Below are 144,179 nucleotides of genomic sequence, written 5' to 3'. Positions count from 1 at the left end.
GACTGAAGAGAAAAAACTGCAAGAGAAAGAACATGAAAATGAATGGAGAAGATTTGAAGAAATGAATGGAGGAGAAAATGAAAAAAATATGGGAGAAGGGATGGAAGAAGACAATAAGATCAAAGTCTAACCAGCATCGCCATTATTTGAGGAAGAATACGAAGAGATTGAGGCTCAACCACCATCGTCATTATCTAAAGAAGTCATAAAAAGAGAGATGATTGAGGAGGAAGATTATGTGATCAAGACTGAATTTGGAATGCTTGACACATTCTTGATGGTGAATGATGTTGAACTTGACGAGACATATGCGTCGGTGCTTAGGACAAATGATGTTAGTATGATGTGTTTAACAATGGCGAACAACATGAAGTTGACATTCTCGACCTCAAACAACAACTGAATTAAAAACAATATGACAAGAACTTTTTCAAATTGGGTTGGAAGAGCAGTAAAAAAAAAAATATATCCCCATCTTGAGGACAAGGTAGTTTTTGAGGGGCAGGTAATGTTAGGATTTAATAAATAATAATAATAAATAAAACATATTTGGATTAAGATAATATATTTTATTTAATTATAAGATTTTATAATAGGATATTTGATTTGATTTAGATAATATTTGAATTTAAAATTTAAAATATAGGAAGTATAAATATGAGTGATTGAAGGAGAGAAAAGGGGAAAAGAAAAAGAAAAACATTGTTAATTTGGTATTTGGGTAACCTTTGGCTAATTTGGGAGGGGAAAAACACCTCTAATTGCCTTTGGGAGGAGTTGACATCTCTGTTGTCAACACTATTTTATTAATATTAATAATATTTGAGTTGGGTTCCTATCACAATATTATTTTCTCCTCTCTTCAATCCAACCCCTCCTATACGTTCTCTTTATATCCTAAATTTCAATATACTTGACCTTGCAAACCTGGCTTTTTTTATATAAATCTAAGACTTAAGCACAAGGTCATGGCTCTGTGCTGGTTAGGATAATGAACGAACGAGAAAGAAGCTCAGAGTAACTGCTTTTCTTATATGGTGCAAGTGATGCGGCCATCTTTTCTGTGTATCAAATTAAAATTATAACATTAGAAAAGCTTGTCATATATGTAAAGGTGAAAAGGCATGCTGTACTCCCTCTGACAGAGATCAATAGTAGGGTTTAGATTTTAGTCCGATGGAGTTGGGATGCTAGGTTCGCTTGTTTGCTTCAATATTATGGAGATACCATATTTATGGATTGCTCTTTAAGTTGTATAAACCTGTTTTGATAACATGGTGGACTAGTTGTTTATAGGTGCCAAGACTTTATGGATTTCTCATCATTCCTTTTTCTAGGGGTTGCTTCATATCTATTGATGTTTGATTCTTATCTTAATTTGCTAATTTCTTCCAAGGATCGGGAGAAAATTAGGAGGAAAAAAATGTTGACACCTAAAACAGAGGTAGGCGTTCAAATTGAGACGGGTGTGATTGTGCAGCCACAGTATACAAGAGAGGGATTGGGCTCTGATTCAGGTGGTCATGGTCTAGCTGCATCTGGCAAACCAAATTCTAATACAACAGCAGCTTCCATGAGGACACCCAGTCCATCAGCCAGTGGGGACAGGCTAAAACAAGAGAAATTGAAGGGAAGTTCAAGCAATTCTATGGATGAAGTGAAAACGGCGGATGGTATGATGACAAGTATAAAGAAAAAGGTAAAGAGGAAGGCAGAACTGGATTTGGATGGCACACCAGTGCACCCGGAAAAATTACCTGTCCAACAAAGCGATGAAAGACACAAGTCGCAAAAACTGTCTGCAGGTCTTCCCCAGAAAACAAACCTGCAGTCAACTGCACCAAATTTCGAACAGTCAAGCTGACATAGTTTAGGAAATTCACACCACAAATTGTGTAACAGGCTTTTCTTCCTTTTTCTACGGGTTCTTCATTCCGGCCAACCATTGTTGCCATTATCAGTTACCATTTTTGTAATTAAATGATGTCGCATGGCACCATCTTCATTAGAGGTACAGTGTAATAGGAGAAACTAGAAAGCTTTAGTTTGTGTATCATCATCACCATGGCTTGAAACCAAAACATCAGCATTATTTATTTTTCTAGCCTTTGGTGGTAAATTAATGTGGCGCTTTTTCCTGAATCCTCAAACTTTGCCTAGGCGGGAGGGTTTTGCTTGAGGAGTAGTGTTATATGCATAATTTTATATACAAATATGAATTTGTCATTATATGATTAGATAATTAAAAATTAAAAATTAAATAATATCTAATCATACAATGATATATCATTATTTGTGTATAAAATTGTATATAAAAATTGTAAACTATGAAGTAACTCAAATCAAATAATTAATGCCAGTGATACAGTAAAATTGTGGCTAAAACATACTATCAATGAAGAGTTTTTTTTTTTTTTTTTTTCTAATGTTAAGAATGAATTTTTTAATCAAGAAATCCTAAATAATTGTTCCATCTAAGGTTATAAAAATTAGATCAAATTAATTGATTTAATCAGTTAAACTATTAATTGTTAATTAAATTAATTGAATCATATATAAAATCAGATTTGATTCAATCAATATAAAACATTGATTTTAAAAAAAAAAATATTTTAAAAAGTTGAATCAAGATTTTATTTATTTATATTGAATATATATACTATTAAATTAAACATATTTTAATATTAAATAATTTAAATTATATATTTAATCATAAATTATATAATTTTTTTTTATCAATAGACTTAATAACCAATTAAATTAGAACGTGCCCTTTATTAAATAGGCATTCGATCCTATCATAAAGCCATAACTTCTCGAGTTGAAGTAGTAATTCATTTCTCAGTACAATGGAAAAGAAAGTTGAAAAAGAACAGAGGTTTTCTTCTTGTGGTCGTCTTTAATTATTATTTTCACAAAAAAATATGGATATTAATTAAAGTATTAAACATTTAAGGGATTTATTAAAACAAAAAAAAAAACCTCAATTAACTACAATTTTGATCTTATTTTTCTTGGTAATAAAAACTGGATCAAGAAAAAGGTCAGAAAACCTATTGGCAGGATCCCTGTTTTAGGTCACCAATTTGTTCCCGTCTTGTCTATGATAGGTAAATAAAGAAAAGACGAGGCCAATATGACCAATAGTGGTAAGACCTATCACAAAAAATTATACACACTGAGACCATCTTAGTCCTAATAATCAGTGTTCTTTTAGCTCTCAAATTGAACACAAGATCAGGGAACCATACTGTACTAAGAACTTTTTAGCATGACTATAAATTTAGCATCAAAGGGTACCTGTCATCGAAAAATTCATGTACTCAGCAGCATGACCTATTGTCTACCACTCATTGTTTTGGGATAATAATTAAAATAACTATTTTATCTTTAAAAGGGAAAATTATGGGATTCGATGATGGTTGAATAGGTTGCCCAACCAGTCAAACACCCGATTAACTAATTTTTTAAAAATAAATTGGTTAATTGGGTGTTTTACTGACACTAATTACCCAATTAACATTTTTGCTGTTAAAATTGTTAAAAAATTTTACATTTTCATCTTATTTCAATCTTGGATAAGTGGGTGAATTTTATATCTCAATTGGACGAGTTTATATTTTGGCTAAATAAGTTTTGGTTGAGTGAATAGACAATCTAAAAGTATTTTAAATATTTTATATTTTTAATTATATATATATATATATATATATATATATATATATATATATAAACACACAAACAAAAAAAATATTTTAATTAATATCCCCATTGTTTTTATAGATAATATCTAGAAGTTAATTACACATCAAATCATCTGATTCAAGAAGCTTTTCAAAAGATGCTCTTTTGATTGTGGTGAAGCAAATTGAAAAAAATGATTTGATCAAAGATAATACATAACCACACAGAGGTTTTGTGGATTGAAAATTTACAATAACTTCATATTCGTATAAAATGTTTACATTTCCGCCATACATACATGAAGAAAAATTACAATAACTACACTTTGCGGAAAATGCTTATACTTATTTTAGTATACGAGATTATACATGAATCACTCACTAGAGGTTACATTACATGAACTCTGCCTTGCATTTCACATAGAAAAGTTACAATAATCTCCATTTTGCTTGCACTTATTCTTTACATGTAGATAGTATGATTTTGGCCAAAAATGAAGTATCCAAAGTTTTATCTTCAACGGACGAAAATTTGTTGCGCCGGTGGGAGATCCGTGAGAGATCCGAATTTCTTTTGAATTTTAACAGTAAATCCGTGGGAAATGTGAGGTTTATATATAAGGGCAGTTTTGTTATTTCCTAAATTGAGGACATTTTTGCTTAATTCTTAGAGTTTTAGGTAATTTTGCTTAACACCCCTTAGTTTTAGGCATTTATTATAATTTTCTTTATTAAAATAATATTGTTTTGCCTATTATTAGATAAAACAATATCATTTTATCAACAAATTATTAATTCGAATTATAAATCTGAATCACAAATCAAATCTTAGATTCGAACCTAAACTTAAACCAAACTTGGATCGATCTCAAACTGAACTCGAACTCTCTTTAATTTTGATTTGATAAACTCGAATTAAATTCAAATATAACTATTTTTAATTTGAACTAAACTCAAATAAAAAAAGTATTTGGACATGACTCGAGTTCGCACCTTTGGGAAATATGATTAATACAATTCCCGCCTTTTATTTACCCACCGAAATTTCCCCTTTAAAAACCCTAACTAGGACATATATTTCTTTCAAAAATTTCACTCCATCATTGTGTGATCCTTAATTGCTATGAAAAAATAATTAATTAACACTAGTAGTGCAATTGATTGTGAAGAAACATGCTGAAACCAAAGCCATTCAAGGGAGCGAGTGTGTTCATGTCACGCAACCTGGTGGCGCCGGAGATATTCGACGCTCTTCTGGACGCGCTGAAGCTCAACGGAGCTGAGGTCTTTCTCTGCTGCGACCCCTCTCGTACCGGCCCCAGCGATTTCCATGTTATCTCCTCTTCCGATCACGTAACCAACTCCCAACATTTCCAGTTCACTGTCCCTTTTATTGGACTTTTAATTATTCACTTTAATCTGTCTTCGCAGGAGAAATTTGAAGATCTTAGAGCCAAGGGATGTAATTTGTTAGGTTCGTGTTCTGATTTTAGTTATTAGTGTATAATAGTGGAATAGTTTTGTATTAGAAGTTGATTTCCTGATTTGTTGTCCGCAATATGTTAAGACTAGGCGAATAAAATTACTCATGATTAAAAGTGGAATTCAAAATTGTTTGTCAAAATTTTGAACTGAAGATTTAGCCTCTTCCTAGGTGTTCAATTGCAATACTTCCATCAGAAAGTTATTATTTTACTATTTATCTTTTGGCTGGTAAAGGTGGTTTTTGAATCTGATACACATGTGCATTGTTGGCAGGTCCTCAATGTGTGCTTTCTTGTGCCAAAGAAAATAGAGCGCTTCCAAAACAAGGTTTCACTTGTTGCCTTGCAATGGATGGTGTCAAAGTACTTGCCTCTGGTTTTGATATGGATGAAAAGGCATGCTTTTCTGCTACATCTACCTTCGATAATTTTGACCTGATGGCGGAGCCTTTTTTACTCCTCTTTGTTTACTGTAACAAGTATTTTAGTTTCATTAGGATTGCTTTGATGAGAATTTATTATATTTGAATAGTGATTCTGATTTGATCAGGATACAGTGTCTACCGTCAGAAATTGGCTTGCAGTTCTTGTAAGCTCAAATGGCAATTACTCTTTGAAGAGGTGGATAATTTTTTGGAGCTATGTGCTGTCTTATTTGGGTGCAATTGGGGCTTTAGAAATTACTACTTTTTTTGTTGAGATTTTTGAAGATTGCTTAGTCTTGTTCTTTTGCCTCTCCTTCTAGTCTCCTCCAGACTGCCTATCTACTTTCTCTTGCTTGGCCAAAAAAATAGAAGAATAATTATCTGACCTATACAAATAATTCTTTTATAATGGTAATTATCTAGGATGGTTCAGAATTTTAGAACACTATTTCTATATTTTTTTGCTTTGAATTTTAAGAATTTTTTTATCATCACTTCTCGTTTCCTGCTGTAACTTCCTAAGCTGCATTCTGTAAATATATATGATTTTTCAACTGCTTGTCGCTTGTTGCAGGTTAAGATAGAAAAGTTGGTCACAGCAATGGGGGGAGTATTGCAGACTAAAGCATCATTGGATGTTAACTTTGTCATTGTAAAGAATGTTTTAGCTGCAAAGTACAAGGTCTGGTACCTAAAGACTGCTCTAAGTTTAAACCTTAAAAAACTGTATTTCTTGTAAATGAGCCATGACTCTATCTTCTGTTTAACTGTAATGAATACTTTAGATTGAAGGTATTATAAAATAGTAGTCAGCGGTGTTATATCAATTAATTAGATACAATCTCTCTTCTTTTTAATAATCTTCTCTTTGTGCAGTGGGCTTTAAACACTCTAAAGAAACCAATTGTTACCATCAATTGGTTATCTCAATGCTGGAACGAGCACCGTGTTGTTCCTCAGGAGTCGTACAGGGTTCTTCCTTTTTCTGGTTTGATGATATGTGTTACCAGAATTCCTGCAGGTTATTGTATTAGTTTATTTTAATTTGCTTACTATAAACAGTATTTTTTTTTAAGCCAAAATGATAGGTGTTTTTTTTTTTTGTGTGTTGAATGCTAATTGTTATAAATCTAAGTCCTCTAGCATTATTAATTATGGTCTTTAATATATATGAGTTCCAATTATTCAAATGACTTTAGTCAATTTAAGTTAGATACCCAATATTTTGTGTACCCTTTCTTTTTTTTCCCCCCAAGGTGGGACTTACATTTTCCAGCATTCCCCCTCTAGTGCAACTGGATTATGAGTTGACACTTGTCATTCATGGGGTGACCCATCTAAACTTAGATTTGACTCTTCTTGGTTTAACTTGTAATAGGGTTTAGTTCTTATTGGTTAGCTTATGGGTTCACCTGGATTTTTTTAAACCAAGGGTTTGACTTCTTTCATACTAGCCCACTATGCTAAAATGGGTATTGGATCAACGACAATTGAGCCTTATAGCTCTGGTACCATGTTAGAAATATAAGTCCTGTAGTGTTATTAATTATGGGCTTTCACATATTTGGGCCCCAATTGTTAAGATGACTTATGTCAATCTAATTTGGATACCCAATATATCATGTACCTTTTGTGTTTCTTTTTTTTTCCCAATGTGGGACTTACATATTCCAACACTAACATGCATATTATTTCAGATAAGCGGAAGGAGATTGAAAAACTTATCATACAGAACGGAGGCAACTATTCTCCTGAGCTGACGAAGAAATGCACACACTTAATTTGTGATATATCCTTTTTGTTATTCTTTTGGAGGAAAATGATGTATGGAAACTTGCACATCTTCATTCTTATCTTGCTTTTTCATGTGCAGATGTGCCTAGCATGGAAGCTTTATCACATCTATTTTGATGGACTAGAATCTGCCTTTGTCTTTAAAAACTCTATTTGCATTCAAGTGTGTAAATTATCTGAACTGAGGAAAATCCGGAAATTTTTTCTTTTTCGTTTCTTTTTTTGACGATCTGTGAAAATTATTTTATTGGGAATACCATTTTTCCTGGGTTCCCTCCATATCAGTTTAGGATGAATGTTTCATTGCTGTTCGAGTGAGTTTGTTCACAAGATAGATTCAAGTACTTCTGCTTCCGGTTGAATTCAGAAATTTAAATTTTAACTTTTGTAACATTTTGTGATGTTGTAGCATCTTGCATTCCTAAAGGTGACAAATCTGAGGCTCATTATATGCCTTGCTTTTTTTTTTATGCCTTTATGTTTAAGTTTTTTTCATTGCTTCTTTAGTAAGCATCATGCCATTATTCATCAGAAAGTTATTTTTCTTGACGTTCCAAACGCTCCAGAAGGTGACAAATACAAAGTTGCCCAAAGATGGGGCCATATTCATATTGTAAACAGGAAATGGTTTGATCAATCTGTTGCTAGAAGAGGTAATGCTTTATGTTTTCATAGCTCTAAATTCTGGCACTCTTCAATGTTGTAGCATATTAACTCTTCTACATTTTATCTAACCTTGAATTTTTCTCTTTTGCTGAGTAGCATGTCTTAATGAGGAGTCCTACACTGTTCAGGGTGGTTCTATATCTTCCAACAAAAGTGTAAGGAGTTGCTTGACGGTGCAGTGTAAAGAAGACAAGGGTATTGGAAATTCACTACCTTCACTATCATCCATGGCTTCAGATTCAAATGTTTTTTCTGTTCCCAGCACTCGGTTTGAAGATCAAGATATAGAAGCCACTCTCTCACAGCATACATCTTCTATTTTTGTGGATGCTTCTGTTTCTAAAGAGGTTGATAGCGATGCCCCAACAGTGCAGACCAAAACTGAATCAAATCCCAATAACTGTGTTGCTGATGATTCTCAGTCTGAAGACAATGACTTATACTTGTCAAAATGTAGAATATCACTTGTTGGTTTTGAAGCTTCTGAAATGCGCAAACTAGTTAATATGGTGCGTAGAGGTGGGGGCTCTCGTTATGTGTCATGCAATAGCAGATTGACACATATAATAGTTGGAACTCTGTCAGAGGTGTAAGTCTTTCTGGCTTGTGCAAAATTATTTTAGTGTCCTGTTTCTGGGTTTTTTGGCTTCATTTTTTATGGTGCTTAGGGACTAAGGCTTTTTCATGCTTATGATGTCAGCTTGGTGATCCTTTTATTAATTTGGTTTTCCTACTGTGTGTATCTTCCATTACAACATTTCACTTTGTCTCATATCTTCCTTTTTTGTATGATTTCCCAGTGAAAAAAGGGAAGTCAGAAGTCTTGCAGCTTTGGGTGTTATTCAAGTGGTTAAAACCTCCTGGCTTGAAGATTGTATCCAAGAAAGGAAAGAAGTTCCTGTACTTCAGAAGCATGTTGCCTATGACTTGCTGCTACCTAAAGGTTTGCTAAATATATACGTGAATTGTTGTTTTGTGATAATCTTGAAGTTCTGTTCCTGATGGATGTGTTCTATCACTTCTACTGATTTTATTTAGTGTCGTTGGATTGACATATCTGACCCATTAGCTTACGAGTAGTAAAGTGCATATTCTTTTCTCTGAGTGCTCATTCTGCTTGTATAGATTCTGTCTGGTCCACCAACGAAGCACAAACATGCATGAAAAATTTAAATCAAGGTAAAAAACCCTGTGTTTTTCAAAGTACACCAGCTGATCAGATGCTACAAAGTGTGAATCCTGGAATTGGGATACCGTTATTGGAGGAAACTAGAGCTGAGAGACCAAAAATCAACTTGAAGAGCGAGAGCTCTTTGGATGTAATGGAAGGATCATCAAGACAGAGCCAACTTCCCACTGTAAAAAATAGAACTAAGAGTGGGCAGAAGATGAAAGAGGATCCCTCTGTTCAAAATCTTCAAAATAGGAAGTCATCAATGGTATTCAGAGGGAAAACATTCTGCTTTTCAGATTCCTTTCCTGAAGATAGGGTAAGAAGTTGACTTGCGTATTTTGAGATTGATATGATTTATCCCTGCAATCATAGCCTTAGCGCAATATCTTTTGGAAATCAGAGATATGCCTCTAGGCCTAGAGAACAATGTCAAACTGAACATCTACAGAGAATAACATAGTGAACAATTTCAACAAAAATTCATATATGATGAGTTAGAAAAAAATATCCAATCCAACACACACACACACACACACACACACACACAGAGACAGATATTATATGTCAAATACCTATTGAAAATCTATGAGGTTATGTATGTACTTAATATTATTGATTTTGTAAAGTACCATATCATCATCTTTCATTTTTGGTTGTCTTCAAATCAATGTTTCTAAATTTTTAAAATAAGTCTCTCTTGATTTTTCCAAATATAATAAATCCTTTTTTTTTATTTCCCAGAGAGCTGAAATTGTTCAATGGGTGAATCAAGGGGGAGGGGAGGTGCTGAATGATCAGATAAAACATGATGTGCATTTTACTGTTGAATGTCATGGAAGGATAACTGTATTTGTAGATGCTTCTCACACTACATTTGTATCCAGTCATTGGATCCATTCTTGTTTAGAGGTATATACTTCAACTTCTTTTTCTCTAATCTCATAAAATATCCTTTTCTATTGTTATATTGCTGTGTGAATGCTGTTTTCTTCTTAATATTTTTAGTTTTCACCTTAATTACACCTTAAAATTAGTAGACTGAAATTGTTGGTTTGAGTTGAATTATCATGTTTTATTTCGATGCATGCTTATCTTCTGGACTAATGTTGATGAGAACATTGTTATTGAAGGATGGATGCTTGCTGGATGTTGGAAGTCACATTCTCTATTCCCCACTTTCCTGTCAGATTCCTTTGCCTGGGTTTGAAAAATTTCGGTTTTGTGTTTCACAGTATGAGGATAAAGATAGAATGCTATTAAGAAATTTGTGCTTTGTTCTTGGAGCTAAGTTCATTGAGAAATTAACTAAAAAGGTCACCCATTTATTATGCAAGTTTGCCAGTGGACCTAAGTATGAAGCTGCTTGTAGATGGGGGATACTTACAGTCACATCTGAGTGGATTTATGAATGTGTTAGGCAGGTATATTCCTGATTCTCTTTCTTATTATATGTATATTTCCATGTCCATCCTTATCATCTATGCACATGTTTGTTTGGTTTTTATGTTGAATTATACAATATACACTATTTGGCAGAATGGAGTTGTTTCTCTGGATCCATTTTGTCCAACAGAAGTTACTGCTCATGACCGAGAGGCAGGACTATGCACTGTGAGCCAGTTTCCTACACAAGCTTTTCGAATGGTCTCTACTGACGAACCGTCTCAGCTTACAATTTCATCCCAGGACCGGAGAGCCCTGTCAGCAGAAGCTAGTGGTAGTAAAAATGACAGTACTATTTGTAATAGAAAAGCTAGTGGTAGTAAAAATGACAGTTCTATTGGTAATAGAAATGACAGCCTTCAGGATGCGTCTAAAAAATCAAATAATTACAGTAAAAGGGCAAGAATTTCAGAAGATGAGGACCAGAGAGGTCTTCTTTCAGTAGTACATCTAAGTGACCCTGTCTCTACTAAGAGTTCTAGTCTGGACAACATATCAAAAGATGACAGGGAAGTTTCTCATGTTCCTGATGTAGCTGCTGTAATTGAGGACATCTTGGAGCAGACTAGTAAGGTAAATACTGATGTTTCCTTTTATTGTTTTCTGTCTGAATTTAGGTTATTGGTTGACTCATTTTCTATCTGCTTTTGGTGTCAAGATTCAAGATCTAAATTTACCAGAGACGACTGGACGCAATAAAAGTGTATCCTAAATTCTGATTGCTCTTTTTTTGTTTTTTTGGTTTTTGCACCAGTTTTCATCCTTTACATATGAACAGCTTTATTCATCTGATTGTTCAGTCCTTGGTCAAAACCATACAGATTCACCCTCTGTCATTGGGTTATCTAGACAGTGGTTAAACAGGTAAAATAAGCTCTTCAGCGTCCTTGTAAGTTCTTGCAGTTCTTTTCAACTTTATGAGTTCTCTCTACGTATACTTGTAGATGGCTCTGCAAACTTAACATTCTCCATTATTTAAGAAAGAGATTTCAGTCTGAGTATACCAGACTTGTGCAGTTTATTCTAATCTTCTTTACTTAAATATGAATTATTTATATTCTTTTCAGGACTGTGAAAAAAGATGATGCTTGCAACCCTTCTGGAGATGTCAATGTAGGCATATATGATGGTTTTAGTGAAACACAAACAGAGTCTCAGGTTTCTGCTCTAACTGTGAAACTTTTTAGTTTACTCATGTTACCTTTTAAATTTTAGATAGTTTCTATTTAAGAAGAAACGAAGTTGGTGTTTTCACATAGTTTAATCTTCTTTCGTTTATATGAAAATTTCTTAGGCTGAAACCAAAATTTTTTTATATTGATGCTTTGATGTAAAAATGGTGTTAATCAGTGTTGCAAATGCAGGTTGTTGGTTATGAAGAAGATTTATCTGGAATGCAGATGCTTATAGACAAAGTTCGAACCCGAAGTAGCATGACTTAAACTGGTAGGTCAGATGAAATTTTTGAGATTTTTGCTGACCAATATGTATGTCAGAGGTTAGATGGTCAGTTAGTTGCTCAAATGTCAGAAGCTCATGATCTTGTTCTTGTGTATCAATTGAAGCTCTTACTCATACAGGTAAGTGTATTTTGTGGGGAAAAGAAGTATGCATGCATTGTGCAAATACCAACCTGTGTGCTGTATTAATAATTTATCTAATCTACACAGCTTGTGAAGCCATGAGCTGCAAAAATTTTTTTTCTGTAAATGTCTAATAGATTAGAAGTTATCTGGTTTTGCGCTGTAAGTAACAAGTTGCGTGAATTTCATTAATTTTTTGTTTATTGGATGATTTATTCTATAGCACCATAAACATTGTTTCAAAGAAAGAAGATGAATAGAACTTTGAACATATCCCCCGCTACTTATAAATAGATTTGATAATTTTCAATACGATCCGTTAATTTGACACGAATAAAATTGGGTTAGAATTGGGTTATTGGGTCAATTTTATACAATTTGAAACTAAATTGGATTATGTTTGTATTGACATAAAAGTAATTCAAATTAATTTGAATGTTAGAAAAATATTACTTTAACATAACTTGTTAGGTATAAATTATAAAAATATCAAATGATAAGTATTATGAGAAGTTAAAATCTATACATTTTATATATAATTATATTATCATATAGTTTGATAATTTTTTATATTTATTTAAAAAATTTATATTAGATGGTAAGACTTTTAGAATATAATTTTTTAGACTACACCTATTTGTCCACACTACACAATCTATAGATTTTGGAATTTATCTTATTTATTGTCCTAGATTGAAACTTTAGTTTGCAGTTGTGGAGTGCATAGACAGCATACCACAATAGAAAAAGGAAAAAAAGAAAAAGAAAAAAGAATATAGTGGTAGGACTAATTTGTGTCTCAGACACTTATTAGAAGAAATCATGGTGGAGATAATTGATTTTATTTTCAATGGTTGATAGGTATCGGTATACTTATTACATGCCAGCATCTTCATCACTATGCTGTGTTTTCTGAAATCTGGGCTTAGGAATCAGAATCTATATTCATGTTTCTCAACCCGATTGTGCCCTGTTTTCTTATTATTAGTTTAAAGAAGCTTATAATTGTTATCATTTAGTTAGTTACTTGAAAGTTCATTTTGGGCAAAGATGGCATGCAACTAAGTCAAAAGAATAGGGGATTATGTTATAACCTGAAGTGTAAAGTATAAAATTTTAATTTCATATTGAAAAATATGAGCTTCTAATATGAGAATTTTATAACATTGGACTCTTCAATCTCAATAACTAGTATTTGAGGTGTGGTTTTTTAAGGTTTATATTTTTAGTATTAGAGTTATCACTAACTGTCCTAGTTGCAATCCTGTTACACAACTGATAATGTTGATATTGTAGTATTAACTCTTGGTTGACCGTACCCAGGGCTAGCCTTTCATCCCCTAACAAGGAATAGGGAGTTAGCACATAGTCAGTCTGCATAGCTGTTAGAACTATGGATTGTGGCTTTGGGCTCTAAATGTAATAGACTACAGAAAAATTGAAGTTACAAAGAGTAAATATTATAATCACCGGCATTGGCTCCCACAAGAAGATTGGGTTGGCACATACACTTAAAATTCCTTTCTTCCTTTGACTACTAAAAACAATAATTGTATGCTCTCATTTACATTATGATAATAGAAATCTAGTCTCACAAACACTTTTTGGATCTGAAATATGATTGATAGAGACAATTGCTTGATTATGTGTACCATTTGTTGTTTATTTTATTGTTTGAGACATGTTGGTTCAGTGAGGAAGTTTCTTAATCAAATATCTCTGTTGAACTTTCTGTCACTGGATTTGTCCAATGAAAAGAATTGACATTTTGATGATTTAAATTATTTCCAGGTCAATGCCTTTGAATTATGTTATACTTATATCCCTATATGGGCATACTCCCTGCAGTGTAATTGTTCACTGAGCTGTAATTCTATTCATTATTGGCGGAATGGCATTTTGCCACGCAAGGTCTGATGAAATGTCAAATTCTCAAATATTTAAGTTTTAAAAATTCAAAATTCCATTCTATTTTTTTAAGTAAATTTTGTTTTTTTTTTAAATAATTATTTTACCCTTTTAATAAAATCACAAAACTGATGTTAATACTTAATTTGATTGTCAAATTATGAATATATTCTTATTGATTTAAAAAATTATCACTTAAATCTTTACAAATGTTAAAACTCTAATTAACATTAAAATATTACATTTTCTATAGTTTTTGGGATATATTAAAATTTTAAAAACACCCCAAACTTTTTTTAAAATTTCAAACCCCTAAAAATTCAATAACACCCAAATATTTTAAAAAAGAGAATGTTATGTGTACGTATTTTTGAGTACACAACTAATGTGTCATAATATGAATGATGTTGCTTTATACTTAATTCAATTTAAAATCATCTAATCATTTGGTGATACACATTAAATGTATATTTATTTGTATACTCAAATGAGTACTTATAATTTTATTGTTTAAAAATTATAATTCATCTCCAAAGAGTTGTCATTTTGAAAGAAAACTACAATCAAAAAAATTATACAAAATGACATTTTTACTTGTTCACTTACGGAATTCATTGACAAAAGTGGATAATGGGTGGGAATCTTGATTTTTGAAACTCAAGGGTGAGAATTTGTCATTTCTGCAAACCTTGGGTAGGTAATAGTCTTTTGGCCTTATATTGTACATCCCAATACTTTTCACAAGTTCTTTACATATTAGAGCCAAAACTAGCGGTTTCTTTAATAAACACATAGTTCCCTTCTAAGAATCTAAACTATAACTCATAATCATTTAAATTAATCAACCATGTCTTAATATGAATCTCTTCTTGTGTTGAATTTGGATGCACCATCTTCCTTTAATTGAATTTATGGACATGCCAATTCATGGAGAAATTCCTTAACCCACTAGTTTATACAGACCAAAATATCTCTTCAACATTAAAAGCAAGCATAATTTGACTTAGTTATATTTCTTCATATCAAATGCTTATAGAATAATATTGTCATGGCTCAAGGTGGGTGTGATAGGGATTTGCACAGACATGGTTGATAGATGTGCTTAAAAGTGAGTGTGAGTAATTGTTAGTTTCATAGGTGTATTGTTGTTTGTTGGGGGTGCTTCAATCACGAGGTGTACGCAAGGTAGCCCAGGTCACATTGAAGGGGGATTAGACCATCCTTGTAAAAACTAGTTAAGAGTTGGAGCTACTCCCCTTTTGAGTTCGAGATAGGACAAAACTAGTAATCTTAACTTATAATATAGATACATGTAAAACTGATTCTCCAGAAGACAGTATCGAAACAAGTTGTAAATTTTAGCGAGCGACGATATGCATTGGACTATGAGACAAAAAGGGGTAAATATTTGTATATTACTAGTGACTTGGAGACATGCATGGAAGAACATGTCAGCATGCAGTATCCAGCTGTGAAGTCTTCTTAGACAGAAAAATATAGTTTCAGTACTCAAACCAGACCTTAAAAACTACAATTAAACTTTGACCCCATGCAAGCTTACACAATAGGAAAGAGATCATCTTAACAATCTAAGAAAATAAAATTAAAATCACAATAATAAAGCTGTAATAATCTTCTAATATGAAATTTTGTAGTTCTAAATTATATGGCTTTCACAGCTTTGAACCTTGGTTCTTTAGGGAGGAACTTCTGTTCAGCATAAACCGACATGTAGTCTCCAAACACAAACTTGGGATAAACTTGTTCCATTTCTTGGTTAGCCTTTTCTATGAGCTCTGGTGCAGGAGCTATGGTGGCTTTGAGTGATGGATTGTAAAACGAAGCAATGGATTTCCTATTCCCATCTGGTTTAGCATTGACTCGATGCCAAACACTCTTGTACTTTCCATTGCTCAGGACTTCGATCTGATCACCTGTGTTGATCACAATGGTGTTTCTTAATGGCTGGACATCGATCCATTCGCCGTCCTTGAGGATTTGAAGGCCGCTCACTTTGTCGTCTTGGAGGAGTAAGATGACTCCTCCAGCGTCGGTGTGAGCTCGAAGACCATTGACGAGCTCAGGATGTGGGCATGGTGGGTAGTGGCTCACCTTTGTTCCGAAGAAGGCGTTGTATCCATCACCATTGTTGAATGCCCTCTTGATGTAGCCCTTTGGCAATCCCAAGTTCTCATCCGTTACTTCCATCACTCTCTCGGCAAGTTTCTTCAACTCAGATCGGTACTCCATCATAGTTTCCCTGTCAACAATATCTCAAGTTGGCTTATTAAATTATAATGAGAAATTTCTGTAGCATGAAAATAGAAACGCAGAAATGTGGAAACACAAAAATGCTTTTTTTTTTTTAATATAGAAAAATTGTTGAAAGCATATAAAGATGAAAAATATAAATATCTAATTTTATAAAAAAAATACTATAGCTTTTATTTCTTAAAAAAAATATAATTTTTTAGTAACAATAAGGTATGCACTTAATGAATTTGATCTATTAATTAATAACCAAATAAATAGTGTATATCAAATCTTATAAAACTAATTTTTCGAGTGTTTGCCAACAATCGGAAACATTAGAGATAGAGAAATGAGATGAGTTATAATATGCTGAAAAGGAAAGAGAAGTTTCAAATGTTGGAGAAGAGAGGAGATACAATCAAAGGTAGAGTTCGAAATTGTAAAGAAGAATAAAACATGAAAATGATTTTTAATTAATTAAAAAAATAAGGAGAAAATACACGTTTCAAATTTTTTTATATTTCTAGAAAGCCCCTAAGATGTTTTGTTCCGGTTTCATGATGTTTTAGAAATGGAAACATTTCTAAAATGCAAAAACGGAAATGTTTCTGAAATGTAGAAACAGAAATGTTTTCAAAATGTAGAAACAAGTCAAAAAGAGGCCAAGCTAAATTGTCATAGAAATCTGATTCATTTCACACAATTTTTTGACTTGAATAGATTTTAAATTCTGTTCAAAAGCTGCTTCAATTAAACTACAAGAAATTCTCCAAAGAATGATCACTAAAGAAAAGGTTGAAACTTTAAGCTTACTTGAATCCAGGGGTTGCTGGTGGCCATTCATTATCATCAGTGAGAAGGAAGACATCTTCCCAATCAAAATTCTCCAACTTCTCACCGCTCTTCATCTCCGCCAACTCATTCATCTTCTTCACTGCGGCAGAGTTCTTGAATCCCTCTTCCCTCTCCAGCTTAAAGCACTCGGCGGCCACCTTCTTCACCCTCTCCATAAGCTCCTCCGAGATCCCATGGTTCTCCAGCTACACCAGTCAATAAACTTGAGTTAAATACTTTCATATATTAAAATGTACATTTTAGGAAAAGATTGGATCAATATTACTGCTGCCCTCCATGTATTTAAATACCCTTTTCCATGTTATATACCTGAAAGAATCCCCATTCCTCGCAAGCAGTGGCTATCTCAGCCATTGTCTTGGCCCTCTCCTCACTGTTGAGCTTCGAGAAATCGATCACAGGAATCGCCATAGTCCAGTTAAGAAAAATATATCAAACCAAATAGTTAACAGAGAGAGAGAGAGAGTTAGGTTTTTTGTTGTTCAAAGCAGTGGCTAGGGTTATTTATAAAAGAGCTTCCCGCCATTTTATTGGATTGTCAACTCTATATTAATTAAATAATTGATGGGACGGTGACGTTTTATTGTTTTATTTATAGATTAAAGTCAATGCTGTGCTGTCACAAGCATACTTTTTCAGGTGATTACCTTGTTAATTAATCAACTAATTAGTAATTAGTCTTAATTCTTCTTTATTCAACTGCCACGTGGATTTCAGATGGGCTAATGACTCACTGGCTAAAATATCGGTTAACTACTTGTAAATTTCATAAGAAATTTGTTAAAACGAAGTAATCCTAGGATTTCTTATAATTAAATTCAAGTTGATCAGATGATCTTCATTTTCTAATAATGATCTAATGGTTGTGATTAACTAGATCTGCCAGATAATTGGAGAAGAGATTTAGATCTCCTATTGCCCATAAATTACTTAACTAAATTACCTACCTTAATTATAATTATTTTGAATCATCGATCTTTTCAAGCATCATCTTGCTTGTAATTGAGATCTCTGCCGACTAGTCGTCCTCCGTTGATCCTGTTGATGACTCCAATGAACTGCTACCCTTCTGACATTTGTACAATTAGTCCTCCTGTTGATAATTAAACTAATTAACTCGTTCAGGCCACCCTCTGATATTCTATACACAATATTATAATTAAACTTTATCTCCCTTCCGATGTTGGACGTGGATGGTCTAGATAATCTTTTGTATTATACAGAATACCAAACCTACAGCAATATTCTGCATTGAATTGTATTATAGAAATGTGGAGGAGGTAAGGCATGTAAAAGACGAGAGTAAATGATCTGTAAACGAAGCAGCTGTGTTGTGTGAAAATATATGAAATAAGCCTGGTGGGTAAGGCTGGCCTTCTCATCACGATTCCAGTTGTCCGAATGTTAGGGTACAACTGACAAGGGACAGATAATTTTGGCCGTCGGATCAAGTGTTAGAAACTTTAATTAAATTCTTCGCTGTACTTAGCAGTACTTGGGAAATTTTGTGGTGATTAGATTAGAAGGTTGGAAATGGATTTTATCACTGGCAGGCATGTTCAAGGTCCCATTGACAATATGTAAATATTATTATAAGTTTTACAATGATGCATAAATGTAGCTCCACAGTGCTTCATTTTGCTTGGAAATTTGTTTTAATTTTATATAATATGGTGATTATTATTTTCTTATAATAAAATTATGTACATATTTAAGTATATAAATTAACTACATAGATAATGTTATTGAAAATAATTTAAATATATCAAACATAACATTCTATGAATATTATAAATTTTGTAAATATTAGTATGAGTACCCAGCTTCGAGTTTGAGATGAAATCCATTTGAATATGACACAAAGTGTTGACGTGAGTCACTTCTATGATCCTATTTGCCCATATATTGCATTTCTTTTGGGAGATAAAAACTACTATATAATTTTGATTTTCTATATGTGGAGAAGAAGTAGAGAAAAAAATATCTTCTAGAAAATATTACGTTTATATCTCTTAAGGGAAGACAGTTTTGGACTTTAAATAATAGTCCAATTGTTAATAACTTTTATACTAACTGTTCTTAACAATTAAAGTAAATTGAGTTGAGTTGATTTGTCGTGAGTGTACCCAGATCCGATAGATATATTATCATATGATTGAATAATTTTAAATTAAAGATAAAATAATATCTACTCATATAATTATATATCATCTATGAATACTTAAATTGTATAATGTTATAGAATCTTACTGCTGATCAATAAGTTAATATAATTAAGATCATCTTTGGTACGGTATTAATTTATCAATTTCTTCCTTTGGCAAGTCTTTCTTTCACATTTTAATTATATAAAATTGTTAATTAAAATAATTCATAAGACTTTTTTCAGAAGGTTTGGACGTACATAATCTCAACTTAATTAATAGTCTCGCAAAAGCTTATCAAATTAGGAAATGTTCAATAAGATTTTGTCCAAAAATATTTTATGATTATGTTTGTGCATTAATTTATATCATCCTAAAGAAATATAGATTATTTTTTAATGGGAATTTAGTTCTTGTTTTACTTTGGGAGAATCCATTATTAATAATAATTTCATTACAATTGGCATTCATTAATTAATTAAGCTCTCGGTAACTAGTGTTTTTAAAATTGAACTGGATTGACCAGTATAATTGATTGAACCATAAATCAATTTACAATCCAGTCTAGTCTCATAATTCAGTTTGATCTATATATAAATATTAACTTATTTAAAATTTGGTAAAACTCGATAAATCAATTAAATAGGAAAAACTATTTAAAACCAACAATTCATAATCGGTTTTTTTTCTTTACCTATATAATAAAGTGTTAATTGTTTAATTATCATATCTGAAATTATGTTTTATATTTAAAAAATATGATAAATATTTGATGCTATCAAAAAAATATATAATAATTTGATAATATATTAAATTGGTTGATTGTCCGGTTAAATCACGAACTAATAAAATGACTGATTTGATCACCAACTTAGTTTTAAAAACATTGTTGGTAACCCCAATAATTAGGCATAACATAACCTTCTTAATTAATAGTTAGAGGTTAAGTTTCGTTTGAACTGCAAGAGACGCAATTCAGCCAAACATAATATTATAATAATCATCCAGGATAACATTATAAATTGATCATGCAACGGAAATTAAAGATCATATGCTACATGATTGGGATTATTGTGATTCATATTATTAAAAAGATATAATAATAATAATAATAATAATAATAATAATAATCATAAGCCAGCAATGGGAGAAGTTCAAATTCATTCCCCGGAGACACTGTTTGAATAAAAATTTGCCTTGGAGTTGGCGTCGAAACGAGTGGTATTCATGCATGCATGAGACTTGAATTGAATACTTAGAAATTACAATAAAATTAAGAATTGTCTTCCTTACAATTCATCCAAGAATAATAAGTAATTAAGTAAAACCCTCTCACTCACACATGCTGCTGACTAATGGTGTTTCTCCCAAGCCATTCAAGGAGCTGACAAAGGAAAATTTTGTCTAGGCTCTCTGTACATAGATTTGGTTTTTGGTCACTGTCTTAAATTGTTTTTTAATTTAATCAAATCCTAAAATAGAATATTTAATTTAATAACAAATGTATTATATGTGGCCAAATGCCTTTTCCCACCTGGGCTGTGATGAAATAACATTTTTTTACTATTAAGTTTGAAAAGTCTATTTTCTCATTTTTTTGGTTAAATTTGTTAATAAAATTTATTAAATTAGTTTTATATGGTTAGTAAAAAGAAAAAAAATATTATTGGTCTTTTATTGAAACTAAATAATTGCTTGCCTCCCAAAAATTTATAAAAGTTTTATCATATCTTGCTTAATAATAATGTTGCAATAAACAAAGATAATTATTTTAGAAGAATTTCATTCGGTGTCGAAGTATGATGACATTTTTGTTTATTGCATTGAAATTTAAACCAACTTGTAACTCACATCTCATATACGGAAGTTGTACCTTTAGCTTTCAGATCCATTGGCTCCTCTCTAGGTGACAAGCGTTTTTCGATAGCTAATTAAAAATGAAAAAGGGCAAAAAAGAAAACAAAAAAAGACAAATAAAGAGAAAAAAGAAAAACATAAAATAGCTAGTAAAATTATATAATTTGTTTGTACTATTAAAAGTGAAAGTGATATTAGCCTCAATATATTATACAAAGTGACAAAATATCTTTTAATCATTAAAATTAATCTTTGATTTTAAAGGATGGATGAGAAAAATGACTTTTCAAACTTAGTAGGAGGATGATATCTTTCATCAAAGTTCCGGTGGGAAATAGTGATTTGGTCTTTATATGCCAGCGCAGTCCAAACTTTGTTGGACCAATTTCTATAAAAAAATTAACGAATGTGATTGACTTCTGGCTGGATTAACAATTGATTAGTCAGTTTTATAATAAATAAAACAATTAATAATACAAGATTAATGCTTAATTAGTTGCATAATTAACTACCTGTAAACCACTCCACAGTAGTGATATTTCTATAAACTTGATTTTATTTTGTCAACTAACTAATAACTATGACAAACAAATTTACCCATAATTAATCGGATTTCGTTTGAAGATAAATATAAAATTTTTTAATTGGATTTAGGGCTCTTCAAAGAAATTATATGTATTCATACAGATCAAGATGGTAATATGTGATCCAAAACATGGCTGATAATTCTCTCTTCTACGTATTGATTCTTTTATAATAAATATGATATAAATTTCTTCATTCAAGTGTATGAATTACTATATTTGTGATATGTGTTCTTATATCGACTGAAGCATAATGTGTTATATGATATTGAATATGAATCATTGCACAAGTATATTCACTACCAAGACATGATATTAAATATATACAAAATATTGTTTTTCACTTGAAAATTGTTATGCTAGTTTTAGTGTTTATATTATGGTAAACATGATTTGATTAATTTTTTTTAATCTCATTCCTAATTGTTCAATGTTTGATTATTAGGTTGAATACTGAATTTTTTTATTTGAAAATAAATACTATATAAAATATTATTTTTGTGCCTGAGTATATTTGTAATACTTACTATACAGAATGTCTTGTGTTTAAATGTATAATTGCAAGCTACTTATTTTATATGTTAATACATTGGTTTTTTTTTTTATGTGTTGTTTCTGCTGTGATAAATATGATGTAATATTTTTTGTACAAGTGTATGGATTACTGTGTTGGTGATATGTGTCCTTATATTGGATGAAACATAATGTGCCACACGATACTGTATAGGTATCATTGCACCAGCACATTCACTGCTCGAGTAAAGGCTAGCGTATGATATTGAATATGTGCAACATATTATTTTTTACTAAAAATTGTTATTTTTCTTTAACTAATGTTGCAATTTGTGTTATGCAATTGCATGCTATCTTTGTTAAATGTGATAAAAATTGTTTTGTTTCAAGTATGACAAATATGATTCAAATTAATTTTCTTATTTTAGTCACCGTTTTATCTTTTATTCCTAATTGTTCAATTTTGATTATTAGGTTGAATTCTGAATATTTTGATTTGAAAATAAAGCTTTTGATTATGAGGTTGAAGTTTTAAAAGTTGATCGCGAAAAATACAATTGCATAACTTTCATTAAAGATGTTAAAGTGTGTGCAGATGCAGAGAATGAGATTGTTGAATATTATCCAGATGAAAGGTTTAAGGTAGAGGCTAAGTTGCCTTTATCAAGGGCTAAGTATCTAATAGGAGAAGATAAAGATATGAATTTTATTTTCCAACAGTATGAGGTTAAAGGGTTGAAACAAATAAGGTTTGAAGTTGAAGCTATTCTTGTGGATATAATTGACAGTGTTAGATTGTTAGAAACAACTTCCAATTGTGTAGGAAATGAGTTTGACGATGAGGGTGTTGTGGATGATGAGTCAAAAGGTTTAAAAAAAAAATAATACAGATGAATTTGTTGTCAAAGATGAGTTTCATTGGAGTGATACTAGTGTTGAAGGCATTGGTGAGGAGAGAGATCTAAATATTACTAGCGAGGGAAATGAGGAGATAGTTAGAGATCCAAATACTATTGGGGAGGGAGTCACACATGCTGCCAATGAAGATGAGGCAATAGCGAGAGAAGAGGGATTTTATGGTGGTGAGCTTCTAGATTATGGGTCTCATAGTGATTATTATGTGGGAGGATCTAGTGATGATGATAATGTAGTTTTAAAATTTAGCATATTATTAAAAGGTCAAGCATTTCAATGTGGGGTTGATGGGAAGATATATTTCAGTGTTGGGTAAGTATTTAATGGGGTCGAACATTTCGAGAAAATATTCAAAAATTATATAATTCAAAGGGATTTTGCTGTGAGAAAAATTTATAATAAAAAAAGAAAAAAATTTACAAGTGTGTTATTAAGGAATTTGTTTTATGCTATTAATAAGTCTACAAATCAAGCAGATTTCATACAAGCCTTGAATGATGTTAAGGTTGTTGATAAAAATGCTTATAAATGAATTTTAAACAATAATGTAACTTGTTGGTTAAGAAATTTTTTCAAAACCAATGTGAAATCAGATCACATCACCAGTAACATGAGTGAATCATTCAATCAATGGTAGGGAGCAGATAGAGGGTTGATTATGTTAAGTTTGCAGGAGTTGTATAGGAGAAGGGTTATGATTAGAATAAGAACAAGAAAACAAGTTGGTATTGATTGAGTGACTGTAGTTCTGCCAGTCATTCATAGAAAGCTAAATAAATTGATTGAAAATGCAAGGAATGCTAGGGTGACATGGCTTGATAATGATTAATTTGAGGTTATTGATCATAGTTCCACAAAGGGAAGAACCTACACATTGCAGTTACAATTACAAACATGTGATTGTGGGTTATGACAATTGTTTGGTGTCGCATGTGTCCATGTAGTTGTATTTTGATGAGGAATTTTTAGACTTTTGAGGAGTTTCTACACCTTAAGTTGAAAATTAAGTTTTACATGAAGACATATTCTGGATACATTCATCAAATCCCAGACATGAAGAATTGGCCTGAGGTTGGGACTGTAAAACTTTGGCCACCTCAAATACTTAACAAGGTAGATAGACCACCAAGAAGTGGGAAGAGAGACAAATCAAAAGAACCCAAAAAGGAAGAAGCATAACAATGAGGTATACATTTTGTCAAGAGATAAGACACAATAAAAAAAAGGTTGCAAGAATAATCCCTTGAACTTCAACAAACAGAAGGTAAAACCTTATATTTTTTAAGAGTAATTATTTTTATTTGTTGTTAAATTTACTATATTAAATCTCATAACTTATATGGTTTACAGAGAAGAAGCAAGTCGTTAACCTAACATTACAATGTCAGAATTCATCAATAAAATGTCACTGGGATACTCTGATTTCTTTGCTTAAAATTATATTTCATATATATCTATAAAACTAACATTTTCCTTACAGGTCAAAGTTCAACCTAAACCTCCACACAAGCTTCAACACTCACCCACAAAGAGATATGTGATACAAAGTATTATAATGGTAGTTGTTGAGTATAATTTTATTGTTTCATGTGTTTCTAGGATTGATGGTTTAGTGGATATGTGTCTGTTATTAGCGGAGTTTGAATTTTTATCCTGTTGCACTTGATTTTTTTTTTTTTTTTGTAATTCAACTCATTTGTGTGTTTGTGTGGCTTCTATTGAGGTTAAAGATAGAGTTTGTGTTTATGTTGTAGTCATAGATTGTGTTAATTCTAATGGTGGAGTGTTTATATTGTTTAGTGTTTTTTTGTGTTAATTATGAAATGTGTTTTTGTGTTGTTGAGTTTGGTTATGTTACTAATGAAGCTTTTGCACGTGCTAATAGTATAGATTTTGGCTATATTTGGTGCATATTTTTGGTACATAAGTTTGAGACTTTGGTTGAAACCATTGCTGATAAGTTGTAATATTTTTAGAAACTGATGCCATTATATATTCTAAATGATTTTGTAAAGTTATTGTGAATTGTTGTATAGTTGATAATGTAACCATAGGATTCACAAATTTTTGTTGGAAAATTTTGTAAACATTATGACATTAACAATCAAAGGATTTCAATCTCTTTTTTAATATAGATGATTTAATTTCTTTTTTAAATTTTGTTTTTTTTTTTGAAATTTGAATTGAATTGAGAATCGACATATTATGTTAGTTTTACTAATTTAAACATACAATATATTATATAAACATAAAAATCCAAGAAATTCAAACATGAAAATCCAAGTTGTGTTATTACTTTTTATTTAGTTAATAAAAGACATTTAAATCATTATAATAACTATATGAAAAGCACATTAAACAGAGATAAATTAGATAAATCATTTGCCAAATTAAGTGTATTTAAGTAATTTTAGGTCAACATTACATATAATAACAAAAAGTCAATCAAAAGGGTATTATAGTAAATGTACATTGTACTGTACTGTTTCTGTTAACGGAATTACTATTTGGGTTAGAAACTATTATTAATACTAACTAAGGGTGGAAAAGTGTTTTTGCACCAAACCTTGGGTGGAAAATTGTTAATTACTCTCCAATTAAATATGTAAATATTCCATCTTTAAATCATGCTATTTTCAAACGATGTTTCCATATTGCACTAGTATGTGTTGTATGATATTTACAAAATAGAAGACCTTTCCCTATAGCGCTCCAAAGAATCTACCTTTGTTATGAAATATATATATATGTATATACACAGACACAGACACACACATACGCATACATTTATAGTGGTGGACTCATAAATGTTACTTACGAGGGTTAAGGTTACAACAACAATTTTCAATTAAAATAAACATAAATATTTGTATTAATATACATTTATTAAGTAATACATTTATAATTGTTTTTGTTGTGATGTTATCTTTTGAAAATATTGTACAATAACTTTATAATCAATACTACCAAAAACAGTTTTTTCTATATACATAACTAAAGTATTATTCAACTATTGATAATTTATTTTATTTTGCAAATGATTCTTCACAAAATTTATTATTGAAAATACTCTAATTACATTAGCAATGACAACCAGTAAAATTAATGCAAATTTCATCAACAAATAAACAAATGGAAATTTTTATTTTTGTTAGTTAGTTTCAACAATTACTTTTACAAGATTTTCAACCTTGTTCAATCCCATAAATTTGACATTAAAACATATATTCAAAATGTAAACATCAAGTATAAAATATTGGGGAGAAATGGTTGACAATGTTTCGATACTTGAAGGAATAACTTAACAATAATGTGAATTGAAGGTGGAAGAGGGTTGACAATGTTGTGGAGAAAGGGGTAAGTAGGTAAGAAGCACAAATTACTCTCTCTCACTTAGTCTGCCTCTACTACTTGCTTATAGAGTTGGATTCAAGTTAAACTAAACTCAAACTTGATTTGGTTTGAGGGGAGTTGAACTTAAGCTTGAGCTCACCGAACTCCCCTTAAAGTTGTTCAAGCTCAACTCACTTGAAAGGAGAAGAGCTCAAATTGAACCAAGTTAAGTTTTAAGCTCAGTTTGATACTGTAACAAACAAAAGAATGACTAAAATTACATTATTTTGATGCATCCTAATCAAAATGATGTTACTTTAATAAATTTATATCAAAATTTTTCAGGGTTGTGAGCATAGCAGGCCAAACACCCCTTAAACTTGAACTTAAGCTCAAACTTAAAAATTTTTAATTCTCAAACTTGAACTTAAATTCATTTTAATCGAGTTTGTTTGAATCAAACTCGTTTTCGAGTTTAAACAAACTCAATTAAAATTCAACGCTACTTGTTTAATTATTCAAAAATTGAAAATACATTTGATAGCATAACATATAATATAAGAGGCAAAATAGTGTGTGTATATATATATATATATATATATATATATATATAGATACATACACAGAAAATCAAAATCACTCTACTAGGATTTAAAATGGTCGCACACAACACAAAAAGACAAGTGAAAGAATAAACGCCCAGAATTATTTGATGGACCAGCAGCGCAAAGTCCCCAAAGCCGACATACTAGGTTCCCCAGCTTTCTCTTTAGGGTCCCTTAAAAGATATGTGTGTGTGTGTGTCTGTGTCTGTGTGTGTATGTGTATATATATATATATATATATATATATATATATATATATGGCAAATTGGCACAAGGCATGGACTGAAGGAATAATATACCCAAACTGTACTGAGATGTAAAAAAGAAAAAGAAGACACCAAATATACAATTGCAAAAGATAACCCCAATGTCAATGAAGTACTTAAAAAATCAGTAGGAATAATGTTTATCATATTCCCTGCCATTTCTTTATATATTTTCTTTGTTATGTCAAACATAAAATGTTTATTATAATATTTAAGAGTAAATTAATTTCTCACTCAAGTTTTGACCTAAAATCACTTTTTTAATTATATGATGATATAAATAATATGTTACTATTTAGAATCATATCCGGTTAACTAAAAGTTAACGTAATCAGAATAAAAAAGTTAAATAATCATATTATCTCAAATAATTTCACTTTTCAATATTACTATATCACCCTAAAATTAACAAACATTTAAAAGAACGCTATCAATATTTAATTTGCGCAACACCCTATAATTTCACTCTTTCTTTCACTTTTATACTCTTTTTTCTCAAACCACCCTTTCTCTTTTCCAACGAACAATAGTTCAAAAGCTCGTTGACAAATTATGATGATGTGAAGTCATCATATTTTGTCTTGAATTTTTGGCACCGTCATTCATTGACAAAATCTGAGAGTGTTAACTTCTTCATTAGTTTCCCATGAGGTGGAGGAAAGGACAGTGATGTTGTTGTGGGTGGTTAATGCGGTGAGTTAATTGTGAGATGAGATTTTGGTCGATGATGACAAGGGCTAGGGATTCTAATTCTTGCAGGGACTAAATTGTTGTTTTTCAAACCTGTAAAGAGGCCTTATTGTCATGTTTAAAATGTGTGAGAATGTTTATTTTATGATTTTTCAAATTTTATGAATGATGAAATTACTATTTTATCTTTATATTGTTAGTATTTTTTTAATGAAGTTTGATTTTGGGTGAAAAGTGTTATTATGCCATCAAGCAGTGAAAAAACTTTTAGGTCAATCCTTGGGTGGGAAATGTAATTCACTGAATATGTAATTGTTAGATATTTATGGATTGCTTTCAAATTAACATGTTAAACATTATTCTTAGTGACCGTTTTAATTTTTTCCTTCTTTTAATTATTTTTAACTAACTTGAAATTGTGATTTTAAGAGTTAATAAAATTGATAAAATATTAGAAATTTTAAAATAAAAACTTGAGTTTAAGTTTTTATGACGTTTGTGAAATCTTGACTTACTACAAACTTGTGGGGCAAGTGATAACACTCTTTTGTATGGAAAAGTTTATGAGACTTGTAAGTTCTGAAATTAACGTGTATCATGCCAAAAATAATACTATCTTTATGGCTATGGATTCTCTATTCTTGCCACCATTTTGAAAGCGTTGACCTGCACTAATTTAATATATTTTTTTCTTCTTCTAAGAAGACACCTAAAGTAATAATTTATAATGCCATATTTTATATTTATAAAATTAGGATCTTAAGTATGGTAATTTACCTGTTTACATTAGATTAATTACAAAGAAATAATTTACTTATTTTATTATGGATAATGGCAGCTACATTATTCGAAATATCTTGACTTTCTCCAAAGTTGTCTTTTTTTTAGGTGATTGCGCACAGGTAGGCGTTGTAATAAGAGCTTATTGCTCAAATCTGACAGAATGTAATTCGTTATCTTTTGGCTTGGCCAGAGTATTTCGTTATCTTTTGGTTTGACCAGAATATGATAACAGTGGAGATTTTTTTTTTTTTTAAAATTTTGAAAGAAACGTACATAAAATTAACAAGTTCATGATTTTCAAGAAAAAACTTCTTTCTCGATGCACATGTGAATGAATTAGTTTGATTAATTGCACAAAGCTTGTACTTCCACTATTGCACGTATAGGAACTTTGCTTATAGTCATAAACTGAAGAAAGTTGTTTTTGTGACAGAGAGGCCTTATACTCAAACAACAAAGGGTGGGCATATAAATGGTGCCAAAAACTTGTTGTATCTTGCTCATAAATGCACAAATTGTCAAAAAATATAATATATATCGATTTTATAAGGATTGAGAAATCCACTATTAATTCGTTTCATGATCTTTATTAGCTAGAAAGTCTAAGTTGTATTAAGTTAAAATAACGAAAACTATTAAAACTATCATACTTTTACTAATACAGCTCACAATTGCAACTATATTTTTACTATTGAACTCGCATACCAAATGTTTTTAGCAAGTAAGACTTCACTAACAATTTCGTATAAACTTGTAAATAAACATTAAGCTCTTCATGTAATCGTGATATGTTGATGGTTGAATATTTTAAGTTATCCTAGTTACCCTGCAAGGTTGACTAAGCTTGTTAGCATTAGACAAACATCTATTTTCAATGTACATGGTTAATATAAACCTTTTACGTTCCGTGACTTTAATAACTACTCAAAGATTTGACATATTTCTAGTATCAAAGTTACAAGCTCAATAAATATATACACTAACTCTACACTTACCTTTCAATAGTTTATGTGAGTCTACTAATACAGTTAGACCCTAAAATTAACACAAGACATTATAAGTTAATTCATAAAATCAAATATCGACAATATTATTAAATATAAAATATAAAAGACTATAAGTTCATAGGGATGGAAAGATCTCTCTTTGTTCCTAGAATAATAAAATTCAATCACTCATATATAGTTTAAAACCAAAACAACAATTATAAAAATACATTATAAATTCGAGGCAAGGAAAAGAGTTGCAATTGTCACTCGGATATGGACTCGAATTGCTGACTGTTGTCCTCAGGTGTGTTGCTATTGAGTTCTAAAGTTGTTGTCTCCTGATGGCTTTCAGAAATTCAAAGAGTAGAACTGCTGTTGCTGAATCACAAGAACTCTGAATTCGAAAAAATGCTGAAGTCCAAAAAGCTCTCTCTATTATTCCTTAGCGAGTCTTTTATAGTGACTCCCCATGTAGAAGTAGGAATTGTTGATTTTGTCTAGATCTGCTTAACGCTAAATTTGTATCTTTTCTTATTCGTGTCTTTCTCAATTTGTGTTATCTTTGCCACTTGGATTTTATTTCTTATTTTTGCGTGGAGCTTCTAGCTCTCCAAATGCGATTAGAAATTTGTCATGCTTTCTTCTTTATTTCAACGCTTCTTTCTTGAATTTCCATGCATTTTCTTGTGAAAATGAAAATCAACTAAATAATTAAATCGATCACAAAAATTAATATAAAACTATTCCTAAACCTAATTATTTTGCCTAAAATACAATGAAATATCAAACCTAGAACACGGAAATGGACTAAAAATCTAAGTGCAACAAATTCCCCCAAACTTAAATCTTTACTTGTCATCAAGCAAAACCAAAAAACAAAGAGAAAATGTGCTACACAAATAATATCACTTGGGTACACAAATATTTTAGACATCTAGTAAAATCTATTTTAGTAAGAAATTTCTTAAAAGGGGTTGGAATTGCCAGTCTGCGATCTCAAATTAGTTGGTAACTTGATCGGCTCAACTCAACCCGAGAACTACCCTTACATAGCCATCACAACTGAGTGCGTTACACTTCAAGTTGAGCATATGCATGCCAAATTCACCGTCCCAACCTTCTTGCGCTAATGCGATTCAAGGCCCATAAACAAGACCATGTTTCCTATCTCCACTAATGTAGGTTTCATACTTTGAGGAATCAATAGGTCTTTGCTTTGGTTGTAACGTGGCTAGAGGGTTGATGGTTTATGAAATGAATTAGATCTAGAAACTTGCGTATGTATAGCATAGTCTGAGAAATTCCTTCTTTTTCTTTAGGGCTCCTTTTCTTAGATGCAAGGAAAGCGTATTTATTCTGGTATTTGATCTTTTACATGCTTCCCTTTGTTTCCTTTTCTCTCTCTCTCTCTCTCTCTCTTTTCTTTAAATCAAACATCTATTCCTCCTTCATGAAACTTATCTTTTTGTATTTCAAGGGTACTTTAGTAATGAGTCTTTTATTAGACTTCCTTGTTTTCCTTCCTCGGATTTGATCCTTCTATTATAAGCTTACATAGTATTATTTCTTATTTTATAATTTGATCCCATTATTCTAAAGGTATAATTTTTTCTTTTCATATTAATTTCTGCCAACTTAATTAGGTTGCTTCTAAGTTCAATTTCACTTTTTCGGAGTCTTACAATATTCAGCAATTTTTATTTCTTGGGCTCATAGCACACTATCCATGCAATTAAAATTTACAGAGATTTTATCATACTATTCATTTGCATAAATTATCAATCAAAGTTGTAGGTCGTCTATTTTTTTAAAATTAATTCTGGTTAATTTCTTCGGAAAAAATAAAATAATTAATCAAACAAGAACAACGGATTTGATTAATGCACAATTACATCTGTCTTTAGCATAATTTCCTTCCATTCCTGGAAAGTAAGATTCGAAAACAACACCGTCCCAAGTTCTACCAATTGGCATATAAGGTTTCAATGAAGTTGACTTGAAGCTTCCCTTTGGCATGCAGGATGGCGACTCTTAAGTTTCCTATTTAAATGAACTCATAGTCAATTCTAATTCCCTAAAAGCCGATCGAGTTTCCAAAGTTGCAGAGAGGCATTGTGCACAATCAACAGAGCGTTGACATATACAAGGTAATTAAATAAGAGTCTCGAGAAAGTTTTTATGGCCTGGGTTTTTGTTTCTCTTGTAAGGTGTGTGTCAATCTCAGTGTCAAGTAATAGCTGTGAGAGAATTACAGAGTCATAACTAGACTTAGATCACTAGAAAAGAGTTACATGGGGATCTGTACTAGTTAACACTTTTCTTGAAGCTTGTCTTTGATTTCAGTTATAATAGTGAACAGACTTTTAGATTATAAAATTTAGCACTACAGTCGTTGCTAAAAGTCTTTTTTTTGACGTTTTTGTTTTGCTTATAAAGATGGGTCAGACGACTGCTAATCAGAGCCCAGTTTCTATTGACTTGCATCTTGAAGCCCGCTCCAATTCCTCCTATGATGAAGTCCGCCTCAACCCAACTGGTAACTTTCTTTCTTAAACTTAATTTCTTAAAACCATTAAAATTATATTTTTTTCTGTTAATAATATTATGTTTCCTAACTAGGAACTGCTGTGTGGGCTGCGAGTGCTCACATAATAATGGCTCTTATAGGATCTGGAGTTTTGTCATTGGCTTGGGCCACAGCTCAGCTTGGATGGATTTTTGGACCAATTGTCATGCTCTTATTCTCTCTTGTCACTTGCTACACTTTTACTCTTTTTGCTGATGCAGTTTGTCACCCTTCTGGGGATCTTGTCTCCCGGGAAAGAAACTACACTTACATGGACATTTTCCGATCTGAGCTTGGTAAAATTTTCACTTCAGTAAATATATTAACAAATTGAGAGACTTTTTGTTAATATTAAGCAAAGTCATGACATTAAAAAAAATAAAAATCAGACATTCTTAAACTGTTTAATTGATATCTTATTTTTTAAGTTCTTCCTTTTCTCAGATGGGATTAGGTTCGACATAAGTAGAGTTGTTTATTACATAAGCCTTTTTGGAGTTGCCTGTGGCTACATTACAGAATCATCTGCATGCCTAAAGTGAGTTCTACATTATAGAATTTGAACATGTTTTTTTTTTATAGATATATATTTCTCAGTAATTCTTGTAGTTATTTGGTAATGATTAATGAGTCTACAATTTTTTTGTGAATCAGTGCTATTCAATGGTCACAGTGGTTTCACAGTGGTGGTGACAACCATATGAATCGAATCTTATGTGTGGTTATTTTTGGTGTAATACAAATTTTTTTCTCTCAAATTTATGGATTCGGAAAATTAAGGTGGCTTACCGTTCTGGTAACTGCGATCACATCCTTTATTTACTCAATGATTGGTCTTGGTCTTAGTATTGCTAAAGTTGCAGGTAATAACATACAACTTTATAGATATAAATTAATATATTTTTACAAATTTCAACTAAGTTGGAATTCATTTCTAGTTCATCCTCAGCTGATTAGTTTTTTTTCTCTTTGATTATCAGTAACTGGGAAATTCTTGGGAAGTTTAACTGTTGTAAGCATTGGCACTGTTGCTCACACCCAAAAGATAGAGAGGGCGTTGCATGCAGTTGGAGTTATCGCATATGCATATTCTTACTTCATCATCTTTATTGAAATACATGTAAAATCGTATCACTTCTTTTTTAATATTACCAGAAAAGAAAGAAAGAAAGAAATTATATACATGCATTTATATTTGGAATTTTGCACGATAAAAAAGGAGAATATTGCATACCTCTCCGCATATTGACCATATTTGAAGTTTTAACCTGTAATGAATCTCATTTAAAATTTAGTTTAATTTAATTTCTAAATTAATTTAATATATACGGAATTCTTTCATGACTCATGTTGTTTAAAAGTTATAACGTCTTTAAAATTCTTTCAATAATTGGTGCATGGCTTCAAGTACTTTATTGAGATTAATAATAATTATACCATTAGCTTCTTATAATCTCAAAACCAAATTTTGATTTATCCTTTGCTTAGCATTTCATCGGTTTTTTTTTTTTTTATATAGCTAGTCATCAGCTAGTTCATGAAATAACGATTTCAAAGTATTCTTGATTTATTTGTATTACAGTTTAAATATTGTAATGAAGAAGTTATTTAATATTCCCATAAGGGAATTAATGAATGTTAATAGCATCAGTGGGAAATCTTTTTTCCTACATAATCTATGTAGTGAACTAAATTAACAACTTGTGTGATTACAGGGCACGATCAAGTCTCCAACCTTAGAAGCCAAGACAATGAAGAAGGCATCCATAATAAGTGTTGGATTAACAACTTTAATCTACATGCTCTGTGGCTGCTTTGGATACGCTGCTTTTGGAGACTTATCACCTGAAAATCTCCTCACTGGTTTAGGATTTGATAAACCATTTTGGCTTCTAGAGATAGCCAAAGTAGCCATAGTTGTTCACCTCATTGGAGCATACCAAGTTTACTGCCAACCCCTCTTCATATTCATTGAAAAAGAAGCTTCTGATAGATTTCCATCAATGATGCCTATCACCAAAGAGATTCGAGTCCCAATCCCTGGATTTAGGAGCTACAAACTAAATTTGTCTCGCTTGGTTTGGAGGACAATTTTCGTCACTATAACCAGTGTGATTTCAATGATCCTTCCATTCTTCAACAATAGGGTTGGTCTCCTTGGAGCCTTAGGGTTATGGCCATTCACAGTGTACTTTCCTGTGGAGATGTACATAAGGGAAAAGAATATACTCAAATGGAGTACAAAGTGGATTGGCCTCCAAATCCTAAGTTTTGCCTGCTTCATTATTAGCATTGTTGCGGCTACGGGCTCTATTGCAGGATTTGTTGTTGACCTCAAGACTTTTAAGCCTTTCAAGTTCGCTACCTGATTGCCACTTATCACACTTTTACAAAGACAATGTATACTTAAAAGGTTGTGAGTCCTAAAAGAATTACAGCTAATAATTATGTTGAAGAGATTATCCGAGGTTGAAAACCATCTATGTTTTATTATTAATATTAATTTATTTGGTTTATAATATACTAAAAAAAGTCAATAATCTTTTAAATTATCAGATATATGATATATAAGATTATCTAATTATCACATTCACATTAGTTTTAAAAATTATCAAAATAACTTTAATTTTATTCTTATTAACTTTTTTTATGACCAAATTACTATAATTTTGATTGAAATAATAAGCGGCATGAGTAATATTTCAGAAAAAATATATTGACAATAACATAACAATTTCAAAAAAAAAAAAAACCAATTAAGTTCATAGTTTGACATTATGAAAAAAAAATCCTAATATATTATTGAAATAGAATATATTTTAGAAAATATAGAAAACAAATATTTAATATAAGACGTTAATTTAATCAAGGCCAAAGGACTTATTCCCACTCAAAGTATGTTATTTTCCTAAATTTTTCCCTTTTATCTTTGAAAATTTCAAACATAGTTAAAGACGAGGGGTGGGGAAAGGTCAATTTTTAAAAAATATAAGGTTAGAGGATATAAATAAATATTTTAAAACTTAAGGGTGATCTTAAACTATGAGTTTAAATAAAATTTATAAATGATAATTTTACACTTGATAATAATATTAAAATTTAACGGAAGGGTGACTATTTAAGTTTTCAAAAGTTAACAGATGTGAGTTTGAGTTTATACTAAATCTTTGGGTGGGGTGGGGTGGTGGTTGGTTTTTAACTCTGTAAGTAGCATGTGTAGTTGCATCATGCCTGCTACTTTAACCACTCGGAGATCAGTACCAATTACTGAATAAATAAAGGATATTACATTGGTGACAATGGAATTCCACCATAACAGATTTAAGTCACAAAACTTGGAGAAAAAATAATAATTTTATGATTCCAAAAACAATCATCTCTGGAATGCGATTCTTCTGACATGGATTCTTGTAATAGCTGTTGTGAATGCATTTTGATCTTCAGATAGCACAAATAGACATTCAGAAAAAAAAAAAAAAAAAACCAGAAACCTCTCATTAGCCCAAAGAGCTACAGGAAAGACAACTGCTATTAAAGCAGAATCTAAAGTTTATCAAATACTTGAAAATTCATTTTCAAAGAATAAAAAATAAAAACAGAACGCAGTTCATGCTGGTAGATGATGTTATAATATAGCAGATGACACCTCCCAAAAGGTTCAAGTTTTATGGCATTATATCACAAAGCAAATATACTACAATTCTTTGCTTGTGAAAACGCTATATAATGATCTTCCACTCCAAAATTGTAGTCAACTTATCGTAAAAACACAACATAGTCACTAAACATTGTTGATTTTTTTTATTCTGATTGATTTTCTTAATATTATACCAACTCATTCATAAATAGATTGTACAACTAGTTGCTCCTCAGTATCTAGATATTGTTGAATAACTTAATCAGTTAAACTATTATCAATATCTTGTGAAACTTCAATTACTAGTTATTTAACATTCATTTGAATTTGAGAGATATTATGAATAACAATCAATTTATTGCTTAAAATAAACTATTGGGTATATAAATGATTCTTCTTAGTAACCAAGTTTTGAGATATATCGCTCCCACTAATAAAGTCGTTCTTAGGAAATTTTGTATTTTTTCAATTACATTCTTTTAGTGCTATATGATGGAAAGAAAAATATACGAATCTTAGACTTTTTAGTAAATCTAATGAAATGTCCATTTATCATTCTTGATCAAATTTCCTATCTTATAGGATCCAGGTGTTTTTATAAGACTCAGATGATTAAGACATTTCGCATAATAAATATTGAAAAACTATTGTTGTTAAATATTCATAGACTTATTTAATATTAATTTTTTTTTGTAAAGAGGAACCCATCCTTCAGGATCAAACTAATCATACTGAACAAGATAAACTTTGAATTTAATGATTGATCTCATAATCAGTGAATTATATAAGTTAAAAGTTTTTTAATACCAATTCTTTTTCATGAAAATCAAAATGAACATATCATGAATTCTAGGTCTTAAAATAACGTTAATAGGTTCCAACCAAAAAATAGAACATAAGAAAATATGCATATAAAAGGTCTATGAGTGATAACCCTCATGCAATCTACATTCAAATGTGACATGGTTTTCTAAAAGAGATTTGTCACATGGACCCAATCTTGAGTAAAAATCATTACTTAGCAAAATCCTTGTGGTGACTTTAAGGGGGCGTTTGGTTCAGTGAATGTTTTATTACTAAAAATAAAAGATTACCACTAGGATAGATTACTTGAAAGATTACTGGATATAACTTATGACTATGTTTGGTTATAATATCATTTATAAATGATTACTATGTTTGGTTAGTAGTAATGAATGAATACCAAATATATAATTGACCTAAATACCCTTGAAAAGATTACTGGACATAAATTAATACTGTGTTTGGTTAGATTAACATTTGTAATGTTTGAAATTTTTTTTTCTTGTGCATATACTCAAACATTTCTCATATTAATACATATAATTTTTTTTATTGAATTAAATCTCATAGGTCTCTAAATATTATACAAAATAAATAAATAACTAACATTTAATCCATCTGAAAGCTGTGAGATTTAATTCAATAAATTAATACTGTGTTTATTAACAAAATGAAAGCTGAAAGAATTAGACAGTTTATATATATATGTCTTACTTACCAATAAAACCACTAATCACAAATTGAAATTATGTTTAACACAAAGTTTACAATGATCCAAAACCAAGAACATATAAATTAGTTTTCAAGTCACTCCATAACAAATATTACTAACTAACATCAACACAATAAAAGAAAGTATTGCAATTAGTTTACAAGTCACTCCAAAAGGCTAGACATTTTGCAGCTGAAAGGAGCAAGGACAACAAGGCAACAAGATTGGAACCATTTCCACCAGGACAAAAAATCAGAAAGCACCAATTTTGAAACTTTTATGTAGCCAGTTGTGACAGCTGCACAATAGGCTGAACACAGCTTTATATGGCACCGGAATGCAGGAGGCAGAGGAGAAATTGGAAATCCCAAGCTCTAGAGCATAGTAGTTTCTGGGTAGGGGCATTCTGTTGGGACAAATTTGTTGAAATCTAGTAGCAAATCTTTACATATGCCTATTCTTAATTTTGACAATATATTTTCAGGTTCTTAGGATGATGTTTTCAAGGTTTTTGGACTCAACCTGGTTGGAACTTCTGTGTGAAACCTTTTCTCAATAGGTGAGAAATATTGGAATAAATTATAAAGATTTTTTTATCCTCAGCAAGTGGCAGCTTAAAGGAGTTTAGAAAAGCTTCTTAAAGCAGGAGATCAAGGGTTTCTATACGAAAGCACAAAAGTTCAAATTTGAAAGCAAAGAAAAAGGAGATTAAAAACAAATTTATAATACATAAAGTAGATGATAAGAGAGAGGAATTACCAAAATTGTTGCTGCAACTTGAAGGGAGATGATTTGTTGAGTAGAAACCCTAGCTATGGAGAAGGCGTACACACAAGCTGTCAAACACGATGAAATGGACTTGCATTAGGGTTTGTGAGACATTATATAAAGGTAGTTTAGTGTAAATTGAAGAGTAATTTTGTCCCAAATAAAAAAGTTTCAGGTCAAACTTGGTTCTTGGCATATATGTTATTTTAATTGATAAGAAGGGCATTTATGTCCTAAAATTATTATAAGTGAGGGTAAAATAGTAAGAAAAAATAGATTACCTTGGTAATCTTAAAATACCTAAGGTTGAGATGGTAATCAAATTACCACTTATATTACTTGTCACGTCAGTTTAGTAATAAAACATTACTGAAATCTTTTATTACCTTCGTAACCAAACAAAGTAATCTGAAAGAATTAAAGATAGATTCCTGAAGTAATATTTTATTCCGGTAACCAAATACCCCCTAAGGGGAATATATGTAAGCTAAACAACTCAGTGAGCAGGCAAGTTTAATAAATCATTTTTATTTTGCAAAACATTTAAAATAAAAGTACTCGCTTTAAAATTAAAACTTATAGAAACTATGCTATCCTTGTGGACAAATATCTAGGAACTAATGAATTCTAAGTATATTATCATCAAGGCAATTTTTTTATTATTATTCTCATGATTTATTGACTCTAAATAATTGATATGTAACATGGGAACCTTCCAGCACCATTAATACTTACGGAAAATATTTGTCATACCTACTGGGCGTCCCTCACAAAGGCAAAGTTGGAAAGAGCTATCATCCCGGCAAGCTTTAACATCAAATGAGCATAGCAACTAAATTTTCGTACCTATCACGAAACTCATCTCTCAAGCAAAGCAATTGAATTTATCATATGTATGCACAGAACTAGCGACTAAATCTATAAAATTGTAAGCTATAATCTGATCTCTGAAGGATGAGTACTTGGGACGGTGAATTTCCACTACCACAATTTCTACTTAATCTAATACATCATTTTTCTTCAAAATAATAATAATAATATTCTAGGGTTAAATTGTAAATTTTATAAATGTCTCTAAGACAAACTTTTTCTAAAAATATTCTCTACCTACTTTCCCAGCTTTCCTCCTAGCTAATTTAATTTTCCCAAGCACTAAAAATTTAAAACTTTGATAAATCATTATGTGATGTTATTCCTAGAAGTCCACACAGTCCTGGCACTAAAACAAATGAACATGAACCGAAATAATCACACTATGTTAACTTACTAAAACTTTTTTAGCTTTAGGAAATGTTACCTGCTCGCTTAAGCTGGCCACCAATCCATCATCATCAGCAATAGAAAGATGGAAAGCCTGGTTATCACCCATCTTGTTTAAGAAAGAGCTAAAAAATAATATTAAGTGTTTGTGCTCCGTAAATGCAAGAATAGAATATGAACGGCACTGATGAATGTGTTCAACTAATACACAGATTTTCCATACCTGAGAAGAGCCTTCAAGTCGGTATACTAGCTAGCTATTTTCACTTTACAAATAAAAACGAACAAAAGAGAATCTTGCTCAAGTTTAAATTGAATTGTGTGCAGAAAATAAAGCACGGGAGGTAGGTATGTATATGCTTTTTGTAAGATGAGTCATGTATGTGCTCTTCAATTAACTCGCAATAAAGTCTCCTTAAGAAATCACTACGACAAGGCAGTCTACAAAAGAAACAACTTTTCTTTGCTTATTATTTTCGTTCATTTTCTTAGTGCATATACTGTTTTGAATCCCAAATAATTAAGCAGAATTTAGATTGATTTTATCAAAACAGGCGACCCATCCAATATGGAAAGACAAACATATGTAACCATGAATTCACGTAGGGAGGTCGCAAATCATATGTGTGATTCAGATGAGCTTGTATACAATAGCACTATCTATATTCTATACAATCTTCTCTAAAGCAGGAATGATTTTCTGTTTCATTATCCTTCCTGTTCCTTCTAATCTCCTTCTATCTCTAAAAAATGTCCATTTATATTGTTCAACGAAGTTAAATGTATTGCACCAAGGAGAAAACCACCAGATTTTTTTATGAATCTTCCAACCTTTCACACAAATCCATCATTCAACGGCTGCATAATCCTATCCCGTAATAATTCTGGTACTCCACGTGACTTTTCTATACTGGCAAACTGCAACTAACGGGTGAAACAAAACGATTCTCTGAAGATTTCCCCGATATTATATTCTACCGAATAAGCCGTACAACCCAGCAATTGGAGATTGATAACTGAGAATTACAAATGTATATTAACCAATGGATAAACGAGAATTACAAATATATATCAAGCAACAGCAACTTAACTTGTGAGAGCTTGATCACTTTCCATATTAATATGACTGCCATAATCACATTATACATATCCTCATTAAATATTCAACCATATGTTAGGAAGACAAAACTAATGCATATTGGAATACTGGTTGTTGCTAGTCACTGGGTTATTATAATGTAGAAGTTCAAACCCTTCAAATTATAACACTGACTATAAATTGCCAGTTCTGTTAATATGGTTATTCTCATTGTACTGATTAGTTTATCAAACCAACTAATGTGCAGGCATTCGGGTTTGATCAAAAACCAATTAAATTTACTTGAACAACAACACTCACATTTGTTGCCATTTGCACAGTGATGCAACTTTTAGATATAATTTTTCCAGTGTAATGTATATTGCTGCATTTTGATTATCTAAATGCTTGGTTCTAAGTACAATACCAACAACATGTGACAATCCTATTGGGCTTTTGGGTCCCTTTGTACATGCAGAAATGTAAATTTATTTAATGAAAAAGTTTGACCCAATATATTTATAAATTGGGCAAATAAGAGTCGGTATATATATATATATAACATACTAAAGTAAGAAAAAAAAGTTAAAAATGTTGTCCTGGGTTTTTAGTGTGTGTCTGTGGGAGATTTTCTTGTTTTTTTCAATTTCATTACTTTAATTTTTTGACTACTAGTAGAAGACTCTTTGTTTTTCATTCTAAATGTTGGAAATCGCATTTTATTTTTCAAGTAAACAGTTATTTGTGTTGAAATGTGATTGATTATATTATGCAGTTCTGTTTAGATGACTCTTAGAAAAATGTCTTTTTTAATTGGTAGTTCTGAAATGTGATTGCTCAAAATTTGATAGTATTTTAGGCATAACTAGTGCTATATTTTAAACAATAGATATTTGTTTTTGATGCCTTTAGCATGAGATTTAGACTTTTGAGTTTGTTGTGATATCCCTTATTTTTCTACAATTGTGTTATTTATTTATTTTGTTGCTTTGGAGAGTTGCTTACTTATTTGTAGGCTGAAAAGAGTGTCATATTATCTTAGATATAGTGGATTAGTTTATTTGGGTAAGGTCTCATAGTTTTCTCTCACATTGAAGAGGTTTCAATGTTAAATTATGGTATTCTTTTCTACTATATTTATTTTTAATTGTTTAGTGTAATGAAATTATATTTTGGTTAATTGTTTGCTATCACATAGTTCAATTAAAAAGGGGAGATTTTAATTTTAGTTTTGTTAGTTTGATTGCTTTCTTCCCAACAAATCCTTAATCCAATGGCCAATATGTAAGAACAGAAATAGGATGTTTCAGTGATCCGCCTTGGTGATGCTGGGCTCGTGTCAAGTGTTCTGACTCTGTGGCTTCATTATCTGCTTCTTGCTGGCCCTGTCTGGGTAAGCCTTCCGTATTCTGGAGTGCAGCTGCAGAATTTTGCGTGTGTGGTTTCTGCATCTGGAATTGCTGCAAGTTGCTGGCTCCTTCCTGGATACACTTTGATGCTATTTGCAGGGGGATGCTGATACTCCAGAGCAATGTAGTCCGACCTGGATGCCGGTTCTTTGATGAGTGAAGGTTGCTGTTTCTGATTCTGTTGTATCCCCCTCAGCTATGATGTTGAACGGCCTCCTTCTATCTGGTCCTTGTGATTTAACTCCAGGCATCCCGTGGTTTGATCCATCTGCTATGGTCCCGGTTATTTCAGCTGCTCTTGTGGCCGCCATTGTGAGCTGCCTGATGAAAATCCTTTTGAAGTGCATAGTACAATTACTTTTTTTTGTGAAAACCATTTTGGATGCTGGGTTCCCTAGTGGCTTACGGGCACCATGTACTCAGGGCTTTTGCTATTTTGTTGTTTATGTGAGTTTGTCGCCTGGCTGGGCTTGGGCTTAAATTGGACATGTGCATTAGAGGCTTAGGCTTATGATTTGATTTGGTATTGTTAAAATTATTTGACATGCCATTAGGATTGCTTCACTGTATACTAGAGCTTATGTTATTCTCCTTTTACTGAGGATGAGCTTAGGTTGTACTGCCTTTTAGGCTTGTGTCTTATTTTTTTATTTTTTTGGTGCAATGTAAATATTCACTTTAAAAAAAAAAAAAAGAAATGTCTCAGAAAGAAGCCACACAACAATGAGGATAATCCTTAAAAGACAGCAGTTGTACACCATTCATTTTCCTGGAGAATGTCACAGTATCAGTTTCAAGGCAATGGTGTGATGCTCATGAAAGCATCTAGAAGAAAAAATATTGCATTTCCTCAACCGTCCAATCAGCATATCCAACAAAAAGCTTCACAGGAGAATGTAATGATGAAAAGAAAAGCGTTGATATTCCCTTGACAAAGACACGCTAATCAGAATATAATGATACTTTTCTTTTCTTTTCTTTTCTTTTCTGATTAATGATTCCATCTTATCTATCAGTAATTCTGTTACTCATCAATGTCGCTATCAATTTACAGGAACCAATGTTGGATGAGCTTCACGTAGATTACCTATATCACCTATGGATCTGCCATAACAGCTTTGTTTTAATGGCAAGGAAAGCTGTTTCTTGGATATGCTGATTGGACTGTTAGAGAGTAACTCATATTTTCTCTTCTATAGGCCTACATAAGCATCACACCATTGCCTTGCACTTATTTGAAACTGATACTACAACATTTAAGTTTTGTATATATATTTATCAGACCATCCATTGATTTTCAAGTTTGTTGCTTTGTGTAAATCACAAGTTTTCTATATTCTTCTGGCAGAAGCGCTAGTACTTTTATATTTTATAGTAATAAAACTTTACCCACGTACACACACACGCACATATATATGGGGTAAAAAAATTGACATAAAAAGAAAAAAATCTCTTCTAATTTTTTGACAAATTCAATCATACTAATAATATTAATAATAATATTATATGTATTAAAAATATTATATATATATATATATATATTAATAATATTGTATTATTATGTAAGTAATGATTTTAAATTAAAGAATAAGTAATCGATTATATTATAAAACATAATTTTTAATACACAAATTAATACTTGTTATTAATGAGATATTATTTTCTGTAAAATATTTTAAATGATCAAAATGAGAAAACAAATTTGAAAACACTCCCCCTTACTTGAAATTTAATGGATATGGCATGCTGGCATGTTTAATATATGAGCAATTAACATTTTATTGTGATAAATGAATAATAGCGATGCTTAATAATAAAGTAATCAAGTATAATGAATGTGGTAACATGCTGAATATCGACATAAAGCACAATTTGTATCATTACGAGGGGAAAAGGTTTTAGGTTAAACCTTCTGTGTAAAAATGTAAATTACTCTTTTAACATCCATGGAGCCCAAGGTTTGTGTGGTTCAACGACAAAGAATTATGTAACAAAGAAAGAGGTCAGTGGGAAGAGTAATATTATGTATATCTATTTTAGATATATAATTGTATATACATTTATATGTATTATCATATAATTGAGTGTTATTATTTCTTTAATTTAAAATTATTCAATAAATGACACATATAAGTGTGTATATATTTGTGTACTGAAAGCGGATATACATAATTTTATTAAAGTGGGAATTACTATCTTAATTGAACAATAAACTATGTACATTTATAATAAACATTAATTTAAGCATCTAAGATGATATTTTAATTAAATAATTTTGAATTAAATATAATATAACATATAATTATATAATGATTCATTATTATTGACATTCAAATTGATATTTATTACAAATGCATATAGTATTATTCATTATTTTATAAATAATTCCACTGTTATAAAAGTATAATTAATTTTTGTTCATATTAATTTCTCGTTGTAATTATCATATGACTTCAAATTTTTTATAATTTGCTCTATAAGTTGATTTCACTCGCCTAATAGTACAACCAACTTAAAAGTTCTATTCCCTTTTTCGGAGAATTATGATATTCACCTTTTTTTTTTTTAAATTTTGGGCAAGTATATTCACCATTTTTATTTCTTGGGTTCATAAGAATTATTAGTCATAGTACTCGGTCCATGCAATTAAAATTTATAGAGGTTTTATCCTGATGAAACTATTGTTATTAGAGGTGTATATAATTCGATTCGAATTGTCAAAATAAAACTGAATTGTTTAAAAATTACCCTTTAATTTTATTAAATTATATATATATATATATATATATATATATATATATATATATATATATATATATATATATATATATAAATGCTTTAAAAAGGTTCAAATTATAATAGTCAAATTATGTATTGTATTACGTATTGAAAACTTAATTTTCGTATAATGTATCATGTAACGTACCAAATGATGTATCTTTTAAAAAATAAAATATTAATAAAATAATAAAAAATTATAATTGACACGTTATCATAGTGGAAAATATTACAAATACTTTTAACATTAAAAATTTTCCATAAACACCTCTATTGCACCATCATTTTCTTTAAAAAAAATGTATTGATTTATATCATAATATATATTGTATTATAGGATACGTCTATTATCTCGTATTAATTCAATACACCTTATAATACATATAGTTTTCCACTTGTATCATAAAATATATATTATATATTATAGGATATTGATAACTATAGTTCAAACTGTAATTTAAATTAGATCAAATTGTATTTTTTCATTTTAGTTTAATTTGATTTGAAACTTAAAATAGTTTGATTTGGTTTAAAAAATTTTCAAACTGTTTTTTTTATTTTGGTTCTAAAAAACTCTTAAATCACACAAAACTAGACCGTATACACTCATACCCATTACACTAAACCAACTCTTAAGTTTCCTATTTAAATGAACTCATAGTCACTTCTAATTCCCTAAAAGCTGATCGAGTTTCCAAAGTTGCAGAGAGGTGTTGTGCACAATCAAGAGAGCATGTGTTAAAAAGTTGGCTCTTTAGATCCTACATTGGTTAATTTATTCTCTTTGTATTTTACCAAAGACTATAAATAGCGACCTTGGTTTTGATTCAAAATTATCTCAAAATAATTATAGTCAAATACAATTATATTCAGAGAATCCTATTATTAGAGATTTATAATTATTTATTTTTCTTTTGTAACTATTCTTTAAAGATAGTGAAAGTAGTCAACGGCGTTGAGGATGTAGGTACATTTACCAAATCTCATAAATTCTTGTGTTCTCTTTCTTTTATTTTTCTGCATTTTTATTTTCTACTTTAATTATTTATTATATTCAATAGCATAAAAATTGTGTTTTATATTTCTGTTGCACAACAAGTGGTATCGAAGTCTAGGTTTAGGATAATGAGTAGTTATTTATATGGTTATGTGCATGTCTAGAAAAATGTTGTCTAAAGAGGTTGGTTTTTAAGGAGGCTTTGCCCCCACCAATCTTTTCTGGGTATTTTTCTGGTGCACATATTATCATTTTTTGACATTTACTACTATCCTAGGTTATAATAATTTTTTTGCTATTGAATATAAATTTATAGAACTTGGTTATTTGAAAAACTATCTACCAAGTAAATCATTATCAGCAGAAAATGACATCGATATCAACAAAGATAATTTTGATAATGACAAAAATTGCTATGGAAAAAATTGATAGCCGAAATAATTTTGACTTGTGACAATATGAAGTGATGGGTGCCTTGTGTCAAGAAAATCTTGATATAACCCTGAAGGAGGAAAAACCAAAGAAGATGGATGATAAAGAATAGGCGAGGATCAATCGCCAAGTTTGTGGTATAATCCGATGTGTCTTTGTAGAGAGCAAAAATATCAATTTATGAAAGAGACGTCTACAAGTAAGATATGGAAGACATTAGAATACAAGTATATGAAGAAGAGCAATAAAAATAGACTTTATTGGAAGAAGAGGTTGTTTCGTTTTCAATTGAAAACTAGTGCAAGTATAAGTGATCATATTGATATTTTTAACCAACTGATAGCTGATTTACTGAACTTGGATGAAACTTTCAAAGATAAAGATAAGACAATGCTTCTACTAGGATCCCTTCTTGAAGAATTGGATCATCTAAGCATTACATTACTTTATGGAAAGGAGAAAGTGACTTATGATGAAGTATGTGTTGCTTTGAATAATAATGAAATTTGAAAGAAAGATTAATAAGAGAATAGAGAGACAACTATTAAAGCCCTCATTGTAAGAGGACGAAGTTAAAGTCATAAGCAAGAAAAAAGGGGTAGATCTCAATCAAAGAAAAAACCTAGTAAAAATGAATGTGCTTTTTGTTGAGAGAAGAGACATTGGAAGAAAGATTGTCCGAAGTTACAAAAGAAAGATAAAGGTAAGACTAAAGTTGCTTCAATTGCATGTGTAGTTGAAATTGAAAAAGATGAGTTAGATTTTGCTCTAGTAAGTCTACCATCAACATTTCAGTATGATGAATGACTTTTAGATTCGAGTTGCACTTACCATATGTTTCCACACAAGGAATGATTCTTTAATTAACTAAATGATGGAGTTGTTTTCATGGGTAATGATAGACTTTACAAAACTAAAGGGATAAGTTCAATCTGTTTAAAGAATAATGATGGATCAACTAGAGTTTTGATAGACGTTTGACATGTACCATAGTTGAAGAAAAATCTCATCCTTTTGGGAGTTTTGAAATCCAAAGGCTTTAAGGTGTCAATGCGAGATAGAGTCTTAAAAGTTATCTCTGATGCCCTTGTAGTGATGAAAGGTACAAGAAGAAATAACGTGTATTATTATAATGGTGATACAGTTTTTGAATCAGCAGTTGCAGTATTTGAAAAAGATGCAAATAACAAAACGACTAGACTTTGACATATACGTTTGGGATATGCAGGGGACAAAAGCTTTATTTAATTTAGTGAAACAAAGCTTATTGAAAGGAGCAAAGACTTGCAAGTTAGATTTTTGTGAGCATTGTGCTTAGGAAAATAAACGAAAGTAAAATTTAGTATTGTAATTCATAATACTAAAGGTATTTTGGATTATGTTCACTGTGATGTGTAGGGACCTACTAAGACAACTTCCTTGGGAGGTAAACACTACTTTGTTACTTTTGTTGATGACTTTTCTAGAAGAACATGGGTGTATGCTTTAAAGAAGAAAAATGGTGTATTAGGTGTTTTCCTGAAATAGAAAAAGATGGTTAAAACTCAGACTAGTAGAAAGATCAAACGACTAAGGACTGATAATGGTGGTAAGTATACTAGTAATCCATTTTTTGAAGTTTGTCAGGTTAAAGGCATTGTACGTCATTTCTTAATCAAAGGAACACCATAATAGAATGGGGTGGCATGACGCATGAATCGAACTTTGTTGGAGAAAGTTAGATGTATGTTGTCTAATGTTGGGTTGGGCAAAACATTTTGGGCTGAGGCAATTACATATGCATGTCATCTCATCAATTGTTTACTATCCATTGCAATTGAGGGGAAAACACCCCTTGAGGTATGGTCCGAAAAACTTGCTAATGATTATGATTTCTTACGTGTGTTTGGTTCGACTACCTATTATCATACAAAGGAGTCCAAATTAGATCTGAAAGTAAAAAACAATTTTCATGGGGTTCAGTTCTGGAGTGAAAGGATATCGTCTTTGGTGTTTAAATTTAAAGAAAATCATTCACAACAGAGATGTTACCTTTGATGAATCTGTTATGTTAAAAAAAGGAACAAAGAAGACCAATGATACCCAATAGCAGGTAGAGTGTACTCTTTAACAGGTGGAGTTTGAGACAATCAAAACAATAAACTCAGCCAGTGTTATTGAACAAGAATCAATTGCATCACATAGGCCAAAATAAGAAATATGTAAACCTACTCAATTTGCTGATATGATGGCCTATACGCTTCTAATTATAGATGATGATATTCCTTCCACCTATAAAGAAGCAGTTAGAAGTTCAGAAGCTAAAAAGTGGAAGAACGCCATGGATAAGAAATTACAATCCCTTCAGAAAAATGAAATTTGGCAGTTAATTCAATTACCGAAAAATAAGAAGGCAAATGGGTGCAAGTGGGTGTATACAAGAAAAGATGGATTTCTTAACAAAGAAGATGTTCGCTATAAGGCAAAGTTGTTAAACATTCCTTTATTAGAATTTTGTTGGCCTTGGTAGCACAATTGAATCTTGAACTAGTTCAACTTGATGTGAAAAATGCGTTTTTACATGATAATTTGGAAGAAGAAATCTACATGACTCAACCTGAAGGATTTATAGTTGCTGATAAAGAGAATTAGGTTTCCAAACTGAAGAGATCGCTTTATGGATTGAAACAGTCACCAAGATAATGGTATAAATAATTTGATCGATTCATGATGGAGCATAGGTATATAAGAGGCAAGTATGATAATTGTGTATATTTTCCCAGAGTACAAGATAAGTTTTTCATTTATCTATTATTGTATGTTGATGATATGTTGATAGCTTCAAAGAATCAAGTAGAAATTGAGAAATTAAAGACATAACTCAATCAAGAATTTGAAATGAAAGATCTGGGAGAAGCTAAAAAAATTATAGGTATGGAGATTAGTAGAGATAGAAGAAGAAGCAAGGTTAGTTTGACTCAAAAAGAATATTTGAAGAAAGTACTATATCGTTTTGGTATTTCTAAGAAGTCAAAACCTATAAATACTTCACTTGCTCCTTATTTCAAGATCAATGCATCCTTATCTCAATGTACAGATGAAGAGTGAAGATATATATCACAAGTTTCATATTCTAATGCGGTTGGTAGATTGATGTATGCAATGGTGTGTACATGGCCTGACATTTCACATGCAGTTGGAGTGGTGAACAGGTATATGCATGATCCTGGTAAGAGACATTGGCAGGCTGTATAATGGATTTTACGGTACTTACTAAAGACTCTAGATGTTGGTTTAATATTTGAGCAAAATGATGTACTTGGTCAAGATGTGACTTGATATGTTAACTCTGATTATGCTGGTGATTTAGATAAACATTGATCAACTACTAGTTATGTCTTTACTCTTGCAAAAGCACCAATCAGTTGGAAGTCTACCTTATAGTCTACAGTTGCTTTGTCTATTACAGAGGCAGAGTATATAGTAGTTACAGAGGCTGTAAAGGAAGTTATTTGGTTACAAAGATTGCTGGAAGATTTAAGAATTGTTCAGAAGCATATTAATGTGTATTTTAATAGTCAAAGTGCAATTAATTTGACAAAGAATCCAGTATTCCATGCATGGACTAAGCATATTGACGTTAGACATTATTTTGTAAAGGAGATTATTAAAGAAGGGAATATACAACTCCTGAAGATTGTGACTGCTAAGAACCCTATAGATATGATGACCAAGGTGGTAACAACGATCAAGTTCAATCATTGTTTGAACTTGATCAACATTCTGCAAGCTTAAATAGAGTCAAAAGACGCATTTGAAGTCGTCGTTGAAGAAGAAAATATAAACGAAATTTGGTAGGACTCGCTAAATCACCAAGGTGGAGATTGTTAAAAAAATTGGCTCTTTAGGTCCCACGTTGATTAATTTATTCTCTTTGTATTTTATCAAAGGCTATAAATAGAGGTCTTGGTTTTGATTCAAAATCATCTCAAAACAATTATAGTCAAACACAATTATATTGAAAGAATCTTATTATTAGAAATCTTTAATAATTTATTTTTCTTTTGTAACTATTTTTTAAAGATAGTGAAAGTAGTCAGTGGCATCGAAGACGTAAGTACATTTACCGAATCTCATACATTCTTATATTCTCTTTTATTTTTTTATATTTATATTTTTTGCTTTAATTATGTATTATATTCAATAGCATAGAAATTATATTTTATATTTCCGTTGCACAATAGCGTGGATATATGCAAGGTAATTAAATAAGAGTCTTGAGAAAGTTTTTATGGCCTGTTGTTACTCTTGCAAGGTGTGTCAATCTCAGTGTCAAGTAATGGCTGTGAGAGAATTACACAAACATAACTAGACTTGGATCACCAGAAAAGAGTCACATGGGGATCTGAACTAGTTAATACTTTTCTTAAAGCTTGTCTTTGATTTCATTTATAGTAGTGAACAGACTTTTGGGATTATAAAATTAAGCACTACAGTCGTTGCTAAAAAAGGCTTCTTTTTTTTTTTCTGTTTTTGTTGTACTTGTAAAGATGGGTGAGACGACAGCTAATCAGAGTCCAGTTTCCATTGACTTGCATCTTGAAGCCCGCTCCAATTCCTCCGATGATGAAGGCCGCCTCAAGCCAACTGGTAAATTTCTTTCTTAATTTCCTAAAGCCATTAAAATTATATTTTTTTCTGTTAATAATATTATGTTTCCTAACTAGGAACCGCTGTGTGGGCTGCGAGTGCTCACATAATAATGGCTCGTATAGGATCTGGAGTTTTGTCATTGGCTTGGGCCACAGCTCAGCTTGGATGGATTTTTGGACCAATTGTCATGCTCGTATTCTCTCTTGTCACTTGCTACACTTTTACTCTTTTTGCTGATGCAGTTTGTCGCCCTTCTGGGAAGCTTGCCACCAGGGAAAGAAACTACACTTACAACCGATCCGAGCTTGGTAAAATTCTCACTTAAATATATATATAAATATAAATATTAACAAATTGACAGATTTTTTGTTAATGTTAAGCAAAGTCATGTCCTTTAAAAAAAAAAAAAACAAAAATCAGATATTCTTTAACTAACTAAAAGATATCTTATATGTTAAGTTCTTACTTTTCTCAAATGGGATAAGATTCGAGATACGTAGAGTTGTTTATTACATAAACCTTTTTGGAGTTGCTGGTGGCTACACTACAGAATCATTTGCAAGCATAAAATGAGTTCTATATTTTAATTCTCTCTCTCTCTCTCTCTCTCTCTCTATATATATATATATATATCTTTGGAAAGAACTTTGGATATGAGAATTCGAATATATATTTGTATATGACAATTCTTGTAGTTATTTGGTTATGACAAATAAGTCTACTGTTTTTTTTGTGAATAAGTGGAATCCAATGGTCAAAGTGGTTTCACAGTGGTGGTGACTATCATATGAATCGCAACCTATGTGTGGTTTTTTTTGGTGTAATATAAATTTTTTTTCTCTCAAATTTATGAATTTGGAAAATTATGGTGGGTTACGGTAATGGTAACCGCGGTCACATCCCTTACTCAATGATTGGTCTTGGTCTCAATGTTGCTAAAGTTGCAGGTAATTACATATAGCTTTATATATTAATTAATATATTGTTACTGATTTCAACTAAGTTGGAATTCATTTGTAGTTCAAGCACAGCAAACTAGGGTGTTTTTTAATCTTTAATTACCAATAACTGGGAAATTCATGGGAAGTTCAACTGGTATTAGCATTGACACTGTTACTGAGACATGATTTTTTTTATCAAACATAGTTAAGAAATGCTTTCATGAGTTTTATAATGTTTTCATCATGCATTGCATCTCATGTAATCATAAATAGGGTGACAAGGTTATGAGATGAGATAAGTAAAGTTTAAAGATAAAAGAAATATTAAGAAAAGTGAATTGAAAGTACCTAGTTGATCATATTCGTTCCTTTCTTTTTATGTTTTCTAGGTAATAAGTGAGTCATGTTTGCAGAGTAACAAGTCAATGAGGAGGCATGCATGAGAGGATGTTTGTGATTTGTTATTATTTTTATTATTATGATTTCCACACCGTACTATTGGATTATAAGCTTGAAAATTATGAACATCTTTTGCATGCTTTGGTTATGTGATTTGAATATTGGTTTTATTATGGTTATTAAGTAATGTGATTTAAAGTTTTATTTATTTTGCTTATGTAAAGATTAAGTATATGTATGCTAGATGTGAGTCTTAGTGAGTGACACTTTTTTGGATGTGCATTCTCTTTGATGATTTTGGAACCCAAAAAATATTTTAAGTGAAAATTTTTGTGCGATTTGAGTTAAGTAAATCTTTCATATAACACTGACCGCTCTCGCATGCCAATCACAAGAAGTTTTCTTACATGTAAGCTAAAGTTAAGTTATAATGAGTTAATGTAAGTGAATTTTTAAGATTGCTCAAATTAAGATTTGAATGACTGTGTAAGATGGGTGAACAGACTTTCATTATCCTAAGTTGATCTTATATATCTGATAATTTTATTACATATCCAAGGATAAAAAAATCTCAAATATAAGATGATATTGCGATATGATATGATTCGTATCAATGGTTTGACTAACGAACAACTGTTGATAATCATTTTCTATATAAACCAATCGTTTAACAACTTTTTTAACATTTTTTAGAATTTTCATATACACTTTCATATTGTTTCATTCTCTAAAGGGTCTGAGCAACTCCAAAAATTCATCCATCACCTCATTCATGTACGTTGAAATGAAAGTGATACATACGTAGTCATGGTAGATAAAGATGAATGAGCTACCAACAAGACTAGGTTGTTCAAAACCCCCTATGATATTTTCATTTCATAATATGATATTGCATAATATATGCTATAAATGGATAATGTTGTGACTATGATCGAATATTGTGTGTATGCTAAAATTTCAAAACTACTATTCTGTGCGTTCTTTGCTATTTCGATGCCATAATGTATTTAAAATTTTTGCTTGTAACTGATGAGCAGAAACTGTGGAGACATGGATCAACTGAGGAGCATGAGGGGATTGTCATGTATGCTACTCTTATATGTATTACTGTTGTTTTACTTTGCACAATGCATGTTAGACTATTTTATATGTGGATGTTGAGGAAAATATTTTGCACGCAATGTGTTGACTATTTAGTAGTGAAATATGTTCAAAGTTATGATTTATTCTGCTTGTTAAGTTTGAAATTCATGCTTGTTATATAAGTCTAAGTAGTGACATCTCTTTTTGGATATGAATTCTCTTCATAGGGTAATTAGCTAGAAAGCAGTGTTACAAAAACATCACTACCTTGCATTAAAAACAATTATGTTGTCTAACCGATAATAAAAAAACAAAAACCTTTAGCAAGAAAAAATTAATGATAGTATAAATATTCTACCGTTATAATAATTATTTTTATAATTTTAATGATTAATTATTTATATTCTTATTAAAACTAAATAAATTTATATTTTTGATAATAAAATTTTAAATTTCTCGTAAAAAAATAACAAATTCATAGTTATTGCATTAATATTATTATTTTTGATCAATTTTCTCAGTCAAAGCTTTTTTTTTTTTTTTTTTGTAAATCAATTTCTTTAGATAATGGGAAAAATGATTTATAGTTTACTATTTGATTTGGGTGGGGATAAACCCAATCAAATCTTAAAGGATCTATTAATTGTTTTTTATCAAATCCATCCACTTTTGATATTTGTATTAAAAAAAAAAAGTAGTTTTAATTTCAAAATAGGAAGTAAATAGATAAAACGGCATAATCGAAAAATCGAAGTCCACATCCAAAAAATAAAAAGAAATAATTAATTACAACCATTAATAATATATTTCACAAAATTCACTTATAATAATGGGAATATTTATAATATTATGTTTAATGATTAATAAATATATCTATAACAATAAAAATATTTATTATTGATATTATATATAATAATAAGTAAATATTATTATAATTACAACAATATTCATCGTTGATGTTATATTTAATGACTACTAAATATTATTATAATAATGAAAAATTCAACAATAAAAAACATTATTTTACTAATGAAAATATTTGTTATTATTACTATTTTTAATAATGAGCTCACATTCCTCGTTATTTTTATTAATAATGAAATTTTTTTTCTCGTCGTTAATACTTTTAACAGTGGAGACTATAATAATAGATGACAATGAAATCCTTTCCATTAATAAAACTCTTTAACAATGGAAAATTGATTTTTAATGACGATTTTTCCTTTTGTTAAACGCTATTTTTTTTATAGTATAACTTTATCACTTTGCATTTATTGTGCCACCTAAATAGTATCTCTCCATTACAATAAATGCAATACAACAAATTTATGTAGAAATGGTGACAATTATACCTAATTAGTCACTCGAACAATTAATTTGAATATCTTGCTTAATGGTTGACATATGATCAACCATTGATTAACTTGAGCATTTTCTTATCTGGAGTACACATATCTAAGGTTTGAAGATTATCTTGGTAATCTATTATTTATTATTTATATTATTTTGTTTGGTTTGTCAGTAATAAAAGATTAAGATAATCTTCTATTACTAATGTTGACGTGACAAGTAATATAAGTGGTAATCTGAGTACTACTTTCATCTTAGATATTAAAAGATTACCAAAGTAATCTTGATTTTATTATAATTATATTATTATTTATTAATTTTTTGAGATAAAAATAAATTTATTTTTAATTAATATAACAGATAATATTTAAAAATAATTATATTCAAGTGTATTTAAGTAAAATAATTTATTAGTATTATTTTATTATCTTTAACCAAACACAATAATTATTTATACATACCAAATTTTATCAAACATAGTAATTATTTATATTCAATAATATTTTAAGTAATCTATCTTCTAAATACTCTATCTTCAAAGTAATCTTTCTATTTTGATAATAAAATATTAATTAAACTAGACGTCTCCTAAGTGTTAAGTTGTTAGACTGCCAAACGTTCAGGGGCTGCCGCCTAAAAAACTGATGTTGCCCAAGATAGTATTGTTAGAAGATAAATCCTCCCCGCGTAAAACAAACCAGTAAGCAGATTTACTTATCTCTTAACATCAATTATGAATATCCCTTTGTTCCTAATTTTTCACTTCTTGAATTTTGCTGACAATGGCAATACGGCATTGCACAGTGGGAATCCTGTGACAATGGGAAAAGTCGCAAGGAGGGTGGTGGTTTTGTGGGCTCATGGTGGGGGTGGTACGGGGGATGAAATAAGCTTAGGGAAGAAAGAAAGTTAAGTAGCTGTTTGAGTTTCACTGTAGATTCAAGGTGCAGGGTAAGGCTGGTCAGAGAATGAAGATGGGCTATTAGATTTTTAGTAAAAAAAATAGCAATCAAATGTTTATTAATTTTTATTTGTTATAAATTAAAAAAAAAAAACACATTTACACTTTCACCTTTTTTTAAACTTTTTTTATAATAAAATATAATGTGTCATAAATAGTAGATATTGACATCACAAGAGATGCACTTAACACATGACATCACATTGACACTTAACACATGACAAATTTTTAAGATTCTCAAAAGATGCATATCTATAATTTTATTATTATAAAATATTAAAGTAATTGTGCTTAGTCGGACGAATATATATATTCATCCGGCTAAGCACAATTACTTTAATATTTTATAATAATAAAATTATGAATATGTATATTCGTTCCACTAAGCACAATTATTGTAATATTTTATAATAATAAAATTATGGATATGCATCTTTTGGGAATCTTAATCCTTGTGATGTCAACATCTACTATTTGTGACACATTATATTTTATCATAAAAAAAGTAAAAACAAAGGTGAAAGTGTAAATTTTTTTTTTAATTTATAACAAATAAAAATTAATAAACATTTGATTGCTATTTTTTTTACTAAAAATCTAATAGTGTGTGTGTGTGTGTGTGTGTGTATATATATATATATATATATATATATATATATATATATATATATATATATATATATATATATATATATATATATATATATATATATATGTATGTATATTATGTAAGAAAATTGATATAAAAAAAAAAATCTCTTCTAATTTCTTGATAAATTCAAGCATACTAACAATATTAGTAATAGAATTATATGCACTAAAAATATTAATATGTAGATTAATAATGAGATATTATTATGTGAGTGATAATTTTATATTAGAAAATAAATAATACCACTTATACGGCATATCATATTTAATTTAATATATAAATTAATGCTTGCCGTGACATTTTTTTAATAAAATATTTTAAATGAACAAAACAAGAAAATAAAATTGGAGCTGTTACGGACAGCATCTATTATGGAATGTAGTGGCATATTCCCACGTTATGCCCCTTTGCCCAATTAAATATGTCAATATTCCATCCTTAAATCATACCACCTACAAAGTATGTTTCCCTATCGTGCTTCAAAGATTCTATCTTTGTTATTTATTTATTTATTTTTTGGATAAGTAAGAATTGATCTTTGTTGTGAGGTCATTTTTTATTGAACTATACGGGTAGATTCATGATTGTGAATAATTTGTTAGAGGAGCTCTAGCAAATGAACGTCTCTGAACTTTCATATACCTCTAAAGATCTTAACTTAGCTTGTAAATCACAAATCGACAAGTTAGCACAAGGCACGGACTTAATGAATACAATAAATAACGGGTATAAATTTGTGTATAAATAATGATATATCATTAAGTGATTAAATGATTTTAAATTTGAAATAAAATAATATCCGATTACATTATGACATGTAATTATTTGTATATAAATTTATACCCATTATTTATACACATCATGCTATTCAAAGAAAGAATATACCCAAACTGTACTCAGATATGAAGAAGGAAATAATAACACCAAATATACCAATGCAAAAGATAACCACAATGTTAATGACGTACTTAAATATCAGTATTAACTCTTGTATGCCCTGCCATTTCCCTATATATATTTTTTGTTATATCAAACATTAAAATGTTTATTATAATATTTAAGAATAAATTACATTTTTCTGCCAAAAGTTTTACCCATAAACATATTTTCACCCTTCAATATCTAAAAGATAACATCGGTGTGTTACATTATATATCTATCTGTTATAAATTTAATTAAGCAACGATGGAAAAATAAAGAAATTAAGGAATAATGGAGAGAAAGACAATATTATCTAGGTAAAAGAATTGAGATGAGGGGAGAGAAAGAGAGTTGCAAAATTCGGATGAAGGAAAATGCGTATATACAAATGAAGGTGAGGGGTCTGTATTTAGCAAAATTCACTGCCCCCTTTATGACTAAATTTCATCTTCTTCTTGCATTCCTACCCAATTTTCAAACTTTGGTGCATGTGGTGGAAAATCCACCAGACATGCACCACTATCTATATTATTTGTTTATTTTAATCCAATGTTAGGCTTGACTTGTAGGAGGGGGATTGTATTGAACAATTTAATAACTCTCTGCAATATTGTCTCACAATCAATCCCCACAGGTTTGACTTGTACAAAACCAAAATTTTTTAATGGGGTGTATTTTATTAATATTTTAACACTCAATTATATAATAATCTATATACTTAAAAGTGTGTATTACTCTTTATTTGATACAAATTAATAGTAATGTTATGGTTGTCAACATTTTGCCACAAAGTACAAAAAAGAAAAAAATCTCAGTCGTTTTTACAGTTCAATTGTGTATTCAACCTTTTAAGCATCTTTTTCAGGTTTTCAAGAAAAAAAACGTTTTTCGTTAATATGCATAGAAAAAGCTTTTTGACTTTTTTTTTTTGGTATAAATATGGCAGTTGAAACCTCTTGGTGGTGAAGACTATAAATTATCCAAACGTGAAAAGAGATCTATGCTGGTTGCTTCATAGTAATTAGGTGTAACAAAACTTGTAAAAGCTTTAGGGGAGGTAAGTGATAATACCTTTGGTATGGATAAGCTTTGAGACTTGTAATTTCTAAAAAAATTAATTTGTCCAAAAATGAATTGTATCTTTATGGATTCTTCATTGTTGCCACCATTTTAAAAGCGCACTAATCTACTTTGCTGTTTTTTCACAAATAATTTATAATGCATTAGTTATATTTATATCTTGTTACATTAGAGTAATTACAAAGAAATTATTTACTTATTTCATTACAGATAATGAGAGCTACATTATCTGAAATACAATGTTAGATTCTTGACTTTATATATTTCAAATGTCATTGCTTTTTGGTCCAAACTAGTTTCCCTAGTTGACTGCGTTGGAGAACTTACTACTGAAATCTGACAGAATACAATTCGTTATCTTTTGGCACCCAATGACTGGGAAAAGCAAGACTCAAAAGCACTTTAGTCTTGGAAAACGCATCAGTGGATGCCCCAGCAAATTGTGATTAATATAATCAAATGTATATATGTTAGGTTTGAGAATCGGAGTCACTCCTGGTCTTTTCTACGAGAGAATGCATTTCACATTCGGGCCAGAATATCCGAAGCAGCTACTTCGCTTAGCCAGGTCGTGATGCTGGGAATTAAAAATGGAGAAATTTTTTTCGAAAGTACAGGAAGGAATACGAAGTTAGTGATCTTCTTATTCAATCCACATATGAATGAATTAGTTTTAACCCCAAAGACTTATTCCCACCCAAGGTTTTGTTCATTAATAAAATCATATTCTTTATCTTTAGAAAATTCAATTACTTACACTTAATTGTTACTATTTAAAAAAAATGTTATTTAATCAATAATATTAAAAAAAATAAAAATTTTTATCGCTTCTGAACTGTATTCATACATAATCCAATTAGTTTTTATGGCTTTGTTCCGCTTTCTTTTAATGTCCTTAAACTTGTGAAATGTGAGAGGCATTTTGTAACCAACTACGCATTCATTGGCATAAATTTTTCTTAACATGACTTGTGGCTTTCCACTCATCGACCTGTTACTTCTCAAGAATCATTCTCTCTTATGCAGTAGAAGTATCTCTCATTTTTGTGCACGGACATGGTTTGATTCCCTATCAAAAAAATTCATCAAAAAAATTAACTTGCACAAAATATTTATATGAAAAATGGCATTCAAATATCTCGGATGATCGATCATGTTAAAAAATATATATCAACTTATACAAAATGGACTTATAGAAAGTCAAGTTTCTGCAACACCTCCACACACACACACACACACATAAAATGTGTCTCAAGAAAATGATTTTTCTTGAGTATAACAGTTGTATGGTTGGTTATATTAAAATTTATATGTGCAACACACGTCTTAAGAATATGGTTCATTTTGAGTATAATAGTTGTATTTATATAATATGGGTATCAAAAATACGGTTTATCTTGAGTATGTCAGTTGTATGAGTATGTTTCTTTGGATATCTTGAGACTATTGATGAAACATAAGGGTTTCATTGGAAGCTATAAATTTCTCTTACTTTTATATTTAGGCATATTAAAAGAGAAATCATATAGAGAACCAATAGGTAATAATATATCACTTTTGGATGTTATTTCTATCACACTGCCAAATTACAAATTCATGTGATACGGTTGTTAGTGGTTGTAATAATTGACGCATGTGTAGAATATAAACATATGGATTGCCATAGTTCATCATTAATAGTAATATTGATATATCATCATTAATAGTAATATTGATAGAATTGTTTGAATAAAATGTTATCGTTAGAGTATATTGTTCATAACAATAGTGGCCACTTTAAAATAAATTATAGTTTACCCAAAAAAAATTGTTTTCTTTTCTCAAAATAAATAAAAGTAATTAATATTTACCCAAGTGAAAAAATGTTAGAAAATTTTTCGAATGTGGGCAAACATTGATATTATTTAATTTAATAAAACTCGAATAAACGTATAGTCCAACAAATTTTGTTTGTGGGCATTATCATGATCAATTTTGTTGTGGGCATTATCATGATCAATTTTGTTGAATGTCTCATACACTTTATATATATAATCTAAGTTATGATGATAAAAGTGTAGCTATTGAGTTTATTGGCCTTTGATGGAAAAATCCAGTAAATTATTATAAAAAATGTGAGGCCCCCTTTCCAAGGCATCGCGATTATTCCTCCATCAAAAGATCATCATTTGGGAGGCATATGGGGAAGGAAAATCAATTTTACATAATTGATAATCGATCAGGCTAAGAGATGGTTTAACATTGGCCAAGGGGTACAAGGTTTGTCTAATTCTCCACCTATTGATATTTGATATTCGATAATCTCAAGGCATGAAAATCAATAATAAATATTGAATTTGATGTTGATTAAATACACAAATATGTGATTGAGAATCTGTGTAGTTTAATCATAAAATACTATCATTAACACTCAAATTAATACTAGTAATAAGTTTATATATAATCGCTTGATCCCATTATTCTAAAAGTATAATTAATTTTTTTTTTCATATTAATTACTCGTTATAATTATCATATGATTTCAAATTTTGCAAAATTTGCTCTAAGTTCTATTTCCCTTTCCCGGAGACCTACAATATTCACCTTGGGTTCATAACACTGTATCCATGCAATTAAACTTTACAGAGATTTTATCCTGATGAAACTGCCGATATCATACTGTTCATTTGCATACATTAACAATCAAAGTTGTAGATAGTTTTTTTTTTTTTAAATTAACTCCGGTTAATTTCATCGAAAAAAAATGAAAATAATTAATTAATCAAGAACAACAGAGCGTCACCTTTGAAAAAAAAAAATCTCAATTACTTGAAGAAATTCGTATTACAAGTCAACATTAAATTTTCCATTGAACAGCTAAAGAAAACGGTGCTTTTAATACTGCTTCAAAATCTTAAGGGGCGTTTGGTTTGGGTAATGTTTGATTACTAAAATAGAAAGATTACCTTGAAGATAGATTACTTAGAAGATTACTGGGTATAAATGATTACTATGTTTGATAAAATTTGATAGGTATAAATAATTATTGTGTTTGGTTAAAGGTAATAAAAGATTATTAGTAAATTATTTTACTTAAATGCCCTTGAATATAATTATTTTTAAATATTTTTTATATTATTTGTCATATTAATTAAAAATAAATTTATTTTTACCTCAAAAAATTAATAAATAATAATTTTTCTTTAATAAACTCAAGATTACCCCAGTAATCTTTAAATACCTAAGGTGAAAGTGGTAATCAGATTACCACCTATATTACCTGTCACGTCAGCATTGGTAATAGAAGATTACTGTAATATTTTATTACTGACAAACCAAACAAGAGAATAAAAAATAGATTACCAAGGTAATCTTAAAATCCTTTAACCAAATGCACCTTAGGGTGGAAATTTTTATCCCAATTACCATCTATGTACTAGAATTTATAATCTAGTTAATTACACAGATTTGATGATCAATGCACCATTACATAAGGCTTTAGCGTAATTTCCTTTCACTCGTGGAAAGTAAGATTCCAAAACACCACCCTTCCCTTCACCATGAGCCTATTTAAAGAAGTCATAGTCACTTCTAATTCCTTAAGAGCGGATCGAGTTTCCAGAGCTGTAGAGAGACATTATATACAAACAAGAAAGGGTGGACATATATAAGGTACTTTTCTTAAAGCTTGTCTTTAATTTCATTTACGGTACTGAACAGACTTTGAGATTATATAATTTAGCACTACAGTCGTTTCCAATGATGGGGGACCAAACTGAACAGACTTTAATTTCATTTACGGTACTGAACAGACTTTTCCCTTTTTTTTTTTTTTTGTTGTGTTTCTGTTGTACTTATAAAGATGGGTGACCAAACTGCTAATCAGAGTCAAGTTTCCAATGATGGTGGAAGCCTCAAGCCAACTGGTAACTTTCTTTCTTAAAACAAATTTATTTAAGCCATTAAAAGTATATTTTTTTCTGTTAATAATATTATGTTTCCTAACTAGGAACCGCCCTGTGGGCTGCCACTGCTCACATAGTAACGGCTCTTATAGGATCTGGAGTTTTGTCATTGGCTTGGGCCACAGCTCAGCTTGGATGGATTTTTGGACCGATTGTCATGCTCTTGTTCTCTCTTGTCACTTGCTACACTTTTACTCTTTTCGCTGATGCAATTTCTTCTGAGGGACCTGCCGCCACGAAAAAATACGAGACTTACATGGAAATTTTCCAAGACAAGCTTGGTAAATTTTTTTCACTTCGGTAAATATATTAACAAATTGACAGACTTTATTTTAATATTAAGCAAAGTCATGACATTTGATATCTTATTTTTTATGTTTTTACTTTTCTCAGGTCCTATTAGGTTCAAGATAAGTGAAGTTGTTTATTACATAAGCCTTTTTGGAGTTGCCATTGGCTACACTACAGAATCATCTGCATGCTTGAAGTGAGTTCTATATTTTAATTTTCTCTGTATGTATCTTCGGAAAGAACTTCAAATATAAGAATTTGAACATAGCTTTTTCTTTTATATATATATACATGCTAATGACTAATAAGTCCACTAATTTTTTGTGAATCAGTGCTATCCAATGGTCAAAATGGTTTCACAGTGGTGGTGACTACCATATGAACCGCATCTTATGTGTGGTTACTTTTGGAGTAATACAAATGTTTTTCTCTCAAATTTATGAATTTGGAAAATTAAGGTCGATTACAGTATTCGTAACTGCGGTCACATCCTTTGCCTACTCAATGATTGGTCTTGGTCTTAGTGTCGCTAAAGTTGCAGGTAATTACATATAGGTTCATATATCAATATTTTGTTACATATTTCAACTGAGTCGAAATTCATTTCAGTTTAAGCACATCTGACTAGGGTTTTTTGTTTTTTCTCTTGATTTACCAGTAACTGGGAAATTCATGGGAAGTCCAACTGGTATAAGCATTGGCACTGTTACTGAGACCCAAAAGATATGGAGGACTTTCCATGCAGTTGGGGTTATCGCATATGCATATTCTTACTTCATCATCTTGATTGAAATACATGTAATATCTTATCCCTTCTTTTTTTATATTACCAAAAGAGAAAGAAAAAAGGTATATAAATGCATGTATAATAAAATTATGTATATATATTTTAAATATACAAAATAAGTATATAAATCATATAATTAGATGATTTTGAATTAAAAATAAAATATTATTTAATTATATGATGACATATCATGACAAAATCCATCCCGACCCGCTAATCCCATAACCTCTGGAAACATGGTCATGAGCTTAAAAGGGCAAAATGTATTCTGTATTTCTGTTTGAAAGTTTCTATACCATATAATAAATGATATTAAACTAAGTGCTATTATATGGTGTATAAACTTTCAAACAGAAATACAGAATGCATTTCGCCCTTCTAAACCCATGACTATATTTCCAGAGGTTATGGGATTAATGGGTCAGGATGGATCCTGTAATATCATCTGTATACCAATTTTGTGTACTCAAAATATGTATATATAGTGTTGCTCCATGCATGTATATTTGGATTTTTACACTGTAAGAAAAAGAAAATATTGCATACCTCTGCACATATTTATCATATTTCAAGTTTTAACCTTTAATGAATCTCATTTAAAATTGAATTTCTAAATTTAATCAAAATAATTTAATATATATACGGATTTCTTTCATGACACATGTTGTCCAAAACTAATGACGTCAATAAAATTCTTTCAATTATTGATGCATGGCTTCAAGTACTTTATTGACATTAATAATAATTATACCATTAGCATCATATAATCTCCATACCAAATTTTTTTCCTAAATAATCTATGTAGTGAACTAAATTAACAACTTGTGTGATTACAGAGCTCGATCAATTCTCCAACCTTAGACGGGAAGACATTGAAGAAGGCATCAGTAATAAGTGTTGTATTAACAACTTTAATCTACATGCTCTGTGGTTGCTTTGGATACGCTGCTTTTGGAGACTTATCACCTGAAAATCTCGTCACTGGTTTAGGATTTGATAAACCATTTTGGCTTCTAGAGATTGCCAAAGTAGCCATAGTTATTCACCTCATTGGAGCATACCAAGTTTACAGCCAACCCCTCTTCAAATTCATTGAAAATAAAGCTTCTCTTAAATTCAATGAAAAAGAAGCTTCTACTACATCCAATGAAAAAGAAGCTTCTACTACTAAAGGGAATCAAAACCCAAGCCCTGGATTGAGGATAGACAAACAAAAATTGGTTCGCTTGGTTTGGAGGACGATTTTTGTGGCTATAACCAGTTTCATGTCAATGCTCCTTCCATCCTTCAACGATGGGGTTGGTCTCATTGGAGCCTTGGGGTTTTGGCAATTCACAGTCTACTTTCCTGTTGAGATATACATAAAGGAAAAGGAAAACGAAAACGAAAACGAAAACGAAAAGGAAAGGGAAAAGGAAAAGGAAAAGGAGAAGGAAAAGGAAAAGGAAAAGGAAATAGGGAAATGGCGTAAAAAGTGGATTTGGCTCCAAATCCTAAGTTTTACCTGCTTCATTATTAGCATTACTGCTGCTATAGGCTCTATTGCAGGATTTGTTCTTAACCTCAAAACTTCTAACCCTTTCAAGTTCGCTAACTAATCGTCATTCATCACACTTCTGCGACGACATGTAATCAATATAGTCTTTCATATTTTGTTAACTATAGCAGATGAAAATTCGTACACTAATCTCTATCTAGTGAACACAATGTTAGGGCGTTGCATGACGAACCAATTTACCCCAAATATTTTCTTCTATTTGATTGAAATATTTTTATACTGTTGATTTTTTTGCCTTTTTTTTTTTTTTTCTTAATTGGTGGTGGTGGCGGCCGCGACTATGTTTCTTCATCAAAATATTAATTTTCCTTCTTATCAAAAAAACCAAAAAGATTAAATTCTTTTGAGTTATCTTCTATTTTGATACAATCAAACTATGTATATCTATTTTGGATATAAAAATATATACATATTTATATATATCATCACATGGTTATATGATTTTGAATTAAAGATAAAATAATACTCAATAATATGATAATACATATGAATGTGTATATAATTATAAACCTAAAGTAGATACACATAGTATTATTCATTTTGATATTAATTTGAAGAAATAAATATAATAATTAACAAAATATTAAAAAGAATTGAAAACAAAATAATTTGGAAAGTTGAGAGATAGATTAAGTAAGCTTCGCTTGGCATGAGAGTTCATTGAGAGGTTGACAGAGTTGAGTCGGACATTGATAGAATTAAGAGACACACAAAAGAAATAGATTTTCTTTGCTTTTTATTTTCGTTCATTTTCTTAGTATATATACTTCCTTGAATCCCAAATAATTAAACAGAATTTAAGTTGATCTTATGAAAACAGGCTACCCATCCAATGTGGAAAGACAAACATATGCAAACCATATGTGTGATTCAGATGAGCTTGTAAATATTAGCACTATCTATATTCTACACAATCTTCTCCAAAGCAGAAATGATTTTCTGCTTCATAATCTTTCCTGTTCCCTCTATTCTCTTAATATCTCTGAAAAATGTCCATGTAATTTGTTCTACAAAGTTTAATGTATTGCACCAAATAGGAAATCACCAGATTTTTTATGAATCTTCAAACTTTTTAACAAATTCATTCAAAAGTTGCATTATCCTATCCCCTAATGCTTCTGGCACTCCACATGGCTTTTCCCTGATGGAAAGTGTTACTAATAGGTGAAACAAAAGGATTCTCCAAATATTCCTCCAATATTATATTGAAGAAGCAAATAGAGATGCCTTAACTTCCAATCAACCAAAGACGGTTCAAAATACCCAATAACAATATTCCCACCCTCTTTCTTCCATCCAACCCCTCCTTTCTAATAATTTGATTCATCCTAATCCTTATTATGAGTATTCAAAATTATCCAATAACCGAATCAAAATGATTTTTTAACCAAAAATCGAATAAAAAAATAAATTATTTAAAAGATCCGTTTAGATACTTATTCAAAAATATAAAAATACAGTTTTTTTAGTTCGATTATCAATTTGTCTAATTGAATAAAATATTAAACATATATTCAAAAAAACTGAAAAAAAAGGGATAGTTTTTTGAAATTTGGTTTAAAACTGGTTAACCAAAAATTCAGTTTAGTTAATTAGTATTTTTAGTTTGGTTCACAATAGGTTAATTTTTAAATCGGTTCAAGTTCGATTTATGATTTTCTTAAAACAAAAAATTCGGTTCAATTCAAAAAATTGACAAACCAGTTCAGTTAACCGGTTATGAACAACCCTAAATTTTGTATCATTCAATTACCAAATATTATCACATGGAATATTATTCAAATCAATAAAAATTAACTAAGTCAAATATTATCTTATAAATTAAAATCTAAAACAATTTTCATAAAATCTATATAAAAATTATATCAGTTAATATTTTTTTTTCTAATTAATATCATCCTAATATCCCCTCTCATCTTTACATGTTCATCTTTATTTTTATCATTTTGATAATAATTAATTAAGGTAATACTTTATTGATTTGAATAATATTTGATAATCGAACAATAATGATTCGGACGAGATTAGATTATTATAATGGAGGTGTTCGATGGAAGAAAGGGGGAGGGAATATTGTCTTTTGGTATTTTAGGCAAACCTTGGCTAATAGGAAGCTTCCAACCTTTGGGAGGAGTTGATTGATATCTTTTGTTATCCACACTTTTATCTTTTAATATTAATAATATTGTGTTAGGTTCTTAACAAATTGCTATCAAAACAGTGGGATCAAGGCAATAATTAAAATGATGGAAATGATGGATTTAAGGCAATGAAAGGATGTTTGAAAAACATGGAATGAGATAGTGAAGAGGGAGGTGATTGCAGAGGAATACGGTGAGATCAAAATTCAATCACTATCGTTGTTGCCTAAGGAGAAAGCTATAAAAAGAGATATGTTGATAAGGAAGATAATGAGATTAAGGCTGGTTATGAAATTCTTGGTGTATTCTCGAAGGTGTATGATGTTGAATTTGACAAGATAAAAATTACAAGGTTAAGATTCGAGACATAAGCGATAGTGCTTGAGATGAACAATGTCATAGTAGTGTGTTTATGACAATAGTAAACAAGAAGGGGTTGATTTTGATTACTAGTGGCAACAATTAAACTAATGACAAAGTTGGTAACATTTTTTTAATTGGGTAGGAAGACATAAGAAAATTCAAAATGAATGAAAAAAAAAAATCAAAAAACAAAAATAAAAAAGATTTTCCAATTTTTTCCACTTTAAAGACGATGTGAGTTTTAAAGAGGCTTATAATGTTAAAATTGGATAAGAATTGGGAAATTAATTAAAATAGACAGTCAGTTTGTGGCGTAAACATTTTTCGGCAAGAATTCTTACGTTTTACCTTTTTAAGCAAATCATATTTTTTATTCCAAAAATACCCCTCTTCTAATTTCTCAGCTTTTACAATAGTTTTCACAACATTAATCTCTTATATTTTAGATGATACGCATTAAACTTAATTTTTCTGTAATGAATAATATCTACAGATGAAAAACAGATTAATTTTTTATATAATAATTTATTCTTATATACATTTATATAATTACAAAATGATAGATATACCAAGCGTTTTCTCAAAACGTGCGTTTTTTTCGAGCGGATGCGAGAATATGCAAAATGATGCGTGAAAGGGTGTAGGTGTGTGGAAGGGTGCGGAAGTTTGGAAAAGGTGTGGGAAGGGTTGCGGGTGTGTGAAGGGGTGCGACAATTTGGAAAGGGTACGTGAAGGGGTATGGGTGCATGGAAATGTGCGACAAATTTGAAAATAGTGCGTGAAGGGGTATGGGTGCGTGGAAGGATGCGACAAATTTGGAAAGGGTGTGTGAAGAGGTGCGGGTGCGTGAAAGGGTGTGGCAATTTGAAAAGGTTGCGGGTGCATATATATATATATATATATATATAATATATATATATATATATATATATATATATATATATATATATATATATATATATTTGCATTTCCCACACCCTTTTATATTTATATAAAGGGGTCTTGCACCCTTCCACGCACCTACACCCGTTCCTGCACTCTTTCCAAATTTGTCACACCCTTTCACGCACCCATTCTCGCACCCCTTCAAGCACCCTTTCCAAATTTGCTGCACCCTTCCATGCACCCGCACCCTTTCACGCACTTGCATTTGTTCCCACACCCATTCACTCACACTTTCCAAATTGTCACACCTTTTCACACACTCGTAACCCTTCTCGCACCCTTTCCAAATTTTTGCACCTTTTCACACATCATTCGCACATTTTCGCACCAGTTCAGAAAAAATGCACCATTTAATGCGTATCGTCTGAAATAAAAATAAATTATTATATAAAAATCAATTATTTCACACATTTTCCCATCATTTTGCAATTGTATAAATGTATATAAAAATCAATTATTATATAAAAAATTAATCTGTTTTTCATCTATAAATATTATTAATTACACAAAAATTAAGTTTAATACGTATTGTCTGAAATATAAGATATTAATGTTGTGAAAGCTACTATAAAAGTTGAGAAATTAGAAGAGAGGTTTTTTTGGAATGAAAATTATGATTTATTTAAAAAAGTAAAAACTAAGAATTCTTGTTGAAAAATGTTTACGCGACAAATTTACTGCTTATTTTAATTAATTTCTCATAAGAATTAGATTATAATTATAATATCATTATTAATTAATTAATAAAGAAAATATTTGGCATTTGATTATGACAAAATATTTAAAATTATAATAAAATATATTATTTGGATAATATTTGAATTTGAATATAAAAATAATAAATAGAGGTGATTAGATTGAAAAAGCGGCAAAATATTATTATTTGGGTTTTTTTTAATAACCTTTGACTGATAGGGAAAGGAAACTTTGAGAAGAGTTGATACCTTTTATTTTCAAACATATTAATAATATTGTGTTCAGTCCTCAACACCATGCAACCCAGAAATAAGAGAGGGATAACTGTGAATTTGATAAATATGTATATGTGTATATATATATATATATATATATGAGAGCTTGATCACTTTCCATGGTAAAATGTCCAGGCATTTTCCATTCCACAATCAGGTTCGATGAAAAACCAATTAAACTCCCTTGAAAGACAACACTCACATTTGTTGCCATTTGCAGAGTGATGCAACTTTTAGATATAATTTTTTGGGTGTAATGTACATTTTTGCATTTTGATTATCTAAATGCTTGGTTCTAATTAATATTCCTGCAACGTGTGACAATCCTTAATCCAAAGTTCAATATGTAAGAGCATAAATAGGATGTTTCAGTGAACTGCATATGTATAATGCTTAGCATTCTATCTTAATCATCTATGAAGTCATAAATTGTAGAAATCAAACTAAATGACCAAATCTCATATCCTCGTAGACATGATGCTATTAAACACTGCATAGGATTCTATCACCTAAGCTCCATACTTTATGATGCTAATAAGAAATTATGTTCCATCACAGATTGGCACATGCAAATTTTCTCCATAGCTGAGCAAAATAACTTAGACAGACTATTACAGGACCACCTTGAAAGTTTTAAATGTTTTATTTACATGTAGTGTCAGCTGTTCATATGCCCATAAAGCATAAACAGATCAAACCTGGATCAAACATGTTTCAAAGAATCCAACAACTTTATTGATCCATGTTCATGAGCTACAACAGTAAGAGACAACACAGAGTACACATTTCCTATACTCACTTTCTCCAGAACTGTCGACAGACTATGATCATTTAGACTCTACGATTGGATGCTTCCATCACAACTCCCGCTATAAAGAACCCCACTGCATACTGCTAGTGTGGAAACTACAGATTTGTGACCACTCATTGTGCATGATAGCATGCCATCCTGTAAAAGACAATACAAAATAGATTATGCAAAACATTTGGAAAAGATGAAGTTGTAATTGGAGTAGATCATGCAATGAAAAAAACATTACCAGTAATGACCATGCTTTAATTTTCTTATCTCCACTGCCAGTATATTGATACTTCCCTGAAATAGCCAAGGCATGAATACCACTGTAACGTCAATCCTTTGGTTCATTCCATTTCTTTATTGGTTCTTGCCCAAAAGGGAGACTAGTGCTCCATATAAATATACCACCTCCATAATCACCACTTATGCAAAATGGTTGTTCTTCATCCACACAAACTACTGCCATTACTTCTTGCTCATGACATTTGAATGTATGTACATGAGAAAAGTCCTGCACATTGAAGGTATTTGCTGAAAACAGATAACAGAAATATAAACCTCAACCAAGTAAACAAATAAAAACAAAAAAGAAGAGAAAACTTTACTTTCTGTCATATCGTACCAATCAAATTACAAATACAGAAGTGGATCTATTTATGCATTCACGATAAATAGATAAGAATCGTGATGTTATGATATATCGAATGAGAGTGGGAGAAAACTCATCTAACTTTTCATTATTATTCAATGTTTTATAAATTGAATGTATATATGTTGGAAACAAGAACAAGCTACCGGCCACAAAAATGCCAGCCACCTAAAGTACAAAACAGCTATGCTCCCATGCAAAACTAGCCTGCCTACTTTGCCTATTTCCATCATACAATAATCAACATGACAAAACCATTCTTTAAGAAAATTCATCTTAAGAAGTATAAATACTCATACAAAAGGTGTTAAAAGCAGTGAATGAGGTTCCCATACGAAATATAGCACTAAGGACACTTACAATGATTGTTGATTTCACATTGCATAACTGCAATGACCATACATGGACAGATTTATCAAATGATGAGCCAAACAAGAACCCCCGTATAACAGGAAATATACATGCATTCAGAAAAAAGTGGCCAAAGTCTGCAAGCTTCAAAACAATATTCTTTAATAAAATGTGTAGCAACAACTTGAGCTTCAAGAAGTCATGCTCTGTAGACTCGTTATCAACCAGGCAGAGTAATGATGAAAACAGGGAAAAAGACCAAAAAAAAACCTTCACCGGAGCAACTGTATTTTGATATAAAATGGCACATTACATGGGTGGTAAGGAAAATATTTAGCTCAGGTAAGCAAGATCAAACATCAAAGAACTTCCACTCTGAGGTGGTCATTAAAAAAGATGGCTCTAGATTGGCTGATCATAGATAATCAAGCTTATGTGTTGCATTAGAAACAGTTTCGAAGGTTATAAATAAAGATAAAACTAAGGAGGAGAATGACCTCAGACTCATAAGACTAGGCTTGCCAGGTTCCTCCGTGGTTTGGATGGGAGAGTTTCCTTCACCTTTTCATAGTCATGATGAAGGATTGTCTACACAATAACTGCATGTGCAAATGTTTGGAAACTGAATAGAATGAATAGTTGACAACAACAAAAGACGCCTATCCCAAGGATATCACCATATTCTCAATTCTAAGCAACCTAGCAACTAAAATATGCAACACAGGAAGAACTTTAATTGAGATAACATTATTTTTGCAATGAAAGAGAATTGACTGAAATCCATACCTCCAACTGCTAATCCAGTGACATAATCAAGATGGCTCTGCATATCTTTAAACTTGACATTTCCCTCCGTTAGCCCTTCAACTAAATCTTTGGAAACTCCTGTCTCCCTAGTTTGATCAATAGCAGTGCCACAGCACTTCTCCACATCCAGCAACCTGTATTTCACCTCTGTTGATAATCTTCCCTTGTGTAGCCAACACAATTATCCAGGGACTAGACAATGACCTTGATTCTCCAACTTTACCGCCTCATTGCATTTAAACATTTTATCAAATGCACACTGAATAATCAGCTTCCTCATGCACCTCACAAATCAGTCAAAAGAAGACAATTCCCTAGAACAAAATTCAAAAATTGACAAAACAACTGCTGTAAAAAACACAAATTCTGAACCAATCTTAGTGTCCAACAAAGGACTTACTATCTCCATCCAACCCATGTACCTCCCCAAACTATTATTTTCATCTGCTTTTGTGCTAACAAAAAATATATTATTAACCGGCTCTTCACTCACTGAATTCTGATTTTTTTTTCCAATTAAGAGTCCAAGCAGAATATAAGCTAACAACCAGACATCTGAGCCATAGCCAACTGAATGTCTGCTCTCCCCAAATTTTAGCTCAATTCCCTCTTTCTTCAACAACTGAACAACAGCTCAGCACTTAGAAACACATTGCTTTTCAACAAATCACTCAAAAGAACTTTCGTTTCTTTATCTCCAGTCCTTCTACCACTACATCCTACATGCACAACACTTTTAACAACCTTCCTTCCTCTCACTATAATATCACTCAAATCAACATAAGCAAGTCCAAAATCATAAACACTAAAGCAATAGAAACCTAAGAAACCCAAAATTAATCCTTGTTGATTAAGAAAAATCAATGCTTCACAAATTTCCGTACCCATCATTGCTAAACCAAACAATCCGTTGTTATAGACACCATCTTGATCTATCAAAGTCCCCAACGATACCAACAAACTCTTATTTAGTCTCTCGCAAACTAAGCGCAAAGACTCATCTTCCAATCAGCCCACAAGCCCAAAACTCTACATAACTTACTCACTTTACAAGAAACTCTCAAAATGAAACTCAATTCATCTCTTTCTTCCTCTCTCATACCACTCAACCACTTGATCACTCTCACAGCATAACAACAAAGAACACATAATCATCGTCAGACAACAAAGAACCAACCTTAACAAGACTCACCATTTGACTTTGACTTGAACAACCGAAACACAAACCATCGCCTTCTCCAGACTTCTATGCAACCAAAACGGCATTGTGGGAGAGAATATACTGTTTCTGGAGAGGGTCGAACTCATAAGACCAAGAACGAGGGATGAAGTCCAAGTGTGGGTACTTGAGTGGGAGGTTCAACAGGCAGCTCTTGCAGATGTGTGGCCGCACGTGAGTAAGAGTGGAATTGCGTACTCGCTGTCAATGATTGTAAGCACACCGGACACTCGGGCACTTCCATCTCTAGCTGAGATGGGGGGAGGAGTGTACCAGTAAAAGGCGTTACAGACTATAAAACGACATCGTTGCATGAGCGACAGCAAATGGTATTTTTAATTTTGTCTTATAATTTTACCCCTTTTTTAAAATTATTAACGAGTCTACCCTTTAGTACGGTGGTTGGTAGTGTGCCGCAACTCTCACATTGCTCATAGAATTGGCGTATCACTGAAAGATATCGAGATCGGGAGTCTAGGGTTTTAAAGGTATGCTTTTGGACCATTTTTCTGTTTTGTTTCCGAGAAAATGTAGTTGTTAATGGATAAATTTTAAATCTTTTGCATCTTGTTATGATTTATATTGCTTTTTGATCTGCCCTCAATTGAGCTCATCCATGGACTTCAATTGAGGCTGCAGCTAAAGTAACTTTAATCTTTTTCGATGTCTTTTTGTGTGATTGAGTCATGTTTTAAACCATTTCGCGGTAGATTTTGTTATGAATGGATCGATTGTGCACTTATTAGGAAATAAATGTAATGTGACTTTTTCAAGATCACTTTGACCATTTCATGTTCTTTTGTGGTTCCTAATATGAAATCGGTAAAAATCATTCTGGGTTATCTGTCAATGTGTCTGTCTGAAACTTCAAAATGGAAGGTTCTCTCTGGATTGAGATTCTCACTATGCTAGAGAGATGTTTCCTTAACGTGAGTCTCTGCATAAAGAAATCTTCTGAAGACTTTTTTGTCACTAACGGTATTTTTTACTTAACCGTAAAAATTGATTTCTATATGCAAAATTGTGCTTCATACCAGTTATTATGTGCTTTGAATCAGTGGCGGAACAAGGATTTTTGGCAAGGAGGAGCCTCTGCGGCTCTGTTATTGTTTACGAATCAATGCATATGTTGCTTTAGAGCAACATTCAGTCAAATACTAGTTCTGCTATTTCACAAATGATGATTTTCTAATTGTTATGCAGATGAGATAATGAAATTACTTTCAACACAAATAATCCTTTTATGTTCTAATAGTCATTTTGCCAACAACGAGTGAAAACTTAAAAACACTACCAAACCGATTTGGTAACTACAAACTTATATAGAAAGCATCATATGAACTCACATAAACATTAACAAGATGATATAAACTTTATTTTCGTTATTAGATTATTCCCAAGTTAGAAAAGATATAAAATTGACAATTTGTTTTCAACTAAGTATCACATAACCAATTTAACTTGGTTAAAGCAAACTCTTGGCCACTTGAATGAAATGAAACACATAAAGTTCAACAATACAAACATTATAAATTAGAGTTAAACTTGCCTATAACATGACTTTTTGTTTTGTTAACACTTGAAAATGTTCAATGATATCTTCATTGCCAATTGTAGTGAAAACTTTTCTATCACTGTAAACCACCAAACATTCATTCATCCAATTGTTGCCCATTTGCTTTTGCAGATTAATCTTCATAAAATTCTTCACAGAGAACACCCATTCAACTATTGCAGTAGCCATGAACAAAATCAATTCTAAACTTAATAAATTAAAAATGTTGTCATATGCAACATCTTTCTTAAACACAACCATTATTTTAGCAAGGTTGACAATCCTTTTGATATGAGTGAAATTGACATTAATTTTAATATCCTCATAAAAGTATTCAAGATGATAATAGAGCCACCAAATATCAATGTTCAAGAAAATTAGAAGAATTGAACTTTGCAATTATCTTTTTTAAATGCAACAAAAAAGTTACCTAGATCAAGAGATATCACACACTGAAGCAATGTCATATTTACTTAATCAAACAATTAATGAGTTTTTCTTGATTGTTTTCTAGCACTATATAGATCAATGCAACGTCAAAATGATGTTTATTCAGTATCGGCATGATGCCATCTTTTGTCCATCCCATATTATCTTTCATGTTCTCCGAAATTGATATGTCATTATTTTTGCATGGATCATAAATTTCTATCAATAAAATATTGAAGCGAGTGTCTTCATTTCTCATTTTATACAATTGGTCATTCGATATTTGTACTAACTATATGGTATTAGGAAAATCTTGATCTTTTCTTTGTAATGCTTGTAATAGTTCATTTGTGATTTTCAATACTTTTTCATTAAGATCAACAAAAGGATGAATTTAAAATTCTCTATGATTTGTATTAAACTCCTTCCCAATAATTTTTACATTAAGATCAAATTACAAGCAGTCTTAAGCATAATCGGTAATGTAAAAACTCTAACCATCACAAATCAGAAACACAGTTTACAGATCACATTGGCAGGGCAAATCGTAAATCACAGAGATCATTTTTTTAGGGATAGGCTTTAATAAGATTTTGAACGAAGAAGCGGGCTGTTGCAGCCTATAAGATGCAAGATAACGGTGGACCTAGGCTATACTACTCAATTTTTTTTTTAGATTTAAGGGTGGGCCTCAGTCTACCCTCAGATGGGCTAGTTCCGCTCCTATTCTTAATGAATCTACACCAGTAGAGGCCATGCTCATGCTAAAAGTTTATTTTATGGAAGTTAGTTTCCTGGATGCACTTGAAGTAGAACTGAACAAAAGGTAAGGTTTCAACTGAATATTTGTGCTTGAAGGACTTATTGTTTCTTTTATGCTGCGATTCCATGTCAAGTACTATTTTTTTTTTTTTCTAATTATCAGTATTTTATATGAACATAGTTCACTTTGAAATAAGTCACCTACACATGTTATTTTGTTTGATTTTTCAGTTTAAGTGGTTTTGACGTTACCATCGTGAATTTCTTTTTTATGTTTTGACATTTCAAGCGGTTGAGTGGTTGATTGTCTATTTGATGCTCTTATCACTGATTCTGCAGGCAATGGCTGGTGCAGGGAGTTCAATGCTATATTCATTTCTTTTGTTTGTTGTGATTCTGTCTCTTCAGGAAGTGTACCGAGGCAAGTTGGCATCAACTGAGTTATTTACCTTAGTTGGAGGCTTCATCAGTTCTCTACTATTTGTTGTGTCATTAACTGTAAGTTACGGTAATCTCATCTCATACATGATTATTGTTATTTTTTCAAAGTTCTATTTTTGTATGTTCACTATATTCTTATAAAAAATTATAATCATGTCATAATGCAACTAAGATGAATATTGTCTCACTAGTCATACTGTTAATATTATATTCATTTCTTCATTGATCAATAAGAAATGTGTTCATAGAGAAAGGGGTTAGTCTACATCCATGGGATGTATCCAAAGTTGTTCTTCAAATATAAATGTGTCTTTTGATTCATAGTCTATAGTCTCTTTATGTGTTATAGACTGCAAATCTCCATGAATTTTAAATTTCTCTGAATGGGTACAAAAACTAAATGTCATTTGAGATGATTATTCTTTGTGAGATTCCCCCCTCTTGCTTGTAATATTCCTTTTTCTTCTATCTTGTGGTCAGGAAAAATGCTGTGTACTTTGACCATCTTATGTAGCTCAAATGTACTATTTATTTTTCTGGTTGCTAAGTTCATGAAGCATGTACATTTAATCTCAGGTCTCTGTATTTAAAGACATTAGTATCTCACATTTTCGTGATTGACTGGAATCTGGTTATTAATATGCACTCCCACAAATGGATATTTGTTTCTCCCATGTGTCTTTTCCTTGCCCTAGTTCTGTATAACTGGATTTATGTTTATATAATTGGCTGACATTCTTGTAGTGTCCCATTAGTCTGCAAGTTTAGATTTGCATACCAATTTGGCAGTTTGATTAAGCAACTTGTATAGCTTCGTTATCCATTGTTAATATGCATGAGCTTGGTTGTTTTTGCAGTTCATTGGTAATTTCCAGGAAACATGTGGCATGAAGACTGGATGGGGTGCCGGTGAGTGCACTTAATTTATGTCTTTTATTATGCTTTTCTTCCCCCGTTGAGTGAAGTCCAAGAGAATGCACTTAGAAGGGGCTTCTCAAATATTCTGCATATTTTACTGTGTTCTACGTGATATTAGTGTGGGATGTTTGTGAACATTTCTGCCCCTGCCTTGTGATTTAACCACTGTTGCAGTTCCTCTGTGCAATTCATGCATATCCCATGATAGTCTCTGCATATGTGAACCACTATTTCAAGTACTGCAGCATGTATGTTTACTTTTTGATGATCTCAGTCGATGCATTCTACTGTCAGTTCTTTGCTTGTCAGGCATGCATTTCTTGAATTACAGTACACATCTTTTGTAACTCTTTAGTTGAGAAGAAATTGGGTGCACAGCTTGGGTTTTTCTATTTAACCCTCTTGACAAGTCATGAAGTACTGGAAGATTATATGTCAATTTACCTTGCTTATCTGTTGCCTCTAAGTTTGGTCCCATTTGCCAAAGAGGATAGCGAACAACTGACTCCTAAATTAACTGAAAAATCTTAAGACATAAAAGCCTTGCAATTGAAATTTTTGTCTGTCTTCCCATGTTAGCTTGCAGGTCACCCTCATGTTCCCTCTGTATAAGGATATTGATGTTCGGTAGCAAAAGGAGGATAGGAACTTTACCATCACATTGATTTATTTGTATTCTTAACTGCTTAACTCGAAAACTTATCCACAGTTCTTGCAACATCATAATTCAAATTAAGATGTAGTCTGTGTAGTGTAGTTCATGCACATTGCATGGTTCCTTTGATGTAATATTTGTAGTTACAGAAATAACTTGAATGATTCTTTTTTGTTTAATATTTTTCTTGCAGTTATGATAGCTGAAGCAATTGCTCTGATTGCTGCAAGCACCGTCCATCGAGTGTGCATCACAACTTGGTACAAATTAGATAATATTAATTATGCTTTTATTGTAAAGCTGTCAAATTGACATCTAGTGCCGTAAACATATGTGCTCACGACACTGATCTTACTCCTAAATCCCAATGCAGTTTCTTGTTCTCAGCTGTGCTTCTTTACGAGGTCAACAAGCTTTCAGGGTTGATCCTTGCTAGAAGCGAATCGAAAACAAAGCGACACTGAAAAAGATCTTTTATCTTATTAGTATGAACATCCGCTGATTAGAAAGTCATTTAATCTACCATTCATAAACATTTTTGAGATCTAGAAGATGTTTCTTGAAATGAAAATTATAGAATACTCCTACCGAGATATAATATTTCTTTTTTGCAGTTATTGGCCCCTAATTATCTATATCAAGCGTGGCTGGAACATTTTTTTTTTTAACATTTTTAAGGAAATTTGAATTTGAATTCTAATATTTTTCAGGCCCTTAATTGTGCCCGTCTTGTTTGTTTCCTGTTATTTGTGGTGTCTTGATGCCTGATGATTGATAGATAGATGGAATCAGTGTAAAGTCCAGATTGATGATAAAATGAAAGACTGAACATAGAATCTGTCCTGGAAATGGAATTTTTATTAAATCATTTCGGTTTGAAATTTTCAATACATTGCTAATGTTTGGAGGAAAATCCCTCGTCAGACAAGCAAAATAATTTCCCTCTTCCAAATTACTTTCAAATCTACGGTAAACATGTTAACATGTCCACATATATAACTGTAAATTTAATCTTACAGGCCAAATGCACCTCTTCCTTCTGTGTGTAACCATGGTCAAGGAACGACTGGGCTGTCAAGCTGTACCTGAAAATATAATTGACTGGGCATCTGCTGCTGGATTTTCACATTCGTTCTCTTTGGTTTAACCTCCACTTTTCTTTGGTTGGACCTGCAAAAACATGTCACTGTTGGAAAAACAAAGTCTCCCAGACGTTCCACATAAATATTTACTTCTATCTAAATTAAATAAAATTGCCTCAAATGCAACCGTAAATTTCAAACTGGAAGTCAGTTCCTCCGTATCTTACAACAGGCTTTATCATTCAACAATCTAGGACTAAAATAAATCAGATATCTAAAACAATTAATTCTTTGTTTATTTCCCTTTTGGATTATCTGTAGAGTTTTGGCAAAAGACAATGGAGTTGAAAACTACACTGCATTTGATGATATTACTCTTATCCACGTAAAAAGCACTGCCAATTACAGTTAACCAGTAAACTGTAACTACAAGAGTGAAGGGAAGAAAAGAGACCTGAAAAGATTGGCCTTTGCTCTTAATAAAATCCAGGCATCTTGATTACAGAGCTCCTATTCTGGATCACCGATCGCCAGCAGCTTCTAGCTCAACCAGAAATGGTTCCTCAATCACATAAAGGCTCCTTTGCCAGGAGATTCATTTTCTCCTGAAGAAATTCAAGAACATCATCTCTACCTTCCTTCAAAAGTAATTGCCTTAACCTCCCAAAAGTTGCACTAGAAGGCCGGATTCCTTTTTCTATCATATCTTCAAATAAGACACAAGCTTCAGTGACATTTCTTCTGTCACATAATCCATTTATAAGTACCGAAAAGGTATGCATGCTAGGGATGAACTGCTTCAACTTCATGAATTTCCACACTTTAAAAGCTCTCTTTAATTCATCCCTCTCACAAAACATTTTTATCATCATTGTGTATGTATCTGAATCTGGCTCACACACCTTTATCATCCTCCGGAATACCTTATAAGCCTCATCAGTTTCTCCACGACCTATCAGGCCATTCAGAATTATATTGCATGTCCTTGAATTACATGGCACACCCTTGCATTCCATCTCATTCAAAACCCTGTCAACATTTTTGAATTTGTTTGCTTTACAGAAAGCACCAATCAAGGCATTATACACTGCAACATCAGCCTGAATTCCATTCCTTTCCATTTCAATGAATGTATCAACAGCATCCTCAATCCTGTTCTCTACCCCATATGTATGGACCAGAACACTATAAATGAAAGACGTTGGCTGACAAATCCTAGAATCCATTCCCTTGACAATCCCGAGAGCTTCATCAACCCTCCCTGCCTTGCAAAGAATGTCAACCATTATACCGTAGGTCACTATATCAGGATTGCAACCAATGTCAACCATTTCTCTGAATATTTCTCTTGCCTTGGGCAGATTTGGAGCCTTTCCCCATCCCTCAATAAGTATACTATAAGTTTTCGAGTCAGGAATGAAACGATCCTTCATGCTTTCAAATATCTCCTGAGCCTTCCTCACATTCTTAGACTTGCATAAAGCACTTAATAGGCCATTGAATGCTGCTAAATTTGGGGGCACATCATATTTTCCCATCATATTAAATGTATAAAGTGCTTCCTCCACCTTTTGAGCCCTAGCATACTTTCTCATAATAATGCAAAATGTCTCAACATTTAGCATTCTCTTGTTCCTCATAGCATTCACAAGATCCCACATGATCTGGTACTGCCTTGTCTTGGCCAGAGATTCAATCATAGTGTGGTAAGCCCGAATACTGTGCTCATAGCTCTGTTGCTTTTCAGCCCATTTAAAGAAACGATATGCCAACATAACAGCATTCGCAAATTTATTGAGGATATCTTCAACCATTTTGGGTGATACCCTAATGCCACTTTGATCAAGGGCAGTGTCAAGGACTATGGGTGGAGAAGATAGCAGTACTTTACTAATACATTTTGCAGCATCTGCAATCTCTGTTTTTGGCTCACTGGAATATCTCCTGATTAACCAAATACATCCTGATATATATTTGCTCTGAAGATTGTAAACTTTGACCATGTTGTTGTAGCAAACTGAGTACTACAATTTATCTGAACATGGAAAACAAAAGAAATTCAAACATCATGATTGAAACTAATGCATCCACCTAAAAAATTCTCTAAATTTGATTAAAAAGACTATATAATAAACAATTAAAAGATGCTATGGCAAAAAAAATAAATAAATAAAAATCCCCAAGCATTAACAGGAAAGCTTCCCAATAGAAATTAAAGCCTGAATCCCATATATTCAGCAATGTAAGTCTAGTGCCTCAATTATCATTTCCTCTCAAGCTCACAAGTTCTGCCCTCAACTTAATTGTACCTAGGAAGCAACACACATATTCAATGAATATAAGAGTATAACAACATAACTTAGATTGATATCTGAAACTGTTGTAGAAGATAGAACACAACCAAGCAGTAAAAATCCATAGAATAGGCTATCAATCCATTAAATTGCATTGCAACCCACTGGTCATATATAATAAATCATCCATTCCTCAGATACCCTTATAAAACTAGATAAATATAAAAGGGAAAAAAGAAAACATCTCATAAAATAGAATACTAAAAGCGAGCAAATATACAGTAAACAAAACAAATTTCCGAAGTCCATATGCCGATAAAACGAAGTGTAAACCTCTTAAAAAAGCTCTTATATTTATTCATGACTATGGAAATGTGAGAGCACAGTTAATACGAAACAAAATTGAAAAATTAAAAAAGTAAAATCTGCTATACACATAATGAAAAAATTGCCAGTGTTACGGAAAACTATACAAGAATCCACGTCTTGAATCATGTTTTGTGTTAACCAGAGATTCAGACAACCAAATGAATAAGAATAACCAAAAAAAGGAACTAATTTAAATCAGAAAGTTACATGTATTACCTTAAATGACGGCCAAGTTCTTCGTTTTGGGAATTGAGCCTATCGAATTTTTCGGAGGATGACCAAGAGTGGAGCCCTGAAATGCACTCTTTCAGCAAAAATTGACATTTAAATAAGAGGAGGAAATCAATATACCCTAGAGTTCAATTTCTTTTGAAAATTTAAATAGTTACCTGATATTTAATTTTTTTTGTTTGAACTCGAAGGGGGTGTTTGGTTGGCGTTTTTAAGATTATCTTGATAATCTATCTTTTATTCTCTTATTTGGTTTTTCAGTAATAAAATATTACAGTAATCTTTTATTATCAATACCGACGTGACAGATAATATAGGTAGTAATTTGATTATCACATTCACCTTAGGTATTTAAAAATTACTGAGATAATCTTGAGTTTATTATAATTATATTATTATTTATTAATTTTTTCAGATAAAAATAAATTTATTTTTAATTAATATGATAAATAATATAAAAAATATTTAAAAATAATTATATTTAATGACATTTAAGTAAAATAATTTACTAGTAATATTTTATTACCTTTAATCAAACACAATAATTATTTATACCTATCAAATTTTATTAAACATAGTAATCATTTATACCCAATAATCTTCTAAGTAATCTATCTTTAAAATAATTTTTCTATTTTGATAATAAAATATTACCCAAACTAAACACCCCCTAACATTTATCTATATTGTCTAATTTTTATTAAAATATTTTAATAAAATTAAAAATGTTATTTTATTATTAATATTAAAAATATATAATTTTATTTTATTTTTTCATCTGAATTTTAAAAATTACTCTTGACTCATGATTTCATAGTTTTCAAAACCTCTATCTTGCAACCATTCCTCAATTTTGTGAAATATCATTGCACCCTCTCATACATTCCCAATTTGTTGTCCTTTCTTTGACAATATCATATCCCTCTGTCACTGGTTGTCTCTCTCCCCAAGATCTAAGTTATTGTCACTCTCTCCATTTTCAGTGGTTTCCTAATACAGAAACAACGTCGAAATTGGTTAAAATAGAGCAAAAAATTTAGCTCGATTTCAATTGATTTTGTGTTGTTGACATCATCTCCTTCAGTAGTCAACGACAACACAACCATCTCTTTTCTTCTATTTGTAATCGACATCGATTGAGAGATAAAAAATAATGCAAAATTGGTTGAAAATCAAGCCAAATCTCTTGCTCGATTTTAGCTAATTTTCGGCGTAATTTTCACGTCAAGAAACCACTGGAAAGGGAGAGGCTGACAACACCTCACAGATTGTGCTTGCCATTTTTACTTGATGCTTGACTAGTTTTACTTAATGACAAATAATTTTTTAAAATAAAGCTACGACTATATAAACAAAGTTATTAGTAACATTTGTTTGCTTGCAAAGTTAAGAATTAATTGAGCAAACATACTGATGCAATTTACCAAGAAACAGCTGAATGCATCAATGATTTCACTTACTAATTTTATATCTTGATAATTTAAGTTGGTTGTTTCAAATAATTTCGATGAACATTCAAGCAGTAAAAGACAGAAACAAGGAAGGATCGTGGGTAAATAGCCAATAATTGATGATGATGATCAAAATGTCTTTTTGCTTGTTTAGGCTGCACTTTTTCCTACCAAGAGTTTTTGTTTTGTGCAAAGTTTGATGTGAGATAGGAAGTTTCTCTTTGCATAGCTTTTGCTTGTTAAAGAAGTTGGAAAATGGACCCAAGTAACTTGACATGATATGATTGTAATAGAATGAAGATGGGCCATCGATTTGCCTCCCTCCCAGTAGATGTCTCAAACAGAGCCAGCGGGAAGTCGTAGTAAATGTCAGAATGTGTAGTTTGAAAACTTCAACCCTTCACCAAATGAAGGACAAGCAGTGGCCGGTGCCTGTGGCCGGCTCACATTCTGCAGGAGGTCATTTTCATCTCTGTTCATTCCGGGATAAATAATTTGCCTAAAAAATGACAGGTGCCGCGCTTAGGCGTCTTCCAGTATGACATTTTTCTAAATAAACATATATTATTATTAGAAATATGATAATTTTGTCGGCAAAATGGAAGAGATTGTGCAGGTACAGAGCCAAGAATAAAACAATGGCCCAACGTTATACTCGAATTTATTCTACTCTACACGCACCCACCACCGAGGCAAAGAGACAGACAGGGGTCTTCTTTTTTGTTGATTTTCACAAATTATTTTCTCCTTTCAATTTCTAAATTATTTCCTGAGTAATTTTCTCTTCACCTCCGATTTTTCCTCATCACTCAATTCCCGCCAATTTGTCTCCGCCGTATATACGCAGCACAAACTCTCTTTGGATTATCAGTTTTTTTTTTTTCAATCAAATTATTTTGTAAAAATTCACAAAAAATCGAATTGTTATTTTTTTTCCTTCTCAATTTCTTGAAGTTGTGAAAATGGATGAGTTCGGTGTGTTAACGGAGCGTTTCGGTCTGAAGCCGCAAGGCAAAGCTGCTCCAATGGCTGCATCGAAGCGATCCGCTGTACCCACCACGAATCGTCAAGCCCGAAGTTTTTCATTCAGTTCGGGTCTCAACAGGAAACCTTCTTTATCCAATTCAAATTCCTTTAGTGGGGAGATTCCTGATGACATTCTCTTTCAATCAAAGACCAATAACAACGGTTTTAGCGCCTTCAACGAAGACGTTTTTGGCCAATTTCAAAACTCGGCGACTAAATTAAGTAAAGCGTCTCCGTTGGATTTCGATTCTATGTTCAAGGCATCAAGTAATTCTGGTTCGAAATCTTATGCGTATGATGATGATGTTTTCGGGTTGAATAAGACCAAAAACGAAGCTTTTGGGACGTTTAGTTCTCCGCCAAAGCGGAATGATTTAGTTGATGACTTGTTAGGTAGTGGGTTTGGTGGAGCTGAAACGAGATCGAATAATTCGAAGCAAAATGTTGGTGGTTTTGATGATTTGATACCTGGGTTTGGTGCCAGTAGTTCTCCAAATAATAGGTATTTGTTTAAACTTATAAAATGTACTTGATTGGTAAAATGATTTTATTTTTTATTTATTAGTTGAAAGACAATGTCTTAGTGGATTAATTTGTTCATTTTAACTAGCTTTTACTAAAATATATTTATAGATGAAATGATACCAGGTGTCTGCACTTAAAAATTAATAGTTATGGTAATAATGGAAATGTAATGCATGATGAGAGTGTTAGGTCCTTTTAGTTCTTTCCTTTCAATAATTATTTTGTGTTTGTGTTTGGGTGAGTAGTATGTTTCTAGCAGTGTGAGGGAGAGATGGAATTTTGAAGGTGCTTATGCTTTGCTATATGCACTGCTTTCTGTTCTGGTGGAATTATTTGCTTGGACTAAAAACATCGCAGCTTTTACTCCCCTGGAGTTAGTGAACTTTGGATCTTTATTCTGTATTTTTTGTTGATTTTATGTTAGTGTATATTGGCATTCACAGTACTGAATGCACTGGCATAATGGTGTTACACATGCACCAGCATTTAGGGATATAGCTGAGCCAAAAATGCAGTATCAGAGACCACATTCTTTTTCAGTTTGGCAATTAAGTTGTAGGATTGCTGATCCTGACGGGGGTCTGGATACTAGAAATAGAATATAGTAGTAATACAAATGGGTCGTAACAAGTCTTCTGAGATGAGAAAGAAAGTCAGGTTGATTGCTAGCTACTAAAATAGTTTTCTTATTGTTGATGTATGCTAAAAGTACACCTTAGACTTAAGTTCATGGTCTAAACTTTGAATGCATGGCCATTGATTTTTTAATTCTTTTTTGCAACTGATATGTCATTGTCTTCTATGTTTTTTCCCCTGTATGAATTAAATATATTTCAAAGTTTATCTGCAAAATTACTAGTCAGATTCTGCTATTGTAATATTCAAAGATGGATATTTTTTTCTAATGATTTCTCGAATTGATGTTATGAATTTCAATTTGATAAGTTGTGATATATAAAATCAATGTTTCTATTCTTGTTTCTTATCTTTTTGTGCAGAACGAATGTAGGGGCCTCCAAATCAGCCTTCATGTCAGCAGATGACCCTTTTGTTGTGCTAGAAGGAACTTCAACGGCAGCACATAATTCCTCAGATTCATTCACTCATCCTCTAGAAGAGCTTGGTAAGCTCACTCAATCTGGAGGCAGAAAGCCTGTTGTTTCATCACCAAAAGGTTCACCAATACTGAAACCCCCTCCAAAACCATCTCAAATTTTGAAGACAGATCAAGGTTATTTTCTTTGTTATATAACATGAGAACTTAATGTTCCATCAGTGCCCCATGACTTTAATGTACTAAATATGTTTTATGACTCAATTATAAATCCAGGCATATCTTCAATTGATGAACTTGAAGATTTTGCCATGGGTAGGGTACGAAATAATGCTGATGCATGCTCAGGTGTACACCATGCTAAGGGAAGCAAGGATCAACTTAGTGCCAAAGCTAAGAATTTTAAGGAAGCTGAAGATGCTGCACAAAGAACCCAGAAAGAGAGCAAGGATGATCTAGAATCCTTTTTTAGCATGAGTTCTCAATCAAGTAGTACACCAAGGTCAAGGGCTACAACTTCAGTGAGTATTATTGATAATTTAAAAGTATGCCATTCTATAACACTGAAGATTTAATTATCTGTTATCTGTTGTACTTCCCAGGACCCTGTCTTTGATGCGAAAATTAACATGAGAAGGCCTGATGTGGCACAGAGGACATCTTTGAGGAGCTCACACAATGTAAAAAATGTTCCTCCTGCAACAAATATGTTCGATGGCCTTGCTTCAATGTTTGATGGTAACTGATTGCTAAAATGAACTTTAATTTACATAATAAGTTTATCTTTAGAAAGATGTCTTTTTCTATGGTAACCTTTTTGTTCCCAGCAGCTGCACCATTATTCGGAGAATTTGAGGAATATGAAGGGGAAACCAACGAAAGACGAAGAGCAAGATTGGGACGTCATCAAAGGACAAATGATCGTGTGGTATGAGTTTTTTTTGATTTTCTAATTACAGTTAGATTTATTTTCTAAGATGGTTGAGTTTGCAATTATTCTTGGTCTAAAGGATATAAATGTTGAGGGAAGCTTCATTGGTTTAATGGCAAAACAAAATCTACTCTTGAATTGATATATGAGCAGGACAAAGAAATAGAACTACTCAGATAGCATTCTGAAAAGTGATGCTTCATTAACTTGTTTTACTTGAGTGAAGTTTGATCATACCTGAATGACATCTTCACAGGTTGGCCGGGTGTCATTGTGGGGCCTAGCCTTGCAATTGAGGGTCAAGGGGTCTTGCCGTGTTTAGCGACCAGGGATTAGAGGGACAACGTCCCTGAAACGTAAATTTAATGAGAGGCTTATTTGTAATTGTGTTGTCCTAAATTCCTATATAAATGTGGCTATATTTTTTGTATTCTGTAATCCTAAAGTTAATAAGAAAACCTGGTGCATCCGTGGACGTCGGTATAATTAGCTGAATTATGTAAGTCTGTTTTGTTCTGTGTGTGTGATGTGATTTCCAGTTTCTTTTTGCTTGATTTGTTTCCTTACACAACCTGAACTTTTTTTTGGGGGGGTCAAAACAGTGGCTAAGAATGTGTTTTTTAGTCCTTGAGCCTTAAATATGCGTGTTGATAGATTAACAATTCAAGGCTAAAGTTCCTTCTAGACTGTATATATGTGAACATTTTATCGAATTTCATTTTATATATGTATTTATCTTCACACAGGCTAAAGCAGTTGCTGATATGAACCAACGTGACCTTCAAACTCGGCAGGAACAAGAAGAAAGGAGTGTAAGTACATCCAGTGTCCCATATGAAATTTGTGATGCTCAAATGATTTTAATATAGTTGTTATTTTAAACGTGCTACAGAGGATTGCTGATGTGTTGGATGTTGAGATAAAGCATTGGGCTGCAGGGAAAGAAGGCAATATGCGTGCACTTTTATCATCATTGCAATATGTGCGTTCTTCATTATTTTAATTATCTAGAAAGAGAAAATTCTTTTGCTTTGCATTAAACATCTTGGGCTTTGAATTGCAAGATAATGTCAGAGGTATAATAGTTTTTTTGAGTTGCTTGTTTTGGATTTTTGTTGTTAGCTGTTTTTCTCCACTGAAGAGAGTCTAAGGCAACATATATTTAAAGGTGATTTTGGTCCAGTATTTTGGAACTACAACTTTGAAGCCAAAAGCATAATGCTAGATCATTTGATCCTTATAGCAGATGAAATGAAAGGTCTTACATTACATGCTTGCATTCTGGTATTGTCTTGATAAAAAATTTTAAAAATGAAAAAAGGTGAAGGAAAAAAACACATACTTGTGCACACACAAAATATACCTATGTGTTAATATATTTGTTAGCAGGTCCTTGTTGAACAACACTCGTCTTTTGCAACATTTTCATTGTGCTTCTATATTGCTTCTCATTTTGGCCTAGTGAAACAAAGCAAAAGTGAATGTTTTGTGCTTACCTATATATGATGATTCATGGATTCTACTGTGATCTATGCCAAATTTTGTATAAAATGTTTTTTATCAAAGTGGAATGTGATTAGCAGTATGAGTAGCTACTGTGCAAACAATGGACAGCACTGCCAGTTCATACATCTTTCGTCATGTGTTTGTATTTGTCTGTTAAGCACGGAGAGTTTAGTCTCTAGAAATCACATGTTTGTTGTAATTTTGGTTTGAGGGAAACAATTTAAGTTGATGGTTTTTAATTTGATATCCTTTAATGGGATTCAATAATTCTGAAGACTGTTATGTTTCCAAGTAAAACGCTTATGATGTTTCCCATATATAGCATTCTACTTAGACTTCATTTTTGGTAGTAATATGGAGTCATTGAATTGCACATTAACTGAAACTAGTGTTTTTCTTTGTTAAACTACCATTAAAAAAGTTTTAGATTTGTGATCTTTCTCAAGCTGCACAAAATGAGCCTTCTATTGTCTCTATTTTCTGTACAAACAAATCCTGAATATCTGCCAAATTAAAACAGGTCCTTTGGCCAGAATGTGGTTGGGAGCCAGTTTCACTGACAGATCTCATTACCTCTAACTCTGTTAAGAAAGTTTATAGAAAGGCAACATTATGTGTTCATCCTGATAAGGTTCAACAGAGAGGTGCTACAATTAAACAAAAATATACTGCAGAGAAGGTTTTTGATATTCTCAAGGTAATGTAGCTCAAGTATGTTTTTGTACTTCAAGGTTTCCAAACCTTTTTATTCTCATTATCTGCAATTTGATTTTTACTTTTTATTGTCCTTAGCCATAAGTCACTGAATATCATTATGCTACCGTTAAGTCATGGACATAGTTATGCTTGGTCAATACAAATTTAGGAAATGCTTTTTCTCTGTGGTAAAGTGGGAGGCTTGAGCAATACCAATAGTTTCTTGATAACCCCAGATAGGAAAGTATAATTGTCCTGCAGGTAGCTATTTACTCTATATAGTATCATATACTTTCTTCTATATATCCATTGTTAAGGTTTTTCTAAGTTCATTTTTGTGACAAGTATCTCTTTTTTCTCATTTCTCAGTCGGTGCTTGAACATGACAAGTATTGTTCGGTTGTATTGATTTTAATGTTTTAGTTGATATGCATTAAAACAGGAAGCGTGGAGCAAGTTCAACAAGGAAGAACTTTCTTAGAAACCGTTGATATTTCAAACCTCTGTATCACAAGTCACCACGGTCACATCATTTGTCAGTGATATACAATTTTGGGATGAAGCTGCAAGTCCTGTGCTTGCTTGTGAAGCAATGGACCCAACATGAATTTGTCTTCGGTGAAAAGCGAGAAAAAATTCAGTTGATACCCATGACAATCATAGTAAAGAAACTCTTTTTACCTTTTTGTGATTGTGTAAATTATTCTGCTTCATAGAATATATTTGTTTTGTACACAGAAAATCAGAAAGCATCTTCCCAAGGAAAAATCTGAATAGCCATATCAATAGCTTGTTAGTGATTTTTTTTTCTAGTAGTTAGGCTGTGGGTGTAATTATTTTTCTTTTTTCCATAGATTGGAATAATCAGAAATGTTGTCATATTTATTGAATTGCATTCTTTCATGATTCTTTGGTTGCAAGTTTGGTTCTCTGATCTTTTCATTGTTCATTTGGTGTTCTTTTAGATTTTTTAACCGTAGTTAACTCCATTAATATTGTCAAAGCGACTGCAAGAGCAATTTCAATTGGTTGATATTCATGGTTTTACTTAGCACCAAAAAAGAAGATTCCAATACAAACAAAACATCCCACCAACTCTTCGGCTGTTATTAATTTGCTAGCAGGCTGAAGCATGAGAAGCTCCAAGAAGTACAATAATTGGGAAATAAAGTATACAAATATAAGCATTTTAAAAATGGAATACATGGTGGATGATTATACCGTCCTGGTTGAGATTGCTATTGCCAATCCCATTGTTACCAACTTACGAATGTGAAGAGGAACAGGCAGTTAACTTGGTATGCACACACAGGATGGTTGATCATAATTGATAACAATGGGTACATGGGCTATTTGAAGTGGCAAATATGGGTTATAGAAATCAAAACCAGTGATGAGGTTTCCTGGTGATCAGTCTTCAAAAGCAACCAAAAGAGCATTCAGAATAGTGCGGTTACTCCCAACACTTCACTAATAATGATTGATACCTTCATTGTCTTGGCTTCTGCAGATGCAGTTTTAGTTGTGCCCCCGTTATACACCAATTATTCAAGGCTATAAGGTTAGGGAAAGCCATTACGATGCTCTTAGAGAAGTGCTTGAATACTTGCCATGGAGAGATGGATTGAGTGGACAATCTTAATGATGTGGTAGTGTGCAATATTACACTGATGAGATGAATTAAAGAGTAATATCACCAAGAGAAAAACTTTAATGGTGTAAACTACGTGTAATATTGTACTAGAATAAGAATAGTGAAACGCTAAATTATGTTATTAGTTGTATGCATGTAAAAGTATCTGATAGATAATTTAATGAGTATTTTAGCATTTACGTATTTATTTTTTATTGTTTTACAGATAATAAATGAGTTTAATGTGTTGTGAGAGAAATGCAAGTCAATTGAGATGATTTGCATGAGAAAGAGATCAAGAGAATGTTTTTATATTATGACTTTATGTATTTCTTGAGTTTGTTATTGTATTTTCAAATGACTTCTTATCCTCATTTACCATATGATGGATTTTATGTATTTATGGTTTTATTTATAATAAACACATTTTACAATAAAATTTTATTTCCTACTTATTTTATAATGAATGTTTTGATTTTCATTACATTGGTATAATACATGCTTTTAGAAATTCCAGTGAACAAATCTTTTCGGATTTATAATACATTGGTATAATACATGCTTTTATAGTGAATGTACTTAAGACTTATCCGTCCAATAAATATAGGTGCGATCCCCAGTTAAAAAAATATATATGTAAAAACTTACTCTGGTATTGTTAACTTTGTATTAGTAAATAAATTATTTTCACCTCCGTAAAATAATGATTATTTTATTATTTTAGTTTTTCTAAATTAAAATTACCAAAACAAAAATATGAAGAGTTTTACATTGTATTTGAACTCCATTTTCTTTGTCAGGAAAATTTTGACTGGACTGTAGCCCATATCTTCATGAAAGAAAAAGGGAAAACTTGCTTTTCATGCTTAATGAAATTATTTGGCACAAAGAATTTGTCACATTCTTTGTAGCACAAGAGTGCAAGGCAAGGAGAGAATACAAATTATGAAGCAAAGAAAATTGAGACATAAATACAAAAAAATAATGTTGAGCTTTTTTTAATTTCAAGGTACATTAATAATTAATTTATGACTTTGTTAACAAATCTGAAGAAAATTTACAAATACCATATAAGAAATCATAATAACTAATAAGAATTCCCAAGAACATTGTCTGAACAAGGACATACAATTTCAATATCAAACAAAGCAAGTGAGACCCCAAAATTAAAAAAAATAAATAGTTGGTGGAAATTAATTAGGAATTTTTGTGTTTTTAGAGCATTAATTTATAAGTCAATAAACACATTAGCTTTAGAGATGATAATTTAGCTTGCAAAATTCTTTGGTTTGCCCTTCATTGAACGGTGAAGGGATTTCTTTATAGAAATAGAGATGGAGATAGGATGACTAAAATCTCACAATCAAAGATGAGGATAAATTTATCCCTGATTTGTCCCTTCTTCGATTTGGCCTTCTCCTACATATTCTCTGAACATTTTCATATTGAATAATCTTTAAAAATTTTGAATTATTATAAATATGTCTTAACACTTAATAAATATATGTATATCTTTAATAGGGATAGTGGGAAAACTGTGAAAATTTTTCTTTACAAGGATGAAAGTGAATGAAAGAGAAATTTTCCTACGACGAAAGGAATGGAAATTTCCCATCATCCTATATCAAAGATGAGACGAAGACAAACCAAGATTTTCCCTATGAATGGTATTGGCTATTACTATCTCTAATTAGCTTATTATTAGGTAATTAACTCCTACAAGGATTTTGAATTGATGGATCATCCATTTTTCTAGAAACTGGCAACAAATTAATTTGCAAGGTGATTAGTTAAAATGTGAAGTGAATAAACTGCCTTAATTCTTGGAGATTCTTCTCTTAATCAGTCCCCACAACAATTATGAATTTATGATCAAACAAAACAAATTATTATTTTTTTTAATTTTACTTTGTCAGATTTCTGTGGGATAATCCAAAGATCCATATTATATTCCAGGATGATATCAAACTTGCCTCCTGTACATAATATCATGAACATTTTTGACTCATTATAATTCAGTACTACAATAATGCTAACAGTAATGTTTGCCTTGATTTCAAGCAAGAATCAGTTTCAACACATTACTGATTGATGTTCTTGGTGAGAAGACTGACAGTGTATGAAGAGACAGGAGGTTTATTTACAGCCAATAACAAAAAACATAAAAGCTTTCCCAAGTTTGTTGTACAAATTTCCTTCCAGTTTTACTCCATTTGTCTGCAAAGACATCTTATGGCCATACATTTAAAGCTGGTTAGCCACTGGGAGAAATTTTCCTCATTTATCAGCGAGAATAAAACTATACATACTAACAAATCTAACTAACAGCTTTTTGATTGGGTGATGTGATTGTTCATTTTTTCACTCACTTCAAAATCAAGTAATTAGATATCGCCATGAAAAATTATATGAATAAGTTTGTTTGTATCTGTAGCATTACTCTGTCGGCAGATTCTTTTTAGATTTCTTGCTTTACTTTTCTGCTAAGGGTTCCTGAGTCTCCAGCTGAGTTCAAACAAAACGTTGTTTCAAGTAAAGGAACAGCTTTATATTCCCCATATTATAGCCAATACTTTTCACTCTTCGAAGGTGCAAAGGAGAGGAGAATCTATCACTCTTATCTTTAATTACTCCCACTGTCACCTTCCATTTCTCATATTGATTGATATGGTGGGAACAGCTGTGATGTTGTTTTGGTGGGTGAAGATCATAATTTAGAGCAATGCTCACTCCTTTCAACTGTTATAACTCAAGCCATTCTGAATCTTCCCCCATTTGTACTTAAAATGTTGTCTTTACCATTCTCCAATAGAAAGGACTAGCTGAGTTCGAGAACATGGCATTTAATAGTCCTGCCGAATGACCCATATGCTTTTTTTTTTTTTTTTTTTGGGCCATTTAAGAGTGTAATTAAGGTGGCACTTTGAATGGTTCTAGGAAAGCATATGGTGCCATGCATGACACTATCCTGCCGATAACTTTTATGGTATTACTTTGATGGCTAATAGATGTACAATAAATGAATGGACACAGAGATAATAGCAGTAAGTGGCCTAGCTCACTGTGTTTTTGCATTTGAGAAATAGACATCGTTACATATAGCTTAAATGAGGACGCAGGAATTATTCGATTCTACGTCCATGGATACATTCGTTCTGTCTTTGTTTGAAAGATGAAAAAGAAACAACAGTAAACTAAGAGCAATACCAGTGACATGGCTGTTTAGGTGGATATGAACATTGAACATTGAACATGAACAAGAACAAGAACTGAAAATCCTAATAATCATAATTCTTCCTTGTCTTTGGAAGAATTAGTAGCTGGTGGAGAAGGGCTTATAAGCCTTAAGATCAAGAACAATGCCTGCAATAGACCCAGCAGCTGCAGCAATGGTGATAACAAGGCAAGCAAAACTTAGGACTTGGAGGCAAAGCCATTTTAGGCTCCACTTTTCTATCTTCATTTGTTCTATGTACATCTGAACAGGGTAGTACACTGTGAGTGGCCAAAATCCCAGAGCTCCAAGGAGACCAACTACATCATTAAAAAATGGAAGAAGCATCGAAATCACAGTGGTTACGATTACGAAAATTGTCCTCCAAACCAATCGGAAGAGGTTGAGACTGAAGGGTCTAAATCCTGGAATTGGAATTTTAATCTCTTTGGTGATAAAGTCACTGTCTGGGAATCTTGCAGCAGCTTGTTTCTCAATGAATGCGAAGAGGGGTTGGCAGTAAACTTGGTATGCACCAACAAGGTGGATAACAATGGCTGCATTGGCTATGTCAAGCAGCCAGTAAGGGTTATAGAAACCAAAACCAGTGAGGAGATTTCCAGGTGATGAGTCTCCAAAGGCGGCATAGCCAAAGCAGCCACAAAGCATGTAGAATAGAGTTGTTACTGCAACACTCAGTAGTGATGCCTTCTTCATTGTCTTTTCCTCTGATGGTGGGGCTTTTACTGTGTCCTGTACATATCAATTATTCATTAGTCTATATCAGCATGAAATTCCCAAAAGAAAAAATATCAAGCAGTTTATATACCTGAATTTCAATGAGGATGATGGAGTAAGAATAGGCAAAGGCTATGTCTCCCAGCGCTTGGAAGCTCCTCCATATCTTTTGGGTTTCAGTGACAGTGCCAATACTTATTCCAGTTAAGCTTCCCCTGATAGTTCCAGTTTCTGGTATTTAAACAAAAAGAAAAAAAAAAAAAAGACTCTGAATTACCATTCCTGTAACAAAAAATTTCCCCTGATAGTTCCAGTTAAGCGTGGTGTGTAATTTTCAACATGCAACTAGAGATACAGGTAGCCAAGTTACCTGCAACTTTAGCAATGCCAAGACCGAGACCAATTGTTGAGTAAGTGAAGGACATGACTGCAGCAACAATGGAGAGCCACCATAACTGATCGAAGTCAGGAATTTGAGAGAAAATAATTTGTGCCACCCCAAAACCGATCATATATGGGTTGCTATTCATAAGGCATGGATTCTTGCCACCACTCTTGTGGAAACAGTTTGACCTTCCTATAGCCCTGATTGATCAAAAACCAGAATACTAAATTTGCTTCCTTTTTTTTTTTCAATTAATGAAACGAATATATAGTAAAACTTACATCATGCTTATAGATGAGGCAATTGTATAGCCAATGGAAACACCAAAAAGATTCAGGTATTGAACAAGCCCACATATCATAAATTGAACTCCACCTGAGAGAGAAAACAAAAGGGCAAAGCAAGAAATATGAGAGAAACCCAGTTGCTAAATTGATTGATATTTTGACAGTGGTGAAATTTACCAAGGCTGGATCGAACAGCGTCCATGTAAGTATAATTTCTCTTGCCATTGACAGAGTCCCCTGTACGGTAACAAGCAGCCAGAAGTGTAGAAGTGTAGTAGGTGACAAAAGAAAACAAGAACATGACAGTCGGCCCTGCAATCCATCCCAGCTGAGCTGTGGCCCATGCAAGGGACAAAACTCCGGACCCTATAACAGCTGTTATTATGTGAGCACTTGCAGTCCAAACAGTCCCTGTTTCAAAACAGAAAGATGAAAAGAATCATTAATAAACAAGGGAATTGAAGTACTGATTTTTACTTGCCAAAAGCAGAACATGTATTAGTTTTTGCTTGAAGAAAGTTTGTGAAAGAAAGAAAGTAACGTAAATTACCAGTTCGCTTAAGGCGGCCATCATCATCGAAGCACTTGGAGCCGCCTTGAGTATGCACGTCAAGGGAAAGATCAAACACTTGGTTATGAGGAAGGTAGTTCTTGTTGGCAGTGCTCTCACCCATCTTCGTTATCACAAAGAGAGAAATAGAAAAACCTTTTCTTTAAGCAACTTAGTGAAAAAAAAATATTATGTAACTCAAAGTTTGTCTACTGCTAATGAAAACAAAGGTTAGCGGCTAGCTTCTTGGAAGAACTTGAAAAAAAACGGACACTGAGATTTTCACTTCCACACCTTTCTAAGCGTTACAAAAACTAAAAGGATTCAGGGCTCTTTCTATAGCTTGAAGGAGAAACAAAACCAGACAAGGGTATTGAATTTGCGTACAAAACGAGGCATGGAACTCTGGTGTATAAATAAGTGTTATTGATGAGAAGGAAAAGCGCAGAGCCACGTGGTTAAAGCAACACATACTAGACGCGTATGTGCCAACCACCAGTTTGACCCCAAAACTTCACCTCCCGATAGAAGTTTCTTTCTCTCTGTAATGGAAGGTTTAGCAAATCTTTCCCACCATTTGACTCTACCCCACATATTCACTTTCTCACTGCTCCCCTTTTCATTTTTCTACAGTAATAACAACTGGAATTGCTTCTACAGTCAATATCCACAACAAAACACCTGTGTTTTTCAGCCCACTGAAATTGCTATTAGGTAGAGGTTGGCAATATCTAAACTAGAACTTGTAAATGACTAGACACTAATCTGCGAAAAGCAAGCTTGGATTGTATATTTTAAACGACCAGACATATGAATCTCATCCTGAATGGGAAGTTAATGAATGCGATGAAAAGTCATTTCAAAAGCAAAACTTTTTTGTAAACTCATACCTTCATATCGACTTCTTTCTTCGTGTAGAATGGGTCTAAAGAGCTTTCAGAAACTCCCCTTTATAGAAAGGGGGGCACAGTAACAACTCTAAATGAAGAAACAAAGAAGGGGATTGCTGTAAACTTAGTTGTGTCTTGCCATATCTTTGAGCTAGCTCCATTGCTTTTATAGTAGCAGGAGAAGAAATTAATATTATTATGCTTATCTCTTGAAAAGGATCATTTGTGAATCAGAATTCTCACGTGTATGGTTTCTCAACCATCGTTATTGTGGTCGAATATGTTCCTTTCATCATTCATCCCCATAAACAAGAAAGAAGAAAACCATCAATGGAGAAAGGACACGGCATTATTAATTAATTAATTAATCAATATTTTTTACCAGTCAAACCTTTAATAATCTTCTCCAGTGAACAAAAATGGTGTCTTTCTTGATGATTATGTGCTAATAAGATCATTGCCATTGATAGGTGGGCATGCAGTATCTAATTCTCTTCCCTGGTTCCCAATAACTGAGGAAAGAAAGGTCATTAGCTAAAGACACATCTTTTAATTTTAATTCAATAATTTCACTTCTTTCTTCTTCTTTTTTTTCTTTTTAATTTAATCTCATTTATTTGGATGCAGTTTGTTTAAATTTAATTAAAAAATTTTCGTATTTTCTGCACCTCTCTTCTTTTGAAAAAGTGATTACTGTTCCTTTTCCCTAAGATGCTCTTAATTAATAATTATTTTGGATTATACACTAATTTAATTTATAATTATTTGTATTGTGGTATAACTATTTTTTATTCGAATTTAAATTTTGATGAAACAACGATTTCCCACGTTGAAGGTTTGATAATTTCATTTTAAGCCCATTTATTAAATTTATTAATTTTTTTTAAAATTGATGAAAAACACAAAAATACATTTATATTTACTAAAGTTATATAACAATTTTCCCCCAAAAGTTTATAATTTTTTACTCTCAATTGAGAACTATCTCAAACGTCACTGCTGACTATTTTCGCCTGAATATTGACATGGTTTATTAGCAACTTCTAACCATTCTCACCACCTGTCTTCTTTGTGCTTTGCCAAAGTTTTTAGCCCCCACCACTATGTCATAAACCTTCAACACGGATCACCTCCATTTCCAATGTTTCTCGCTCTGCTATTTAAGTCCATTTAAGAGCCTCTCTTGCACTCTTCTCAACTTCCTCTCTTTTCCAAGCTTCCTTCATTTCTTGTTATTTTCTTCTCGCTCACCAACCTTCTTTAAAATCTTATCTTTTTCTTCTTGCTCAACAACCTCTGCCTCAAAAAATTTCATCATCCCACTCCTCTTATATTACCATCAAAAAGACGAAAACTTTTTACGTCAAAAATAGTATCCGTAATTTATCATTCTAGTCGATAGAGTCAATAATTCTTGATTGTCTAGTTGACTGATTAGGGTGTCAATACATTAGGTGTTAAATAGATAATATCATTGAAATACTGGAGAGATATCATGCATGTTTACTATAAGTTCAATGTCGATTCATGGATAGGATCCACTGCTAGTCATTTTAATAACTAGGGCTCTTTTAATATGATTAGAGGAATTGAAGTCGCTAATTTATCCATTAGGGTGATGTATATTTTCGACATGTGTGCCAAGGATGAACCATCGATAATTAACATCGCGAGTTGTTAGCTTATAACATGAGCTATACATTCTCATTTGAAGTCATGATGAGAATAGACTCACACTTAAAGGATAACTTGTGGGAAAAAGAAGCAAAACTACTCAAGGTTAAGGGACTTTACTCTAAGGAGTTGGAGGAATGCTAATGTCACTTATCTTTAGTGAATTAACTGCAGGTCTTGAGAAACACCCAAGTTGAGAGTTTTGACCTTTTCAAGGTGTATGTCTTTTATAGGTTGTACATGTATGTGTGAGTTTCACCTTGGGATCTTTCTATAGAGAATTTCAGAAGAAATGTTCAGAAGAAATGTTCTGCTTAAGTTTATTAGGAGAATTTATCCACCTTTGGTAGGTGCTTGGAGGGGCAATACATTATAGATTGATGGCATGCTAGCATGTTTGGTGAGAGACCCTTCATTCAATGTCAAACTATTAATGAAATTTTCATCACCAATTATTGTACGCAATTCAAAGTTTTGCCCAAGATATAAATCAATAGCATCATTAAGGTTTTGATAATAAACTATAATATCGACTATAATGTAAAGTAAATGCAAGTAAAGAATTGAGCAAAAAGATGTTTTTAACATCGTTTGACTCGTTGCTTAAAAGTATATGCCCACAATTATAGTATTAGTAACTTTGGAAGAATGCTCTAATAGATCAAGCATTAATATTATAGAGAAATGTCCAGAGAAGAACTCAACTTTAGATATAAGCTTTTAAGAGAATTTTTATTGCCTACCTTAGGATAAAGTGAAACAAATCCTAAGTATTGATGAGATGATTGATTTCTATCCATGTTTTTGTCTCTCCCCTCTCTCTTAGATAACACTATTGAGTATACTCATAATTTAATTTTTTAAAATATTAACTTTTTAAAAGGATACATTATAAATAAGATAACGATCAATACTCATTAAATAAAAATTATTATTTTTTATCGTACGTAGATGACAAAGAAGAGAAATCAACTAATAGATTATACTTTGTAGACGAGGGATGTCTATTCACTAATCAAGGCACAAACCATAACTTCTACAAATGATCGCTTCTCTACGAGAGACTCTACGGTTAGCAAACTACCACACAACAAAAGCTGATCATTGGTATTAGTCGATAATCTCCACCGAACACCAAAAATAACACAAAAGATTAAAACTGTTGATTAGTTTAGCAACAAGGACTGATGTAGAGATACCATTATTCTTTACTTCGCATATAAAAAAGACAAAAACTATATTATTGCGTCACGTTTCTTCTCATTTATTTTTTTTTTAAAAATAAATATCGAACACTTTCTGTCATATCTTATAAACAAAATTAGAAGCTCGTGATGAAGACCTAACGTAACGTGCGTGGAATGGAATTAGCACATTTTTTTACGCCCAACTTCGCATTTACGTGGAGGAAATTGTTTAGATATTTCAGCATGTTCTTGTGTTGATGTGGACATTAATGGACAGAGAAATTTGGAAAGATACTTGTAATTAACTTGATTTTGAAACAAATAATATTATACGTAACCATTTTAAATACATAAATAGATATATATTTATATGTATCATTGTGTGATTGGATACATAAATAAATTAACTAAATAATAATTTTCTAAAACTTGAAGTACAACTGGTAACAAAATTATTTGATAAACTAAATAAGATAATTTGAACGATAAAAAACAGATTATCATGAATCAAATGCCCTGCTGGTGATATTACAAAGAAGATAATAGAACACATCCAGGACAATTAGTCAAAATGGACTGCTCCAGATTCTTCTATTTCCCATCGTTTCCCTGTAAGCACAAATTAAGATTTAAAAAGATTGTCTCAATCTCCATAAAAGCGCCTGTAAAGCACCTACAAATGGACTTCATTGTCAATAATAACAAGCACTTTTCCTCTTTGATAGCTCCAAATCCTTTTCTCTCTCTTGAAAGTATTTTCAAAGCTGTGTTCCATGGTCACCACCCTGGTTCTCCTTTGTTGGTTCTTAATGTGACATCAATGAATAAATACTTAAATATCTCTTTAACCCCATCCCATATGCTTCAATAATAATTTTAAAAAAAAAAAGAAATATATATTTTGATATAAATGCATGAATAATGACACCAAATTTACATTAAAAGAAGTATAATGAACAAGCTTTTAAAGAATGAAATTTAAAAAACATTTTACGAAGATAGATGAAGAACATTGTTCTGTTGCATTCACTGAGTCACTTTCTTATCTTTGCATGTTCATCATCGAGTATAATATCTGCACAACTTTGTTGAAAAATGTGAAAGTAAATAAGCTCACGACTTAGGAGGATAAATTCTATGCATGGATAAACTTAAGATATTTTTATGTTTATATTCTTCTTTACTAAGAAGGGTAACGCCCACACCCATTAGTTGCCTTCACATCTACCTAATTTAATTGACTACATTAATAATTATCAAATCATTCATTTATATATGCATTAATTTTACTATGGGTAATACTATATATATAAATAATGAACATAAATTTGTTCATAAATAATAAGCATAAATTTATGTACAAATAGTGATATATTATCACATAATTGAATGTTATTTTTTTAATTCAAAATCACTGAATCTCATAGTAATATATCATTATTTATATATAATTTTGTGTTTCTTACAGACATAGTTTTATGAGTAATACTATAAATACACATTTATATGTATCATCACATGATTGAGTGTTATTTTATCTTTAATTTAAAATCATGCAACTTTACTATTTTACCATATTATATTTGTTTGTATGGAAAAAAAAGAAAAAAGAGGATGTCACCCATGATGTAATGAAAAATTTGAAGCTCTTGAGGAAGTCTTTGTCCACGGAGGGGAGCTAGCTAGCCCTTGAAATTAAGGCCATAAAGAGAATAAGATATATGTATGTTTATGTCGATATTGAAGAAGAAAAGGTTGTGTGTGTTGTTTTCTGACTTTCTATTTAGTGAATATCATTAAAAGATGTAAGGTGGAACTACTCTTGAATTTTGTTCTTTTTTTAGAATTGCGAAATGTGAATGGAATAAACTTTATTATATTAAAGTTTTTATATATAATTTAAAGTAATGCATCGATCATATAATAAGATGAGTTTTGTAATGTTACATAGTAGGGGATCACCATGCATAGGATATATAGAAGCACCAAACTAATAAAAAAAATAATTAAATTTATGAATTATATATTATCTAATATGTGATCTTAATAAGGTAAACTTAGTATTATTTTTGTTTTAAGTAATTGTAAAAAATTAAATAATTAAAATATATTTATCAAAATTTGATTAATGAATTATGATGGATGATTATAAATAATATAATTTTTTAATTACATGAAGAGTGATTGTTATATGCATAATTTTATTTTATTAATTTTAGTTTTAAAAAGGGTTTATATTATTTTGACTTTCTTCCCTGAGCAACTGCTCTCTTACATCATCTTGACTCTTAAAGTTGACTGTTGATACATTTGAGCAACTTTATGAGGTCCTACATACAACATTCTTTATCAAATCTTAATTAAAATACAATTTAAATAAGGTTGGATAAAATTATATTTACATATTTTTTTATATATAATTTAATATATAAGTAATTTATTTTTATAAAGTAATATATTTTTATATAATTAGATAATTTTAAATTAAAAATAAAATAACATTTAATTTTTAATTAATAAATTTGTGTATTATTTACATTCTTGTATTATTTGCATATTAAATACATTTAAAAGAATTTTTAAACCCAAAACATATTAAACTCGTATTTTATATTTTTCTTTTATTAAACGTAAATTATACGTCATATTTTACGTTTGCTATATTTTGAATTTTTGACTAAATTTAAAGTATTAAATTGTTTTTTCTATTTTCAATTATTTACGAAAATGCTATTGTCTTTTAAAAAATACCTAACAATTTTGTTTCTTAATTCTTAACTCTAATTTTGTATTTTTTCTCCCTTGTGACATATACAAATATTCACTTTGATTTGAAATCTAAAATCCAAACTGATTAATTTGTTTATTTTTTTCAATTGACTAATACGTTATTTATTGTACAAAAAATTTTGATTATGTATTATGTTATATTAGGTTTAATAATTAATTAAAATACTTTACATTTGAATTGTTATATTAATTTTTAATAGGAGATTTGTGAAAAGTATTAAAACTATTATGATATTGTCATATTTTTTAAAACGTATTACTGACAATATGTCATATTAACCCCTATAAACACGTTCTATACTTTTTTTATATACAAATTTTTTAGACATTTTTTTACAAACGTATTTTTTATTATTCGTTATATTATTCCCGTATAATTTATATACTTTTTTTTTCGTTTCCGTATTTATTAATTAAGATTCAATCATATGATTACATATTATTTATATAATTAACTTATATATAAAAAAAATATACACATAAAATCACTTAATAAGATTTTAAATAACACTAATTATTAAATACAAAATGAAGACGTTTGAAATATATAAAATATTAGGGTAAAAATGCTCATAATATCGTGCAAGCAATCGACAATTAATTGTTATACTATTATTACAACCTTCACGACAAGTTAAACTACATACCCAATGCCCAAATTTCAAATCAGCTATAAAACTTAAGGTCAATAATCTACGAAATTTCATTTTAATTAATCCTAAACAATTGGCATTAGAACAAAATCAATAATTAAAGTATGAAGTATTAGTTGTAGCATACTATATATTATATACACAATTTATATAAGTTTGGTAAAGGACTAAGACGACATCATTAATATATTTATAAAAATTTCTGGGCATTACAGGTCTTCGTTAGGAGTCTCAGTCGTTGATGCTCTACCCTAAAAAATATATATATAAGAAGAAAATATTTATCTTCATCTAAGTTTTAATTTATTTTCAAATTTTCACTGTCAAACCTAACTAAACATTTATTAATCGTCAAAGTTAATAAAATTTATTAAATTTAAGAGTGAAAATGTCATTTCTCTCATCATAATTTAAAAAACCAATAATTTCTTTTAAATAAAATTTTGAAAACTTACCTATTCCCCCTTAGAGTTTTATTTTTTTCTTCATCTATGTCAACGAATGGAATCCGTTGGCATCTTTGTCGCTCAAGCAAGGATCGGTTTTGTCTTTCCCTTTCAATGTTCTCTCTCCCTCAAATTGACATCTCTTTCGAGCTCCATCATTTGATTCAAGTTGAATGAAAAAATTGAAGATGGGTTCATCATCGATTTGATCTGATATCCATCATTCAACAATGAACCCTCTTCGTTGCTCATTTTATTTCAAAAGTTGACAATTCGACGAATCTTAAGTACACAATAATTCATCTTCTTCTTTGTCTGGACGACGAATCAGTCCAGACGAAGACATCTTCAAACGAACGATTCATTTGAAGACAATTCAATGAGGCACCTAGAGAGATAGTTTGAAAGGATAGACATCACCAGGAGAGTACTAGAAAATTGTCACTAAAATTTAAACCTTAAAGGGGAAATGTAACTTTTCAAAACTTAAGTTTGAAGAAAATTTGTTTTTAGGATTTAAGGAAAAAATAAGATAAATTTTTATTTTTATAATATCACTAGTTAAATGATAATTTCATCCCCTAAAACTAATGAATTTTGTTAATTTTTATAACTCACAAGTAAATATTTAAATTTTTAAAATTTAACGGATGAAAATTTGAGATTGGACTAAACTTTAGGTGAGAGTAAGTCTTTTGGCCAAAAAATAATGCATTCTTTACGACAAATATATCAACTATATATACAATTTTTAGATATACAATAAGATATATATTTAATATATTGAATGATTAGATATTTTAAATTAAAAATAAATTTAATATATAATTATATATTAAAAAAATATACCCACCTTATATTAAATTTACAATAAATCAACACATGACGGAAAGGGAACGGGTCCCGTAATAAGACTTTGGAGATCCTGATAAGCGGGTCAACTTTGGGCGCCTACACAAATAAATCATCGCGATTTTTTCCGCATCACATGCTTTTTTTAATCATTCTGATGAACAAATAATAAGCACGCTCAGTCTCACTCATTGGCGTCAACTTAGGTTGCGGAAAATTGAAATTTTTGGGCGCGCTGTCGTTTTAAGAAAATCATGCTCACTGCCGACTCGTGCGTTGTATGTGAAGGGAATGTTGACAAAATGGGCATGTGTTGTTGTCTGTTGACTACATTCACTCGGTGTAATTCTTGTGGTTTTGTCGTGGAAGATGACCTGAGGGGACAGTGGTTAACCCACCTGGCCATGCGGCGACTCGTTGAAGAGTGGAAGCTTGAGTGGAAAAGAGAGTGGAGGAGACTCGCTTTCATGTCAACAAGTCCTGACTCGTGACTCACATTGAGCTTAAAAAAGCTGAGCTAGAATGTGTTTCAGGTTTTCAAGTTGAAGGTCAGAAGAATTCAAAGAAGTTGGAATGGAAGTGACAGACCTGATGACTTGTGACACACAAGCGCCATTATTATCTCCATTCTTGACATATTTTGAAGCTTACTACATAACCATGATTATAAGATAATATATTTTTTCATATGTTAACTGGAGCAATTGGTTGCCTGAAAGTCTTAAGAAATTATAAAAAAATAAAATAAAATATACTAATGAAATAACAAAATAAGGGATATATATATATATATTTTTTGCAAGAATTCATATTAATATATATACTTTTTAATTTTTATTTTTTTTTGCAAGAATTCATAAATTATGTTGAGATAATATGAAAGTGTGCACTCATGACCAAATTAGCTCTATTTTTTTTCCATCTTAAATGATTGTGATACACATTATCAGCATCATTTGATTCATTACAATCAAGAATCCAATTATCATCAAAAGATAAGAGCAATTTGATGTTATGGGCTTACCGATCGTGGCCACTTTGCTTTGATTCTTTATTGAGATAGACCAAAAATTCGGAGATAGATAAAGATAAATTAGAAGTAATATTCTATGTACAAATAAATTATACAAATTTATATATATCAACTAAAGTAATAATTTTTTATTGGATGATTTTGAAATTAAAAAAAAAATAAACAATCATATTATTCAATCACAAACTTTTATCTTAATTTATAAAGATAAGTTTGTACGTTTGTTCGTAAAAATAATTTTATTTATAAATTATATAGATATTCTTCAATTTTCAATACATTTATATATATTGAGACTTATCAAGTGGAAAACTTGTACGGATACTTGTACGTATTTTAATTACTATCAATTTCAGTAACATAATAATTAAGAAAACCCTGTAAAGTAAAGTTTATGAGGGACGCTAAAAATTTGGTTTGATTTGGCAAGTATGAGCACACCACACACCTCTTACAATTGAGTTTCGGGCAAGCCAAGTTTGACCGTAGAGGTAGAGCTTGAAGTAGTGGGAATAACTGAATGAAGATGGAATTGGATTGGGAAGATATTTTTGGAGTTTCCCTTCTAAGTAGGATCCAGCAATTGCAGGTTTACCTTCCAAAAAGTTGAAGATGTAAAGATCAAAGAGCCTTTGCACCTAAATTTGATTGACTATTGAGTTGACACTACTATATGTCTCTAAAGTAACATCCAGTTTGTGAAGCTTATCAGCCATCTAATTAGGTAAATGCATTATCACAAATATACATCTCGTAAGTAAAATTTATGTGGGATTCAGACTCTATTATGCAGAATGCAAATATGCATAAATTCAAAATATGTACAATGCTACCCAAAAAGTGACCCGAAAACGACGTCACAAATGGCAAAGATGTGCAAAAACAAACTCAATGTTTATGGTATTCTGTTTCCTGTGATTACGATTTCCTAGGCACATGCATACATGAATAGCTTACAATTCAATCAATGTGCATAAAACAATGAGTTAAAGGCAGCAAAGGAGCAACTCCATGCATGTGAATTGCTATACAGAAATGTTCCCATGATACTGCGGAGGGTGGGAGGGGGTTTTACTGTCTCTATTCACTTCTCCAGTGGTTTTCAGCTCAGCTGTTTGATGGATCTGCATAAAAAATGTGTTAGGCAGCAAAGAAGCAACACCATGCATGTGAACTGCTATCTCTGTTCACTTCTCTGATGGTTTTCAGGCGTGCTGTTTGACGGTCTGAAGCAGCATGTGACATATCTGCCAAGAATATTTTTTGCAGGCAGGGGTCCCCTATCATCAATGAACATTTGAAAAACAAATAAACTTTTTATGATGTAGAAGAAATATTTCGAAGATATTTACAGTACAAAGCACTTTTGATATGCCAACAGAGAGACACAACGAGATTTTTCAAAATTTTAACATGATAGAGTCAAGAATAATCCAAGGAAATACCTCAACCTTGGAAAAAAAAATAAATGGCCAATAAATCAATAATATAAATGGTAATTAGAGTGCTTGAGAATACTACCAGACATGGGAGTCAAAGCTGTTGTTGCGATTGTCCCCCAACACATAAACATGATCTTTTGGCACACACTGGAGGTGAAAAGAAAGGTGAAATTAGTATGAAACAACTGTGGATAATAGCCCAACAGAAACTAAGAAAAGTAAAGAGGGGGGCACACCAAACATATGGTGTATCATCCAAGGCCCATGATATACCCGCAGATACTAATGTCTGGGATCATGAAACCTTCAGATGTCAAAAACATGGAGTCAACTTGGCTTCTTCATGAGTCATGCTCATGTTTATCTACCTCAACTAGTGAGAAGGTGCAAATATATCATGGAGCATTATTGGCTACTTGTGGTTATTTGCCATTTAGTTACTACTCCATATTATTGTTCAAAAGCAGGCAGCAAAATGTTGCAGATTAGTGAAGTAAAATGGAAAGACATAAAAGTAATTGATGAGAGCCACACTATTAAGTTTGACGTGTATCTTGGCTGCTCTGCTATGAAATCTTCATTCTGCACAATCCCATTGACAAAGAGCAAACCATTACGAACCTGCAATGTGTTAGATGAAAGCACTTTATTATAGGACTAAACTGGAATTATTTCTTATATTTCTATATTAAATTGACGAGATATTAATATATTTGGATAGAATTTTGTTAGAACCCACATATATGTTTCCCGCAAGAAGAACAATCAAAGTAAGGGAAATATATGCAAGACACATGATAGCAAGAGAATGGAGCAGTTGGCAAATTCACAGGCACATGGACCACTAGATTTGGAAAGGGGACATGGCGTTCCAAGGGAGAGCTTGGCTGTTATGGGAGATAAAAGAAGTAAAGAGAGAAGGGAAAAAGCAGCCAAAAATTCAAAAAAGCATGGAGAGGGACCGGAGGAGAGTGCTAGCCTCTCAAATGTCCGACAACCATAGAATTTATGTTAGGAAGGTTGATGTAATCAGTTGTCACTGGAATCTTACTGGTTTTTAGAGAAATTGTAATCTGAATTTATTGTAAGCAGATTCCATATGAAATACAAGTCATATTTTCAGTATCCTTTGTTATATATTGTTTGATTGTTGTGTGTGTTGGATTGATAATTATATTGCTGGGGAGAGATGGGTAGTTGATGAAGAGTGCAGGTTTTACACAGGCAAAGAACTGTAGGAGTGAATTCCAGCAGAGAAATAACCAGGTACCTAACAAATTTCAATTGATGTCCCGGAGGATGAATTTACACATTGCAGCAACTCATCTAAGCAAAAGATAGGAAGGACTCAAAAGAACCGTCCGATGACCCCATAAAAAAATGACAGGAAAACAATTGCTTTCTTCATTTTCAAAATCAGGTACCAAACAAGGAAATAACATAGTTTAAACAACAATAATGATAGAAAAATGGTGCAACTAAGTTCTTTTTATCTCATAAATTCCAGAGTTCAGGTCCAAATAAATTCATTAACCCATAAAGGGTGAAAGAAATACCTGAACCAAGTCTCCTGCTTTTGCAACAACTCTTTTAATAAAAACATCTTCCTCCCCTAATCCAGGGTGCTGTAAATGAGCCTACAACACAGTAGAACTTCAATAAAAAACTAACCATAAAGCATGTTAATTTGAGAAAATTCTTCCTTGCATCTGCAAACCTGAATTGGAGCTTGAAATGTTATGACATCATTTACAGCTGGATTTCTGAAGTAATAGGAGGCCTGAAGAAGTTATAAACACTATGTTACTCAATATTTGAAGAAACCAACAGGAACAGAAATAATGAAAGTGTTCCTACACAAAATTGTCACTGAGAAATTGTTTGCACAAAACAGTCATAATTGCTCATTTTTCTCATCATATCTTCTAATGCTAAAACAAGCTCAATCAGAAATCTCTTCACTCAATTTATATAAAGATCATAGCAAACAGGTATAGTGATTTATTACAATTTAGTGGGTCTCAAATTAAATGTTAATCATCCTGTATCCTTATTCTAAATGACTGATATACATCAGCAGTATAAAGACAGATTTGCATTTCTGTTCTTATGATAGAACAGAAGTTGCTGTAGATGATATTTGACTTTGGATACTAAAACGCATATGCAATACAATCACACTGTGTCTGTTATAACTGAAAGTTGTAATTTATAGAGTGAATTCATTAAAGCAATAATCTAGCTTCCTCTTTGAGCCTTTTTTCTTGGCCACATACAAATAACAACTCCTAGGCTTATTATTCTGTTGTATGATTAACTTTCTACCAGGACTGAAAAGGAGCATTCCTATTGTATCTCTGCAGTCCATATCTAATAGGTTTCAACCAACAATTTTCAGTCAATCACGGCAAAACACACAAACAGAAGACGGTTGTGAGAAGTCTGGTTTATTTATCAACTCAGCAGGAGAATCCCAACATTTACACTCAACTGCTATAACCAGATGGATACAGAGAACAAAACTGAAATGGAAAGATGGATAGTTCTGACAATTCAAGGAGCTAGAGACCTCCCTAGCACCAAGCTAAGCAAGCAAAATTCATACTCTAACTGACCAGCCCTCTTTCCAATTAAATCCCCACTCTCATATCTCTCTCTTTCTATCAATCTGCTGCTGCCATGCTGTTTGCTCACCTTTTTCATGCATTTTCCAAATCCGTTACAGCCCTCGTCATATTTTCCTTGACACGTGTTACTCTATTTCTCCTAGCATACACCTTGAGAGGTCTAACAAAATCCATAACTTATTGTCCCCTCTTCTCTCCCACTACTTGCAAGAGTTGACAATATGGTCCCTGACCTATACCATGTTTCAGTATAGCAAATCTAGTCTAATATCACAGCTAGCAAAATAACAGAATTTTGGTAAATCAGCAAAGGACATTCTCACCTTACATTCGATTTCAACTTTAACAAAAACATGATTCAGATAAGGCACCTGGATATCTATCAATTGTTATACGGGTATTCAAACTTTTGCAAGAATAATGGTCAAAACTAAATCTAAGAGTCAAGATCCTAATTCCTTGCATCACTTACTTGTGAGATAGCTGATGCTACTGGTTATTTTACAGGAACTTTCAGTTTTAGTGCAGACAGATAATTAGTTTTCAGATAAAAGTGACAGAGACACAAATAAGATAACAACCAGTTAGCCATAATCACGAATAAGGACCTAAAGATATCCACGAGTATCTTTATTTACTGAAGAATAAATTGCTAAGTAACATAAAGGAAAACAAGAACCCCAAAATAGATGCAGCTAGATAATTGACATTCAAATAATCAAAATACTCCTCAATCCTCAGTCTTGAATAACACAAGAATATAGAATGCACTCTCTTCATGGACCTTTGTTCCTCAGAGGTTAGGGATTAACTGTCAAAATCTTTACCAGAAAATCCTACAGAATAAAATGAAAAAGTGGAGATTGTAACTTCTTTCAATATCTCATTAAGCGAAAAAAACCAGTCTCTGCCAGTGACTAAATGATGGAAGAATATGATATATTTAAAGTTCGAAGGATGATGCAAACCTTCTTTGCTCAAGTAGTCCAAATTTGGTTTCACATAAGAAGTGCACTGACTGCTAATTTGAAGTAATTCCTATCTCTAACGATAATCAAACTACAGACCCCTTTAGTAGGAATCTTCACATGTTTTGAGTTTTGATGAATTGAGATCCCCTTGTCCCACTCACTCTTTCATGGTTTGACCTCCACTTTATCTATCTAAACGATTATTACTACAAAATTGAAGGGAAATTCAAAGAATAACAATATAAAAGTTCTTTTGACACAGGACGGTAAAAACTTAAACTTAAAGAGTTTGGGAGGCTAATCTTCACATTTCTGGATTACAGACATTTCAGATATTGCTGGCTAGGTATTTGGAAATATGAGAACTTTCAGATAAAAGGTTTCAATTTGACGTGAAAATTACTATGAGAAGAGAAAAATTCATAAAATTTCAGGATAGATTATTTTCTCCTGAAGAGACACTGCTAAAAAATGAATGACTAAAAATTTTGGAAAAGCTCTTCACATATTCAAATTATCAGACAGCTAGCACTTGTCCTTCCAGACAAGTGGATAGAACTCCCCCTGAAAAAGGTGAAGCTCAATGGAGATAAATTACAATATGTAATTGAGTCCTCTGCTTTCAACAAAATTAAAAAGAAAAAAAAAGGCAGCACTGCTTAGAATGTGGAAACATTGCCTGAAAATTCTTCATGTCTAGATCAATCAAGCTGAAATTGGTGGGGAACGGGCTAGAATTTCCAATAAAGCATATCTACTCTTTAGTATAACATCTTAAGAGGAATATTGTCGAGAAAATCAGATTTGTAACATTAGATAAGGCTTTTGAAAGTATAGCTAAGTTTGAGTTCAGTATAGTCTGGATTACAAGACTCATCATTATTGTCTATTAAGGCCAACAAATAAGAAGCCAGATTATAAAAGAAAATACTATTCCACAACTTTGTACATTGGATTTAATACAAGAAATCCAACTCAAAACCTGTCCCTCTGAATTTTATATTGTTAATAAAATGATTAAGAAAGGGACTGCCTACACAGTCTATTATAGAAAAGAGACTAATAGGAACATATTGATGTAAAGTATCTCTTGCAATGTATATCCATATATGAATTAAGGTTAAAAATGAGACATGCCTGATAAATACACTACACAAAGGAAGAGAATTGTTAGAGAAAGCAGCATCATTATATGTGACAAATTTCATAACTGCTAGCCTAGAAAGTGAATTCAATCAAAATTTGCGAGATTTAAATTCCAAATAAAGAAAATTGGTTGAATGATCAAAATGACAAATTCACTAAACTTAAAGAACCCGTTAAGCATCTTTGATCACTCATTTAGAACTCCATAGAGACAGAGAATTACAAAGCAAACATGAACTTTACTAATAAAGCAATGATCAGTCTAATTCAATCACAATTTCACACCCACCAATTACACTCAGAATTCACTTAAAGAAAGACAAGTAAATAAGGTAAAAGCAAGTGAAAATAGTTTACCTTTTCAATCAAGATGCGATCACCAACACGAAGAGTTGGGAACATAGAAGAGGAAGGTATGAAGCGAATCTCAGAAAAGGTTGACCACAAAAGAAAACCAATAAGTATCTTAAAGAAGCCATCAAGACCGGGCCAGCGAAGAAGAAAGACCCAGCTTTGACAAGGCATCCATCTGAGTGAAAGGGAGGTCAACAGGGACTGATACAATGCTGTTGGTCTCAAGAAACTCATCGCATGCAAACGACAAAAAGAAGAACTAAGTACGCGTAGAAGCTCAAGAGTTGGCTCTGAAACAAAGTGTTGAGACAAGAGAAGGGGAGGAGAAGATGGAAATGAATATGCTTTTGACGGGGTCTTTGCCTTGGGGATTAAGTTTCCATAGAGAGAGAGAGAGAGAGAGTGACATTTTACTGTTGAAGTTTAGTAAGCAAAGAAAAATTCCTGTCATAAATAATAATTGCATCAAAGTATCCTTCTTAGATTTTGAGAGTAAATAGTAAAAACATTAAAAGTTAACAGTAAATACTAAATATTACTTCAATTTAAAATTATCTAATTATATAAAAATATATTATTATATATTTAAATTATATATAAAAATGATATATATAAATATAAAACTAATAATTATACTTTTTTATTTTATTGTTTAATAACTAAATTCCTATGAATATATGTTCTATTCAGTTTTGGATCATGTCTCATCGAATGAGGATCGAGATGATTCTAATAACAATTCTTTTGATATATCATGTTAGTGAAAAGTAGATGTGTTTAGATATCGAAAACTTTCTTTGATGGCTTAAAATGTTTTGGTTGTGTGCTTCAACTTTCACGTATGATCATGTGCATAATAAACAATATAATAATATTATATGTATTTATTTGTTATATATAATTTAAGTATACAGATAATATATAATAATATAATTAAATATTAATTTATCTTTAATTTAAAATTATCTAATTATATAATAATATATTATCTATTTATTTAAATTATATTTTTAAAAATATATACAAATATAGTTTTATTCTAAAGAGCAATCAACAATTACACTTTCTATCGTATTGTCCGGTAACTAAGTTTATCCTAATATGTGTTCCAATCAGTTTTAAATTATGTTTGGCTGGATGAGGATTAAGAGGATTCTAATGGTAATTCTTTTGATATATTGTGTTAGTGGAAAGTAAGATTGGATTCGAATTGAGTTAAACTCGTGAAAGTCAAGTTTAAATTCAATTTGAATTCGGTTTGATTTATTTTTTGTTATTAAAATTACATCATTTTAATATATATTGATCAAAACGATATCGTTTTGTATCAAAATTTTTAATTAAAAAATTTAATGAGTAACTCGAATTCGAACTCAAACTCATAGAGAATTGACTCCTTTCAAACTCATTTAAATCGAGTTTAAACAGGCTCAATTATTGTCTAATCTTAGTGGAAAGTAAATGTTTTTAGATATCGAAAACTTTCTTTGATGGCTTAAAATGTTTTGCCCATGTGCTTCAACTGTCGCATTTGATTATGCTTTTGAAGTTGTCCAGCCACTTGATTATGGAGGCTCCCTCCCACTTGTCGGCAAGAAGAGTTGTGAGCTTCAAATAGCCCAGTAGAAGAACAAGAAGTTGTTGATCCTCATCCAAATATCTGTTAAATCCTCGTGATCCCACGGTATTGTTTATCATTCAAATGATTCAAACTTTTTCTCGAGTTAAAAGTTTAGATTCAAATCCAAGAATGTAATTAAATATTAAAAATTAGATATATATATAGAATTATTATTTTAATATATTAAGCAATTATATGTAGACATAATAGTATTCCAAAATAGTGGAAAGTTCTTCGAGCAATTACTAAATACGTATCACCCACAAAGGTGATATTTGGTTGAAATATTTAAATATCACTTTAGTGATTTATCTTATTATAACATTATTTTTATTATTAATCGTGATATGACAGATAATATAATTAATCATTTGATTATTAATAATTATGTATTATTAAGTAATTTATTTTTTATTATTAATATTATTTTACTTGATTTATAGATAATATAAAATATTCGTGATAATTTTTTATTATTGTATTAATATTATTTTGTTTGATTTATAGATAATAAAATATTAATAATCAAATTTTGTTGTCATTCTATCCTTATTTATTAATATCTAAATTTTTAATTAATATAAAAAATAATATGAAATATAGTTTATAATACTTACACCCATGAACATTTAAATAAAATCATATTTTAGCATTTTTTTTTATTAAATTCAATTATACAAAACATAATAATTATTTATATTTATTAATTTTTATTAAATATAAGAATAATTTTTATCAAAAATTTAGTATTTCGGAGGTGGATTTTTTATTATAATAATAATACATTTTAAATAAATTTAGTATTGGGGAGGTGGTTTTTTTAGCTTATAAAAGAAAGAAAAACCGTAAATTGACTAAAACTTTACCACGTGGGAGTATTTTCATGTTGACATCCTCCATCTTCATTAGTATCAATACAAAGAACAGAGTCACTTTCCTCTTCTTCCGGTTCGACTCACTCTTTAAATGATGCCTTACAGCTATGGTCAATGTCAGGTCAATGTCAAGCATGACATGAGCAATTTGTAGCAAGCATACGATGAGATGAAAAAAGAATGATAATCCATTTGAAAGATTTTGCATTTGAAAGACGATATAAAACAGCTGTGTGGAGTAAAAGTGATAAACAAGAATATATGTATCATACAAGAACCACAAAGCTGTTAGCCTGCTACATCGACATTGAAAGGAGAATGATAATCCATTCCATGGAACCAGAAATAGCAGGAAAGTCACCAGAAGAAGTCTATCCAACGGGGTATTGGAACAGTCTGCAAATATCTAGTTGCCGTGGAAGAACTCTGGAGGAATTGATGGAGGACACAACTTCTTCGCAACATATTTGTACTGAAATATAAACATCACCAGTTAGTTTCTATTCTATGAGTACTGAGTAGGATTGATCCTGAGAAGAGAATCCTTTCTTACCTTATGCTGACTGTATTTTTCCCTTATTGCTGGCAGACTTGAACTATTGCTATTACAGCATAGGCGATGGAGCTCTTTAACACAGTCCATCAAATCCAATGGCTGGTAAAGTGTGTAATGCTGCAACGTGGAACTCTGCGCCAGAAACAACGATCAAACTTTGGTAAATAACACTGACCAGCAATGATATATGAGTTACCAGAAGAAGATTAAAAGGGTGGCTAGTGTTTGTGAAATATACCCAGGGTCTCTTTGACGGGAAAAGTATGTATTTTGCCAAGAAAATTGCTGAAGCGGCTATGAGCGACGGAGCAAAACAGAGCATACTGTACTCTGGAAGGGACAATTCTGCAATGTAGTTTGCTAAGCATTCCAATTGCATCGACGGTGCCTGCTCAAAGAAATAAAACATTAGGGAAATTGGTGATCCTAAACAAGAAGCAAAAGAAATTTGCTCCTTGACATAAAAGAAATATGTGAGAAAAAACTATAGAGGAAAGAGTCTCTCAAGGGACAGATTTATGTGATCCTAATGATAATCTGTATGTTTAGTATCTACACACTATTTTGAGTGCAAAGAAATCTGATTAAAAAAGTAAACTGTGAATTACCCTCAATTTTAATTGATTCAAACAAAAATATTACTTAATTTTACACTAATATGGTGACAACCATCTTGACCATCTGCCATTTGAACATTGCATTAGAATATAAACGTAAAACAAGCATAGTGAGAACTCAGAGTCCCGACAAATACCTCATTTATCCCTTGAGCAGCACGAACAAATCGCCTACAAATCATTTCGACGATCACAAGTCAGAAAGCAGAGCATACAAAATGATTGGGAAAATTATAAGATCATTGAATATAAGCTTTTACCGTAAGAAACATTTGGCTGTGGCAGCTGTCATTTCAAACTTCAAGTAATTCAAAACTGCAGATTCCATTTCAAGAACCTGAACCAATTGTGATATTAAATTATTTTGCAGGCCAGGTAAATTAGCAACAATTTAAGTAAAATTATCAGTAATGCAGAGGTTAAAAAATGTTGGTTAGAATTGGTACCTCTTCCTTGAAATACGTGTTATCAGTTATATAACAGAATTCCTCCACCTGTGGTGCACAAATTTCTTCATATTTTCTGGCAATTTAGTCATATTTCTTGTTAAGACAATGACCATGTAAAATTGGGATGTCATTGATCGGAAGAATAAAAAAGGCAAGGGGAAGATTCTTTCTTACGCTGCAATCATCATGCAGGCAACACCAAGCAACTGGAGACGTTGCCTATTCATTGCGTTCCCTGAAAGATACCGATCTATGTAGTTTACAGTCAAATACAATGTATCAGGTACAAGCCTGTACTCTTCAGCCACCTGCAGTTGGAATTAGCATCACAACTTAGCACTGTCTTACACAAGAAACGGGCAGTATTACAAATAAAAAGCAAATGTAAAGGGAAGAATTCATAAATTACCTCCACAAGCCAATCAATCAGTATTGCGCGCATACTGCAATTTATATCTTTCTGAATTCTTTCCATGAAGTCAGTTGCAGGCCTTTTTTTGGCCTAAACATCCCCATAAAGGAAGATAATAAGAAATAATTATAGAAGCAATAAATTATAAATTTTGGAATCAAATTCATTTCCAGGTTAGGTCCTATGCATAAATAAATAGCAGTTGATTTATGTCATGGAAAACAACTACAGAATCTGTCCCCATGTAATCTCAACCTTAAATGTACCCTCTTTCCATTCAAGGCATTAGGAGTATGGAATTAGATGTTTACATAGCCTGTCAAGAGTATTATAATAATTAACTATCATAAATTTCTTATTAATTACCCGAAAATTTAAGCAAACAATTCTAACTGAACACAATAAAACCCTTCAAGGCGAGGTAAAAAAATTTTAAAGTGAAAGTTATTGCAGAACAGAAAGGCGAAACTTACCTCAGATGCACGCAAATGCTTGTAGATATCGCAAGCAAAAGTTGCACAAAGCTGTGGATCTTTGATGTTATCATCAAGATTAACAATTTTATCATCCATTTCCATCTCCACAAGTATGTCTCTACTGCAACCATTCCCTACAAGCAAATTAATTGGTGATAAGTTCAACTGACAACATAAACATAGAAAAAAGAACTATACTTTTAAATGACTAAATTACCTTTTGTTTCTGGATGGTCTGAAATATAGAGATTTCTAAATGAATTTCTGTCAATAGAATCAAGTGCCCGAGCATCATTGTTATCTATATATTCGACATCAGGGCTCTTGAAAGAATCACAAGCAGACATTGTCTCATCCATGGAAACTGAATTTGCATCTGATCTAGTAGGAGAAACGTCCATGCTATGAGAAGCAGGAACTGCAGCAATACTAGGTACAATTTTATCACTTCTGGGTAAAGATGTGACTTCAGAAGGAAGAACATTGCTTGATTTTACAATACTTCTCTCAGGTTCGTCATTTCTTGGCAAAGATGTAACCTTAGAAAGAACAGCTGTGCTTGATTTTGAACTTAATGATGCAGGTAAAAGGTTCCCAGATAAGCCTGTGTTGGCATTGCTGGCAGGATTTGCCTTCTTTGCTTTGGCAACTTTACTTGAGCATGGTACCTTCAAGCATGAAATTCCGTAAATCAAACCGAAATTAGCATTTGCATTTACATAATGCTAAAATTTTGGAAGTTAAATGGGACTACTGTGAGATTAAAAACTTATAAATGAGTTGTGTTGAAATTTCACCAATGTTCTGATGATTTTTCACTCTGTTAAATTAAAATTAAGGCAAGTTTTCCCCATAATCAAGTGAATTTCTTCTCTCAAATCTTACTTATCTTTTCATCATCTAGAAATCCTAATACAAACAGCTAGTAAAAGACGACTTACATATTTAGCGGTTTATTTATTCATTCTCTTTTTTTTTTTATTTCCATTTTGTCAGCAACCAGACTGGTGATTCTTTTTAACAGAACAATAATCCAGAAACAAAAATTTGAAAACCCACAAATCAAGAGAAAAGTTTCTTTCCAAAATATAATTCTATCAATTATTCCTCATTTTCTCAGAAGCCGAAAAAATAGTTGAAAAATAAAAAATACCCACCAAAGAAGACGAGGAGATTGAGCTTTTTGAACCACTTTGAGTGGCATTCCTTTGATTGGTAATGTTACCGAGCGGCGCTCGCTTCTTCGCTAAATGCGGTGGGACCGCCGTGAACTTGTTCAAATTCTCCGATGACGACGCATGTCGCTTCGCTAAAGACGACGTCGTGGACGACGAAAAGGATGAACGCCGGTTCTGCGTCGACATTTCGAAATGAATTGAACTTTCTTGTTCTTCTTGTTCTTGTAAGAACAAGAAAGTAAATTCAAAAAAGAGAATGTGGGAGAAAGACAGAAGCTTTTCAGGAGTCTTTAACAGAGAATTCGGAGAGTTTTTTGAAAGATTTTGAATAGCTGTTTATGGAAAAGTGATATTTAATTAAAAAAAAAAACATTATATTTAAAAAATTGTACTTTTGAGGCGGGGAAGGAGGTGATTTGAACTGTTGATAACATCGTGACCGTTGATTCAGTTTGATAAACGTTAGGGAGCGTGGCGTGGGTGCCACACTAGTTGTAGGGACTGTTTGAGTTTGTTGCGTTTCTCAAAGTCTAATGAAAAGGTACCACGGGAGGACGATGTGACACGTGGTGCACTTGGGAGTTGGTTTGTTATCACTGAAAGGTAACGGGCTGTCAGGTGATGTTTCATCGTTTTGAATTTGAAATTCAAACGGTCACTGCCACTGGATCCGTCTTTACTCTTGAGCAGAGAAAAAGTGAAAAACAAGCTTGTGAAATAAAATAAGAATAGAAATGAAATATTATAACAATTTATTTTAATTATATAAATAGGAATATATTTATATATATTATTATATAATTAAATATTTATTTATTTTTAATTTAAAATTATATAATTATTTAATAATATTATAAAAAATATTTATTTATTTATATAATTAAAATGAATATGTACTGATTTGTTTATAAAAATAATACAAACAAATTAAACCATAAATTACTGAATGTATATGGTAGGCAAGGCAAGTCAAAGTGATGAGCCAGCCCACAATGCCTAATTTAAATTCAATCTTGGATTCTATTTCTAATTTCTATGCAAGCGAATCTCCTTAATTTCAAATAGGCTAAAAAATCTTATTGCCACCCCAAATTTAGTGTAAATCTAAATTCACATTTACTAATTTTTGAAAACATAAATATCAATTCATTTATTAAATTTTATTATTATTATTAAGAATAAAATCATCATTTAATTAAAAATATTTTAAAAAACTAAAATTTTATCATATTTTTCTCCTTAGTCTAAAAATCTAATAATTTTTTTTATCTAAAGTTTGAAAAGTGATGACTATTTATAGGGTTTTTTTTCTCTTTCTCTCCAATGATTATTCGTTGTCTTAGACCGTTGGCTCTCTCCCTCCCAATCACTCTCCTTACCCTTTTTGGTCGTTTTTGTCTCAGATGAATAGTCTTCATCTAAGACTCAAATGATTGGAGAAGGAAGGTAAGTTGTCTAAGAGGGAGCAAGATGGTAGGAGGGAGAAAACTAATGGTCAGAAACAACGAATGATCGTCAAAGAGAAGGAAAACTAGAAATTGAGAGAGAAAAAAAAGGGTGAAACTGAAATTTTCTATAAATATGGGATCTTTTTCTCTTTCTCTCCGATGACTATTCGTTGGCTCTCTCCCTTTCGATCACTCTCCCTTCCCTTTTCAATTGTCTTCGTCTCAGATGAATAGTCTTTGTCTGAGACGAAGACGATCGAAAAAAAAAGGTAAGTTTTCTAAAAAGGATCAAGATGGTGGGAGGGAGAGAGCTGACAGTTAGAGATAACGAATAATCATTGGAGAGAAAGAGAACTGAAAATTGAGAGAGAAAAAAGGGTGAAACTAAAATTTTCTATAATTATAGGGGTCAACTGTATATAAAAAAAAATGAAAGTTTGCAACCCTATACTTGGGGGGCAAAAGTCAATTTTAAATTTAAAAAATATGAAGTTAAGAGACATAAATAAAAAATTTAAAATTTAAAGGTAATCATAAAATATAAGTTTAAATAAAATTTTAAAATAACAATTTTAACTTTAACAATAAAAAAGGTATTTAGATTTTTGAAATTTAGTAAATATTAATTTAGATTTACATTAAACCTTAGGTAAGAATAAGTCTTTTGGCTTTTCGAATATAAATATTTGTTACAATGGGATCGTAATTTGGTTCTTCAAAAACTTGACACTTAGCTGGAAATCTTCTGTGCAAAGGGGGGCATTAATTCATAGCTATAGATTCAGAAATTACCTAATAAGAATCAGCAACCTAAGCTAAGCTACAGAGAGTTATAGCTCCTGCATAAATTGGAACGTAAGCCAACAACTACCAATTGGTATTATTGACAACCACTCACTCATATCTTGAAATATCTCGGCGGGCATTGAATTTGGGCAGCTCGTTTTGGCCACATATTTGTAGGCATTTGGTTGAGGGGGGATTAAAGATTTGTTAATTTATGTTTTATTATATTTTTTTTTAATTTTGGTTTATAAATAATAAAAAATTATGATAATATTTTATCGGGGATAATATAATTTTATTATAGTTATATTTTCATTTATTAATTTTTTAAAGAAAAAATAATCTTATTTTCAATTAATATAATAAATAATATAAAAAATATTTTTTAATAAGAATATTTTAGTAAAATAATATACTAGTATTTTTTTTCCTCTAACCAAACACAATAATTATTTATAATAATTATTTATAATACTTATTTTTATTAAATTTTATCAAATAAGTAATAATTTATACTCAGTAATTCTCAAGATAATCTTTCAATTTCGATAATAAAACATTCCACAAATCAAACGTCTCATTTGAGTACACACATAATTACATACTTTTATATATGATTATGTGATTAGATGTTACTTTATCATTAATAAAATCATCAAATCACATAATAATACATATATATATTTATTTGTATACTCAAAATAAGTACGTATAGTTTTATTGATGTCAGTACGTACATTCATAAATCAACATGAATTTTAGTAATTTATATTATATATTTTGAAATATTTTGCAGACTGCGCAAAAATGTTTGGTGATTAACAAGGAATTACATATATATGGAAGGGGAACAGAAGGAAGTTCATAAAAGTTTGTGTTTATGCCTTCAATTTAGTGATAATTCCACATCATAAAGGTTTTATCTGGCCATCCTGTCCCCGAAAGAGAGATTCAACTCACCTAATGTTGACTGTACTTCTCCCTGATTGGGGACAAATTAGGGTGACTACCCTTACAAAAGGGGCGATGCAGTGCCTTGACACAGACAAATCAGGGGGTGGTTATAGTGTGTAATGACCCAGGGTAGAGTTCTGCATCACAGGAAATGCAAAATTTTACTATGTTTTACTTGAAAATTATGGAGAAGACTGAGAAGATAATGCATACCCAAGGTTTCTTGGAACGAAAAAGAATAAAATTGGCTAAGAAAGTAGCAGGTGCAGCTGCTAGAGTGGGGGCATATTTAAGCATGTTATACACCAGAATGGATAATTCCACCATGTAGTTGGCCAAGCACTCCAGCTGCAGTGATAAGACCTGCAAAAGGCAAGCAACTACTAAAACCATTGAAAAACATTGTCCCAATGTCAGCCATCACGGGGAAAGAGCAATATTATGTGTATCCATTTTAAATACATAAATAAATATATGTTTATGTGTGTTATTATTTGATTGAGTGTTACTTTATTTTTAATTAAAAATCACTCAATCATATAATGACATATATAAGTGTGTATTTATTTTTGTACTAAAAATGGGTACGTATAATTTTATTGATTGAAGGAACAAAATGTAAAGGTGGCAACATATGGAAGTCGATAAAAACAGCATGACAGCATTAACAATTGGAAGGTTTACTACTGGCCACAGCTGATTCAAGTAATTATTCGAAGTGTGCTATAATGCGTCTAGTGAAAATGAAATGAATATAAGTGGAGGAAGATGTTACAGACCTGGAGTTGTGCACCACCACTACCCAGAAATGTGTAATCCAGCAGGAGCCGAGTTGCTCTCCAAATGAAGACTCCAGGTTCAACAATCCAACACAAGCAAGAAATATTGATGTAACAGTATATTGTAAAGAAACAGCAACCAAATGCAAACTCTTGTATTGATCAAATTACTGAATGAAAATTACAGATTCTTGTTCATAGTTTTCAATCTGTCAATTACATTTCAGTTCCACAAGCAAAACAAAAGTTTTCCCAAAATGAACAAAAACAAGCTTAACAATTTCCCAGACTCCTCAACTCTTCGAGAGGCTGAATTCTCCCTGCATTTCCTGCTCTTCCTTAATTGCTTGGCTGCCCTTGTCTCCCTCTTTCCAGGTTTATAAAGTTCTGTCCCCTTCACTTGTACTTGGTCAGCCACTCATGTGGTGCCACCTCATCTTCTGGAGACATGGTGGTCCCCAGGATCTGCTGCATGCTCTTAGCCTCTGGTTCCTTCAGAATTTGACTTGTTGCAGTTTCCTTGTTTGCTTGGTTCTTTTGGATTGCTGCCAAGTGCTATCCTCCCCTTCCAACATATACCCTTTTTCTAACAGAAGACAAGCTAATGCAATTTTAAAACAATCTATTTCAGTAAAGGGTATCTCATTACCTCCTTGAGGAGCATGAACAAACCGCCTGAAGATTTTTTATTAATTGCAGGTCAGTATCAATGAAGTATAAAAGAAAAGCACTTAATATTTCCCTAGGAACAGAAAAAAATGAACTTTACCTCAGAAAACAGTTAGCTGTGAGGACTGTCATTTCAAACTTCAAGAAATTCAGTACTACAGATTCCATTCGGAGAACCTGCAGCAAAGGATATCGCATAATACTTCTGAAATGAGAAAGGTATAAAGCTATTTAAATAAGAATCTAGAAGTTGGAAAATAGAATCCTAACCTCCTCTTTGGTTTATGCGTTATCAGTAACATAACAAAATTCCTCCACCTGGGGTGCACTAATCTCCCCTTGTTTTCTGCTAATAGTATTACCTTCAGTTGTTATCAATAATCTTGTCACAATATATATTTACGCACATGCAAATGCATATAATGATTTCTAAGTTAGATGAAACAAGCAAATGTGCTTAAAACTTACGCTGCAATCATCAAGCAGGAAACACCAAGCAGTTGTAACTGCTTCCTATTTACTGCACTGCCAGAAAGATAACGATCTACGTAGTTGACTGTCGAAAACAGAGTCTCAGTTACAAGTTTTTAACCTTCAGCAACCTGCAGTTTAGGATAAAAAGATCTCGTTAGTGAAAGAGAAACTTTATAATGCAAGGGAAAACAGCACGTATCAACATAATAAGCAGTTGTCATAATATACGCGACCCTGAAACAGAGAAGCGGATCAAGGGCGAGTTTCTTGGGCAACATGACTGCCCTGCCAATATCATCGCCCACAAGGGCAACAAGAAGTTACCTCAACTAGCCAATCAATCAGTATTGCACGCATGGTGGCATTTATGCCCTTCTGAACTCTTTCCAAGAAATCCATCACAGGCCTTTTCTTTGCCTGAAAATTTGAAGATTTAATAACTTGGATGCAGAAAATGGCGACCATTCCAGAACTGTCAGACCATATTTCACAGACTTCACCATTGGAAAGATCTATTATTTGAGAATGCTTATCATATTGCTGTAAGTACATCATTGAAAAAAACCAGTATTACCAATTATGTTTGTGCCAAAACATTAATAACAATCTTAACCTCAGAAAATCAAAATAAATGGAAATATAATAATATAGCCTTCTTAGTCTTGAAACCCTTCTCACAAACATTATAAAAACTGTATCTTCCAATCTTGAACAGAATTAGAAGATAAATAAAATATATATATATAGGTCCAGTGGCAATTTACCTAACTTTAGCATTAGTAAATCGCAAAAGCCTAAAACAACTGACAAATAAGAGAAAACAACTAAACATTTTTGGTTAAGTTCATAAGGCAAGTGCAATTTAAATATCTTAAGGATGCCAGAACTCAGATGTATGCAAGTGCTTATAAATGTCAGAAGCAATGGTCGCACAAAATTGGGGATCCTTGACAGTGCAATCAATATCAACAAGATCATCAACCGATTTAATCTCTCCTCGTATATCTCTCTTACAAGACTTCCCTACAATCCATACAGCAAAACATCATTAGAACGGCAAAGTAAAATTTCTATCGATCTGCAATTGCAATTTTTGAGAAATAACTGCGATGTCAAATTCCATATTGGCAACATCCATAGCATAGGAATTGTCCGCATAAAGAAGCCTAATAGAAAAAGAAATTAGATCAATAGCAATCAAATTCTTAGAAAGAAAAAAACCTTCTCTCTCTGCATGATCTGAAATATTGAAGGAGCAATTTGTCCTCATCCCGATAGATTTAGTTGTTGAATCACTTTCGTTATCTATATATTCAAATTCTGGACTCCTTTATGAATCGCAAGTAGACACGGTCTCATCCAAAGAAACAGAATTACCAACTGATTTGCTTGGAGAAACATCTGTGATTCTGGGTGCTAGAACTGCACTATCAGAAGCAGGAATGATAATGAAACTACTATTTGGAGTCGAGAAGGTTTTAAAAGTAGGTCGATCACTTGTGGGAGAAAATACATCATTTGAAGATACACTTAAGGTTGCCGGCAAATTATTTGCAGAGAGCCCTTTATCATAAGCATGAGCACAAGATTCCTTTTTCTTGGCAATTTTAGCCGAATATGCCACCTTTTAATTGAAGCATAAAATTTTATTAACTGTTGTTAAAAATAAATCAATGCAGAAGTGAAACTAAGAATGGGCCAAAATATAGCTACTGAACACCCAGAATAATTACTATCACAATGATTTAGGGGCATTTGGGCGGCCATGTTGAAACCTAATCCTCTGAAAACAAGGTAGATATCATCTCAAAGCACACATTCAAGCTTTTTAATAATAAATCTACAATGTCTTCAGGACAACATGACAGTCATAAATGTAAAAATAATTTTCAGAACATGCACCTGTTCATATTTCATGGGCAAAAAAAATAAATATATGATGAACGAAATAGTTAGAGAATAACATAGGTGTTATTAATGTAGAAAACAAGCAACTGATTCGAGTCAGTGTCAATTGTTAACGCCAAAAAAATTGAACAAATTTTAGCAAGTATACAGTCTGAGAAGATGATCAACGACTTATAGATTAATCTGTCCTTACAAAGACCTTTAACAATTACAAAGAAATGCATGAGGATTAACATAAACAAAACAATACACACCAAAAAAAAAAAAAAACCTACTAAAAGATGCGTTGCAAAATTAATATGATACATGTAAATTCAAAATGAACGTCCACAAACCAGAAAAGAAAAGAAAGAAAATTAATATGATACAATGGTCTTTGAAGGAAAGCTTTTCAAGACCCGTGATCCGACTTCAGACCCTTTTTTCTGGCTAGTTATATCACTGAAAGCCGGTCGCTTCTTGGCCAGTTGTGGCTTTGATATAGCAATTTTGTTGATGGAGTTTTCGTTGTTAGTGTATGCATTATGAATCATTCATATTGTCAGTTCTAGGGCATTTTAATTTTGTATGTATATTTATGTGAATTATTAATAAAAGAGGTAGTATTTTTGTTCATATGTATAAGTTGTTTTATTTATTTGCAATGATATAAAGTATATATGTAAACTGTCCGAATGACTCACTTAATATATAAATTGAATCATCGAATTATTCTTTACAAAAATGACATAACTTGGACAATTATATTACATAGTAAACATATCAAATACCTCTGTTGAATGTCATGAGATGATATTAGTGCGGGTGATGATAATGACATGTCATTATGGTATTTTATGGATTAACAATCAAAGAATCGTTTTTTTAATATGACCAAATAACGATAAATCACATAGTCATTAAATCGTAGTCAATAACTTATCATAAGATCATATTAGTATATAAAGTAATTCTTTGACTTAAGATGTCATGGTCAGATTCTATATGGATACGTGTAATTTATGTGGTGTATATATACAAGGTTAACCACATCTCGTAAGACAAGCTATACTGGTACTGTGTTATTTGTATGTGAATATAAATGATGGTCAAGATGGAATTCGTTGACTTTAAAAGTATTGGGTTCCGAATATTCGTTGCTTTAATTTGAATCTGAGTTTTGAAGTGAACATTGATAAATATTGAAAATTAAATATCTCGTCAGAGTATAATGTAACTCATATGAAGGATGTTCGTTATGACATGTTTCGAATATTTAAATCAATTACTGAAAAAGAATTGAAATTACGACTTTGATAATCTATGAGTTTGAAATTAATCTAGATTTGACAACGAAAGGATATTACCTACATGAAATGTATGATCAAAGATATTAGCTTTGATGGAGTATTTTTTTAATCATGGTTTAGGCACTATGACATATTGTTAGATGTTTACTATAATCGTTAAGTTTTTGGTGCATTTTTGGATCGTTTAAAAAAGAACTCACGACTATGTTACGGTAAATTTAAAGGGTTATACCAATAAACAAAACTTTTTAAAAAGAGGATTAATTATCCAAGGATAGCTAAAACCTTCTGAAAGATAATAAAAATCATATAAAATATTATATAGATGTAAAAAATAACATTTTAAAAGTTAAGATATTAGTGAGATGAAATTAAGGTAACTAAGATATATATTTGATATACATGATGATAAGACTTCAAATTATGAATTTGTTAGGCTAAATAAAAATTTTGAAATTGCAAAATAACCCACCATTATATAAAGTGAATTTTAGTTCATTTTGAACTAACATAAATATTTTTGTATTTTATTTTCTCTCACAGAACAAACTAAAAACTCTCTCCTCTCTCTAAGATTTGGTTTGGAAGGTACACTCCTTTGAAGGTTTTTTAAGTGAAAAACTTAATTCATCATCTTATATCCTTATAAGAGACAAATGAATAGATAAAAATTTCATCATTTTTTTATACGTCTTAATCATACTTTAATTTTTGTTCTACTTATATACATGACATTCTTTGCATCTTTATTTTCATCTATTATTTTCATTCGGAATTAGACGGAAGCCTCCTAGACTATAATGATAACAAAAGAATTGATTGGTGACGATTTTGAGTCGACATTTCAAGCCAAATTATAATTCCCCGCAAAATTATAGAAACTAGAAAGTGTTTCGGTTAGATCAATTGCGTTATTGTTGTAAGAAAATTTGAGAAATTGAGACAATGGGAGGATAATTACTGCCTAATTTGAAATTGGATCTTTCATTTTACGGTTAGAAAAGTTCAAGATTCTTGGAGGGAGATTGGTCGAGAAATAGTTCGAGAACTAAAGAGCGCGAAAAAGGGTTGGTTTGAAGGGAAGAAAGATTCATCTCAGCCGTTGGTTTTTTAAGGAGTGATCTTAACCGTTTGTTTAATGCACAGATTATAAGTGTAATACTGTATTGGGCCCACGAGTTGTCGCCTCAATGTGCTGGCTGTTACACTCTGACCTTATTAGAATTAATATCAATGACCAATCAGATTCAGACATGAACGAAAGAGTAAGAGTAATTTGTGTCTGTCTTCCTTCGCATTGGGATGGCTTGAGTCGGTCACTGACTGCACATGACAGCGACAAAACGGGCAGGTGGGTACCAGTGGACATGCCCAAAAAAAAAAATTTCTTCACGGGGTTTGAAATGTAAAGAATCAAATTATAGTATGCTAAGGAGAATATTTTTTCTTCAACTCTCTCTTTTCTTCCAAAGCTTTTCACCTCAAATTACATATATAACAAGTTATCTTCACGAATTCTTCAAGTACATTTTAATATTATTACTATTAAATATTCAATTTATCATATTTGTTTAATTTATGCATATTATTTATTACAAATGATTTCTTTTTTGGGAATGTCAATTACGGACATTTATATTAATGTTCTTATATCATAATTGTTTTCTATTTTGCAAAAAAACAAATTACAGATATTTATATATATTATAATGATAATTACATTTCATTTACAATATAAAATTTATAAAATCATGAAAGGATATGGATATGAAGTTCTAAATATCATCTGGACTAGAGTTTTAAATATCCTAATTTAAAATTTTGATGATATTAATTATAAAAATAAAAATTTTGTAAATACGAAATAATATCTGAATTTGAAATTTCAAAAATTAATTTCACTATATTACTCTAAGATTGAATGGAGAAAAGTATATAGAATAGGCTTTTGACATTGTTCTTCATTTGAAATCTATGGATTTTAGAATAAGTAATTAAACAAAGTGTCACAGAAGAACAAATCCAAGGTCAATATATATATGTTTTTTTGCATCACATCCACAAAGAATTGTAAACTAAATATATGGATATAATCGATCTATTAGAATTGTAAAAAAATCCAAAAAATAAATTTAAGTGTTAAAAATAAATGAAACCCGCTTTGGTCAATGTGAATGAACCCACCCACAATTACAAGAGTATCAATTTGTGAGTGAGTATTACTCTATTCAAAATCATTTTTCTAATGAGATTATGTGAAGAGAAAATATGTTATAAAAACTATTGTCTATCTTGTAACTCTCAAATATACTTTTGCAATAGCAATATAAAAAAAAAAAAGAATTAATATTTGGTTTGCTCAAAACAATGAATTATTACTAAATAACCGTTAAACTTGCAGACTAACATTGCATCATTTCCTAAAGTAAACACGACTATCAGTAATAATCCTTGTGGGTGTGAACAAGATTGTGGATGGTGTACATTTTGATTTAGAGGTGGGTATAATAAATTTTAGTCACACCACCAAAGATGGAACAAAATTGAAGCAAAACAGGGAAGTGGAAGAATGTTGCAAAATAAATCACAAAACAATGAAAATAAATGGTACAAATATAGTTGTAGAGGTCATTGATTGCCTACGCATCATATGCATACATATTTGATAGATCTATATTAAACATTTATTAAAGGATAATAAGAAAAAAATATAAATAAATTTTGTTAATGATTATAATAATGTTGATTTAACAAATTTTGATTTTTCAAACTTCTTTTAAAAGTAAAAATATTTGTTATTTGACTAGTGACGTGAACGTCCAAAATTTCCATAATTAATAACCATTCTATTTACATATTATTGTTTTGAAGTCATGAAATTTTTTTTTATATTTTTGTTACTATGTAATCATTTTTTTGTTGTCTTGTATACATTATGACTAACATAACTTTTAAAATTAAAGGATAGAAAATTCAAATGTGAAACATTGACTTAAAAAAATGATAAAAGAGACATATGATGATGATAGATATAGTTATCAATATTTTATAATATGATATGATACCAAAAAAAATTATATGCATCTAAAATATATCTAATTAATATGATATAATTGATATATTATATGATACATATTATTGATACAAATCAATACACTTTTTAAAGAAAGTGATGATATAATAAACGTGTATATGAGAAATCTCAAATTTTTAAGGGTGTTTGTGATATTTTTTAAAATAATGATATATCAATTAGATTTTTTATTATTATTTTATTTTTTAAAAATGATATCATATGATATAATATAATATTCAATACATAATATGATGCATGATTCAATTACTGTGATGATAAAAACATGTTACTTGTGGACAGTGCAATAGCGTTGCCACCTAGTTTGTGTCCACAAATATCTTCACCACGGAACCAACACTAGGATAGCATGACCATTTGTTATGTGAAAATTGAATGATCATCCTGGTCAGAGATTCAAACCTTGGTTTCCTACTTCATAAGAAGTAGAGCTCAAACGGGCTCGGCTGGAAAGAAGCCATCTCTGATGTAATTGCATCAGGAAGAATCGATGGTAGTTGCTTTGACATTACTGTGATGACCAAAAAATGTTGAATATCAAATGCTAGATGGTTCCTATGGTGCTTCAGTATTTTGTCCTGTATCTTGTATAAGATTTTGTGAAGATTGTTTGGTAAGACCAATTTAATCATTTTCTTCTTATATAAATTTCCTTCATAATTATAGGTGTCCTTTCATACTGGAGAATATTCAGCGACACTCCTATTTAATCATCTCTCAAAATCTTTGCTTTGAAAATGTCATTCCCTAAAAGAATTAGAGGCCAAAAGACTTGTTCCCATCCAAATTTTGTTTTACTATTAAATTAATACACATTAAATATTAAAAATTTAAACACTTATCTGTAAATAGTTAAATTTAACAGAATCGGTTAATATTGTCGATTTTTTCTTTAGATTTAAAAAATTAACAATTTTCTCTTAAGATTAAATTTTAATCTTTTCTTTCCTTATTTGGTAATTGGATTCGGACTAAGACCGTCATCATTCCATCCTTCTCCCTCTTTCGTCGACGATGAAGGACAAAAAAGTTGAATAGTTGAACGAAGTTCATCTTTGTGTTCGTCAAATCGGCTCAAACGCTAAGAAATCAGAGGTGCTTCTATTGATTCAACTTCAAAAGAAGAGAAAGAAGGTGCGATTTCATTGAATCAGCATCAGTTGTGCGCTTTCATCTTTTAAGGGTTTCAATTCATCGTTAACTTCTTTGCGTTGGGGTTTCTTCGTCTTCAGACATAGAGGGAAAAGAATAAGTGAATGTTGTCTCACCTAGAGTTTGGCCATCTGAGAAGGAAAAAAAAAAATTGAAATTTTAAGGAGGAAAATATAATTTTTTAAAGTTTAATCTTGAGAAAAAATTATTAATTTTCTAAACTTGAGAGAAAATGAATAATGTTTTATTATTTTTAATATGTTATTTGTTAAATAATGGTTTTATCTCGAACTTAATTTATTCTTTTAATTTTATTTACTTATAAGTATTTGAATTTTAAATAGGGCAAAGGACTATTTCCCATCCATGTTTTAGCCGTTTCTCAATCACATATCCACACCAGATGAAAAACCCAATCACCCACCCGAAATTTAATCTGTTTGTTCCACCCACATGTTTTTTAGTTAGATTAAGGGGCAAATTAGTAATGTCATCAATAATATTAAATAATTAAAATTTTATCTCATTTTTCCCCATTTAATTTGAAAAACTAACATTTGTCCCCTGAATTAAGTTTTAAAAAATTTACTTTTCCCCCCTGAAATGCAACCACTTTTTCCGACGATGGTTGAGAAGATTTCGTCCAGAGGTCGACCACCTCTGGAAGACGATCGTCATCCAAGAAGGACGACTGTCGTCCAGAACGGTCGACGCTTTGTCCAGAACGGTCGACGCTTCGTCCAGATCTGGACGACGAAGCGTTGTCCAGTCTAGACAACCGAGCGTCGTCCAGAGAATGGACGACGCTCCATCGTCCAAAGAATGGACGATCGTAGTCCATTCCAGGGACGAGCGTCGTCCAGAGAATGGACGAGCCCTCGTCACTCTCCCTCCAGCCACTTCGTCGCCAGTGGGCGGAGGGAAAATGAAAAAAAATTAGGGATTTGAGGGGGTGAAAGTCACTTTTTAAAGTTTAGGGATGGGGGTAAAGTGTAACTTTTAAAATCGAAGGGGGAAAATGCGATCGAATTAAATCAGTGGAACGTAAACAGTAAAATGACGGTTTTACCCCTCTATTTAACGGAAAATTTAATGACAGATGTGGGTGGAAACAAACGGATTAAATTTTGGGTGGGTGATTGGGTTTTTCATCTGGAGTAGGTATGTGATTGAGAAACGACTAAAACATGGGTGGGAAATAGTCCTTTTCCCTTTTAAATACTTAATAGGTATTAATTTGGAACTACAATAAACTTTAGGTGGAAATTAGTTCTTTGGCACATAATTAGACAATTTACTGTTACAGTCACTGATTTGGTAGCATAATAGTGAAACATGATGATTTCCATTTAACTTCAAATTTTGAAAATGTCATTCACGTTCATATTATGAATGTTACCCATTAATTTCGGTCATCCTACCGTTGCAACCGGCTTGTCTCTGTCTGTCACACCATCATAACATACGTTTAGTCAAAATATGTCATTCTTTTTTAACTTAATATACTTCCGTAAATAAATTCTAAGCTGAAAATATTATTATCTCTTTTTGGCTGCTTTGTTTGCTGAAAATTAGGGATTAGATTGAATTAAAGACAAAGACGATTTAGTTTTTTCTAATTAGAAATAAGAAAATTTCCTTTTCATTAACTATTGAAATTAAAAGTCTCAGTATTAAAGAAAAGTCAAATACGTACACGTGACTAATTGGCCCACCCTCCCCGCCTTCATGCCTTTAATCTCGCCATAAACGCCTATAGCCGCCTCCCTCCTCCACCTATATAGCTCAAGCTCACAGGCTAGATATATCCTTACCTTTCAAACTGTCTTAGATTTTTCAGTTACAATGGCCATAGATGATTCTTGTAGAAAAGCTGGAACTGTTCCCTTCAAGTGGGAGATTCGACCCGGCGTCCCCAAGATCCAACAACAACACAAACAAACGCCCAAGCCATCACCGCCACCGTCGCCACTCCCACCCCGACATTCAACATTTTCGTCACCGGCTCCACTGCAAAAGCTTAAGCCCCCACCAGCCGGCTTCCAGTTTTATGCTCCGTTCGAGCACCGGAGCCAGTCATTTCGGTCCACCTCACGTGTCTATTCCGAGCGTTGGCGGCTTCATCAACCCACCCGAGGCCGACCCGATTGCGTTTCACCTGGATGTTTCCCGGCTCGCTCGACTAGTAGACGCAAGGAAAGCAAGAAGAAAGGTGAACAAGGTTACTTTTCAGACCTTGAAACATTGCCCCGTTGGTCGGTTTCAAGCCGGAGGTCGTTTTCACCATTCACTGCCTCACCGGCTTCGTCATCTCTCTTGTCGTGTAAGTCATCGCCCCAACACGTGGTTGATTCTGACTGGGCCGGGTTCGGACTTTTTTAAAACTAGTTTAGTTAGCGTGTAGCTATTTGGCGCGAATTATAGTAGTGCGCTTTGAAGTTGGATGCTTTTTACTGCGGTTTTGGTCAGATCAGAAGCCCATTATGGCCCGGAATTTGCTCTTGTCGTGTAAAAACTTTTAAAGCTCATAATATATATATTTTGTTGTACAAATTGGAGGCAGTGAAGGGAGTTTTCCCTACTCTTTTATTTTTCCAAGTGGAAGTTTTATGGCACATTGAGGGTAACATAAGTTTTACTTTTCCAAGCTGAAGTTATCTTGAGTAGTACTATTTATATAAATTACGAGAACAAATTTATGTTTAAAATATAATATATTATAATATAATTAGATATTATTTTATTTTTAATTTAAAATTATTTAATTATATAATGATAAATTACTATTTATATATAGATTTGTGATCATTATTTGTGTAAACAGCGATAAAGCAGACTTACTGGTGTAAAAAGGCCTCTGCTTTTTTAAGTTAAGAGTGAATTTGAACCTGCTTTTGAAAGAATTAATGTAAATTATCTGGTTAATCAACGATGTGCAGTGAATATTGAAGTCCTTGTAATTTCTCTAGTTAGTAAATATGTGTATAATTTATGTATTAAATATGTATTTTACGTTCTTTTCATTTTAAATACGAATTATATGTTTATCGTATTTTTAAATTTTTTCCTAAATTTAAAGTACGAACTTGCTCTTTCTATTTTTAATTATTTACAAAAATGCCACTACTATTTAAAAAAACCCCAACAACATTTTTTTCTTAATTTTCAGTCGTAATTTTGCGTTTTTCTCTCCTTTAGCCTATAACAAGATTTACTTTGATTTGAAGTTTGAAATTCAAGCTAATTAATTTGTTTGTTTTATTCCAACTAATTGGTACGTTACTTATTGTATAAAAAATTTTGATTATGTATTATGTTATATTAAGTTTAATAGTTAATTAAATATTTTATATTTGAATTATTATATTGATTTTCAATAAGAGATTCGTGAAAAGTATTAAAATTATTATTATATTGTCGTATTTTTAAAAACGTATTATTATCGATGTGTCATATTAAACTTGTATACACACTTTCGTACTTTTTTCGTATATAAATTTTAAGGGTTTTTTTTTACAAACGTATTTTTCATTATTTGCAGTATTATAAACATATGATTTGCACATCATTTTTTTTCTTATTCCCGTATTTTCTAATTAGAGTAATTTCTAAAAAAGGCAAAAGGACTTATTCCCACCCAAGTTTTAGTCTATTTTCAAATTTACACTCATAGGATCTCAAAAACCTATTAAAATTTTTTGTTATATATAAAAGGTAAAATCATCGTTTTAATAATATTATTAAAAAAAACATTTAATTTTATCTCATCCCCCCTAGTTTTTTGAAAACTAACAACTTAATCTATGTCTAAACTTTTCTAATTTTAAAAAGTGATAATTCCCCCCCTCCGCCCGCACCTAGTTTTTTCTTTTCTCTCTCCAACTATTGTTGCATCTTTGGCGACCTCCTCTTCTCATCCACCCAAAGCTTATTTTTTATGCACATGACTAAGATTATCATAAAATTGAAACCGATTAATGACATTGATAATAAAATAACATATAACAAACAAATTCCAGATTTATTTTACTATCCCAAGACATCTAAATTATAGTTTGATGGAAAGAGCACAAGTATTACATAATCATATATTAAAAATGATAATTTGTATTATCTCATTCTTCAAGCATCTCAATGTATTTAGATATCTTTATGTCTTGGCCTTTGACTAGTTTGGACACATTAGCAATAACATAGTGCCATAACTTTTGGCATTTATTGAAGTCCAACACCTTTTGGGCCTAAATAATATAGATGGTACTATTAATAACAGTATTAAAAGTGTGTAGCATTAATTATCTTCACATGAAACAAACAACTCCAAAACAATCACAGACTATGAAAACAATGGCCAAAATCATGAATGGGAGCCCAACTCAAAAAATTAGTTTAATCCAAAATTAACCACCAAAAGAAGACTCAATACACTTAAAAAAAAACAAATTGATTAGGCTGAACTCAAACAATATCCCATTCAACTAAATAGGCCCAAACATTATATCCAATAATGATTCACTAATATCCAATCTAACTAGACCCAATACCAATAATATATCCAACAATTATCAACCCAATTACAAGAAATCAAATCAAAGCAAAATAATTTCAACCGGATTAAAGATACTCCAAGGTTAAACTGTACTATCGAAGATGATAACCAATTGAATGGTGAAAAGACACAATGTTAGGGGTGGTTGTTAGTCTACACATATCAACTAGACACAATGATACGGTCTTTTGTTGTTAGTCGACAAAGGTTAATTATTACAAAAAACAAAACACAAATGCAAGTTTAAATGTTTTTTCGATGGTTAAATGGAGTAAAACTTGTAAACAATGATAAAAAACAAAGTCATCGATGGTGTGAGGAGAAAACAGTTATTTGTCTATGGTCGAGAAGGTCATTTGTTAGCACCAAAAACACTACAAAAAATACTAGCATTAGCGAGAAGAAAATAATAAGCAGATAAATATATGACCGTTATAAAGATTATTTTTATGATTTTAACGACAAATTATTTATATTCTCATTAAAAAATAAATAAATTTATGATTTTAACAAGGAAAAAATGGGGATATTAATTAAAAAATAGTCAGTTTTTTTTTGTCTTTTTATAGCTATGTAAGCACTTTTCTTTTTCAATATACAAATATAACTACTTTTTAATTTGACTTTACCTTAAAAAAGAGAAGATCCTAGGATTTGGTATTAACTAGATGGGTTGGTCAAATAGGTTGGTTGGTCGACTAATCAATTTTTAAAAATAAATTAGTTGGTTGGGTGTTTGGCCGATTGGTCAACCACCTGACCAACCAATTTTTTAAAAATAAATTGGTTGGCTGAATGTTTGGCTGACTGGCCAATCTTTCCATTGTCAAAGTAATAAAAAAATTTTGCATTTTCACCTCATATCACAACCTTGGCTAGGTAAATGAGTAAATTTTATATCTTGATTATGTGAGTTTATGTTTAGTTGAGTAAGTCTTAATTGAGTGAGTACAAAACCTAAAGGTATTTTAAATATTTTATGTTTTATGCTATATATGTATAATAAAAAAAAAGTGGCTATATATGTATACAAGGGAAACAAATAGTATATTTTAATTAATATCCCAAAAAAAAGGTTGTTCAAAGTATATTTTCTGTTATTAAAAAGTTTTAATGACGGATAAAATCTAATTGTTATTTGTCATTATAGCTTCTCCCATTAAAAATATAAAATTTTTCTCGTCATTAAAACTTTTTAATGATATAAAATAAAGTTTTAACAACCAGTGTACTCTTATTAGAATTAAAAATTTATTTAGTTTTAATAAGAGTATAAATAATTGATCACTAAAATAACAAAAATAATACTTATAACAACTGAATATTTATTTGTTTGTTATTTTTCTCTCATTAATATTAGTTATTGTTATTATGAAAACGAGTGAACTAGAAAGAATGGCCTCCTTTGAGATAGCAATCAAATAGAACATTTTCAAAAGTGAAAGGGAGGTGGTTGTAGGAAGTATAATATGAGAACTTAGAGTTTAGAGGTGAGAATGATAGAAATCAAACTAAAGGGTTGTAAAAAGATATTACTCGTTATGATAACATGTCAAAATAGTTGAAGAATTTCATTTCTTGTACATTAAAATATTAATATCATATGCAAATTTATATGATACTAAATCCTATATAAAATAGCAAATCAAAATAACATATATATATATATATATATATATATATATATATATATATATATATATATATATATATATATATATATATATATATATATTACAATAGCATATTTATATTCTTACAAAACCATGACAGGCTAACTGTTATCAATGCTACCAATATTTCAATTCTTTAGAGTACTCAATTAACCAATGATAAATCAAATATTTGGAATACTTAGTAATATTGTTATTATTTACACTTATTTGTAGACTTTATTATATTGCTTTGTCTCGATATCGACTATTGAGTAGTATTGATCAAAATAAACAGAGGTAAGAGGAACTAATCCCAACCATGATAGGACATGCAGAGTCATGCATTAAACCATGGTTAGGTAATTTGTGAATGAGGAAGTCATTCATAAGAGGAAAGGATGCATGCCTATTAACCCAATATGTATGGTTGTGCACCTAAATAGAAAATAAATGAATGTTCATGGTAAATAGCCATCATTCGTAGTAATGTTTGATAGTTTGTAGGGATATATATAGTATATAGTAGTATTGAGTCATGCCAAGAGAGTGCACTTATAAAATAAGGCATCAAAGAAAGTTAAGGGTGAAATCTCAATACAAGCCTAAATTATGATAGTGCCTCTAGTGCATACGCATTAGTTACATGAAAGAATATCATAGTTCAATGTTATTTAAATCAGGTTAGTTTTCCATGCATGCATGTTTTCACATAGTTATGGTGTAGCCCTATTTGGAATTGGTCCTATAAGACACATGGGTAATAAGAGATCCATAGAGAATGTGTGGAACTCAATCCCATAGGAAACATGAGAACCTAGTATATTGTAGATATACGTGGGATAATTCCCCTACTCATAGTTTTTAGAATACTCATGAAAACATGATTTTTCATAAGTTTTTCATATATGTCTCATGAAGATCATTATAAGGGAACACCTGTAAGATTCTCTCTATGTATGCCCACAGTAGAACATAGTTAAAATACAAAAGTCTAAGTGTGGGTAGAGAAAGAGGATTATGCAATACATAACTCATATGACCAAAGTGTCAAATCCTTATCTTAACCAAAATTGATTGACATAGCAGAAAAAAATTGCAAAATGAAAAAAAGTTCTAAAGATGCAATCACCAGGTTTTCACATGCATTGTATATAGAGAGTTATCATAGTGTAGGATCTAAAGGTGTCCTAGATAACCAAGGCAAAGTCATCGTAATTATGAGATTAAAGGTGCTTTCCGAGATGATTGAATAGGATTGATCAAAAGTGTTCTCAAGGTAATTAAGTTAAGATATGTAAGTTTCATGTCATTCAAGTTTGGAATCTAAAGGTGTACTTTCGATGCCAAATTTAAGGTGGAATACATATTTACATGTAAGTGGATTAAGTTATCAAAACATGAAATTAAGTTCTCCTACTAATTGGATGAACTTTCACTCACTTCCCATCTTTTATATTTTGCAAGTATCAGGTGAGATTGACAACTATGATACAAGGTCAATGAGGATGGAAACAACATGTGGGCAAGATAGTCTTTTTATGTTTATGTTCTTTTGTGATGTTTTGTCGACAATTTATATGTTTTATTTTGGGTTGCTACACACTTTTTAATGATTGGATGATTGTATTTTTACATTTTGACTCTTTTTGTTCGTTTTCGTTGAGTTGTTTTAATAAAAAGTATTTTAGTAATTTCTACAATTAAGTTTTATTTTCTGCAAGTCAAGTTATAATTAGGCTAAAAAGAATAAGTATAATAATGTTTCGATCCCTCCAAATAGTAATATTTTTGGAGAGGGTGTTATATTAGCGCTAAAGAACTAAATAACTAGAAAGAAAGATCTCCTTTGAGATAGTGGTGAGACTGAAAGTTTTCAAAGGTAAAAGAAAGCAATTGTAAGAAACATAATATGGGAACTTTACTATTAGAGGTGAGAAAGATAGAAATCAAACTAAAGAGTTGCAAGGAGATATTACCCGTCACCCTAACGTATCAAAATAGTTGTATTTCATGTTTATAAAACCTAAACCCTATATAAAGTGATAATACAAAATAACAAATTAAAATAGTCAATATATATACCTAATAAGAAACAGTATAATTGAAAATATATTCCTACAATAGCCAATAAAGCAGACATCATTAACGAAGATGTCTAACAAAAATATATTTTTATTTTAGTTAAAATTTTCAATAACATATTTATATTCTTAGAAAATCATGACGAGGTTAACCGTCATTGATGCTACGTGCAAACTACCCAGAATCTAACTCTTTAAAACATTCAATTTTCCAATAGTAAGTGAGATTTTTGGAAGAATCCGTTATATTATTATTATTATTTACACTCCTTTTGATTTTTTATATTATTTTCCAGTCCTATGTTTTTATTGTAATGTTTCCTCTGGTCAACGAATCTTATTGATTACAATAATCAGAGGAACTCGTGCTGCATGAACATGTCAAAGACGTCAGTCATTTATAAACAAATGCAAATGGTAACCACCTCAAAGCACGTGCCGTAAGCAAGTTTTTCAAGCCTCAGATATATGTGAAATAACTGGCAGGTTTACTCAACACCAACGTATAATTTATAATTGATTTGAAACTCTAATGCATGCAAGTGTTGTCATCATCATCACCTAATAACGGTGGGTCAGGGAAAGCCTTCCACTATTTATTATGAATATGGGCGTCGAGTTTCATTAGAAGTTGCAGAAAGTGAGAGATGGCAAGCCGGAATCAGCAACAACAACCAGAAATTTCTCAAAGATGGGGCAGCGGGAGCAACCGCATAGCTGCTATCAATGTAGAGGGAACGACACCATCTCCCATTGTCACGACTACCAACAATGACGACAAAAGTTTTGACGATCAGCAGGTGTTTACGTTTGTTTATTTTGTCTTAACTATTAATTTGCGTCTAACTGATATTTTCCTATACTTTTGAGGATATCAATACCTGATGAAGTTCTCCTGAACTTGATTTTGTTACTTGGGATAATTAGAAACCTGGATGGAAAAAGTTTGTGGCGTTTATAGGCCCTGGTTTTCTTATCTCAATGGCTTATATTGACCCTGGAAGCTGTAAGCTTCTCTCTTTCTAGTATTGATGTGAACGTTTGTTTCTCTTTCTGGGTCTGTGTTTGTGGCTAACAAACACTTCTATGGTGTCATATTACAGTGGAAACTGGTTTGCAAGCAGGATCTATTCACCAATATGAGGTATAAGAAATAAAATTCTTCAAATATTATACTATACATCGAAAATAAAGAAGAGAAGAAAACTAATATGTTTTGTCATTTTCAGCTATTATGGGTAATTCTTATCGGATTGATCTTTGCTCTTATAATCCAGTCCCTTGCTGCAAATCTTGGTGTATGCACTGGTAAGTCAAAAAACTAACCAAAGTTACAAGTCAAATTATGTTGATGAAAATTAACTGCTTGATTGCTTTTTCTTTAGTAAATAACTTAGTTCATTGGACTCTCAGGTAAACATTTATCAGAATTATGCAAGGTTGAGTACCCAAAATATGTCAACTACAGCCTGTGTTTGCTGGCCGAAATAGCTGTCATAAACGCTGATATCCCAGAAGGCATCCAGAATTCTGAAATCATCTATAGATTCATTATTTTACATTCGATACATTCATTTCAGAAAATACTACTATTAATATTCTAAAAGCAAAACCATTAATTCCAAGAAAACACTTTAAATACAACCTTTAAAGTATTTCATTTAACATTTGTATTTTTTTTTTTTTCTTCTCAGTGATTGGGACAGCCTTCGCTTTAAACATACTCTTGCACATCCCAGTATGGGTTGGAGTTCTCATCACTGGCTTGAGCACTATGCTGTTGCTCGGCCTGCAAAGATATGGGGTAATTTAACAGTTCATATTTAATATTTCAATCAATCCTTCGTTTATTTTTCTGGTCAATCATCAAAATCAACATTGAATAAGGTGATATCATAAAATTTTCTTTAGTTTATCCTTCTACTTATTGTATGTTTGCATTTTGTGACTATCAATACAGATATTACGTTTCTCTTCAAGGGTATTTGTCTTTTTTTTTTTCGGCCTTATCTCTCTTTGAACTGATTTAATTTATATTTTGGAGCTTTTAAAATTATCATTAAGTCAACTTAGTTGATGGATAACTTGTTTTGACTATAGATAATCTTCATAAAACAAGAACGGCAGTTGCTCATGTCTAATCTTACTCTTTTTGAATGGTTAAATATAATAGATGAGAAAGCTGGAAATGTTGATAGCAATATTCGTATTCATAATAGCTGGTTGTTTCTTTGGAGAAATGGGTTATGTAAAGCCTCCGGCAGTTGATGTCTTCAAGGGTCTGTTTATTCCCAAGCTCAGTGGCCAAGGCGCTGTAAGCGACACCATCGCCCTATTGGGCGCCAACGTCATGCCGTATGATCCATCAAACTTCACATTATTCTCAGTATTTAATGCTTAAAACATCAAAATCTTTAAAAACTGACAAAACCCATCTAATAATAATGCAGGCACAATCTATTTCTTCACTCAGCTCTTGTGCTTTCCAGAAAAGTGCCCAGTTCTGTCCGTGGCATAAACGTAAGCCGTAGTAAAATAATACCAACATTGAATAAATATATGCGTCTTAAGATATAAATGTTTTGGTGGTAATATCTCTATTATTTTTCTTGTTTTCTACAGGATGCGTGTAGATATTTCCTCATAGAGAGTGCAGTGCCCATGTTTATAGCATTGTTAATCAATGTCGCGATGGTGTCCGTAACAGGCGCAGTTTGCTCTCGCTCAAATCTCTCAGAAAATACCATTGAGCAGTGCAATAATGTTACACTTGACTCTGCTTCTTTCCTCCTCAAGGTCTAAATTATTCTTTAAAAAAAAAAAGAAAAACGATTTTGTTAGCATTAAACATGAGCTATATAGTAAATATTAACAGGAACTCAATTCTTTCTGTGTAGAATGTGCTGGGAAAATCGAGCTCGATTGTTTATGGCCTTGCCCTTCTTGCCTCAGGGCAAAGTTCCTCCATCACAGGAACTTATGCTGGACAATTTATCATGCAGGTCAATAGAAATATAGGGAAAATAAATTGAACTTCGTTAATCACAAATTCCTTTGTAAAATTTTTATTTAGCTTCTGGGTTGTGTGACTTTCAGGGTTTCCTGGACATCAAAATGAGACAATGGCTAAATAATTTGATGACAAGGTGCATTTCAATTACGCCAAGTCTCATTGTTTCAATTATTGGTGGACCTCAAGGGGCAGGAAGATTAATCATCATTTCTTCGGTTAGCCAAACCAAATTCATTTAAAATAGGCTATTAATTATAATATTATCTCTGTATCAAACTAAAAACTAAATATTTACTGAGTTTTAATTGCAGATGATACTGTCATTTGAACTGCCATTTGCTCTTATCCCTCTTCTAAAATTTAGCAACAGTAGTAGCAAGATGGGACCCCACAAGAACTCTATATATGTAAGTTTGGTTTTTTTGTTTTCTTGTCTTCTAGGTAAAGCTTTCCAATTGAAGTCAACCATATCGAGGCTTATGTAAACCTTAATCTTCTAATAATCATGTTCCGGTGTTCTAATAATCTGAAACAATTAGTATAAAACATAATCTTCTAGCATGTTTGGATATTCTTCTAATTTTTCTTGAACAATTTGCATGCAGATCATCGTTATTTCATGGATTTTGAGCTTGGGAATGATAGGCATCAATGTGTATTTCTTGAGCACAGGATTTATAGGTTGGCTAATCCACAATGACTTGCCCAAAGTCGGAAATGTGTTCATCGGCATTGTTGTGTTTCCCCTGATGATCGTTTATATATTAGCACTCATCTACTTAGTTTTCCGAAAAGACACTGTTGTGACATTTATTCAACCCACAGAGCAACACCCAGTAACCCAAGTTAACATAGAGAATGAGCTTGCAAACCCTAATGGACAGATGGAATTGGACTGTATACCTTATAGAGAGGATTTGGTTGATATCCCTCTACCACAGTAGAGGACCGCGTCGTCCAATGGAAGGTGGTTTCAATAATTAATTATAAAAAGGGACAAGCAATGAGCTCTTGATAGAACTAATAATTAAGCTATAATGTTGACAAGTATTTGTGTTGTATACATGTGAAATATTCTTAAAAGATTTGAGTCTCCACATATATGTAATATCCTTGTGATTTATAAACATCATTGCTTCATGGGCTTATAAAAAAATAATAAAAGGGGTTGGTTTTGTGCAAACAAAAACTGGGCCGAAAGCCTAATTCATATGTAATTTGGTGGATCCCTTTGCGCTCAAAAAATATAGTGTCTAGTTTGTTTTATCTATCACTATTTTAATTTTTTTTTATGTACTTTTGCAAAAAAAGCTTACCTAAAATTTGTGATGTTTCATGGTAGAAGTTACACCATTGAATTTAGTTTCAATGAAAATGTTAATATTACTAAATAATGTTTTAAAAGCTAACTAGTAGTGTGTTCATTATAGTCAACGTTCATGTGTTTTTATTACAACGTAGTGTCCTTATTTTCAACTATAAAAGGCCTTAATTTTTGTACCAAAATAAATACAAATCAATTTCATACAAGATTTCCTTACAGGTTTTACATTTATACTCTATTTTGTTGATCTTAAACTTGAAAATTTGTCGATGGAGCTTGTTGAATCCTCGACACTTGTTTAATTCATAGAGTAAAAATTCTTCAAGACAGTGACTTTAGCTCACATCTCAACCTATTGTTTCATTTTGTTTTTTATGCCCCAGGTTGAAGTTTAGGTTGTCTAGGTCAAAGCTATTTTCTAGTTTGAAATCCCTTTATATGCCCTAAGTTGCGGTTTGGGTTGTCTAGGTCAAAGCTCTTTCCTAGCTCGAAATCCCTAATAAAATCAAACTCTCTTTAGCTCATAGCATGCAACTCTTGTGGGGCTTTAGTCCTAGTCATTGTTTATATCGAATGAGCATAAGACAATATGATGACCAATTGTTACATATTTAACATGAATTCAAAATCAAAATAAGAAGATAACCTATTCAATTGAATTTAAGTATACAAAATAAATTTTATATGAAAATCACTCAAATGTGGCTCTAATACCAGCGTTAGGTTATGAGGAGTGCTTAAAGGGTAGTAGAAATCAATTTAAAATTTTTGAGCACATAGAAACACCTTAT

General features: G+C 31.5%; 14 protein-coding genes and 1 pseudogene across 23 annotated transcripts in view; 8 read left to right on the top strand and 7 right to left on the bottom strand.

The window, feature by feature from the left end:
• LOC123207131 (ubinuclein-1-like) overlaps positions 1–2,142 on the top strand; it is a 5,460-nt gene extending 3,318 nt beyond the window's left edge. Inside the window, exon 4 of one of the 2 annotated variants that reach the window (XM_044624399.1) lies at positions 1,481–2,142. In XM_044624399.1, coding sequence (XP_044480334.1) covers positions 1,481–1,864 — 384 coding nt within the window. In that variant the 3' untranslated portion in view covers positions 1,865–2,142. Of the gene's footprint in view, positions 1–1,396 lie in introns of both variants that reach the window. The other variant, XM_044624398.1, reaches the window with a different exon arrangement.
• A 2,577-nt stretch (positions 2,143–4,719) lies between these two features.
• LOC123207129 (DNA topoisomerase 2-binding protein 1-A-like) lies at positions 4,720–12,463 on the top strand. 3 transcript variants are annotated; one of them, XM_044624394.1, is made up of 17 exons: positions 4,721–5,036; positions 5,115–5,157; positions 5,442–5,563; positions 6,167–6,274; positions 6,469–6,613; positions 7,290–7,381; positions 7,946–8,039; positions 8,149–8,641; positions 8,853–8,995; positions 9,178–9,542; positions 9,968–10,135; positions 10,357–10,647; positions 10,763–11,242; positions 11,328–11,372; positions 11,448–11,533; positions 11,737–11,827; positions 12,034–12,463. In XM_044624394.1, the coding sequence occupies exons 1-17, from the start codon at positions 4,857–4,859 to the stop codon at positions 12,109–12,111; spliced, it is 3,024 nt and encodes a 1,007-aa protein (XP_044480329.1). In that variant the 5' UTR covers positions 4,721–4,856; the 3' UTR covers positions 12,112–12,463. The 3 variants fall into 3 exon arrangements, with proteins under 3 accessions (XP_044480330.1, XP_044480329.1, XP_044480331.1); XM_044624395.1 differs by lacking the exon at positions 11,328–11,372 and having other exon boundaries at positions 4,720–5,036; positions 11,424–11,533; XM_044624396.1 differs by lacking the exons at positions 4,721–5,036; positions 5,115–5,157; positions 5,442–5,563 and adding an exon at positions 5,649–5,788.
• A 3,359-nt stretch (positions 12,464–15,822) lies between these two features.
• On the bottom strand, positions 15,823–17,687 carry LOC123207130 (1-aminocyclopropane-1-carboxylate oxidase 5-like). The gene is made up of 3 exons (XM_044624397.1): positions 17,578–17,687; positions 17,227–17,453; positions 15,823–16,420 (listed from the first exon to the last, which is right to left on the bottom strand). Exons 1-3 carry the CDS (start codon positions 17,677–17,679, stop codon positions 15,823–15,825), a joined length of 927 nt encoding a protein of 308 aa, XP_044480332.1. The 5' UTR covers positions 17,680–17,687.
• A 4,822-nt stretch (positions 17,688–22,509) lies between these two features.
• LOC123207142 (amino acid permease 3-like) lies at positions 22,510–34,882 on the top strand. Its single transcript, XM_044624411.1, has 9 exons — positions 22,510–22,525; positions 22,875–23,234; positions 23,308–23,513; positions 32,384–32,483; positions 32,567–32,809; positions 32,958–33,051; positions 33,168–33,376; positions 33,494–33,633; positions 34,229–34,882. Exons 1-9 carry the CDS (start codon positions 22,510–22,512, stop codon positions 34,880–34,882), a joined length of 2,022 nt encoding a protein of 673 aa, XP_044480346.1.
• A 27,366-nt stretch (positions 34,883–62,248) lies between these two features.
• LOC123207137 (amino acid permease 3-like) lies at positions 62,249–65,162 on the top strand. The gene is made up of 6 exons (XM_044624407.1): positions 62,249–62,312; positions 62,396–62,632; positions 62,745–62,838; positions 62,975–63,183; positions 63,301–63,440; positions 64,266–65,162. Exons 1-6 carry the CDS (start codon positions 62,249–62,251, stop codon positions 65,025–65,027), a joined length of 1,506 nt encoding a protein of 501 aa, XP_044480342.1. The 3' UTR covers positions 65,028–65,162.
• Positions 65,163–69,907: 4,745 nt separating this feature from the next.
• Positions 69,908–73,491, bottom strand: LOC123207141 (annotated as a pseudogene).
• A 110-nt stretch (positions 73,492–73,601) lies between these two features.
• On the top strand, positions 73,602–78,605 carry LOC123207136 (keratinocyte-associated protein 2-like). Its single transcript, XM_044624406.1, has 5 exons — positions 73,602–73,720; positions 76,318–76,476; positions 77,277–77,328; positions 78,186–78,252; positions 78,366–78,605. The coding sequence occupies exons 2-5, from the start codon at positions 76,321–76,323 to the stop codon at positions 78,454–78,456; spliced, it is 366 nt and encodes a 121-aa protein (XP_044480341.1). The 5' UTR covers positions 73,602–73,720; positions 76,318–76,320; the 3' UTR covers positions 78,457–78,605.
• Positions 78,606–78,830: 225 nt separating this feature from the next.
• On the bottom strand, positions 78,831–82,106 carry LOC123207135 (pentatricopeptide repeat-containing protein At1g77360, mitochondrial-like). 2 transcript variants are annotated; one of them, XR_006500219.1, is made up of 3 exons: positions 81,954–82,106; positions 79,529–81,109; positions 78,831–79,162 (listed from the first exon to the last, which is right to left on the bottom strand). XR_006500219.1 is itself a non-coding variant. In XM_044624404.1 (2 exons), exon 2 carries the CDS (start codon positions 81,075–81,077, stop codon positions 79,638–79,640), a length of 1,440 nt encoding a protein of 479 aa, XP_044480339.1. In that variant the 5' UTR covers positions 81,078–81,109; positions 81,954–82,106; the 3' UTR covers positions 78,831–79,637. The 2 variants fall into 2 exon arrangements, 1 of the variants encoding a protein (XP_044480339.1); XM_044624404.1 differs by having other exon boundaries at positions 78,831–81,109.
• Positions 82,107–83,652: 1,546 nt separating this feature from the next.
• Positions 83,653–90,077, top strand: LOC123207144 (auxilin-related protein 2-like). 4 transcript variants are annotated; one of them, XM_044624414.1, is made up of 10 exons: positions 83,658–83,932; positions 84,036–84,947; positions 85,969–86,201; positions 86,301–86,545; positions 86,627–86,762; positions 86,852–86,952; positions 87,702–87,767; positions 87,848–87,937; positions 88,982–89,158; positions 89,600–90,077. In XM_044624414.1, the coding sequence occupies exons 2-10, from the start codon at positions 84,382–84,384 to the stop codon at positions 89,636–89,638; spliced, it is 1,653 nt and encodes a 550-aa protein (XP_044480349.1). In that variant the 5' UTR covers positions 83,658–83,932; positions 84,036–84,381; the 3' UTR covers positions 89,639–90,077. The 4 variants fall into 4 exon arrangements, with proteins under 4 accessions (XP_044480351.1, XP_044480349.1, XP_044480348.1 ...); XM_044624416.1 differs by having other exon boundaries at positions 83,653–84,947; positions 86,373–86,545; XM_044624413.1 differs by having other exon boundaries at positions 83,658–84,947.
• Positions 90,078–93,829: 3,752 nt separating this feature from the next.
• LOC123207143 (amino acid permease 3-like) lies at positions 93,830–97,009 on the bottom strand. The gene is made up of 7 exons (XM_044624412.1): positions 96,855–97,009; positions 95,965–96,088; positions 95,592–95,825; positions 95,409–95,502; positions 95,113–95,327; positions 94,834–94,973; positions 93,830–94,757 (listed from the first exon to the last, which is right to left on the bottom strand). Exons 1-7 carry the CDS (start codon positions 96,858–96,860, stop codon positions 94,104–94,106), a joined length of 1,467 nt encoding a protein of 488 aa, XP_044480347.1. The 5' UTR covers positions 96,861–97,009; the 3' UTR covers positions 93,830–94,103.
• A 9,234-nt stretch (positions 97,010–106,243) lies between these two features.
• On the bottom strand, positions 106,244–112,437 carry LOC123207132 (chloroplast processing peptidase-like). Of its 3 annotated transcripts, none has more exons than XM_044624402.1 (7): positions 112,033–112,437; positions 111,209–111,283; positions 108,649–108,711; positions 108,488–108,568; positions 107,466–107,552; positions 107,011–107,078; positions 106,244–106,613 (listed from the first exon to the last, which is right to left on the bottom strand). In XM_044624402.1, coding segments are annotated over exons 1-7 (606 nt in total). In that variant the 5' UTR covers positions 112,264–112,437; the 3' UTR covers positions 106,244–106,612. The 3 variants fall into 3 exon arrangements, with proteins under 3 accessions (XP_044480337.1, XP_044480335.1, XP_044480336.1); XM_044624400.1 differs by having other exon boundaries at positions 106,244–106,769; positions 112,033–112,436; XM_044624401.1 differs by lacking the exon at positions 107,466–107,552 and having other exon boundaries at positions 106,244–106,769.
• Positions 112,438–114,695: 2,258 nt separating this feature from the next.
• LOC123207134 (cyclin-A1-1-like) lies at positions 114,696–118,541 on the bottom strand. The gene is made up of 11 exons (XM_044624403.1): positions 118,193–118,541; positions 117,253–117,703; positions 117,033–117,169; positions 116,557–116,649; positions 116,322–116,455; positions 116,145–116,220; positions 115,959–116,035; positions 115,836–115,869; positions 115,320–115,469; positions 115,079–115,213; positions 114,696–114,997 (listed from the first exon to the last, which is right to left on the bottom strand). The coding sequence occupies exons 1-11, from the start codon at positions 118,397–118,399 to the stop codon at positions 114,932–114,934; spliced, it is 1,560 nt and encodes a 519-aa protein (XP_044480338.1). The 5' UTR covers positions 118,400–118,541; the 3' UTR covers positions 114,696–114,931.
• A 2,967-nt stretch (positions 118,542–121,508) lies between these two features.
• LOC123207140 (cyclin-A1-1-like) lies at positions 121,509–131,607 on the bottom strand. Its single transcript, XM_044624410.1, has 11 exons — positions 131,356–131,607; positions 124,673–124,947; positions 124,429–124,489; positions 124,257–124,346; positions 123,648–123,863; positions 122,950–123,026; positions 122,830–122,855; positions 122,587–122,725; positions 122,181–122,238; positions 121,615–121,764; positions 121,509–121,538 (listed from the first exon to the last, which is right to left on the bottom strand). Exons 1-11 carry the CDS (start codon positions 131,605–131,607, stop codon positions 121,509–121,511), a joined length of 1,374 nt encoding a protein of 457 aa, XP_044480345.1.
• A 1,004-nt stretch (positions 131,608–132,611) lies between these two features.
• On the top strand, positions 132,612–133,148 carry LOC123207139. Its single transcript, XM_044624409.1, has one exon. The coding sequence runs from the start codon at positions 132,612–132,614 to the stop codon at positions 133,146–133,148; it is 537 nt and encodes a 178-aa protein (XP_044480344.1).
• A 6,550-nt stretch (positions 133,149–139,698) lies between these two features.
• LOC123207138 (metal transporter Nramp5-like) lies at positions 139,699–143,008 on the top strand. Its single transcript, XM_044624408.1, has 13 exons — positions 139,699–139,851; positions 139,979–140,057; positions 140,155–140,195; positions 140,281–140,359; positions 140,465–140,569; positions 140,746–140,855; positions 141,225–141,406; positions 141,502–141,571; positions 141,674–141,847; positions 141,949–142,053; positions 142,148–142,279; positions 142,376–142,471; positions 142,670–143,008. Exons 1-13 carry the CDS (start codon positions 139,699–139,701, stop codon positions 143,006–143,008), a joined length of 1,665 nt encoding a protein of 554 aa, XP_044480343.1.
• The last annotated feature ends 1,171 nt before the right edge of the window (positions 143,009–144,179 follow it).

The sequence above is a fragment of the Mangifera indica genome, unplaced genomic scaffold (genome assembly GCF_011075055.1).
Source record: "Mangifera indica cultivar Alphonso unplaced genomic scaffold, CATAS_Mindica_2.1 Un_0061, whole genome shotgun sequence".
Classification (NCBI taxonomy): domain Eukaryota; kingdom Viridiplantae; phylum Streptophyta; class Magnoliopsida; order Sapindales; family Anacardiaceae; genus Mangifera; species Mangifera indica.
The sequence above is the reverse complement of the archived record's forward strand: the minus strand, read 5'-3'. Positions and strand labels throughout refer to the sequence as shown.

Coding starts and splice junctions, on each gene's coding strand:
- LOC123207129 (XM_044624394.1), top strand. CDS start 4,857: ATGCTGAAACCAAAGCCATTCAAGGGAGCGAGTGTGTTCATGTCACGC. Junction 6,275..6,468: donor TTTTAGCTGCAAAGTACAAG/GTCTGGTACCTA, acceptor CTCTTTGTGCAG/TGGGCTTTAAACACTCTAAA. Junction 6,614..7,289: donor TGTTACCAGAATTCCTGCAG/GTTATTGTATTA, acceptor ATATTATTTCAG/ATAAGCGGAAGGAGATTGAA.
- LOC123207130 (XM_044624397.1), bottom strand. CDS start 17,679: ATGGCGATTCCTGTGATCGATTTCTCGAAGCTCAACAGTGAGGAGAGG. Junction 17,454..17,577: donor AGGAATGGGGATTCTTTCAG/GTATATAACATG, acceptor TGACTGGTGTAG/CTGGAGAACCATGGGATCTC. Junction 16,421..17,226: donor CCAGCAACCCCTGGATTCAA/GTAAGCTTAAAG, acceptor TATTGTTGACAG/GGAAACTATGATGGAGTACC.
- LOC123207142 (XM_044624411.1), top strand. Junction 32,484..32,566: donor AGTCCGCCTCAACCCAACTG/GTAACTTTCTTT, acceptor TTTCCTAACTAG/GAACTGCTGTGTGGGCTGCG. Junction 33,377..33,493: donor TAGTATTGCTAAAGTTGCAG/GTAATAACATAC, acceptor TTTGATTATCAG/TAACTGGGAAATTCTTGGGA.
- LOC123207137 (XM_044624407.1), top strand. CDS start 62,249: ATGGGTGACCAAACTGCTAATCAGAGTCAAGTTTCCAATGATGGTGGA. Junction 62,313..62,395: donor TGGAAGCCTCAAGCCAACTG/GTAACTTTCTTT, acceptor TTTCCTAACTAG/GAACCGCCCTGTGGGCTGCC. Junction 63,441..64,265: donor TCATCTTGATTGAAATACAT/GTAATATCTTAT, acceptor GTGTGATTACAG/AGCTCGATCAATTCTCCAAC.
- LOC123207136 (XM_044624406.1), top strand. CDS start 76,321: ATGGCTGGTGCAGGGAGTTCAATGCTATATTCATTTCTTTTGTTTGTT. Junction 76,477..77,276: donor TATTTGTTGTGTCATTAACT/GTAAGTTACGGT, acceptor TTGTTTTTGCAG/TTCATTGGTAATTTCCAGGA. Junction 78,253..78,365: donor CGAGTGTGCATCACAACTTG/GTACAAATTAGA, acceptor ATCCCAATGCAG/TTTCTTGTTCTCAGCTGTGC.
- LOC123207135 (XM_044624404.1), bottom strand. CDS start 81,077: ATGGTCAAAGTTTACAATCTTCAGAGCAAATATATATCAGGATGTATT.
- LOC123207144 (XM_044624414.1), top strand. CDS start 84,382: ATGGATGAGTTCGGTGTGTTAACGGAGCGTTTCGGTCTGAAGCCGCAA. Junction 86,953..87,701: donor AAAGGACAAATGATCGTGTG/GTATGAGTTTTT, acceptor ATCTTCACACAG/GCTAAAGCAGTTGCTGATAT. Junction 87,938..88,981: donor TTTTATCATCATTGCAATAT/GTGCGTTCTTCA, acceptor AAATTAAAACAG/GTCCTTTGGCCAGAATGTGG.
- LOC123207143 (XM_044624412.1), bottom strand. Junction 95,826..95,964: donor TGGCCGCCTTAAGCGAACTG/GTAATTTACGTT, acceptor GTTTTGAAACAG/GGACTGTTTGGACTGCAAGT. Junction 94,758..94,833: donor TCATCCTCATTGAAATTCAG/GTATATAAACTG, acceptor TGATATGTACAG/GACACAGTAAAAGCCCCACC.
- LOC123207132 (XM_044624400.1), bottom strand. CDS start 112,263: ATGAGTTTCTTGAGACCAACAGCATTGTATCAGTCCCTGTTGACCTCC. Junction 111,284..112,032: donor ATCGCATCTTGATTGAAAAG/GTAAACTATTTT, acceptor ACTAAAGAGTAG/ATATGCTTTATTGGAAATTC. Junction 108,712..111,208: donor TAGACATGAAGAATTTTCAG/GCAATGTTTCCA, acceptor TAACTTCTTCAG/GCCTCCTATTACTTCAGAAA.
- LOC123207134 (XM_044624403.1), bottom strand. CDS start 118,399: ATGTCGACGCAGAACCGGCGTTCATCCTTTTCGTCGTCCACGACGTCG. Junction 117,704..118,192: donor CAATCTCCTCGTCTTCTTTG/GTGGGTATTTTT, acceptor TCATGCTTGAAG/GTACCATGCTCAAGTAAAGT. Junction 116,036..116,144: donor ACACGTATTTCAAGGAAGAG/GTACCAATTCTA, acceptor CAATTGGTTCAG/GTTCTTGAAATGGAATCTGC.
- LOC123207140 (XM_044624410.1), bottom strand. CDS start 131,607: ATGGACTACGATCGTCCATTCTTTGGACGATGGAGCGTCGTCCATTCT. Junction 124,948..131,355: donor TTGCATTTCAGGGGGGAAAA/GTAAATTTTTTA, acceptor TTCAATTAAAAG/GTGGCATATTCGGCTAAAAT. Junction 121,539..121,614: donor TTCGTTCCAAGAAACCTTGG/GTATGCATTATC, acceptor CCTGTGATGCAG/AACTCTACCCTGGGTCATTA.
- LOC123207139 (XM_044624409.1), top strand. CDS start 132,612: ATGGCCATAGATGATTCTTGTAGAAAAGCTGGAACTGTTCCCTTCAAG.
- LOC123207138 (XM_044624408.1), top strand. CDS start 139,699: ATGGCAAGCCGGAATCAGCAACAACAACCAGAAATTTCTCAAAGATGG. Junction 141,407..141,501: donor TTGGGCGCCAACGTCATGCC/GTATGATCCATC, acceptor ATAATAATGCAG/GCACAATCTATTTCTTCACT. Junction 142,054..142,147: donor CTGGACAATTTATCATGCAG/GTCAATAGAAAT, acceptor TGTGACTTTCAG/GGTTTCCTGGACATCAAAAT.